Here is a 142,727-nt window from a genome sequence, read left to right as displayed (position 1 = left end):
TGTGTTGCGCAAGCACCTGTAAGGGAGTTTTAAAGGTCAATACACCAGAAGGCATGCGGTTGATTAGGTGAACTGCAGTGACAATAGCATCATCCCAGTGATGGCGAGGAACATGAGCGCCAATCAGAAGTGCTCGGGCGGTTTCAAGAAGATGTCGATTCTTTCTTTCAGCAACACCATTTTGTTGCGGTGTCTGAGGACAAGTCGTCTCATGGATAATTCCATGTTGTTGGAAGTAAGTCTGAAAGTCATGATTGACAAATTCTCCACCATTGTCGGAGCGAAGAATCTGGATTTGAGCATTAAACTGAGTTTTCATCTGTTGGTGGAATGACTGAAAACGGGAAAACACTTCGTTTTTATTCTTCAGCAAATAAAGCCATGTCATTCGTGTACAATCATCTATGAATGTGACAAACCATCGAACACCAGAAGGAGCAATGATAGGTGAAGGTCCCCAGACATCAGAGTGAATTAACGTAAATGGAGTAGTACACTTGTTCGTACTCAACGGGTAGGGCACACGGTGACTCTTAGCCAAAATACAAGTATCACATGTGAAGTCGGAGTCCTTGAAACCTGAGAATAAATCTGGTATAAGATGCTTCATATAACTAAAGACGGATGTCCCAATCGACGGTGCCACAACCAAATTTGCTTTTGTTTGCTATCAAAGGGATGCGTCACACTGTTAGCCATGCCAGGACTGAAGTCATTGACATAATATAGCCCCCCTCTCTTAGTACCACGACCAAGAATCTCCTTAGTGTGAATATCCTGAAGCAAACAAAAACTCGGGTAAATGAGTACACAACAATTCAATTGTTCAGTAAGCTTGACTAACGGACAACAATTTAGTGGATAAAGATAGAACAAGTAAAGTATTAGACAGTGTAGAGAGGATGACAACGCCCACATCACAGGATAAGTAACGCCATTGGCATTTGCAATACAGAGTTAAATCGAGGTTGTGTAGTATTCAGAAAATCATCGGATCAAGCGTCATATGATCAGTTGCACGAATCAATTATCCAACTCACTGGAATCAATTTTATCAAGTATGGAATCCATAACGTTACCATTACTTCGGTCGTATTGCATTGTCCTCGATCTTTAAGAGTAGTCCACCAATCGGGGTAGCCATGCAATTTAAAACAAGTCTCACGAGTGTGTCTCGGATCACCACAATATGCGCAATCTAGTCCATGTATCGGTGTCGTTAATCGAGAAGTCATAATCGCGCGGAAGATACATAGGATAGGTAGAGTAGGAATTCGGATCGGGATCGAGCGAGTCCGACTAGTCGAGTCGAAATCGGGATCGAGGTCGAATCATAGACAAATTCGGGTTGTGGTCATCATCGGAGTTGGGGTCGAGTCGTCTTGAGTCGGGTCGGGTCGTCGTCGTCATAGTCGAGGTCGGGGTTGGGGTCGTCAAAATAGGATCCTGATTCCGGATCGGGTTAGTAATTCAAAACCAAACATTTAAAATTTACTTAACCTTGAAAAATGTATGGCCTGAAATTGGTGAAGGAATTGATACTAGGACAATTTGGAAACATTGATTTGTTGGATGATTTGAAATGCATGGATGCTGTGATATCTGAAATATTGAGTGGCCTAAAGTTCCAAAACTATGTGCTCTAACAAAAGGGCAACGATCTGTCTAGTAGCACAATGAAAAGACTGTTTCCGAGAAAATTTGGTTCCAAATTCCACACGAACTTGAGAATGGAAATTCCACATGAATAGGGAATCAAGCTGGCTGAAAATTGATTACACAAAAAGAGAAAGGAAGAAAACGGTGGAAAAGTGATTTTCAAGAAAATAGGCTTTTGCATTTTTGAGCCTGCAATGGAATGTAATGTACCGTACTTTTTTTTTTTTTTCTTTCTGATAAGAAGATAACTTTCCATTAAAAGCCAACAGATATTGCAGCAGAAACATCAGCCACGGAATGTGCTTTTTGATCTATTCTAATTTTCAAGCTACAGTAGAAAGCTCTTGCAAGGAGAAAATAGAGTCAATTAAAAGACAAATCAGGAAATCTGATTCTGAATGTGCCAGCGTTCTCAAATATTGCAACACATGAAAATAATTTCTCAGTGATTAAAAGAATCAAATGAATGAGAATAATGTTTTTTCCTTTTCATTTAGGAAAACCTGTATCTAGACATGTATTACGAGTAAGGCGACAAGTTTTGCACGAAAACGGCAAAACAGTCACGATTGTTGCATTTTTCATAAAATGGAAGATCATGGAATGATACAAAGATTTAAAAAAATATATCATGGATGATGCTAGAAATGACTAATGTTGTATTCACAAGGTAGATGATTATCTCTTAGTAAAATAGATCAAAACCTAGCTGAGTCCCTGACTGTTTGATGAGGTCACTTAACAACTAGAAGTTTAAAAATCATAATTTGTCCAACATAAAGCTATATGGTAAGTTATAGGCAAAACATAAATGAGTGGTAAAATAAACTATGAAATAACAGGGTATGAAATGCAGAGACATGACAAATATAAAAGCATTATTATTAGTGCCATATCTCAGCATGAATGTTTATTGGATTATGGTGACATGGAATGTTACAATCAAATCTTAATTGTGCTAAAATGGCAGAGTTATATCTCACAGCAACATGAGCTGACTACAACCATAAATTGGAAAATTTTCAATTGGGTTCAGTTTTGTCACCATTCTAATATATAGGCAGGAACCTTGGAGGTAGTTACATATTTACTTCAAGAACCTATGATACAGATTTGAGCATGACATTCAGCACAGCTTCTCTAGTCGGCAAAGCCGAATAGCACCTCTCTCCGTCACAGTCAATGCACCACAAGCATTAGCAAACAGAAGAGCATCTCTCAGTTTACCCTCTTCCTACATGTCAAATCCAGATACATGGCCACTTTCTTTAGGTTGACAGATTTAATTCATTGTTAGCAAAATAATTAATTAAAAATATAAACTAGAACCCTATATTTCAATCAATAATAATCACACTATGAAAAGGAAACTGAGAATTACACAGCCAAATACCGCAGATCAATCAAGAAAGTTCACAATAAAGTTAAAGGGTTAAAAGGCAGTGCATGTTAAATACTATTCTTTAATAAAAAAGGCAGCAGTATTCAAAATCCTCATTATGTATATATTTTGATATTTAAAACAAAAATGCAGGATTTCTTCCCAAGTCATATGATAAATAACAGATAAGTACGGAATAAAAGGGTGAAACTAAGTTATATAGATCTTCTACAACTCAGAAAGCCATTATCACCTGTGCTCTTGTCTTAACGATGAAATATCCGTTTGTGGAGGAACATGTCTGATTAGCGAGTCTCTATGGTAAAATAACGTTATTTTGTTGTTAATGATGATGATATAGAGTAGCCTGATAAGAACTCTCTAGAATTTCAGTAGTAGACTGATTGCACGCCTAACAGCCCTGGGAGGGAGTGGTGCATTTTATAAATTCGAAGGCGGTAGTTGAGGAGGTACTTTGCCTTAGATAGTGTGACAAACTGGTCTGCATGACCAAGGCTGTAGACAGTTCTAAGTAATCAAGGATTCCCACATAAAGACAGGCTGTTCTAAGTATTCAAGGATTCCCATGTAATTTGTGAACATCTTTTGCAGTTTATCTGACAAGGACTGGAAAATTCCAGTGAGTAAAAGATGTACTGTTCACTCAAAAACAAGCACCACGTATAGCGAGCAAGGTCATGGGCTAAAAGCAAGCATATGATGTTATCAAACATGTTTCGGTTTTTAGTTTTCAAAAGAAGTGAAATATGAAAACGAAATGGTTATCAAAGGGGAGTTGAGTGTTTTCGTAGATTGCCTATTCAATCCAGTGAGGTTCAGTAGGCTGAACTACCTATGTGGTCTTATGAGAAATATGCTTAAATTCAAGTCAAAATTAATTTGTTGAATTCTGGTGCTATTTACATGCATCAAGTATTTAATTACTTTTGTGTGGCCTTATGCGATTAAATTGTACACAATCCTTAGGTTTACCAAGCCGTGGTTAAGTTGACTTAGTAATTAACTGGGTTGATCACCCGATAATTAATTGCGCTTTTAGAAAGAATGTTTCCACAACTTCAACTGAACTGGGCTTATATTGCATGGGTAATTTAACTTGTAGGAATTCAAGTCAAGCATACATGGAGCGATTTTTTTTCAGATTGTGTTAGTCTTAGTTCTGTTCATACCCCTCTAAGATAATTCACATCCTAGGCCCAGATCACAGGCCTACCAAGTCCTTTGGGCTAGATCCACTAATATGGCTTCGGAATATTTTGGGGATGAACAAAAGATCAGTCTCAGTATTCTGAGTGGGGTTGTGGTTAAGTTTGGGCAAAAGGTATTTGACATGTACATTAAGACTAGGGCATGTCAGATGTAGAGGTTCTAGCCGGAACCCATACCCCTTGGTAGCCTCTAAAAGGCGTTGCAGACCAAGACCGCCTTCTCCTTTGGCTATATCAGTTATTGACATTGTCAAAGCTTAACTAATACTAAGGACAAAATAAAATTTCTTTGTTTTGGTGATTGAAACCTGTTAATAGAGATAGGGATTCACAGAACACATTTTCCCGTGTTCTACATTTCAAGTTCTTGGATGAAACTTTTTTCTTATGATAAGAAGAATTCAGGAAGGAGCTAGTAAAGATAATCTTACTGTTCCTTTTTTCTACATTAGAACTTCAGTTCAACAATTTAAAAGATACCAATATCGTTTTTACATAACCTAAAAACAAAATGGTTTTAGCACCACATCCACAATTGAAGTTTCACATAAGGAACTAAATACTAATATGCACGGTCAGAATGACTCATTACTGCCTTGATTTTGATTCAGCCTGTCTAGCTTCATCTGGCATTGATGGAAATACTTCCACATACCTCTTTACTGAGAAGGGGAGATACCGCAACTACATCCTCATTCTGAATCCCATTCCCAACCTAAAACCCTAATTCTAGAACCCCTCAAAGTGCTTAATTTTGTCAGAATGAGTACCAATTGGGGATCAGTCAGTTTTGGGTAAATTTAGAACTTGTTAAGTGGAATGACGAAACTGTCCTTAATTAGGTGGTAATGTGCAATTCACTTGATAATTTCAGTTAAAAAATACTTAACAGAAGTTAGGATTTTGTCCTTAACACACAATCCAAAGTTCAGGAACATAATAACACATTTGAAAATTTTAGTACCAAAGTGAGACAACTCAAAGTTCAGGGGACATTTGTGTAATTTACCCAGCAGCTTATGCAAAAACACACGATTGTTTTCTTCAAGAGGCAAGATCACTGCTTCCTATTTAATTAGAAAAGGATTTATAAAGTAGATTCATAGAACTAGTACCTAGAGGCTGTAATCCGTTTTCATTTCTTTCTGTTTCTTTTACTATGTTTTTCTGCAATGGTAGAGGCAGTCATCTGTATGAAGATATGGTTTTCCCATGGAGACCTTAGTATATCCATTTTTGTGAGTTTCTATTTCATAGTGGTTCAGTATGATTATGTTACTTTCTCAATGTGCAGGGTGGTGAAGCATGTAGCAATATATAATTATATGTTTAATTAATAACTTGAAGAAAGTTCTGTGAAATATCTGCATCTGAGATGAAGTACCTGAAGCAAAGAGAGATCAACAGCTAGTTGTGATAGTATTCCTGCTACAAATGCATCCCCAGCACCAGTGGTGTCCACTGCATCTACCTTCATACCCTTGACTCTTCCACTGAACTCCTGCAAGTACACATACACTTTGCAGTTTAGACTTACAAATACTAGGAAGAGAAGTATATATACTGTCAATCTTGCTGAAACAATATCATCCCATTAATTTAGAGATTTTTAAACAACAAGATCAGCATCTTAGGAGACTACTGATAGATATAGTCTAATCCAAAAAACCCCTTATAGCCTTAATCAATCAATAACTTTGCAAGTAGCTTTTGAAGACTAATAATAAATATCATGAAAACTACAGGGAGTCATGAAAGTGGAGTTCGATTCTAGAGTTTAGGAGAAAAAAGGTTTTACCAATTTTAAAAGTTGAACTTCCATTGAAAGCGTACCATAAAAATATCTCCTTATTTTCATGGTACAGTTATGTTCAAATATATTTCATTTAGGAAGATACTCGATTTCTATTCTACCTCAAGATTCATATACGATTCATATAGGAAAAGAAGGCAGTTTTCATATGGCTCATTAAAATTAATAGTAAGAAGAATAATAATATAATAAAACTTCATATTTTTCTTATGCTCAAAAGCACTATATATTCTAGAATGATGACCTTAACACTTTCAAAGGATTCATATACGATTCATATAGGAAAAGAAGGCAGTTTTCATATGGCTCATTAAAATTAATAGTAAGAAGAATAATAATATAATAAAACTTCATATTTTTCTTATGCTCAAAAGCACTATATATTCTAGAATGATGACCTTAACACTTTCAAAGGATTCATATACGATTCATATAGGAAAAGAAGGCAGTTTTCATATGGCTCATTAAAATTAATAGTAAGAAGAATAATAATATAATAAAACTTCATATTTTTCTTATGCTCAAAAGCACTATATATTCTAGAATGATGACCTTAACACTTTCAAAGGATTCATATACGATTCATATAGGAAAAGAAGGCAGTTTTCATATGGCTCATTAAAATTAATAGTAAGAAGAATAATAATATAATAAAACTTCATATTTTTCTCATGCTCAAAAGCACTATATATTCTAGAATGATGACCTTAACACTTTCAAAGGAGCAACAGTTTGATTTGCCAGAAAAACAGAAGCAACAGTTAAGGAAACAAAATAACCTGTACTCGATAAGAGTATATGTTAAAACATTCAATGGACAAAAATATCCTTATTAAACTACATCCTTCCCTTGATACTCCATTTTTTAATGCATGCATCCATGCAAACACACATATATTCATATAATGTATCCAAACCATCTCTCTTGTGTTATTCATTTCAGATATTATAAAGCTTACTTCCAATTCAAAATACTTGAGCATAAATATATACCTATATATATATATATATATATATATATTTAATTACAATTCTAAAAAGGTTCTGCTAATTATGTGATCATTCAAACAACTTTGCATGCTACAACAATTTTAAAAATCTGCTAATTCCCCAATGAATACTTTCTTTCTTTAATAAGACACACAAATTTTATTCAGAAAAATTGAAGGCACATAGAAAAATGGCCGAGAAGTCCATTACCTAAAACAACAGCCATCACACCAAAACCCAGGAAGAACTCAACAGAAAACTGCCCCCGATCCAGAATATATACGATAAAGGAATTTTCTTGGAATATTTTGACACAATGCCCAAAAAGAAGCAAGTAGTCCAATTCTATCCTAAATTCCTCCCCTTTCCTCCTTATCTTTGATACTCGACAACAAAGTCAAACATTTTTTTAATGAGATCGCCAATAAAATCAAAAAATCAAATTAATTCACTAAGGTTGATATAAAACTCACCTCATAATCTCATCTAACACTAAATTTTACAATTTAAAGGAATAATATTTACTTAAGTATTTCCTTACTATATTACACTCTGATTCATGGTACAGTGCATGCATCAATATGTAATCTGTAATAATAAGTATCATTTTAGTCACAGAGAGAGAGAGAGAGAGAGAGAGAGATGAGAGAGAGAAGTAGAATACATAAAAAAGCATATTTGGAAACTTACCTTGGTGTAATACCTGCAGCCATCAGGGCCCTCAGTGACCAGCAGTAATTTAAGATTTGGATGGTACAATTTGCGAACAACATTTTCGTCATAAGGATCTTCTCCTTCCGTTAGAAAAGAAATCTCCTCTTCACTTACCTGAAAAATAAATAATTGATATATCAGCGGACGTAGTACCATTTACTTTAATCAATTTTCGTATTACCCTTTTCAGAAAAGGGACAAGAAAGATCAAATATGAACCAACAGGTGCATAATCTACATATTTAAAGGTTTGCAAACCTTGATAACATCAGCAGTCTCCCATATGCTCAAAATTCCTTCTCTGGCACTCTTTGCAGAAGGCCACAATGGAAGCCTGAGGTTAGGATCATAGGACAAAACTACACCAGCGTCCTTTGCAGCTTTAGCTGCTGCAATATGAGCAGACTTGCATGGTTCCGTGATAAGACTTATAGAACCATAATGTAAAATTTTTGCCTGACACAGGATGGTTAAGACATACCTTGAGCGTTAACTATAAAGAAAAAGTCAAACAAAATCAATTGTGAAAACTCAGCGAAACTAGAGTATGTAAGGAGATATAAGACAGGCATGCAGCGTGATATCCAAGAATAAGAAGAGCCCAACATAGTGACCTAAATGAAAGACAACACCGATACTGGTGTTGCAGCCATCATGATGTCTGAGATGCATACATCTGTATTCTGGGATAAATAGTTCAAAATTGAAGTATCCTTTTGACATGAGGTGTACTATGTGTAATTGAAATTTGGTTTAGGTGTACCAGAAGGATTCTTCAATCAGATGATGTACCATGCAAGATACTTGGCTCTAGACATTTCCTTCATAAGATGCATTTAGCTTCGCCTAGTTTTGACTCTTTTACAACTATAATCATCACTGATGTTTAATTACCAATAATAGCAATTCTTTCATACCTTCCTAATTAAATCAAAATCAAGTTCAGCTTCTTGAAGCAACATATCGGCACTAGGATTACGATAAAACATGAACTCACGTTCCCCATCACTCCTCAATGTAACAAATGCTAAAGCAGTTCGTGCACCAGGATCAAAACGCATCCCTTCACTGTTCACATTATTTTCCTTTAGTATATCAGCAAGCATGTACCCAAATTCATCTTCCCCAACCTGCAGGCATTGCATATTAATATTCAAAATTTGAAAGGATAAAGTTAGCTTTTATTTTCTTAGCCCATGAATTCAACATTTATGCAGTAAAGAGCTGAACAACACAAGAGATATGGTTTTCAATTTGTTTAGTCTTGTTAAAGCATTAGAAGCAAAACTAGAGAAAGAGTTTTCTCTGTTTTTTTTTTTAACGCATAAGAAGAAGAAGATTTCACTGTATAAATGTTGTGACAACATGTAATATTACAGATAAGAGACACAATAGCAAATTAAGTTGAAAATGCCCTAGTAAACACAAATGTGTGGGCAACTATGATATAGCATATAAGGTGACAAGGAAAAGGACTTTGGTTTGACCTTTAGAAGGATAAACACTAAAACTAAAATGTGAGGCGGGAGGAAAAAGGGATTACCTGAAGTCAAAGTAGCCAAATTATTAGTTAAAGACTCAAAACATTTGATAAAAAGTGCTGCCTTCATCTAATTAAATCAGAACAACAAGAATATGGACACATATGTTCAAAATGATACCTTCCCTATAAAAGCTGATGAGCCACCAAGACGAGCTATGCCAACTGCAACATTAGCAGGGGCTCCTCCAGCAGCTTTTTTAAATGCAGGTGCTTCAGCCAATGAAAGTCCATTAGTGGTTGGGACAAAATCAATAAGCATTTCCCCAAAACAAACCACAAGGGAGGATTCCTTTGTGTCTAGTAGTCCATCTCCTGCAAATACTTTTCCTAAAATACATAAAAGTCAGACAATGAAAGGCTCAGTTTTTAACAGAAGAAAACTTTGATACGAAGTAAGCAGGTGACCAAAAGCTGTATGATGTCACCCATGATTCAAGTCATATGCAAAGTTCACTCATTGTGTACATGTACTGCAAAATAAGAAAGCACAAGCTTAGTGCCCTGACTGCAGCCACCCAAACACAAAGTGTAAAATCTAGGATAATAGTTTGGCAAATTTCATGGTGTGTATGTGTGATAAATGGTGACATCCAAATGGAGGGTCAAGTGCAACAAAGACCTCTAGAAACAGGGACAGATAGATACGTAACAAGCATCAATATTACAGCTAGAGGTAAGACAAACTCAGGACAGTTGAGGGGGAATCAAGACAATTAAGACCAGATCAAGACATCCCCCAAACTTTAGAGTACTTCCAGCTTTTAGTTATGGTCAAAGACACTGAACTAGGATAAGTTCTTGACCCTCAAACATAGAGTTAGGATGTGTCTAGGATAGTCCAAACATATTGTAGGATATGTCTACGATGCTTAGAAATAACAAAAACGAGAGTAGATATTAAGCTGAAAAAATAAATCAAAACAGACAAAATCATGACCGAAATTGACATCTGGGGTGAACAAACAAAAGCTCTCTTGGTAGACTTGGGCATTGACTGGCCAGAAGCCATGCTCTAGGTACACTGAAAGGTTTATTAAGGGGACCAGATACTCCTGGTCAATCAAAGATTTGAGTAATCGACCAAGACAACCTCAGTCTCCCAAGGTTTCTTAGGTGTACAAGGGGTTTCACCAGTAACCGATCCCAGTCAAACACCACATTAAAAACTCAAATCTCAAATGCTTTTTACATGTTGCCCATGAGCTGTTGGTTCTTTTGCTCTTAAAGGGCCCCCATAATGGCTCTACCGATGAGCTGTTGGTTCTTTTGCTTTTTACATGTTGCCCATGAGCTGTTGGTTCTTTTGCTCTTAAGAGAGCTATTGTCTAGGATGAGAACCAGCGCCTAATGGCTCTACCGATGGCAAGGGAGTGATGCTCCTCACCTCTCCCTTGCCCTTGAAATATCTGAGTACTAATTTGAGGATTTGGTTACTCAGTGGATTTCCCACCTCTCCAGTGGAGGAGCTCGTTGTCAACATTGAGGTAAGTTCTTCTTTTCTTTGTTGTTGCTTTCTTTTGTCCTTGGTTCCTAATATCACGTTATTTGTGGATACAATACACATATAGGCAGGCCAACACAGACAATCTTACCACTTCACTCTAGATGTATATGTTTCCCTCATATGCTACTACTTTAGTTCATCACAACACTGCATGGGATTTGGGGTTCAAGTTACTAAATGCATTCATAATTACCAGTGAAATGATACTGTTACATTTACACATGTTTGTAATTACAAATGGCTTTTTCCAAATTACACGAGGGGTAAGGTAATGCTTCAAGATTAAACAGCAGACCCTCTCCTTCATTCCTTGTATTTTTCCCCATAATATCTTCAAATTTAATGTCTAAGCTCCAAAAATGAGATTGTACTTGCTGAAACTAGCAGTACACAAGGACGTTAGAATTATGGTCCTCCAGCATAGCTTTCTAAATTATAATTCTTGGTTTGCCTGGATTGCCTTAATACTGACCGAATCCATTTTCCTTAATCCCAGCATATATTGCCTTCTACTTTGGAGCTTTCCAATATCCTTCTTTCTTGTTTGCTTTGCTACAGAGATCACAAGGGATATGATAGGCAGAGTGGCATTGCTTGCTAAAATCTTCTACATAAGCAAATACTATATACTCAAAACCCTATATTTGGATGACCTTCACTGGTTAAACAGCCCCAAACATCTCTAGCAGTTTTCACTTCGAACTTCCCAAGACAAGATTAAAGAATTGGACAGTTATACAGTTAAAGAACCAAATCATCTCACATATGTAGTAAACAAGAACCAATCAGAACAGTCGTTGATTCATTTATGGTCTCTATGTCCTCTCTTAGTTGCAATATCGTCCTCAATTCCACAATGTAGTTGTGACATTCTTGATATAAATACCCAAATGAAAATTCGATAAAAATAGCAACCGGCAACAAGTGTAAATAATGCCCCCAACAAATTGTGAAGTTAAACACATTATAGCTATATAAACGGGCCAACCCACACCATGATAACTACAAGTTGATGAATTCACACAATATTTCAAGCAATCCAAAGAACATCACAAACGCCCCAAATTATAAAGTCCACTGAGCTAAAAAATTTAGATAACAAGTGAAACTAAGCAAACCCATTTGTCAAGTGAAGCTTATACAAGTCCAAAACCAAAGCATACCTTGGACATTCGATCTGGAAATGGAACTGAGAGGTGGACAAGAAAATGCCGAGGCTCGGACTGTCCTTTGACTAAAACACACCGAATTGCGAGGCAAAGAAACCACGCCACTGAAGCAGAAAGCAGTTGAATAAAGAGCCATCAAAATAAGCGCGGACCCAGAACAGTATTCAAAGTCGTTGATGATCCCAAAAGTGCTTTTGCTTGGAAGCTCTTGTGAAATGAATTTCTCCGAAGAAAAATGGCAGAGCCCAAGGCTTTTACATTTATTTAATTGATTAATTAAGTCTTGGGTTTCAGCCTAAGACAGTTAATTAATACACTAAATCATCTGAAAATAGTATTATGGGTGTGGAAGAGAGAGACAGGGGTGAAGAAGCAGCGGAAAGGGCAAAGCGAGAGTATAGTAGTTAATGCTTGTCGCCTTGCCATTGCTGCATTTGGACTGCCGATTCAGCTTTGTTCTTGGCCCTGAGCTTTTGTTTTGTTGCCACGTGTATTGAGAAATCTATTCCATTCCATATCATCAACATTTCATAAACACTCAGAAATCAACATAACATGGTCACACTACAAGAGTCTGATTATACTCCAGCAATTCACAATGAAGATAAAATCTAGCCCCATGAGTGGTATGTAATCAAATTGACAATATTCCATGAAAAAAATTATCCACCTAATGAATTATAGGTAAAATAAATAGATTATCCACCTAAATAATAAATTCATGGAAAATAAGCGTTAAATTAATATAATCTATATATATAAAGCAAAAAACAGATAATGATGAAACATTCAAAATACGCTTGGTTAATTCAAACATTAAGAATTAAAATTATTAATTAAATGAAGATAATATGGTAAATTCACACTTTTTCATATTAAAAAAATTAAAATTAAAATTAAAAACAAAATCATAATAGGTCATACTACCCATGTTATCTTTTCTTAATTCTAAAAATAAAATAAAAAAGAATAAAACAAAACCAATTGGCACATACGTGAGCATGTGCCAGGGGCTAGTATATATAAAGCAAAAGGCCGAGAATGATGAAACATTCAAAATACTAGAAAATGTCATTGATTAATCCAAACATTAAGAATTAAAATTATTAATTAAATGAGGATAATATGGTAAATTCACACTTTTTAATATTTAAAAAAAATTAAAATTAAAAGAAAAATCAAATAATGGATCATATTTTTATAGAATATAACTACCCATCATCTTTTTTAATTCTAAAATAAGTTGCATTAAAAAAAAGCCTCTCGCAAGCCTGCTGAAGCACATGCGGAAAGGTTAGTAAAATATTATATGCAAACGTAGCAGATGACAAAATCAATATAATAAAATATTTGTATGCGAACATAGCTTTATGAAATTATGATAAGCTTCGGGATGCAAGCACGACTCACGAGGAAAAGATAAATATTGACACACTTCATGATGCAACCATAAGGAAAAGAAGACATTCAAGATTTTTTACTAACCTGAAGGAAGTGGATGAGAAGATGGGATACAAAAGTGGAGCCCTAACCTTAAAGAGAGGAGAGTGTCTTTCACTGTTCTGTGTTTCTCACTTTGCTGCGTGATATAGCGAAGGGAATTGAAGACATTTTTTTTGTCTCTTTAGCTTTCCAATAATTCACTCATAAGAGCATCTTCACCCACAAGGGCTAAGTTTAAGGTAAGGGCAAGCAAGGGCTACCACTATTCACGTAAATAGTGTCAGCCTTTGCATTTGTGGTTCCACCCATGAGGGCAAAGTCTATGACAAGTCTAAGACAATTACTATTCATTGTACTTTATTTCCTATTTTTTTATACTTTAAACCATTAATTTTGATAATCTTTTGTAATTAAATTTTCGGATAAGATTTTCACCCTCTAAAATTGTGCCACGTGTCCCATGTTAGATACGATTTTCAGATATTGAAAAAGAAATTATAATATCAGATTTTAGATAAAATTTTCACCCTCTAAAATTGTGCGTGTCCAATGTCAGATAAGATTTTCATATATTTTTTAAAAATTATAATCTCAGATTTCGGATAAGATTTTCACCCTACAATTGTGCCACGTGTCAAATGTCGATAAGATTTTCAGATATTTTAAAAAAAATTATAATCTTAGATTTTAGATAAGATTTTCATCTTCTAAAATTGTGCCACGTGTCATCTCTATCTTCTAATTCCCTCTATAAAACTACACCATCAACTCATACCTCTCACACCATCTCTTATCTATTCCTTCATTTCTCATATTTTAGAAAACACATTCTACTCTCAATGTCAAACTTGTTGAGGGTGTTGGAGAGGCAATGAAAACAAAGGGAAGAAATCCGCGTAGACGTGCTCAAGAAGATCGGACGTCGATGAAGAAGAGGAACAACTGCTTGCAGCAGCGGTGTGTATGATGGATCAATCAAGGCAACACCGTCGTCGTGCGTGCCCCGAATGTGACGACGTAGGGAGTTTCGAGTAAGAATCTCATGGAGGATTATTTTATCCCAAATTGCATTATATCCTGCTTCTAAGTTTCGAGAAAGATATAGAATGCAGCCACATTTGTTCCAAAAAATCATGCATGATATTTGTAATTACGACACATACTTCATTCAAAAGCATGATGTTGGAGCTTTGGGTCTTATCCCGGAGCAAAAACTTACAAGCCTTTGCGGATGCTTGCTTATGGGGCATCTGCAGAAGCAGGTGGATGAATTGCAAGGATAGGAAAATCTACTATCCTAGAGTGCTTGGTGAGATTCTATGATGCAGTGGAAAATTTGTACGGAGTACCTTCGCAAACCCACTCCAAGATACCTGCAATGGCTTCTACAAAAAGGCGAGGCTCGAGGTTTCCAGAATGATTGGAAGCATCGATTGCATGCCGTTGCATGGAAGAACTCCCTACTTGCTAGCAAGAGCATGCAGGAATCGGAAGGGCCAAAAAGTATAATTTTGGGTAGCTTCATTCGATTGTTGGGTTTGGCATGCCTTCTTGGGGTTGCGGATCTCGAATGACCTCAATGTCCTTGGTCAATCCCGGTGTTCGACAAGGTATTGCGGTCATTCCCAGTCACGTACCAAATCAACAATACCGTTTACTCAGTGCGTACTACCTTGCCGACGGAATTTATCCTAGGTGGACGACATTCGTGAAAACAATTCGAATCCCCAATCCGAGAAGGAAAGAAACTTTGCTTCCTTTCAAGAAGGTTACACGGAAAGGCGTGGAGAGGTGTTTCGGTATCTTGCAAGCTCGTTGGGCAATTATTAGAGAGTGCTGCTCGGATGCTAGATGAGGAGGTGCTGCGGAGTATTATGATGACTTGCATCATCCTCCACAACATGGTTGTGGAGGATGAGTATGACTATGATGCTCAAGAGGTGTTTGAACCCGATCCAATGAACACATCGTTGACAAGAATATATGAAAGGCCGATTGGACCAAATGGACTACCACCGGAGCCCGAACCCTTACTTCGGGATGGTCAATTCAACAACCCCATGATTGATCGGTATCAAGAAATGCAATCGCATATGTTCACGAGATACGTCCAAGGTGACTTGGTCGAGCACTTGTGGGAGATGAAAAGCAATCACAATGGATGAAGTCAAGATGAGTGCTTTGTTTGGAATTATGCTTTGTTTTTAATTATGCTTTATTTTGTGTGTGGTGTTTTTGGAATTATGCTTTTTATTATTATTATGCTTTTATGTATGGTTTGTTTTGTGTGTTGTTTGCAATAAATGAAGGTTTTTTTTAATATTTGTTTTGATGCTCAAATGTTTTTAATAAACAGTCATTTTATTTAATGCTTTTTATTGAATAAAAAAAACAATACAGCAAATTAAAGGATAATACAACAATACAACATATGGCAAAGGTGTTTCAATACAACCTAATGGTTTTCATCATTTAACCAATCCGTATTGCTAGGTTCATTGTCATGGAAAAGTTTTCTTCTCATCACATCTCTTCGTCGTAGCTTCCAATAGGCCTTTGTTTCGGGAGACATATGGCTCGTATCCATGGCCATGATTTTCATCTCTCTATCCTATATGTCTTTTTCTTGTGCCATTTGTTGTTGCATAACAAATGCTTCCTCTCGTGCCATGTCCATTTCATCTCTTTTCAAGTATCTCTCCATTCTTAGTGAGGTGCTCTTAGCTATTTGCTCCAATAATTGTACACATTCATTGGTCGAAGTGCCCCATCTCTTGGCTTTTGCCGCCTTTCTCCCAATAGGTCTCGTGGGACGTGGCACAAATGGTGACTTCCATTGGGAGTCCAATGGAGAATCGGTTGATGTCGAATCGTGGAGTGGAGTCTCATTCATCACAACCGGCAGACCGGTGGGAATAATTTTGAATCTCGAACAATCCTTGACAATTTACCAACAATGGAAATGCACGAAACTTTTTTTGCCTTGCCCCATGGCACCGAACCACATTTGTACTTGTATCATCTATTAAAAATAAATAATTGGAAGTGCAAGAAACAAAAATTATTATGCAAGAAAATATTAACTATTTTGAAATGCAAAAATAAAATTGATTATGCAAGAAAATATAGACAAATTAAAGGTGCACCAAGAAAAAAAATTATGCAAGAAAAACGAATAGAATATGCAATAAAAAAAGTGACATTGAATTGATTAAAATGGCCATTATAAATATTTTACCTCATCGGTCAAATTTTGACCGCTTGAATGTTCGCTTTGCTTTTGTCAAGGCATTTCTCCATTTCCTAACTCTTTATTCAGAAGTTTCCATCTACTAGACAAGGCCATTTCGGTCCGAATAGAACCTGATCTTTGACAAAATTCTCCATGAATTTTGCTCCACATGTGATGAAACTTCATCTCATTGCCCGTTATAGGGTCATGACTAATGTTCACCCAAGATTGACACAACGCAATATCTTCATTCGTTGACCACGAGCCTCCGACTTCAATAGAAGATGCCATTCGTTTTTTATACAAATGGAAAGTAGTAGAAAAATGTGAGTGGAGAGTAAAAATATTGGAAGGAGAAGAGTTTGTATGGAGAATTGGTGTGGAAGTGAAAATGTGAGTGGAGATAAAAAATATTGGAAGGAGAAAAGTTTGTATGAAGAATTGGTGTGGAAAGTGAATAATGTGAGTAAAGAGTAAAAAATATTGGATGGAGAAGAAATTGTATGAAGATTTAGTGTGGAAAGTAAATAAAATGGTTAGGTATTTATAGAGAAAAAATACATAATTTTTGGGTATTTTTTTAAAAAATTTCAGAATTTTTTCGATTTTTGCAATTTTTAGCCAAAAACGAGGACCGTGATTTCGGAAAAAGCCATCCGAGAGTCCCGTCGCTCCACGTGGCAAACGCCCGTTGGAGGCTGCAGTGGTGGCGTCGTGGCGTCGTCGTGATGCTACGGCCAGACGTCACTAAGCTGCGGGCCAGCGACAAGACTTGCCCTTGGGCTTTCTGCTCGTGGGACCCACCATGAAACCGGCTACGGCCTGCTCTGGAGCCATCTCGGGCTCTCTCTGGCAGCCTTTCACCCAGATTTGGGTTGGGCGCATGGAGATGCTCTAAAGTCTAGTGTAAATTAGCAAGACTTTTGGCAGTAAGAATTATTGAAATGTCATTCCCAAGTAATTTATTTAACAATGTTTTGTTGAGGCCCGAAATATATAATATCGGTCATGCGGTAATCCAAGCTGTATTTGGGGGAATTAATTAATTAATTAAATATAGAAATTATGTACATGTCATGCCAAGCCAATAATACATTTTCTTATACTAAATCACCCAACAAACTTAAGTGGATACAAGCTACATACATGCCGAAAAGAAAATATTTAGGCTTCATGTTTCTTCCCTAATATGGTCTTTTTTTTATAGGCTAACACGTTAGGTACACAATCTTATTTTATATTTGTATTTTGGCAATTCATATAGTTACAACAAACTGTCCAACCCAAAAAATAACAATAAAAAATACGCACACATCTTAAACAAACGATAAGAATAATAAAACGTGTACGTATTTGTTATCGACATTGTCCACCCTTAATAAAAATAATAAATTCGTGACAAGTGCACGTGATCAAAAGTCAAGCTAGTAGTAATTAATTGAAAAATTATTCCCCTTCAATGAAAAAAATATCAAATATGCTCCCTTTTTATTATTAAAAATTAAATAATAGATATAACAATTTGGGAATAGCATGGCAATTGTATAGAATTGGCTATTGTGATTGGTCCATACTTTTGTTCTTCTTCTTTTCCAACTAATCACCTCGTCACATTCCACATGGTCCAATTTCTTTCCTTGCACTTTCAATATTTTCTAGTATGTTAAGGAGAAAACCAAAATTTCCCAATATGTAAATCCAATGCATACACATTTACTTACCAGGAATCACAGTACGAAAAATCGATAATTTCAGATATTTCGGCGAAATTATCGTTTTTTTGGGGCTGTGAAATTATTGTTGATCAGTTACTTAATTACTTAATATAATTTAGTTCTTTTCTATTTAATCCATTTAATGTTATTGATTATTTTATTATTCATTATAAGTACTTACATTACTAAATTCTCCTTCAAATTGTTGCTTAATTACTTAAATCTCTATAATCATTTTCATTATTTATTATTTAATTCTTCCTTGGATAAATTTATTTATGTTCTTAGTTAATTTTCAATCTTCACTATTATTTTTTAAGCATGGTAAAGTGCCTAATTTTCATGAAAAATCAAATTGGTTTACATCTTTAATTATTTTTCAATTTTTGATTAAACAATAAACACAAGAACGCGTACCATGTCCAGTAAATAATGTTAAATAATTTGTTGCTTAATCACCTAAATCTCTATAATCATTTTCTTTATTTCCTATTTAATTCTTCCTTAGATAAATTTATTTATGTTCTTAGTTCATTTTCAATCTTCACTATTATTTTTTAAGCATGATAGAGTGCCTAATTTTGACGACAAATCAAGTTGGTTTACATCTTTAATTATTTTTCAATTTTTCATAAAATAATAAATATAACAACGTGTACCATGTCCAGTGAAATAAGGTTACTTGTGTATCTTATCATGCAATTTATAAAGTGTAAAATATTTTACTAAAAAATGATAAATAAATTACTAAGGGATGTTTAATTCTCTTTCATTAATTACTCCAAATTTTCTAAGTCACAGAGTTTGTCAGCTCACATTATAATCAACTTAAATCACTCAAACCTATGCATTTCCTTCCAATTTTTTGTGTCAAAATAATAAATGATTGACTAAATAAACTTCTTCTAAAGTTTCATTAAAAATTTCCATGTATTTATCACAATTTCTGAGGTTTTTATCCAATTTTTATGGATATCGATATTTTCCCGATATTTCTGTGTTTTTGAACCACCGATATTTCCGAAAGTATCGATATTTAAGACCTTGCCAGGAATGGATATAAGAATTATTTAAATATTTTCTTCAGCTATGTCTACTAACTCATGGGTATTGGAATGATTAAAATTACTTAGAGCTCGTTGGTATGTCGGACTGTAATGACTAATTTATGTCAGATAGTATTAATCTTTTACTGGAAAATACTGACTTGTTTACCCATAAGGGCTCGTTTGGTACAAGGGATTGGCTTGGACTGGATTGGCCAAACTTTAATCCCATGTTTGTTTCCCATGGTTCTAATCTTAAATGGGATTAACTAATACTCATGGGCGGCCCTAGGGTGGTACAAGTGGCGCCACCACACAAGGCCCCCAATTCTTGAGGGCCCCCGAAAAAAAAATTCTTTATATTATACATATAATATTTATAAGAATGGTATATATACTATAGCGTGCCAAACACCTGTACAAAAGTGTCTATCGGATAGTATTAATCTGTTTTGAAGAATACTGACTGTTTATCCATAAGGGGTCGTTTGGTACAAAAGATTGGCTTGGACTGGATTGGCCAAACTTTAATCCCATGTTTTTTTTTCCCATGGTTCTAATCTTAAATGGGATTAACTAATACTCAGGGGCAGCCCTGGGGTAGTGCAAGTGGCGCCACCGCACAAGGCCCTCGATTCTTGAGGGCCCCTGAAAAAAAAATTCTTTATATTATACATATAATATTGATAAGAATTGTATATATACTATAGCGTGCTAAATACTTGTACAAAAGTGTCTATCGTGGAGTTGGCATTCAAGCGTGTTTCCACTTAACAGAAGCGCCCAATTTCGATTCTTATTGAAGTCAGCTATTTGCCTTTTTATATATTTTTTTTTGGCATTATATCAACAACCTGTACATAATTATTTATTTTTTAAAAAAAAAACAGAAACACCTTTGAAAAAAGGGAAACATCGAAGCTAACCACTAGGAGTATATATATCCTTCTTGAAAAACTCGATTATGAACATTTGATTAATGATTTCTCTTTTAGAAAATTCAAGAAGATCAATTTTCAAATTTAGTATTGTACTAGTTGTGTGTTTTTTTCCTTTTGAGGAAAAAGCTCTCGTAATAGTTTTAATTCTTCAAATAAAGACAGCAAATACAATGTGATTGATTTTTGGATAGTCAAGTATGTTTTTGTTGTTGCTTTTGTGTTTAACGCAATATAAAAATGATTTCAATTTTTTCTTCAGCTATGTCTACTAACTCATGGGTATTGGAATGATTACAATCACTTTAGGGCTCGTTTGGTATGTCGAACTATACTGACTAATTTATGTCGGATAGTATTAATCTGTTCTAGAGAATACTGACTGTTTATCCATAAGGGCTCGTTTGGTACAATGGATTGTCTTGGACTGGATTGGCCAAACTTTAATCCCATGTTTTTTTCCCCTGGTTCTAATCTTAAATGGGATTAACTAATACTAGGCCCACCAAAAACACCTCCTTAGGTGTTCTTACGGAAGCATGTGTGGAAATGGTGGACAAATTGTCCCGAGCCCTTCGCTAGCGACATCGTATCGCACTGCCCCTCTCCCTCAACAAGCAACGTCGCCTGCAACTAGGGGCGGTTCTAGCCTGTGGCAGGCTGGGCTCATGCCCGACCCAAATTTATGTTAAATAAATATTACCCACACTTTTCTCTCTCCTCTCTTCTCTTTTGCCCGACCCTAATTTTTGTTATAAAAAAAAAAAATTACATACACTCTCATCTCTCTCCTCTCCTTTTTTTTAGGGTAATGATTTCCTACTCCAATTTTATCCACTTACACTCCTTTTTTAGTTATAAAATGGAGTGTAAGTAGATAAAATTGGAGTGAGGAAATCACCACTCTTTTTTTATTCTTTTCCTCACACTCTCCTCTCTCCTCTCTCCTTTTTTATTTTATTTTTTATATTCTTTTCCTTACACTCTCCTCCTCTCTCCTCTCTCCTTTTTTTATTCTTTTCCTTCTCTCCTCTCTATCTCTATTTTTTTCCGTTGTTTTCCTTCTCTCTTCTCTCCCTCTTTTGTTTTTTTCTTTCTTTCTTCTCCTTCTCTCATCCCTCCTCTTTTTTTTTCCGTTCTCTCTCTCTCTCTCTCTCTCTCTCTCTCTCTCTCTCCCTTCCTTATTTCTTCCTTTTCCTTCTCTCTTTTTGTTAGAAAAATATTACCTACATTACTTATGATTATTTAAAAAATTTGTCTTGCACAAAGAAAACTATTTCAGAAATTGCGAAACACGATTGATAGGGCTATGGAGCTCGAGGTGGAAAGCTAAAAACGGATGTCATAATAAACGTTTATAAAAGGAAATAATGAGAGAAATGAGGTCACAACTCGTTAAAAAAAAGAACCTAGCTTTGCCAATTTTCTTCCTTCCCATTTTTCTCGAAATAAATCTGGTTTTTTTAAATTTAATGTAGTCCTCTATATTATCTTTCTTTTTAATGTGAAATAATTTTTTTTTCTTTTGGTTTTTATTTTAGTTTTTGTATTTGTAGAAATAAATGCATTTGAGGGTAAGGCTTATTACGTCTCTTCTCACTATATAATTTATTTTTATTTTTTTATGTTTATTAATGAAATTCACTCGTTTCATCAAGTTTGTCATATAAGTTTTGCCTGGTCGGTTTTCGAATCATGGAACCGCTACTCCTGCAACCAACCACAACCAACAACCAAGAGCCAGTAGACCCACCCATCACCACTGCTTTCTCTCTTCTGTAGTCGCAACACAAATTCACCATATCCACCATGGCCACTGCATCATCGTCCCAAGCCATAACCAGTTCAAAATTCAAAGAAAAAAAAAACACTACACAAACCCACTACATCAACGTCCCAATCTTCCCCTACCCCCAACAACATGATGTTCCCCTCTCCCTTAACTCCTCTTCTCTACCCCTCTCTGTAAATCCAAAAAAAAAAATATTACAGAACAAAAAAGAACATAAATGGTTTCAATTTTGGCTAAGAAAAGAAAGAAACATGAGTTTTTTGGTGTTCGGGGAAGGGATATTGTGAGATGATGCCGAATTGGCTTCGGTTCTTTGCTTGTTTTTTGTTTGTAAATTTTCATAGAGAAAAAGAGAAGGGGAAGACATAATAGACGATGAAGAAGAGAAAATTTTCAAAAAAAAATAAAGAGAAAAGTAGACAGAAGAAGAGGAGAGAGGATAGAGAATAAGAAGATGAAATAGATGCAGAGAATAAGAAGATGAAATAGATGCAGAGAGGAAGAAGAAGAAAGTGAATCAGAGAGGAAGATGAGGAAGAAGAGGAAAGAGAGAGAGAAGAAAAGTCAAAAAATATTTTAAAAACTTTCTTTTCACAAAAAAAAAAATTATAAAAAAAATATAGTCCTAGTCCAATCAAACATACACCAAATGCAGTACAAGTGTTATCCAACTTATGACAGGCCAAGCCCATCCAAGACAGTCCCAATATTTAGTCCAGTCCATGATCCGCCGTACCAAAAACCTCTTATTTGGTGCACTGTATTAGACTATGGAGAGGAGTAAATAGTCCATATCAGTTGTTTGGTGTCAACTTGTATTATTCAATTACCTTACTATTTTAAATAGTTTGGGCTTTTAATACTCTCCTTACCTGATAACTAATACAACCCACACACCCCGATTTAGATAATACACGCCTAATTATAAGGATAGGAAAAAAAGAACACATGTTCTACGTGAAAACTCAGACATTATTTTTATCTTCTTCTCCCTTGGGGTTCTTCTTTGCTTCTCCAATGGTTATTCTCTTTACTCTTCTCCAGGTATCCATCTCTCTCTCTCTCTCTCTCTCTCTCTCTCATACTCTCTCCAATATGCTTTTAATACTCTTTTCACTATTCATCTTCTTCTCTGCTATCTTCTTGAGAGGCTATTAGGTGACCGCTTGTGGAAAACACAAATCAATAATTTGTGTTTGGTGATTTTTTTGTTTGAATTTCGAACAACCAAAGCAGCTTTGCTTAGTGTTGAAATTCATTCTTTCCCATTTATGTTGTATCGATTCAAAGCTCAGCCAAACAAGTTTGGTTCTCAATCCTATTTTAATTTTTTAATGGGTGGGTCAATATATTTGGCTCTCGATTCAAAGCTTAGCCTGATTCCAAATTTTTATATATTAATTTTTTTTTATCAAATCCGTATTCCAAATTTGACTTGGGGGGTTTTGTATCAGTGATGTGATGGGCCGGTGAGGAAGACAATCAGGGGCGGAGCTAGAATTGTAAAGTTGGGGGGGTTAAAATAGAAAATATAAGTATATAAAACACCTAAGTATTCAATACTTACATGTTTAGAAATAAATATTTCTATTTAAGTCATGTCTAATTTGTTTTAGAGGAAATTTTAACTTAAATTCTAAGTTGTTTATTATAAGTTCTATATATTATATATTATAATAGAGGAGTGATAAAAATATAGGGGGCCCAGGGCCACTCTAGGTCTAGGAGTGGCTCCACCGCTGAAGACAATGAAGGAAGCAGATAGAGGGAAAGAGAGAATCGAGATAGAGGTTTCTTGTTTTAGTATTAGACAGTCGTTGGATGTATCTAATGGCTAAAATGATTTGTCAATGATTTGGCAAAAACAATTGTCACATGAATCTTACCAAAAAATTTTGTGTTATTTGAATTTCAATTTCTAGTTAAATTATTTTAAAATTTAAATAATAAAAAAGTATGATCCAATGTTATGCGACGAAGCACCAAACACAGTATAACTTAGTCAAACTATTTATCCGGAATAACACCAAACACCTTATAATATTATTGTCCATACGTTAACTTACACATAACATGTGTTTGATTCATGCAAAAAGAGGCTTGGGGATGAGAAATCAATTGCTTTCCCATGTTTGGTAAGTCTAGGCATAAAAAATGGTTGCATGACACATGGGAAAATATAGGGAAATGAAATGGGAATATCACTATTTTGCTATCCCGGCCAATAACGCTACGACACGCTTGATTACACTTTCACGTGGCATAACATTATTTGCAAAGGATAGCAAAATAGTGTTATCTCCGTTGCAACTAAGTTTTTCTCCCTCTCTCCTCTTTGGATTTCATTTTCCCTTATCATGGGAAACTTTGGGAAAATAGGCCAGCATTAAATGTACATTTTTCATGACCATTTTGTCCCCATTAACAATATTACATTAAATACATGTTTTATTTATTTCATATGTGTATAATTGAAAAAAAGTGGTATTTCCTGTTTACTTTCCTAGCATTATCAAACATGGGGAAAAAAATCTTCAATTTTCCATCCCTTAGGAAAAGACATGGGAATTTCCCATCAAATATTTTCTGACCAAACGGGGCCATAATGAATAAAAAAAATTATGTGGATTTCATTTTTTGTTGTTGTTGTTGGAAATGGATTTTATGTTAAAATTCATAATCAACCTCAAAACTAGGAATCATATCAACTAGGGGAGTAGTTGACTCGATTCCAATTCCTTATTCCCGTACAGTGCGTTTGGATGAGAAAATTTAAAAGTACAAAGGAATCCATAAATGACAGAAATTAATGTTCTAGAATTTCTAAAGTTTCTTGTTTGGGTAACAGATTTAAAATACGGAATTTAAGGTTTATTTGTAAAGTTATATTTTTTAAAAAACTTAATATCTTTTGAAATTTTAGAACTGACGACTTTTAGATAGAATTTAAAGTTGGGATTTATGACCTTCAAATTACATGTTTTTTCCCACGCTGAATTTCTAAATTTCTATGTTTTTTTTTGTCAAAATCTCTAGTTTATTTTCCTCATTCAAACGCATTTTTTTTATAGGACATTTCCTATTGAAATGGGCGATAATATATTAAACTTACACACACTACATGTATGCTAGGACTTGAACTCAAGACCTTTCTTAGGAGAGCAATTGTTACAAACCGCTACACTAGTGATTTTTTTTTTTTTTTGGGCAAAAGTTGAAAAGCAAAATAGTCAAATTTAAAAACCTTTTATTTTATTCTTATTCAAATTATTTTAAACATATTAACAAAGGATGATTGATGACTTCCCCTCATTTCTGATAATTAAACATATTAATGTTACTAATCATGCTGATTTCATCGTGCTGGATTTCACACGCGAGTGATTAAAATTTTCCCGAACATTATTTCTAGGTAACCACATAACTAATTTCCTATTGTATTTATATTCATATAAATATTTGACCCTTTGCATTCCTCACACTTATTTGGGTATTTATGACATTTACACTCTACGCGCTTTTTCCCATTAATTATGGAATTTATTAATTGAATCCACGCGGCAACGAAACCGAATCAAGCAACAAGAAGAGTAACTCCCATGCCCAACTGCCATCTGCTACGTATCCTTTACAGATATCTTTTCCTTCCTTCTAAGCCCAGCCAGCACAAAATTTTCCTTTATAGCCCAAATCCTCTACACCCTTGCTCACTTCTCTTCCCACGTGTCCGTTTTTCATTTGATGAGGATTCTCCACGTCCCATCTTTAAGCCCTCGCAAATTCCAACCACGCTAAGTCGGCAAACACCTGATCGCAACCTAGTGAAAGTCGCCTATATATATCTCTTGTTTGTCACGCATTTAAACAGAGCTCAGAGCCCTTCTCTACTCTCTCTCTCTCTCTCTCTCTTTCTGTTGCGATGTCGAAGAGCAATTTGGTTTCTTCAAGCCCTAACCCTAGCTGGAAAGGCTCTGGAGTCGGCGCGGTGGGATCCAGGGAGCAGTTGGAGACGATCTTCAACAAGTTCGACAAGAACGGTGACGGAAAGATCTCCTGCGACGAGCTTAGGGACGTGTTCGGTGAGCTAGGCTCCGATACTTCGTCCCTGGAGGAAGTGCGCAGCATAATGGCGGAGTTCGACAGAGACGGCGACGGCCACATTGACATCCTGGAGTTCGCGGAGATCATGAATGGCGGATCGAGCCAAGAGCTTCGCGACGCCTTCGACCTCTACGATCTCGACAAGAACGGACTGATCTCGGCGAGTGAGCTTCACGAGGTGATGAAGCGATTGGGCCTGAAGTGCTCGCACCAGGACTGCGTGAAGATGATCCGCAACGTCGACGCCGACGGCGATGGCCACGTCAACTTCGACGAGTTCAAGAAGATGATGACTCCCCGTTGATCCTCCGTACGGGTGCGTATTTGGCTAGCGATCAAAATTCACAATCAAAACAGTACAAACAAGAATTATTAGATAGTATTCTTCTAATTAGTAGTTTGATTTAGATTCAGTTTCTTAGGGATCTGACGTAGTTAATTGGAAAAGTGTACAAAATTAACACTTAATCGTTGGTGCTAATTGGATCCACTGTCGCCTTTTGGAATTAAGTATTGCTCTTCTTGTTTCTTATTTTGTTTTTGTTTTTGTTTTTAATTTTTTTATTATTACTTTTTTTATGGGGTATGGTTTCTGGTACTTTTCTTGATGGAATGTGGTGGAAGTAGTAAATGGGTGGGTGGCTTTAATAATGTTAGGTGATGTTGCCTTGCCGTAGTGGGAGGGATGGTCAGTGATTTGGGCTTTGCTGACCTCAACGCGGAATTGGGTGCGTCTCTCTCTCTCTCTTCGTCGTCAATGTCTCAGTCTGTCCCCAAAATCTCTTTTTCGGTCGAAAGTATTTATAAAATTATTTTAAAATATTGACCCCGAGACCTGTGGAGAGAAGGAAAGCCAAGTTTTCAGATAATGTAAAAGGTGTTGGCAAAGTAACCTGATGTTCATTGGTTGTTTGGGGGACTTAAGAAACGCATAGCGTGTGGACTCGGGGAGATATTTTGTGTTGAACGTTACTCTACTTTCCGCTGACTTTAAATTAGGGCCTTTTTTCGTAATTTTATAAAGTCCTTTTTATACATGGAGTATGATTCACATGCAAGGGCCCACATGTGAAGCCCATCGTCGGATGGCTGCCAGCTGTGACATATGGAGCCTTTTAAGACAACGATGCTCTTGTTGGTCGTTTCAGTGGTTGCATATTTTTTCGTGTTGTTCTGGACCTTTTTTTAGAGTGCCAATAATAGCTTCTATTTTTTATTTTTTTTTAACCATGACTTATTATGTGTTTAGAATATATTTTAGTAAGATTTAGGAGATATGAGATAGTTTCGAATTTTATTTATTTATAGTAATATACTCATTTTTAGCATTATTGCTATAAATAAATCCTATACCATTTAATTTCTATAAACAAACCCAAAAAAATGACAATGACCCTATTGAATTTAATTTTGATTATTAAATTATTTTGATGCCTTATTGAGTGTTTGGTGTTTTTTTTTAATGAGGTTTTGAGGTTGGGTTTGTTTTAAGAAATCGATGGCAGTTTTGTAATTTATAAGAAATTAAAAACCTCTTTGTTATGTTATAAAAGCCTCCTTCTCATTCTTCATAATTGACAATGGCTTGATAGGAATTAGTTTGAGTTATATATTTCACATGGCCTTAAAGTGAGCAATGCAAATTCTGTTGTGATTAATCGGCCAAGTGAGAGAATGTAAGATAATTTATTGTCTTAATCCACAAAATGTGGTCTTCTAATCACATGAGGTCTCTTGGAGTTTGCCTAGTTCAAGAAGTAAAGCTCAAGCTTAAATCTCTTGTTAAAGTGCTATGCTAATTGAAACACAAGAGTTAAGAGGATTCCTAATTCTATATGGATTGAAATAATCTAATCTAATGAAGTTTCGAATATGGAGTGTTTCTTGATGGGCAAGGCACTCGAGTGAAACATATAAATAGAGGTCTTTTCCCTAGCAGTGAAATACACTCAAACAGAATCTCATCCCATCTAGAGAGAGAGAGAGTATTAAGGTGTTGCATAGGTCAAAAAGATCCTCTATTTCCATCATGTCTGATCAAGGTTAGTGAGTTTAAAAGCATGTTAGGAGTTACATTCATAACGTACAAATAGTATTACTCAAACAATAAGAAGGTTGTAAGAAAATTGTGTGTACACCACACTTTGCATTCGATTTGGACCCCTCCCCATATATTAGAGTAATTTAGAATATCGCTTTATAAAAAAATAAAAATACGTATACACAACATAAGGCCCCCAAACACCATGGAAAGGTCATGCTACTCACGGGCGGAACCACTCACAAGGCTACACTTGACTGTAACCTAGGTAGCTTTTTGAAGAAGAAAAAAAACGTACATATATAGTCCACAAACAAATAAGGGAACTTTGGGATGGGACCCACGTGATGGTTGTGTGCGCATGTTCTTTAATTCTACAACAGTCACTTAAGAGCACCTCCAACGCAACCCAGTTGCCATGGCGACAGGCCCCACCTAGCGAGATTTGGACCTCCAGCGCGCAAAAGGCAGCTGGGACAAGGCATGAGATCCACCAGCCTGGGGCAAGCCCACAAGCAAAAATGGATTGGGTTGTTGCCCCTAGGTTGCTGACGTCATGTTGACGTTAGCGCCTAATTTTAATTTTTTTTTACTATTGGCGAGTGGAACACACGCGCCAATAGTAAAATCAGCCGCTGACGTTAGCGACCCACCACCCCACATAGCCCAACGACTATAAGCCACGTGGCTTCTCCTGGAGCCTTTGATAAAAAAAAATCTTGCCTAATCCAACGGCTGTCCAATTTTTGGCTGAAAAATATATCAAAAAATTATGGAAATTTTTTTCTATAAATACTTACCAATATTATTCACCTTACACACCAAATTTTTATACAAATTCATCTCCTTCCAATATTTTTTACTTTCCACACCAAATTTTATACTACAAAATTTCATTTGTGCAAAAATACAAATGGCCTCTTCCATCAAAGCCGAAGGGTCGTGGACAGACGCAACCCGCCATGGCGACAGGCCCCACCCAATGAGATTTGGACCTCCAGCGCAAAAGGCAGGGGCAAGGCATGAGATCCACCTGGGCAAGCCCACAGAGCAAAAATGGATTGAGTTGTTGCCCCAGTTGTTGACATCAGCGTGACATCATGCTAACGTTAGCGCCTAATTTTATTTTATTTTTTTATTGTTGACGAGTGGAACACACGCGCCAACAGTAAAATCGACGCTGACATTAGCGTTGACCCACCACCCCACATAGCCCAACGACTATAAGCCACGTGGCTTCTCCTGGAGTCTCCGATAACAAAATTTTGCCTAATCCAACGACTATCAATTTTTGGCTGAAAAAGATATAAAAAAATTATGGAAATTTTTTCTATAAATACTTACCAATATTATTCACTTTACACACCAAATCTTTATATAAATTCATCTCATTCCAATATTTTTTACTTTCCACACCAAATTGTATACTACAAAATTTCATTTGTGCAAAAATACAAATGGCCTCTTCCATCGAAGCTAAAGGGTCGTGGACAAATGTTCGAAGTGGTCAAAATCTTGGCGACGAGGTTAAAAAAAAAAATTAATTACCTTTTTATTCAATTTAATGTCATTTTTTAAATATATATTTCTTGCATTTCCAATTTCATTTTTTTAAATAGATTATTCAAGGGAGAACAAAAAAGAGGAAAACCATTACACATGACTCCTCAAGTGAACAATGTCCGCAGTAGGTTCTAGTGGTGTGTTTCATGTCGGAAATAATAGCATTATTATGTCATTCGAAGGAAAATACTCCCCCACTTCGTGATTTGGTAGAACCGCCTCTGCCAATGATTGAGTCGTCCTTGTACTCCATTATGTCGAACTATGAGGGCGGAGAGTATTTCAATTGTATGATGATTGAGTAGGTATTTCAATTGTATGATGAGTGAGATATGAATTTTATAATAAATATGGATATGTGACAACCGAAAATCTTATCCGAAAATTTAATTTGAAAATTTTATCCGAAAATGTTATATGAATTTCTAAGTGAGAATTTTATAATAAATATTGACACGTGGTAACCGAAACTCTTATACAAAAAGCTTATCAAAATTAATGATTTAAGCATATAAAAAATAGAAAATAAAGTAAAATGAATAGTGTTTGCTCTTGCCCTTGCCTTTTGGGGTGGAACCAAAAAATACCGCTGTTCACATGAATAGTGCAAACCTACTCTTGCCTTTATCTTGCCCTTGCCTTTTGGGGTGGAGGTGCTCTAATGGCCGAGATTAATTTGGTTTTATATGGCTAGATTTCAATTTTTTTGGGAAACGTGAAGCTAATTGCTAAAATGATAAGGCTATAGAGATTAAACGGATGACATTCAAACCTAACGACAATTCTCCATGATGCAACAAAGAGTTTGATCCCAGGGCCTCCAATACCACAAAATTTACATCACAAAATTCACATTGCCAGCCATGAAGTCTGGCTGTTGTTTAATGCAGGTTTTTAAACAAGAAAAAACCTACATGGCCTAAAAACCTATATGGCCTACCATAAACTATAGCACATTATTCCATGATTGTATATATTGAAAAAGAAGTTGCTAACAATATCCATCTAAGTATGACGACAAAGGATTTTAATTATCTCAAGGATCGCAGGGCACAACTTGAATATGTACATTTTCAATTATATTGTTTTTTAGGAGCTTTTAATTATGTTGTTGAACATATATTCAGTTTGATAATATGTATTTTGTGGTTGCATTTAATATGTATTTATTTTATGTTTAATGTATTTATTTTTCTGATTGGTATGATTTAATGTATACTTTTATTTATAGAAAAACTATAGAAATTGTAAATTTTTGTAATATATATAAAAGATCATCAAAGTTTAAGCTAAAAAATTTAGCTAGCCCACCCGTCGAAAAATTTATGGTCCCGCCCTTTATGCCAAGTTCCAGTAACATTGGTAACTTCAGTATCTTTAAAATCTTCAACTTTCTTGATGGTCTCTTGGATTTTCTCCCTCTTGTTGCAACCTGCCGACACCGAAGTACAAGCAACATTTCAATTCCAAGTCTGTAAAACGGCTAAAGCTTGTGAAGATAGTCAAAAAAGCTCACCATTATCGTCCTTAGATATTAATAATAAGAATCACCACGAGTTTCTTGATACGAGCTCATGCTCATGTGCGTGTTTGAATTACCCAAAATATATATATAATATACAAAAAGATATGCATCCAATATAAGTCACGTGTAGAATTTAGACCCAAGTATCACATGTAAATCGTGTTTTAAGTGTTGTGTAAGGAGAGTAGGATTTTAATTTTTATTTATCCCCCAACATATATATTTTGATGTTGACCTACCTACGTACTTGTAGCAAGTACCTCACGTGGAAACTGTTGTGTCTTCTGTGTGTTCACTTCTGTAATTTTGTTCATCAATAATTGTCGTTCACGATCATTGGCCAAATTCCCCCATATTTTCAAGATCAAATAATACTAAATACTAATTTTTCGACACGAACTAACGTGACAATTTCTTATTTGCTTTGAATAAATATTCACTTGGTGTCCAAGAAATCTTACAAATTACCACAACAATAAAAAAAATGACGCAGATTAATCAGGGCGAAAAATTTGCAAGGATACAGCATATAATTGATATTTCGAAAGATTGCCAAGAAATTTGTTCATGTTCATGTTCATTTTCATGCAAAGGATGTCTAAGAGAAAATTTGAACGACCTTCAATAACTACAAGATGGTGGATTTCATTTCATGTTTGATGACACGAAGGGCAGTACTGATAACACTTACATTTTGCAACACCTTTTTTAACATGTGATACAATGTGTTATGTGGTTTAGATCTTCTTAAGTTAACACATATGTTACCAAATCCTCTAAATCGTTGCATCCAAATGGACACTCGATTTTAAAATAGTATTGACAACAAAATTCTCAACTATATGCAGTCCAAGGCATCAACAATTGTCTCTCAACCACATTTCAAGCATATACAAAACTGCTCGTCTCAACTCAAGGTAGCAGAACAAAGCAAGCAAATGCTGATACTGTCTAGTAGATCACCACATAATAATCTCATTTCTAAATCTATTCCATTCCATGGAGTTCTAAATTGGTTCAATTCCAATGAGTTCTTCGGTGCCCTTCTGATCTTAGAAAGTAGAAAGTCTTTTTCTTTCGACATAGAAAAAGACGGAACAAAATGCAATTGATAGTGCAACTTGGGCTATAAACTGTAGTGAAATGGAATAGGAATTAAGGAACAGGGAAAGAAGTTCACTAAGAAAATATAAGAAACTACTATCTTGATTCGATATATCTTAGGCGTAACACCTAGGGCTAGACTGCATCACAATCCTAAGCGTATGCTGCAGGAAAATTCTGTAAAGTTGATTCATATATCAAAATAAATGGTTTCTGTAATGACCTTAAACTCTGAGGACTTTCTACGAACTACTCATTTATAATAAACGATATTAAAGACTACCACTTCTCAGTTTCTCCTAACATAAAAGCATAAATACTATGACTTCTAGACTGCATCAAAATAAGGACATAAAATACTGTCGTGGAAAAACAACAGCATGAACACTCCTGGATAGCACAGTGCAACTGCAGTGCATCCACATAAGTTATAACAACAGCCTAAAATCATCCAGCATAAAGTCTGGGTAAGTAGAGTCTTCTTTTTCATATCTTCGATACAGTTTTTGAAGGGTACTACCACTCATCTATATCAACATTTACATCTCTCCTTTGTTTTTTTTTTAAAGTGCATGCCATTCAACAACAACACATGAGTAAAATTGAAGCCAAGTCTAATCTCAACCACACTTTGTTATCTAATAATGTGACTAGATGAAAGAGAAGACTAACAACTCAGATTACCGATTAACCGATTTCTCGCCCTCTAATTCAAAATAACTTATGTCACCAATAATGCCATATTTCAGCATTAGCATCGCAAATCCAGACCGACAACTCAAACAAACCACCATTGTCTCAGCTAAATTGCATTCTCTAGACAGACCCCTCCCAGCATTCAAAACTCCACCTGCATGCCCTTCCCAAAAACCTAACATACCATACTACTAATTCTCTCTCATTCACAACCAACAATTTTGTACCTATTCTTCTCGTCCCTTAACACCCTTGTCATCACCAAAACTCCAGTAAAGTTTCCCACGCATTTCTAAAGTAAGAGCGAAGTTTTCTAGCGGTTGCTAAACAGTTGGTTTGAAACTGGTCTTCAATCGAAATTCACACAACAAAATACAGGCAGTGCCAAAATCAACTCACAATTTTCATAAAACACGTTACAAATTTAAAATTCAACTTCGTTTAACCAAAAAATACAGAGAAAAGTACAGAGCAGAGCTTACAAAACTACAAAGCGAAGCCTTTCAGGTACTCAGGGTCGCGCTTAGCTCTCTCCTGAAACTTCTTGAACCACCGATCCAAAATATCCATAGGCACCACCAGCTTAGACCCATCCACACCACAAAACGACTGCATGAAATTGAACAGATTCTCCCCAACCTTCATCGCCAATCGCTCTATTCGCTTCTCGGCGGTGACGTCGAGCGACGGCAGCGACGCCAGGTCCTCCACCGACACACCGATTTTGGCCGACAGCGGCACCGAGTCGGCAGTGAGCTGAAGCTCGCCGCCGGGCTCCGGCCACGGCAAGGCGAGCACAGCCGACGGCCGAGCCACGGTGACGGCGCCGCAGAAGAAGAAGGACGAGCCGGGGGACTGGATGTAGACGGCTAGGGCTTTGTCCGGTGGGAGGGTGAAGTTGTTTAAGAGGAAGATACACATTTCGCGGACCTGATTGTAGGCCTCCCCTGCGCACGTTAGAAAAATCATAGGTTTGAGTGATAGAGTGAGCCGAAGATAAAAAAATTGGGAAATTGGAAAAATGGACAAAAAGGAAAATAAAATACCAACGAAGGTGTTCATGTCGAGGATCCAGTGGAAGGTGTCGATTTGGGAGAAGGAGGAGATGTCCATTGGGAAGCTACGGTTCGGGAAGACGACGCCGAACATATTTTCGATTGTGATTTAAACTGTTAATTTATGTTTTTGTATTTTTTGACTTTGTTGAGAAGAGAAGAGAAAAGACTAGAGCAGCAGCGGGGCAGAGTAGAAATGGAGAAAGGAACTCTTAATATAGAAGGTGAAATAATGGAGAGAGGAAAGCACGGTCGTGTCGTGTAGGCAGTGTGTGAGCTGAGTGAGAAGGTTTGAATTTGGTCAAGTCTTAGAAGAGAAGCATCGAGTACAATCTAGAAGAGTTTTGAGGCGGTTTTTGTAATCTAAAAACTTTTCTTTTTATTCTGATGTTTTCTTTTTCTTTTTTGTGTCAAAGTAACTTACAAACTTATATGATGTACATTGTAGGCTTAAATAATAAATACAATTTCTCTACCTTTATTTATGTGTGAGGGGATCCTTAATAGATGTACGATCAATAAAATTGTTATTATTGAATAGCTAGATTGAACTAAATAAAAAATAAAAAAATAGCTGGATTGAACTCCTCAACACACTCCACTATTATAGAAGGCTAATTCTAGGCCAAAAAACTTACTTGTAAAAGGGATAGCACTGTTTGCTATCTCAACTAATAACACAATGATACGTGGAAAAGTTATCTTACGTATCATTGTGTTATTGGTCAAGGATAGCAAAACGTGCTATCTCCGTTACATGAAAGTCTTTCTCCATTCCAATGCCAAACTCCAAGGCATGTGTAGAGGTGTCAAACGGTACATACTGGCCTAGCCCGTTTAAATGGGGCACGACACGACACTAACACAAATATTAATGAGCCGTGTCAAGATCAAAAAATTAAGTCCAATGGACAAGGCCATGCTCGGCATGGCACGCCTCGTGTGTAATAATGATGATGGTTCTATCTCTCTTTATTTTATTTTATTTTCCAAAAGTTAATAATAAAGCATTATATTTGAAGAAGGGTGCTAAGCTTACCACATTATATACCATATCTTTAAAAAAGATAGAGTCCACTAATACAATAAGGCTCACCTTTATTAGAGAGGTGGTACATAATGTAGTATAAAAATTTGATAAGGCTAGCATTTTCCTTTGAAAAAAAAAATTACAAATCACAGAAACTTCTCTATTTATGCTTTCAATGAGTTATTTATGTACATGTTATATTGTATTGTAACTCTGAAATAAAAGGCAGTTTCAATTATAAAAGAATGCACTTGGTGATCCACTACCAACAAAAAAAATCAGACTACATTGAGGGCTGCTATCGGCATACTCTTAAAGCATGCAACTTGCAAAAACAAGCAATTCTGTTCTGTTCTTCATGAAAGGAAGAACAGGATTGTATGAAGGCCCAAACAAAGCATCTACCACCAAGCCGCACTCAAAAACAAATTCCAAGCCGTATCTTGCCTTTCTTCGCCGCTAGAATGAAAACTTTAATACTAAAAACAAACTGTAGAGATGATCTTGGCCAATTTCAATAATATACAACAGGTTGCTAATCTCTCTCTTTGAAACTTCTGGGTGCATGAGTTGTCCCACGTCTTCACCAAAAACAATATGCACAACTCCCTTGTCTGATATAGCAAATCGTTGGAACATTAAAGCATCATCATATTACACGAAATAAATTCTACCAAGAAAGAAAAAAACTTTCAAATCAACCAACAGCTTCATTTCCTCTAAAATTTGCTAGCCCAGAATGAAAAGCATTGAGACATCCAAGCAGAATAAGTCAACATCTCGAAAATCATAACGGTCATTTTTGTACAGCTACCATAGCTAATACTGATCGAGATACCAGCAAGTTCCCCACAGCTCCAGTTTTACTAAGATTGCATGGCATCCGCATGGTAGCTATCGAGTTCCTTGTCAAGTTCATCAACTGACTTATCAACGGGCTTCTTCCTCCCTGGCCCACCGCGACCACGCCCACGGCCGCTCCCACTCCCACGTGGTTGGCCGCGACCATTTCTGATCCCTCCACGACTGCTCCTGCTAAAAAACCCAGCAACATTATAATCACACATTGAAATGCTACAGCTATTACTGAAATCCAACAGCAGCACATATATCATACAATAGCTATTGCCGACTAACTCTGGACAAAAAATAGTTACTGCAGATTTGGAGAATAAATAAATAAATAAAAGATAAAATTATCAATACAAATTTATAAATAAACCCAATCCTAGACATGTATTTATAAAAAAATCCTAACACTATTTAAACATAGAAACACACCCAAACTCAACCCCAAAATCAACAATTGTATATTTTATGGGTGTGTTTATAAATAGATTTTGAGTGTGTGTAATGATGGGTTTTGGGTGTGTTTATAAAGTGTTTTGGGTGTTGGGTTTTTTTATAATTTCAGCCTCCATTTTGGGTGTTTTAGTGAAACCCCCAATTATCAACTGGGAAGACAGTTTCTTTAATTAACTGGGAAGATAAGCATCCAATACATGTTCTTAATTTTCACTGCTGGATTGCTCTATAAGTCAATAGGTAGATGATGAAGAGATTTCAAGACTGAACACATGCACGCTGACATACTAGAGACAGCATCCACAGCTCCGGCTGATGTACACAATGCAATCAATAAAACATAGTTCAAACAGCTCAACTTTAATGCAGAGACAGCAGTGACCCAATCATTTTTTACTGAATGTGTGTTAGGTTATATTTCATCTTATCAAATCCTGCCGTTTTTGTTGCAAACTTGCAAGGTAACAGAGAAACAGCAGGCAAAAGGAACACCAGAAACAGTCTGTTAAAATATGGGATTTCAATGTGGCCTTCCTACGACTTTGGTAGTAACCCATACCAAAAGAGAAGTTAGATTAATTGCAAAATATATATTAGAAATAATTTTATAATACAATGCAAAATAACTATAATTAAGTTCCATAGAAATTAGTGGTTGAAGATAATGTCTGTTGAGCCCATCCAAAAAGAGAAACAAGAATCACCTAAAGCTCAATCAAACTGACTAACTTGGAATTTATCAACTTCCAATAGGACCCTCCCATATGATCTGAATGAATATTTGGCATTTGTAACCAGTCTAGGAGTTCTCAGTTGAAGTTCCCAAATTTGGATCTCTAGCCTATATACCAGAATTTATTATTTTTTCCTTCAACAAAATCTTTGCACAAATCACTTTCTTAATACCAATTTACAGAATCTTAAATAAATTGAGAGAGAGAAAGATAGAGACGAAGGATGCATGAAGATCAAGGAAAAATAAAGCTTTAAGAGCAAGCCAGCTTAGGTTACATTTCTAAGCTAGGCTAGGCTACTACAGTCATTATTGAGTTGTTACCGTAAATCCTGACTTCCCTCAGTCAGTAAGTCACAGCATTTATTTGTCTACATGATTCTGGTGCTATGGAGTTATAATTTGCTCTAGTAATTTCACATTTAAAAAGCCCAGTACATTTTTTATTAAGAATAAAGGCCCTATATGGGTCTGATCTTCTCAACTCAATGGCCAAGTTCTGAGGAAGTGCAGCAGCCATAACACTTTTCTTTTCAATCGTGTTCTACTATTCAGCCTTATGATGATGCGCAGCTGAATAGTGGAACACTAGGTTATGCAATTCAGCCCAACTATGATCCCTACGGAGCACTAGGTATGATGCCTAGTAATCTTCTACTGTTTGTGCAACTCAGCCTATGTGTGATGCCTAAGGAATGCTAGATTTGGTGCCTGGGAGTCTTCTTCTCCTTCATTTTCTTCATTCTCTGCATGTATAACCCGAATCCCAGCCACAAAATATTTTGATCATGCCCCCTTCAAAACCCTAATTCTTCTCATGTTCAGGCGCCAACTTTTTGTACAAGATACAAAGAAAGGAGTACAAAACAAGACAAGAAATACAAGGTCCAAGGAGCAAACCACAAGAATAAAACACCGACTGAACACACCACCATCAGGCCTAAAAAAAACACAATTAAGTTTCCAGGCAACATTGAGATTCATATCCATCCTAAACAACCCCACAAACAACCCAATTGATGCAAACCATCTTTCTAACATGCAAAAGTCATTCAACAAGCATATGACACTACAGGAACTCTAGCATATAAGATTTACATCATTGAAATTAAAATAACATTGACAGTTCAAAAAGACACACTTCTGTATGAACAAGATCAACAGATAGGGACTTACCCAGAACCACGATTAACCATAGGCAAAGCATAGCCACCACCACGACCAGGTCCAGGCCTACATTAAAAGATGTGTGAGTGGAATACAAAAAATGATAAAGATATTTATTTTTTGTCATCCAAACAATACTGGCACTGCACATACAAAGAGCCTACAAATTATGGAGTATAAGAAACTGTTGTGAACTGATGACTTAGTAAGTGTGCTCTAGGAAGGCAAACAAAGGACTATGAGGAGACAAGCAACATGTTTTTTAATATGAAACATGAAGTGTTTTAAGACAAATAAAATGGCCTACACGGAACATGGAATAGCAGTTCATCAGACACCTCAAACAACAGCTATAACATGAAAACCCAGACAAAACACCTAAAACAGTCGAACCACCATAAACCAGTAAAGCCTCAGTACAAAATTGCGGTTTCTAGGGCACACCCTCCACCCAACCAAAGCCCTGTAAAAACTGATTCCAGATAAGTCAAGTGAATCTGCAATGCAAGAATAAATGGCCCACATGCTCCCCCTCCTTACACAACACACAACAATGTGAAAATGAACATGCCACAGGTCTTCTTTTCTGGAACATGTCACAGGTATTTATCCTTCTGTGAACCACCGACCAAGAAAGAATTTGCACCTTGGCTGAAATCAGGACCGACCTATTAAATCAACTTAAGCGGAGAGGAATCAATTGACTGGTGGCCAATTGAAGTATAAAAAATTCAAAATAGATATAAAAAAACAAAGTGGAGCCAGAAGAATGGCTCTTTATCTACCCAATTTGGATGCAACGAAATATCACTTAGAAGGGAGAACAAGTATGCATATTCCGGCAATTATCCATCATTCAAGTTTCTATGAAACTGAGGAAAAGGTGCCTGCATTTAAGTTCGAGGAGAATATATGAGGAAGGAAATAGAAGTTGGAAAGATAACACCCCCACCCAAACATCTACCAACTCCCCACCCACAATTTTCAAAAAAATGAAAGATGGATAACCTAGGACTTCAGAAAGAACCTCTCCCCACAAGGAGACAACAAACATACTGATCTTATAATGGAAAGCATCACTAGTAAGTTAGACGAAGAAAAGAAAAATTGGTCGGAAAATTCATATTTAACCCAAAGATCTAATAGAAAATAACAAACAAGAATGTTATTAGGGGTGTTCATTGGATACCAGATAACATAAATGGGAGATGAACATTGTCCACAATTCCCAAAATAAAAAAAAATATTTAGTAGAAACTGAAGCAATATGTGATTATTCAAGGCTATCTTCAACATCTACCCGTATCCTTTAACCACAAGCTGCAAGCATATTCATACATCCATATTGTAATTTAATCATTAAAAGCGTCCGTGTAAACAGGCTTATGTCCAGCAAGAAAAGACTCCAAAACTAAAAATCAATAATCTCAAGGATGAACTACGACTGTTATGGCACATAAATGGTCTTTGGGTTTATGCATAACATGATACATGCCCATAATTGCAGTGTCAGTTGCTTAATAAATATGAAAGAAACGGAGTGTGAACGGGGAAAAAAACATACGTCATTACAACAGTCCTTTTCTTCCTTCCATGCGCTCCTGTCACATTCACACGAGCCGAAATAGGCATCCCTGCATTGGCACCAACAATCTCAATCTTCATAGGTTTCCCATCCAATAGGACATTATTATACCGCTTCAATGCTGCAAATGCATCACTTCTTCTAGTATAAACCACTTCAGCAGAACCCTGTGATAAAAACAGTAAAAATCTTTCCCTCAATGAAATTGACCACCAAAGTAATGTGTCTATTGAATAGTATCAAGAAGAGCAACAGTATACATCCAATAATTCTGTGGCTAGGCCTAATGGATTACATATAACTTAGGGTCCTGGACATACCCAAATTCAACAATCCTTAATGGACTGCTCATGTCGGGAGTTAAACATAAATAAACCATTTCAAAATACACACCAAGGTCAAACACCAGAGGAAGATAAAACCTAAACTGGCTTTTTGCAGAAGGTTCGAGTCCGAAAGCCAGTTCTATACATCAAACTGCTAATGGACAACCATGGAGACAATGCCTCTTAAAAAAAAGTGTAAAATGTGCAAATAAATATAAAGAACAAATTAAAATCTTTGATTTATCCAGTTCTTTGTTGGACCTCAATCTGGATTGAAAACTTGTAAGAGAAATTTAACACGTATATATGCATTATAAAATGTCTACTTGTACTTCTGAACATGGTAATTTCATAAGGATTGAACATAGTTGAATCATGCCCAGCACATTATTATGGAGTATAATATTCTCCTTATTTGGTATATCTCAGTGTAGTCACAGTCACAGGCTTTGGTGTGTAGTAAGCAGAGGGTGGTTTGTCATGAAGCACCAACCAATTTGGACAACATGCTCTTTCTGCCTTTTTGGCATATATAGTTAGATATAAACATCAGAATGTTTTGATGGGATAGTGAATTTAAGCCAGATATAATAACAAAAAATAAATCCTTTAACAATGCTTCCTTCATGATTTCATCTAGTTCCAATTCTTTGACTCATTTCTAGACTTTACAACCAATATCAGGATTTTAACTGAGGATCAGTGCCAAATAAAACCAGAACAACAAATCAGGATAGAAAATAAAATGAGGGAAAAAGTCTAGATAACAATGCTTCCTTCATGATTTCATCTAATTCCAATTCTTTAACTCATTTCTAGACTATACACAACCAGTATCAGGATTTTAACTGAGGATCAGTGCCAAATATAAGCAGAACAACAAATCCGGATAGAAAATAAAATGAGGGACAAAGTCTAGATAAGGAGGAGAAGAACTCACACTTGGACGGCCATTTTTGTCAAAATGTACCGCATATCGTTTCAGCTCTCCGATCTCAGAGAAAAGTTCCTGAGTTGCAGTTTCACGTGATGTTTCAGGGGAACGTTACAAGAAATTTGTTATAGAAAGCGCTTAAGATGAAAATAAATGGCTCAAGTTGTACCCTTATATCCTCATTTGTCACTCCATAGTCCAAGTTGGAAACATATAACTTTGTGCCAATTTCAATCCCTGATATCCCCGCAGCTCTAATGCTGTCTTCAAACAAATCAGGTTGCCATGGGAAACGCTTGGTTCGGCGGGTAGACTGATGAAAGAATGCAGAAAAAGATCCAGATGGGGAAAACAAATGTCAGCTCATGAATAGATAACAAGATAATTCGCCATTCCTCAAAGTCCCCAGAAATTAACCCAACTAACCCACAAGTACAGATAAATCTCGAAGATAATGGTACATATGCAGTGGACGACGATAGCGCTTTAGAAGATGAGCCAAAAGCCAAAATGAGCTTCTCCATGAACAACATACGTCACAGATCCTCTCGTATTTGACTTTCTAAACGTTTTAGAGATCCTCGTGTATTTTGGGTTTTAAAATCATATTCTCAAGCATATCATAAAACATCTACATTTTTTAGCTTGCCTTGGCAATGGTATACGAGGATGGCCGAGTATTCACTGGGATTGGACCTCTACGAACTGCTCCTGTCATTCTTCCACCTGGAATTCTTCCAGCTGCCATCCTTCCAGCATTAAAGGACCCACGTGGTCCACCACGGCCACGAGGGGCCCTACCCCCTCTAGTTCTCTCACGATTACCCCTGCTGTTCTTAATCATGTCATCAAGCGACATATCCAAAGCAGTAGACATCCAAACGAGAGACAAGTGAAATCCTTCTGCTAAGATGGAGATCTAGACCTGAAATTACAAAACAAAATTAAACAAAAAAATATCAACAACGATAACACCAACTCGGTTAAGATTGGCAAACAAACACTTCAAAATTACTCATATCGCTTTGTAAATCAACTTTGTCAGACTTATTTGTTTCCAAGAGCAACAATTTCATTGTTTAGAGAACGAACATATACAATACAACCCCATCTTGAAACCAAAAGAAAGATAGAAACAGTTTAATGTAAAGAAAATCAAACCAGAAAACAAGTTACAAGAACAAATAATGATTCAGATCAAAAAGCGGGCGAATCAGATCGCCAAAAACCTAAAATTAACGCGATCTTTTCGCATCGACTAGAAATCAAAGAACAGAAAGAAAGAGAACTACTTTTAATTGGCGGAAAACACCGAGTAACAACAAATCTACAAAGGATTTCAAATCAGAAGCCCCAAAAGGTGTACAGCAACAAAGAATTAGACCATAGAGAGAGCGAGAGGGGAACAGGAAAATACCAGGAGACGATTAAAGAAGCGTTCGAGGAACTGAGACAACGATCACAAAGAGACGCGTGAGAGAAAGAGAGATTTGGTGCCTGTGGAAAGTAGGGATGAGATGGGGACGCAGACGAGTGGGTTACAACGGAGAGAAAGGTTTTAGGGTTTCTGAATATAATTGAGGGTCGCTGTGGTTCGTTTCGGGGAAGGCGGTTTGGGATTTACCTTTTTTTTTTTTCTTTTTCTAATTATCTTTTTTTCGATTGAAGTATTTTACTCTTTTTTTAGGAGTTAACGTTGTTACAACATTACATGTATGGGCGGTTGGGGGAGTCTTTGAGACACCAATCAATGTTGATCTACTTTTTTTGGCCTATCAATCAGAGTTGAACTTGTTACAATAAGAGAATTCAATCTTCTAAATTTAAAAATATAATCTATACATATATATATATATATATAAAACAAAAAGAATAGGATGGTGAAACATTCAAAATATAAAAAAAATGTCATTGATTAATGCAAATATTAAGAATTAAAATTATTAATTAAATGAGGATAATATGGTAAATTCACAGTTTTTCATATTTAAAAAAATTAAAATTAAAACAAAAATCAGATAATTAATTTTATTTTTATCGAACACAACTATCCATTATCTTTTTTAATTATAAAATAAATTTTATTTTAATTTTAATTTTTTAAAAGCTCTTCGCAGGCACGAAATCACGTATGGAGAGGCTAGTATATATAAAGCAAAAGACAAAGAATAGTGAAATATTCAAAATACCAAAAAATGTCATTGGTTAATGCAAGCATTAAGAATTAAAATTATTAATTAATGAGAATAATATGATAAATTCACACTTTGTCATATTAAAAAAATTAAAATTAAACTATATATATAAAACAAAAGCATAGAATGGTAAAACATTCAAAATACCATAAAATGTCATTGGTTAATGAAAACATTAAGAATTGAAATTATTAATTAAATGAGATAATATGGTAATTCACACTTTTTCATATTAAAAAAATTAAAATTAAAAGAAAAATCAGATAATTGATCATATTTTTATGGAACACAACTACTCATTATCTTTTTTAATTCTGTAGGGGGTCTTTTGATTCCAGCAGCTTGACGAATAGGCTTGGGTTGCCAAACAGAGAAACAAGTGAAATTACCCCATGTGCCTAAATTCAAGAATTTGGCCCCAAGAATGCTTCAAAAAGGTAGTGAAGCCTTAGGAAGCATACTGGTTATCTTCACCAACAAAAACAACAACTGCTTATAGGTAGATTTTTAGCTTGGTATGAGAAGCTTGTGGTATGAGAACAAAACCATCATGAGTTTAGCATAAACACAGAGAGAGCTGTGAGGTCTTATGAAAAACATGGGTTTTAAGACAAGGGGGAATGGATTCTAAGAGAGTTTGTTGAAGAGGGAGAGAGATGGGGTATGATGGGTGTGTTGAGTAGTTTCAGCAGCTTGACGAAAAATCATCAAACTGTGAAACTTTTTAGCAGAAGAGAAAAAGGGAGAAGATGGAGGAATAGGGCACGAAATTGCAGAGTTTTGGAAGTAAGAGAGGAAGCTTGCTCTCTAGATGTGGTTTAAGTGAATTTCCAGTTACTTGACAAAGCTTGATCGCACTCTGGATGATGATTTTTGTTGGGTAAAGGAAGCTTCCTTTTATAGGCACTTAGAACCCTAATTCTATCAATCCTTCATTCCCACTTTTCCTTTGCTTCTTTCCATTCACTCCCTTTTGGTGAAATGTCTTTAGCTAGAGCGGATGGGTCACAGGCTCTTTGGGGTTCCAAAGTTTTTGTGAGGCTGGACCTTCTTATGGGGATGAGGCGCCACCTACTTTTCTTCTTGGTTCACCATTAGAGCTCGCAGAGGAAATGAGAATGAATAGAGCTTTGCCTAATGGGTATTCTTCCTACACGTACGAATTCCCTTTGGTTTTTCTGATGGCTTGTGTTGGGTTTGTCTTTGGCCATGTGCTAGCGTCTCCTAGCAACTTGAGCGTACAAACATCTCCTGGTTTTCTATTGTGGTTTTATTTCAAACCATATGCTGGAGATTTTTTGGATATTTTCTAAGCCACTTGGGTTATTTGGGCCTTCTTAAGGTATTAGGTCATCTCTTCTAGAGTATTGAGCTTTTTTCTCTCCTTTATGCTTACTCACATATTTGGGCTTAAGAAATGGGTTTGAGTTTTGGGGCTCCCAAGCAGCCCAAAACTTTCATTTCTCGGCTCATCAATGGGCATCATGAAAGTTCGTTACCATCCATACCACAACCCACTCGGCAAGCCCCGGGCATTTGTGTAGCTTGGGCCCAGTTAAGCTTGTAGCGTGGCTAGGTGTGAAATAATAATTTCCTGCTTGGCATGGCATGTAGATTGGCGTGCATGAATTTTATTGTTTTTGAAAAGAGACATAATGCTTGACGGAATAATTAGCATGAGCTTGTAAATTAAGTGCCTTTTATAGGCTTATTTTAATTCTTTGCGTGATGGATTGCATATTTATTTGGCATGGCACGTGATCATGGCTCGTGCAAGCGTGCATGACGAATTTTGCGTGCTCCGAACCGGGTCCTTTCTTAATAAGGTGTCGCACAAGGCCAAGAATTTTTTGGGCCCAACCCTGGATTTTTGGGCCTCAACAAATTCTAAAATAAATTTATTTTTTAAAAAAAAGCCTCTCGCATGCACGAAAGCGCATGCGGAGAGGCTAGTATATATAAAGCAAAAGGCAGAGAATGGTAAAATATTCAAAATACCAAAAAATGTCATTGATTAATGCAAAATTAAGAATTAAAATTATTAACTAAATGAGGATAATATGGTAAATTCACACTTTGTCATATTAAAAAAAACTTAAAATTAAAAGAAAAATCATATAATGGATCCTATTTTTATGGAACACAACAACCCATTATTTTTTTTAATTCTAAAATAAATTTAAAATTTTCTTTAAAAAAGCCTCTCGTAGTCGTGGAAGCGAGTGTGGAGAGGTTAGTTTGAGTTTAAAGCTCAAAAAAATCTGTTTGGTAGGCTTATTTTTTAAAATCTAAACTCAAAAATGCTCAAATACTTGAAAACAAATAAATAAATAAAAACTTTTTTAATATATATTTTTTCTATAATTTTTTTTTAAGTTGCATATTAAACAAGTTTTCAATTTTAGAAATGGTTATTGAAGCATATGTTACAACAACAAAAATTTAATGTGAATTTTAGAACTTCTTGCTTAAAAAAAAATAGAAGTTGAGGAGGAGCAATTCCTCAAAACAAATGGAGTTTTGACAAATTAAATTTATTTAAATATTTTTAACTTTTTTTTCTTTTGACACACTATATTAAACAAGTGTAAAAATGCCAATTGTTATGAGGACTCCTCCTCAATTTTAAGAAGCCAAGCAATGTTCTTAAAATTATATATTGCTATCGGCAAATTTTTTTAAATAATAAAATCAAGAGGAGCACTAAAAGCCATCTTCACCAAACCAAACAAACAAAGCACAGCTACAAGCACAGTAAAGAAACATCACATCACAATGTAATACTATCAAAGAAGACATTCTATGCTCACATAGTTCTTTGTACATTGTCAAACGCGTCATGAGTGTCAAAAACAGAACTAGCAGGAGCACTAAAAGCCATCTCCACCAAACCAGACAAACAAAGCACAACTATAGGCCCAATAAAGAAACATCTCACCATAACGTAATACTGTCAAAGATGACCTTCTATGCTCGCATAGTTCTTTGAACAGTAAATGTGTCGTGAGCGTTAGACCATAGTCAATAGAAGTACCAACACACCATCTTCTTGTCTCTTAACCCATACCCCTAACCAATCCCCGGGAGGGGGGGATCAAGATTCGCCCCTTAGCATGACGAACGTCCAATAGAAGATCATTAGAGTAGGAACGTTTATTTAATGCTAAGCCCACAAACGTTCCAGCGAACACATCAGGGAGACCTAGGAGACCCCTTCAGGCCGATCTCCATCACCTTATCAACAAAACCTGTGATGCAAATTCTACGCTCACTAGAAGAATCATGTGAGCACAAGGAGTCGCCCAAAAAATTGCTCAAGAATAGTAAGGACTCCATCACCATCTTGATCCGTAATCCCCTTCATTGAAAAATCAAATGAACCTGTACAAAATGGGTACATAAATGGCACATATTAACAAGATACTGCGCGACACAATTTTTTAACAGAAACATTTTCTGCACCACGCCACAACCCTTCAAAAGTCACCTTTTGCGTCAAGGCCATAGGCAGAAGCCTCTATATCTTACATAGGTGGATCAGGAGCCTAATCTAGATAAATAGGTCACGTCACCCATGTTGGTCTAGGACAACCGAATTTCCAAGTATAGCTCCAAATTTTTCCTTATTCGTAAGCACCAAACAACTCCCAAAAGAACACTCAATAACATGAAGGACTATATTCCCACCACGATTCGACATACTCATGATAGAGCACACATGGATCTTAGGAGGAAGAGACGATGAGATCCAAAGATGACAAGAAAACCAAGCGAAAATCCAACTAGAAAACCCAAACCAACATAGCCCTTATCGTAGATAACAACCCAGAGAACACCACCAGACCCAACACACCAGGAGGAAGACCAAGATACAATCAAATAGTACAAATAGAGATGGAGTCGACAGATAAAAGACGAAACCCTAGCTGCTGGAGAAGTACAAATCCTTGTCGTCAAAAGCTCACCTCGCAAAAAGCGAGAGAGGATCCTATTCATATCCTTTTATTTATTTTTATTTTTTTGGTAAGTGATGGGCGAAAAGCCCAAAGCCAAACAGTTACAAAATAATAGCACGAGGCCTCACAACGCTCCTAGCATCTGCAGCAAGTATATCTTCAAGGAAGTCATGCACCTCATCATAGACATGGAGCCCAGGGCCAAGATTATAACTTCTGGCAACCAAAGCATCTGCGACTACATTTTGTTCACGGTAGATATGCTTAATTGTACAACACCAGGGTTCATGGATCTTCATTTTACAACAGGAAATGATGTTGTACAAAGGGTGAGTTGGAACCGTATGAGAAGATAACGGAGCTACAGTAGCATTAGAGTCACATTCAATCTCCACATCATGATAACCAGCGTCCCAAGCCAAACTAAGCCCCTAAAAGATACCCTATAATTCAGCCTTAAGGATTGTACTTGCACCCAGATTCACAATAAAGTCTTGGATCCAAGCACCAGTAACATCTCATAATAAAACCCTAGCACCACTAAGACCAGTGACATTGATTCTACTTCCATATGTGTTAACTTTACATGCACTAGGTTTGGGAGTTTTCCATTGGAGCTGAAACAAAGTGTGGTCCGGAGTGCCTACAATTGTTTTACAAGCATTGTACCAATCCAATGCATACTGGTAAACTAGTTGCAAAGGCTCAGGAGGCATAATAAACCCTTGCTTAAAAATATGCTTGCATCTCCATTTCCAGATATACCATAGATAAATCAAAAAGACTAAGTACTAAGGCAGGCCATGATCTGTACTATTTTTTTATTGAAGATTCAGAAGAAGCCAGTCATCAAACTCCATGAGTGAATAACAAGGAGTAGGACCACCACCACCAATTCTATTCTAGAGAGAAATGGTAACTTGACAGTCCACAACCTAATGATTTAAACTTGAAGTTTTAAACCAAAGAAATCCAATAATTCTAGAACAAAAATTTCTAAGTTATAAGATGATTTTAGAGCCCGAAGCCTTGAATTTATATAACTCAAACCTTTAACATATGTTTAGTAATGTAATCACCTTTTATTATTGAGGCATATTTTAATTTTCATGTTTACAATTAAATAATTCTGAAATATTTGATTTTATATTTTAGAGGTATCCAATAATGTCAAATCTCATGAAGCTTGAGTTTGTTCCTCTTGACATTTCTGGAAAGAACTAATTAACTTGGATCATCGATGCTAAAATTCATTTGAATGCAATGGACATTGGAAACATCATCAAGGAAGGATATCAAGCATCCCTGTAAGATCACTCGAAAGCCCTTATTTCCCTCCGTCATCACCTTCATGAAGGTATTGTACCAATAAAAAACATATGAATCTTTAAGAGGAAGAAGGGCTTCGATGGCAAGGTAGAGACCTACAAAGCTAGATTAGTAGCTAAAGGCTATAGACAAAGAGAAGGGATCAACTATGAAAAAACTTTCCCTCTAGTAGCAATGATAAAATCCATCCGCATACTTCTCGCCATAGTAGCATATTATGACAATAGATGTGAAGACGACTTTTCCTAAATGGCCACATTCAGGAAGAGTTCTATATGAAACAACCTGAAGGATTCATATCAGAAAATGAAGAAGGAAAAGTATGCAAGCTTTAAAGGACAATATATGGATTGAAGCAGGCTTCAAGAAGTTGGAATATTGTTTGGATGAAGCAGTCAATACTTTTAGTTTTAATCAAAATGAAGATGAACCTTGTGTATATAAGAAGGCCAGTAGGAGCACAGTCATTTTTCTCGTACTATATGTAGATGACATCGGCATGTTAACCTCAGTAAAACTATGGTTATCAAAAACCTTCTTAATGAAAGATCTAGGTAATGCATCTTACATACTGGGTATCAAGATCTATAGAGATAGATTGAGAAAACTAATTGGATTATCTTAATCCCTGTATGTAGATAAGGTGCTTAGAAGATTTGTATGGAACAATCTAAGAATCCTACATGTTAGACATGGTATTCACCTGTCTAAGAGTATGAGTCCTAAAACCCCTGAGGAAGTGAAACAGATGAGCAACATCCCATATGCCTATGCAATTGGGAGTTTAATATATGCCACGCTGTGCACGAGGCATGATATTAGCTATGTTGTGAGCATCACATGCAGGTATAAATCGAACCCAGGATTAAAACATTGGAATGTTGTGAAGGCTGTGTTGAAGTACTTGAAAAGGATCAAGCATATGTTCCTAGTATATAGAGGGAGGCCAGAATTGCTAGTGGAATGATACATAGACTTAGATTTTAAATATGATGTTGATGACTGGAAATCCACTTCTGGATATGTGTTCATATTGAACGGAGGGGCAATCAGTTGGAGATGTTGTCTTTGAGTACTACTACGGACTCCATAACTGAAGCAGAGTATATAGCTGCATCAGAGGTAGCAAATGAAGCTATTTAGATGAAGAAGTTCATTACTGAACTTGGAGTGGTTCCAAGCATTAAGTCACCAATTATTTTATACTATGACAACAATGGGGTTATAGTACAAGCCAAGGAACCAAGGTCTCATCAAAGATCCAAACATATTTAGAGGCACTTTCACATAATCAGGGAATATGTTGCTGAAGATGAAATTAGCGTACTCAAGGTGGTTTCAAAAGACAATGTAGCAAATCTACTGACAAAGGTGGCTTCATGATTATGTTATCTTATGAAATACAAAACAACTATAGTCCTAAGAATATATATAAGTGGACATGAGAACTATGTAATAAGATTGCATACATGGAGACTTACCATGATCCCTAATTCTAAATGTCTGTGGTCATAGGAGTATCAGTTGGGCGTGATATTCCGCAGAAAATATTATACACAATATCTTCTCTATATGTAGAGAATGACGAGGTCTCAAGTCATTGAGTGTGACGACACCAAGATCTGTATGTAAATGCTTGTAGGAGAACAAGTATACTAAACGTGATCAAATACATGAGTTCTAGAATGGAAGTGTTTACTCACATATCAAATTGGAACTCATAAATTGCAATGGTGCAAACTAATCCTTAGACATGAGACATCATAGATATCTTGTGGCTATGTTGTTTATCTTTGAGAGCACTATACAGTTGTGTTGAAGAAGACATGACTCAAAGGTATTTATCAAGATTCTTAATAAAGTCATGAAGACAAATGAATGTACAACAAAGGATCTCTACTCTTAGTAAAAAGAGAGAATACTCCAAAGATATTATCAATCAAATCTTTGCATAAAGTAGTGATAAGATATGAAAAAAGAGGTGTTCAAATCTTATCAGAATAATCATATAAAAGGAATAATTCACATTATGATATTTGACATTAGATTCCTTTATCAAATAAGGTGAATAAGGAGTATTGTATAAGAGAATGATTTAATTGCATGATCATTCAAATTTGAATAGGTTCTTCCCTACACCTTATTTACCTCGGATAACCATAACATGTTGCCAGGCGTCAATCATGGTTTGTGGAAGTCCGGAAAGGTTCAATCATAATTGACTTCACTAATAGGAAGAATTAAATAATGATATTTAATTCACAAGTCAACTCAGAGGGGTTGAGTCAACCCACTACCTTGCTAAAAGGAACATATGGATCTCACACAGAGAAATGAGATTATAAGAACAAGTGAAGAAAAGAAAGTAGGAGTCAAAAGTCAAAGGTTAAAGTCAACATGTTTGATCGAAGTAATTGACTGAGTCAAATAGTTTGATCAAGTCAAATTAGTAAGACTATAATAGTGATTTAAGAGTTAAATCATAATTCACAATTAAGAGTTAATTATGGAAATAACTTGATAGAAATAAATGGATTGGAGTTTTAAATATACCCAAAGGGCAATTGGGCCCAAGGATAAGTGTTGTATGGCAACATAAAAGTCCAAGGACCCAAGTGAAACCCATTCCCTCTAGTGGTCGGCCATAAGGGATAGATTTTCTCTCTCCCATTTTGTTTGCTTTTTCCTATAAAAGCTAAACTTGTCTGTTGACTAAAAAAACACTTGTTTCAAAACCTAATTAGAGTTTTTGGCATTCCATTCTTGTGATTTGATGTGTAGGTGAGACATCCTCCTTCTTCTGAGGTAGAGGACTTCACTCTTGGAGTCTTGGGTTGAGGAGCTTGTGAGAAGAGGAAGAAAAGAAGGCATTTTCCTACAAAGGTGATCATTCTTGGCTTGTTCAAGAAATAGTCATCTGGGGTAAAATTCTATTCCTTTCTATCCTTTTCTATTTTGTGTTCGAAGAGACTAGGTCATAAGATACTTGGGTTAAATGAAAAGGCTTAACTCAACTAGAATTAACAAAATTAATATGTCATTATGAATATTTTTGTGTTACATGTTATGGCTAAATTCATTTTCAAGAAAAAGATATATGTTTTCCTTCACAAATCCCCTGCCAAAAGAGTAAGGTCTCGATCCAATCAAATTGCTGAATCACATGGAGGTTCATAATGTGGTCAAAGCATTGAGGTTCACAAACTAGTCAAGGCATTGGAGGTTCACAAATTGGTCAATCAAGTCAAGTGCCTCATAGGAGGTTCAAATTCCTTGCCAACAAAGCAAAGCCTTAGAGGGTATAAGTAGAATATATGGGAATTTTATGGTTGAGGTTTGTATTTTGGGATTTTTTTTGTTAAGCTTGGTATTTTGGGTAGTAAAACTGTAGTCCTCTGTATTTTGGGAAGTAAAATTGTATTTGAATTGGGAACTTGTCATGTGAACAAGAAATTAAATTGACACATTATCAGTTTACTCTATTTGAATTGGAATGAAATATCATCTTTTGGTTATTCTTGATGCAATTTAGCACAAAAGTTTTTAATGGATATTTAGTTCAAATGCACTTGAAATTGCCCTAAACTAGCCACCGCAGTTGTGAAAATGTACAAAACCCGATAAGAACCAAACAATACAAAACCCTAACATTAAAATCAACCCAACACACACGCTATTGCGAAAATGTATATCTCTCTATCTGATCTCTTCTATAGCCTTCTTTTCTCTTGCTCTCATGTCTTGCACAACCTTTTTCTTTCTGGCTTTCTCTTCTTCCAACTGCTTTATTCTACTTAATAGTTTCAAAATTACATGTGAATACTCATAAAATTTTTTTGGGTATTTTCAATCTTTCCAACCACACCCACCATCAAAGTTCCTTCTAGAACACGCATAGAACCTCCTCCCTGCACCTTCATATTCACACAATTTCCTCCTCTCTAATCCACATGCTCGACTTGGGCTCGGCTGAACCATCTACTCCAGGTATGTTCCTTCGCATCTTCTTCTTCTTCTTTTTCTTCTCTCTAGAACACGCATAGAACCTCAACTGTTATAAATGGGTTCTCTATGAAAGTGTGAAATAGAGTTAGGGCTTCTATCTTTTATATTTTGCGCCATTGCAATAAGATGGGTGTGGTTAAGGAATGGGTGTAAAATGACAAAATAGCCTTCAAAATATCTCACCCTTGGTTGGGTTTGACAGTAGATTGGATGAAATCTCACAAAATCTAATGGAAAGTGCTAAATTGGCGATATAAATTTGTCAATTGGGTAAATTGGCTGATTTTTTCAGTTTAGAGGGTTAAGTTCGATTAAGGTACGAATTCATGGGGTATTTCGGCGATTTTCTCCTAAATTGAAACCACCCATCTCGTTTCTTGTGATCACCCACCCTTGGATATAATGTAAGGGTTTAGAAAAAGAAAAAAAAACTAGTTTAAATTTTGTTTTACTTTTACTAAATGACATATTAATTTAACTTAAACACCACAAAAAAAAAAAAAAAAAACAGAACAAAAACAAAAAACAAACTCACAGTAAAACACGTTTAACCTCAAAATCTCTAAACATGTTCTTGTTCAACACCTTAGACTGCTCCTTGCTCAACATGTTATCAGTGACAAACAACTTAGTTGCAATAACATGAGATTAAAATTCATATTTGATAATTGATGCATATGCACATGGTAGAAAATTGAGTGCAAAAGTGAAGAAGAGCAAGAAACTTAGCTTGGTTGTGGGAGCCTCGAAGTTCAATCGCGTTGAAGTGCGAGGGATTGGGTGGCTTTGGATTTTTGCTCGAGACGCTGGAGTCGGAGGTGCTGCGACCTTGAGCCATGGGAGGAAGAAGAACACTTTCAAACATTTTGGGGTTAGAACGTGTTTTACTTTGAGACGTTTTTGGTTTTTGGTTTTGAACTTTTTTTTTTTTTCAAGTTAAATTAAAATGTCGTTCAATAAAATTAAAAGAAAATTTAAACTAATTTTTTCTGAACTCTTATATTAGATCCAAGGGTGAGTGACCACAAATCTCTTGGACCACAAGGGTCCAAGAGAACAAGACTACATAGACCAAAAAGACAAGGTGGTGTATTCAATTAGGATCTTAATAAATTTTTTTGAAGCTTAAAAGTCTAGTGGTATTCAATTATGATTTTTAAGTAATCAATAAAAATCTAATGGTATTCAATTAGGATTTTAAAATCATCAATATAAGTCTGATGGTATTCAATTAGGACTTTTAAAAGATAAGAAAAAATACGGTGGTATTAAAAAACTTGAATAGACACTTGAAAAGATAAACAAGGTTACTGCTTCTCATCTTCTTGATGGTTATTATCTCTTCACATGCTTGTTCTCATATATGCTATCATACCATTTTTTGTGTGTCACTATTTATATTATCTATGTTGCTTTGCTATGGGCACAAGTCTGCATACATACGTTTTTATTTTATACATCTTTTCACTCTTCTAATTTATCAATTAATAAAAAGTGTGGAATAGATAAAGAAAAAAAACCAATAAAAACTCACTCGTCTAGCAATTTTCATAAAAACCCAAGGAGAGCCTCTAGAACATGAAAAATAATCAAGGTTTGCATATAAATCAAGGTGCACACCTTTCGTATATCATCTAGCCATGTATGTAATTCATTAGTTTCAAGAGAAATTGATCTCTTGGAGTTGAACTGGGAAAGCCCATTTTGTATCTTTCTGTTGGCTAACTACAAAGTTAGCCATTCATGCAGTTGTGAAATTTTTTATTAGGTTGAAGACCTTGTATACGCATCCCATATCAATATAGGGAGTAAAATATCCATAAACATTTGAAGTCAACCCAATTTTTTTGGATGACAAAAAAAATTACAGTTGGCACTAGCCACACTTTGGTTTTATACAAAAATTATATCCACCTTATGTTATCTATAGATAAATTGATTCAAAGTAAGCCTTTGTAATTTGATTACACCCACGCCCACACCCTCCTTTCTCTTGATGTCAGCTGCTAAAACTCCTTAAAAAAATTAGAGACATTGATTAATGCTTAATTACAAGCATATATGAATTTTTTTTTTTGGCTTTTCATAATTTGACTTGCATGAAATGAACTATATGAATTTATCAAGTTGTATATTTTCTTTTGGCTGAAGTTTATCAAGTTATATATGCAATGGTATTTATTACATAATAATAAAAGTCTAATCTTTACTTTTGTTTGCTCAGATTGGTGTATCATTAAAAGAAGATTGAAGCATACTTTATTTGCTCAAGAGTATCCAAGTAACTAGTATAGACAAGATATAACAAGGTCTCTAAAAAAACCCTAGCTGCACTTTGGTCCACTTTCTCCTTGCTGACAACCAACCGCAAGAAAGCTAAGGAGGGAGGTGGCCACTACCCCTCCTCCCCTCCACTCATCTTCCCCTTTCCTCCTCATCTCCCTTTCTGTTTCTCCCATCTTTTCCCTTTCTCTTATCCTCACTTCTCCTTCCCTTCCCCTCTCCAGATAGTCTAGATCTATTTGGATATGGGTATGTCTATTTGTTTGTTTTATTTATTTATTGTTTTTGCAGTGTTCTATGTGGTTAGTGTTGTCTTTGTCTCGAACGACGACAGTAGTGATGTTGGATTATGTCTCTCTTGGAGAGTTGTGATGCCTGGTGACTGATGTTTTGTCTCTGTTTCAAAATCGGCGGCAACAACGACGAAGGTGGTAGTTGTTGGGATGTGGTGCTCTTCTCTACTCTGCGCCGACCAAAGAACTATGCTTAGTCATAGAAGGTTTTCTTTGTTCGGTTCTGAGTTGAAGTTGAATGCTTCCCAGGGTCCTTTTATTGTGTTTATGTGGTAACGCTGGATTGTGTCTCTCCCCTAGAGAGTTGTGATACCTGGTGTTTGATGTTTTGTCTTTGTTTTAACGGCAGCTGCAGCAACTACGCTGGTGGTAGTTGTTAGGATGTGGTCCTCTTCTTTACTCTACGTTGACCGAAGAACTATGCTTGGTCATAGGAGGTTTTCTTTGTCCGGTTCTAAGTTGAAGTGGAGTGTTTCTCATAGGTTCTTTTACTATTGTTTATGTGTTCCTCTTGCGTGTTCTCTCTTGATTTCTGCTATGGTATGCCTTGCAGTTTGTGTGAGTGCCAAAGGATTATGATTTTGCTCATAAAATGCTTCTTTTGACAGTTGAGATGTTCTGCGGTCCTCTCATGTGGGTCTACTATGTTGGTTTATAGTTGCGGCTCTCGTCGGAGGTCTATGCGTTAGTTTTCATTTTTGATTTGTTCTTTTATTATAATGGTCCAAAGTAACCTAAATTGGACTATCTTGCTAGTCAATGACATGTGTGGTACTCTTTCTTCCCCTGGGATTTGACCCATGAGATTGTCCTAGGAAGGTTTTAATGAGGCCGCTGTATCATGTCATTTTTAGTACGTCTTTGGTTCTATGAATGAATTCTCTTTCTCAAAAAAAAAAAAAAAAAAAAGCATCCTTACACATCACTAAAATTTAGGACTTTCTTTTTTTGCAAGTATGAATTTGTCCTAATGGCCTTTTCTCATGTGCTTATTTGGCTGTATCATTGTTGTCGTTTACTTGTTTATATGTTTGATGTAAAGTTGTGAGAAGTATGTGTGATATATGATATAGTAGTAAAAGAAGTTTTTCTTACATGTATGATGTAGTAAAATGAAGGATTCACAACAAGGAAATGACAAAGGTAAAGGCAAAAGTTCCAATAATTATGAACTTTGGACCAAAGAAGAAAGTGATTTCCTGTTAAAGCTATTGATTAATGGTATCAGTCGAGAATATCGTGATAATAATTTGTCTTTTATTTATTTATTTATTTGGTGTGGACAAATAATAATGGGTCAATATGTAAGTAAACAACAGAAAAAAGAAGCACTTTCTTGCTTAAATGAGAAGACTGTCTCTTAAAACGTATAATAATTATGTGAGCCGAATGAGATGATATAAGGTTTAGTTTGGGGTTACTGTGCTTTTAAAAAATAGCAGCTTATTTTTAAAATTTTCTGACTTTAGGTGTTTGGTAAAACAAGTGAAAGCCTTTTTTTTTTTTTCAAAATCACGGGTTAGTGGCAGTAGATTTGAGAAGCGGGTGGCGATGCGCTTTTAAAATTTGCTTCTTTTTGAAGCATGCGGAGCTTTTAATGAAACTTTCATAATCCCTATATTACCCTCATATGTTTTTAAAAAATTACATGTTTTTGCCATAATTTCCACTCCCCCAGAATTCACGCCTCCTCCATCTCCATTTTTAAAGCTTCCTTAGGTCAATTTTCAGAAAGAAAAGTTTGAGAAATTCTTCCAGAAAAGTGTTGTGATTCTTTAAAAATTTGTTTGCTAATCTGTGAAAGATTAGATGAAATCTACATCTATGTTTCTCTTTGAAGAAGGTGCTCTCTAGTCATTATTAATGTTAACACATATATCTTCCTCTTCTCTCAAAATAGTTCATAGTGTTGGTAGAATTTTGATTTTGGGCATAAACGACAAGTGGGTTTGTTTTGGTTTGGGGTTTTAGAGGTCGTCAAAGCCTTTGGCATGGTGAGAAGGTGGGAATTTCTTAGGGTAAGAGATGGGTTGGCAGGTGGGAGATGGGTGGCTTGTATCAGAGAAGCTCTAAACTTGCTCAAGCTAAAAGAGCAAAGGAGTTGTAGGGAAAGGGGACGAAGAAGAAGGGAGAAGAAATGAGAGGGAGGGTCGAGAGAAAAAGGGGCTTTGAAGGAAGGAATAGAGAGAGACAAGGATAGAGAACTAGAGACAGAGAGAAATCGAAATTGCAGGTGTTCGACTCTAAAATTGCAGTGCTCGACTTTGTGGCGTATGTATATACCTCCACAAACATGAATTTGTATGAAACTATTGCATTTGGGCATTTTTGGATTGGGGTTGCTTGTGTTGGAATTGTTTTTGATTGAAAACTTCAGGTGTCTATATAACAAGAATTTGTATGAAATCACAACAAATACAAGTTTTGTATCAAAGATTTTGGATGAGGAGTTGGTTTGGATAACGATAGCCAAAAGAAACGGGGCCTAGGAAGAAAGTTGAAAAGAGAAAGAAGAGAAGAAGAAAGAAAGAAAAAAAAAAGAGTAAAGGGCTTGGGAAGGAAGAAGAAAGCAAAAAGAAAAGAAAAAAGGGGCCTCGGAAGAAAGAAGAAAAGAGAAAGGAGGGAGGAGGGAAGAGGGAGAAAGAAAAAAGAAAAAGAAATGGGGCCTGGGAAGGAAGAAGAAAGGAGGAAGACACAAAAAATGGGGCCTGGAAGGAAGAAAGAGAGGAAGAAAGAAAGAAAAGGGAGAAAAAACTATATATTTTTCATTTTTTTATGATAATTTTAGCCTTCTAAAAAAAAATCATGGGGCCTTTATTGTCATTATACACGATCACCGTACTTTTTTAAAAAAATTTACCAAACAGTATGACGCTGCTTTTTATACTCATAGTACTTTGACAAATATAGATTACCAAATACTTTGCTGAAACTCTACAACTGTTTATTTTCGCAACACAACAGAAGCAGTTTTTTTTTAAAGCACAACAATTCCAAACTAGCCTAAGAAGTAGCATGACAAAATGACCAAAAGTGACTTTTTACGAATTTTTTTTTTCGTCTTTTTAAACTGTCAATTGGTTCGGTCAGAATTGACCGTCTGGAACCGTGAACAGGGCCGATCTAGGCCGGTTCGGTCGGTTCTTCAGTTTAGCGGGTAGATTTCCCAGCCCTACTTGTTGCTTACCGCGCCAAATCACACTATTCCTTCTTCATTCACGAACACCGACTGCAACCAAGAAGACCCTAACCCTTAAAAAAAAAGTAGACCCTAACAATTTTACGCGCGATCCTCTCCCTGTACAGTTGGGCCTGTAAAAAATGAGAAGTAAAAACGAGACTAAGCGTTCTAAAGAATCGTCATCAGGTATGTTTCTACGTTCCGAGAAAGTCGTTTTGTGTTTTCTTGTTTGGTTCTGTTTGGTTTTTTGTCTGGTTATCATTTACTTGAATTTGGGTTTTAATTGTGTTGTGGCATTCTTGAACTTGTAAATATTTCCCTTTTTTGGAAAAAAAAAATGTTTTAGTTAACGAACGAAGAAACGTTTAGATTAAAATGGATGTGTGAGTGTGCTTGATTTGAAGAGTGTATTGAGTTCTGCGGATTGATTTCGTTTTGTAGTGCCATTTGGTATTTATGTTTTCATATATATTCCTGTTTGTTTGGTTGCTGAGAACTTGAAGAGAAAGTGAAATTGAACATATTAATTTATCTTGGTGAGGTAGAATTGGATTAAACATTAGTGTCCACTTCACCAGATTCCGCAGCAGTTCTTGGCTTAGTTTAGTTGATGTAGTTTTTATTTGGAACAAATAGCAGAAGCCACTTAGAGTAATTTAATGGAAATCCCCAGTTTTGTGGAACCAAAGCTATTGTTGGTTTAAACTGTGCTTTGCTTAGGGAGTCTTAAAAAGTTGTGTCATTGATTGAAGTTAATACTTAATCTTGATTTCAGGAACTCTTGCTGACGTATCACTGGAGGCTGTAGGCAAACTTCTGAGGCGTTGCAATAAAACTGGGAGAAAAAAATTTGAGAATAGTCTACGTCAATGTGATTCAATTGGAAAGGTTTGCCCATTTATTTTTGTTATGAGCACACACGTATGTGAAAATTATTTTTTTGAAATTTGGAGGCTTTGTCTTATGTTGGTTGTATTTCAGCCAGAGAGTGGGGCAAAAAGAGACGAAGAAGATGTGGATTCAAGAGTCAGAGGGAATACTTTGGAAACTGCAGGTGGTAGTAAAGATGCAAAGAGAAAGGTCTCTTGGGAACAGAAAGTTGATCGGGGAAGCTTTCAGTGTGGTTTTATGGAGACTAGGGAAGAACTGGGTGACTCAGATTGGGAAGATGGCCCAGTTCCCATTTTAAATTCTGTGGGCGATCATGAAGTGACTATTGAATTAAATGAGACACCAGATTCTACAAGAAGGAAACGTATTCGTCGGGCTTCTGCAGAAGATAAGGTGAATTACAGATTTTCGTGTGGAATTTGACATGGCATTTTATTTCATTTTACCTTCCTTTTGTCATGACTCAATGCCAAAAGGGTTTGAAGTTCTCTGGTTTTCTTGCAGGAATTGGCTGAGCTTGTTCATAAGGTTCATTTACTTTGTTTACTTGCACGGGGAAGATTGATTGATAGAGCTTGTGATGATGCTCTTATTCAGGTAGGTTGGTTTTGGTAAATAGTGATCTTAATATTTGCAACATGAGATGTTGAATTTATCAAAGAAAATAAAAGATACCACTAACATTAAATGTATAGCTTGTGATGATGCTCTTCTGCAGGTCATTGTTTCTTGTATATTATGATAATTGTTGGCATTGTCATCATGATAATCCGAGCATCTCAAAAGTCCATTGTTACTTGTATTATTGTTTTTCATTTTACCATAACGTAACAGTGATAACACTAATTACAAAAATTGGGCCTTGTTTGCGGTCTTCTATTCTTAAAAGCTACCTATGTGGCAGGCTACTTTACTTTCTCTTCTTCCAGTAGACTTGCTGCATATATCAAAGGTTGCAAAACCTACTGTAAAGGATTTGCGTCCCCTAGTCTTTTGGGTATGGCTTTAATTTTACTTTATTTTCTTGCATTATACATCCTGACTTTGTTTGTAGATTAATGGAATACAACTGTTCTATCTTGTTTGATTTGTTCGCATCTAATTTGCAGTTTCAAAATAACTTCCGTGTTAGAAGTACAAGTGTGAGCAGATCATTTTATTCGCCTCTGACTTTTGCTCTTGAAACCCATGAAGGGACTCAAGAAGAGGTCAGTTTTTTTCAATATCATTTCACAAGGGTTTTTAAATTTGACTGAATTTCTTTGGATTCAATTATCTTTTGTAAACTGGTACCTATGAACTATTGGAGTCTGATAAAAAAGTTAGTCTACATTTATGACTGATATTTTTTTTATTATAATGGTTGCATTGTTTTCTGTAAGTTAATCAGTGCTCTAAGAATATCATTTTTGTTGCAGATTGCTGCGTTGTCTGTGGCACTCTTTAGAGCTTTAAATCTGACAACCCGGTATGATATCTGTTATGACAAAACTGGGAATATTGTATTGTCCTTGCTGATAACCAGTGCTTTTGAATATAATTTTCTTTTGTCTAAATTTTCAATGTGGTGATTTTTCTGGAGTAAAAAGAGAAAGAAAAAATAATTCTTATTGAAGACTTTCACCTTAAGGCTTCTTGCATGCTTCTTCAGCTTCTCCTCATTGAAAATTGGACTACAAAAAGTCCCCTAAGATTTCTAAGAATATTGCTGTCTGTTCTGTTGGTTTTTGAAATGAGGATGACCTTCTTTAAAAATGTCAAGTCAGTATAACTTACATTTCAAGAAGCTGATATATTTAGTGAAGTAGAATATCCTTGTACCCATCATTCCATTATAACATTTGCTAATTTGTTATAGAAAATTTCAATTTTGCTTTTCATATCTGATTTGTCACATAGAAGATTGCCTGGAGCAATCACTTAGAGTGCTATTGATTTCCTCGAAACTTTGTAGGAAGGCATAATTTGAGCTTTAGAGAGGAGTATTCTTGCACACTGGAATTTTGAAGTGAGGATATTGATGATCTAAGAAGTATAAAAATCTTAAATTTCTGGTTAATGACTTGATAGCACTAGATTTGCTCATACAAAGTATCAATACTCTAATTTTCACTCTTGTCTGTTGGTTGCTTGGCAGGTTCGTGTCCATTTTGGATGTTGCCTCCTTAAAACCAGATGCTGATAAGACTGAATATTCTAGTGAAGATGCAAGCAGATCAAGTAGGGGAATATTCAGTACTTCAACTCCAATGGTGGCTAGAAAACAGGATGTCTCTGTGTCTCTTGGTAAATCACCTTCATGTAATGAGAGAGACAATGTCTGTGGAACTTCTCAGATGGGTTCATGCAGAAGTAAGGGCTGCCACCCAACAAGTAACAACACTCAGCCCAAAGGTTCTTGTAATGCTTATGAGGTGAATGATAAAATGCTAGATACATTAGCTTGTGGGGCACATGATGATATCTCAGAAGCAGTCCTTAATAAGAAATCACAGGGATTAAAGAGGAGAGGGGATCTTGAGTTTGAAATGCAGTTGAAAATGGCACTTTCTGCTACAGCAGTTCCAACTGCAGATAGAGAAATGGGTTCGGGTGTGAATTACTTTAACGGTAATGAAAATTTCTCTTACTCAAAAAGAATGAAAAGAATTGTTAGTGAAGAATCACGAAACTCGTCCCAGAGTATCTCTACTGCAGTTGGATCAAGAAAAGTAGGTTCTCCTTTGTATTGGGCAGAAGTATACTGCGAGGGGGAAAACTTGACTGGAAAGTGGGTGCATATTGATGCTATTAATGCAATTATTGATGGAGAGCAGAATGTTGAAGCTCTAGCTGCAGCATGCAAAACGTCTTTGCGATATGCTGTTGCTTTTGCTGGGAATGGGGCTAAAGATGTGACTCGCAGGTTATTTCATTGTCTTTGTTTTTATCTATATTCACCATTACTATTATGCTATGCAGGTACTTTAATCTAGTTGTTGCGTATTTTTTTACACACTATCAACTTCCTACCAGCTTCGTGCTGCAAAAAGTGAGTCCATACCATGGGTTGCATATTGTCTAAATTCATTGTTCCTGAGCTGGGACCGATTCCAGATGCCATGGTAGTGTTTAGACATGCTTCAAGTTTCTTGATGCAATTCAGAATGCATAAGTGGACTAAATTAAAGGCCTGGTATGGTTATTTTGAGTTCATATGTAAAAAATCGTCCTTTCTTCTTTTAAACATCTGATCATCTCTGGTTGTGCACATCTGCGCCATAGGATGTGAACCCATGCTATTCACTCCGTAATGGTTGCAAAAAGAAAAGGCTCCTGGGGTATTATGATGTATCACTGAAAAAAAGGTGACCGAGGGTACTTGATTTGTTTTTGTCATTTGTTTACTAAACATGATTTCTATTTGACATCATAAATCACCAGAACCAATGGTCATCGTGTTGTATTATTTTTCTGGCTTTCTTTCTCCTCTATGTCTCTCTCTGTCTCCTCCTCTCCCTGAATGTATGTGTGTGTATGGCCTGCTCAGACACCAACACAACATATTAGACGGGAGAAAATTCTGAGGGGGCAACATTCTTCAATGTATGGGTATCTGATGCTTTTCTCATTGATTGATCAATTGTCAATTCAACCCATTTAAAGTAAATCTACAAGCAGTACAGACTGTTCTTATTGTTTGTTAGATTGGGAAATTCCTCAGGGTTACATCAAGAAGCTTCGAGATGTGTTGGATTGCCTCAAGGTTTGAAGATCTATTCATTGATTTGAATACTTTCTTATGCTCGTGTAGTCACAGGTTAAACCATTTTAACTCTTGAACTCCAGTTGACTCTTTCTCTGTGGAGTCGGCCACACCCTATGGGGTTTTGCGTACATCTTGCAGAGTGTATTGCGCCTTTTTAAAATGAATTCCAGACAACGGTCTTGTCTTTTTGTGTTGGAGCTGGCAGTTTTATTAAACGGTTCAGTTGATCATCCGCTTTAACTTCATTCCTGCGAAATTTGAGAGAGAATTCCTCAGAGATTGAAACTCTTTTCCTTCTCCCCTTGATTGCGTTCGCTCCACGGAGAGGAAGACCTAGAACAGTTCTCTAATGTTTTCTCTACCATTGTGCAACATCACCACCGTGACTTTGTTTGTAAATCTTCTCCAGTGACAATCACCACATGACTCACTTAGAGAAGTGCTTAGATAGTTCATAGAGTTTGGTTGATTGCGCTGTGAATTTCTGCTGTGAAGTCCCAAAGATTTCAGTTGAAATTTCTGTATATTTGTAATGTGTAAGGTTTTACGGTTTACCATAATCCCTATTTAAATTTTAATGGATTTATGCAGTACCAGGAAACTAAGGGTGGATGTAAGCAATAGGCCGAACTTCCTAAAGTTGCTCTTTTTCTTTGTTATGCATGCTGAATCGTGTTATTTTCTAGTTCTGAAGCTTGTTAGTATGCTTCACGTGCATTAGTTTTGATTTAATTTGTGCTGTTCATGCTCCCATTTTCGTGCATTTTATCTGGAGTTTTGAACGTGGTTTTGTAGAGTTTGAAATGGGGTTGACTGACTGGAATCCCAGTCAGGTCCGTCACATTTCCAGCCAACTGTTTAATTCACAATTTCTAAAATAATTATATTTTGATCCTAGTTACATTTGGATTTTTAACCACATTTTTTCCGATCAAAATCATATCCTGTAGGAGGCCCTTTATTTGTTAAATAGTGTAGATCATTAGTATTACAAATGCCCACCAATCGTAGCGATAATCGGGGTTGAAGCTGTGTGTGACTGAAGTTTATAATAGTGTAGGTCATTAGTAAATGCTTACCAATCGTTGCTATTGTTGGTGTTGGTGTTGTTATTGTTGTTATTATTATTGTTATTGTTGCTGTTGCTGTTGCTGTTGTTATTGTTCTTACTACTTTCAATCGTCCTCAATACCAACTTGGTCACCCTGCAGGTACTGTCTGAAGTGGTATCAGATAGCATCCCAACGAGTCAATTCAATATGGTGGGATGCGGTATTGGCACCATTGAGAGATTTCGAGGTGACAGCAACAAGCGGCAGCGTCCATTTGGAGAAAGAACACACTGGATCCTCATCGGGACATGAACAAGCTAAATCCTTAAACATCTCTGACAGAGAGGTGATTGCTACCAGAAACTCTCTCGAGGATATGGAGTTGGAAACTAAGGCATTAACTGAGCCTCTTCCAACTAATCAGCAGGTATAGTGAATTGATATTGTTACATTACAAGATGTAAGTTGCGTAGCTGCATGTTTTTTCATTGCTTGATCATTTGAACTTCCATACACAGGCCTATAAAAACCATCAACTTTATGCGATTGAAAAATGGCTTACCAAGGATCAGGTACTTCATCCGAAGGGCCCCATTGTGGGTTTTTGTTCAGGTCATCCAGTTTACCCTAGGACATGTGTGCAAACATTAAAGACAAGAGAAAGATGGCTACGGGAGGGGCTGCAAGTTAAAATCAATGAGCATCCTGTGAAGGTCTGGTTTGGTTGATAGTATTTGGAGCACTTCTTGATGCATTGACTCTATTCGGTTTATTGCTGTTCATTGTTGTTTACATATTTGCTCCCTCCCCTCCCATTTCGTTTCTTCAGGGGTTGAAACGTTCTTCAAAAGTCCACAAAGTACAGGACCCTGAATCTGATAATTATGTTGGGGGTAATTCAAAACGAACTATCGAACTTTATGGCAAGTGGCAACTTGAACCCTTGGATCTGCCTCATGCTGTTAATGGGATAGTGCCAAAGGTGAATTGCTTCTAAAGTTTCCGTGGATGTTCATTCATATTGGAAGTGTAGATGAGTTATGAATAAAGCATCATTTTCTTCTTCTGTTTCTATTTTCAATTTTTTTTCCCACTCTGCAAGCTAGTACTGCGCTTTTCCTTCCATTTGAAAAAATTGTATTTATATTTTCAGCATTCTACTGAGGTTAAAAATGCTGTTATTTAATCTATGTCTCTCTCTCTCTCTTTCTCCCCTCTTTTTAGCTCGAGAATGAATAATAGTAGTAGCTACTTCAGTAATAGTCAGTTTGGTTGTTCTTCAGTTCAAAATGGAGCTTCTTGTTACTGACAAATTCCATTTTTGATTCATAGAATGATCACGGTAATGTGGAAGTATGGTCTGAGAAGTGCCTTCCGCCAGGGACTGTTCACTTGAGGTTGCCAAGGGTGTTTTATGTTGCCAAGAGGCTGGAAATTGATTATGCTCCAGCCATGGTTGGTTTTGAATTCAAAAATGGTCAGTCATATCCTGTCTTTGACGGTATAGTAGTATGTGCAGAGTTCAGGGATGCAATAGTGGAGGTAAACTACATAGCTGCCTTGATAAATTTTTATTTTTCTTGTGATTCGGTTTTATTTGGTGCCTTTCATTATTCAAAGCTCCTGAATTGTACCTCAAACCTTCCCAATGGGAAGGTGTTTTATTTTGTTAAACTCTGAAGATGAATTGCTATTTGTCCATCAAAGTTTGTGAATTTTCCAATTGTCCGTTCTTGATTCAATTGCCAGCACATTTCACCAAGAGATCTTGACCAAGTTTTTGGGCCACTTGTTCTTTAGGCATATGCTGAGGAAGAGGAAAGAAGAGAGGCTACAGAAAAGAAAAGAAATGAAATGCAGGCTATTTCACGGTGGTATCAGCTTCTCTCTTCCATTGTAACTCGGCAAAGGTTAGAAAACCTCTATGGGGATTCCTCCTCATCTGTAGCATCAGTTAGCACCAAAAGTGTGAACAGTAAGTTAGATGTACAGGTTGATGGTAGTCCAAATGATGAGCAATCTCTTGCATGCCAGCAAGATGTGCATGAAAATAGGCCGGCTGGTCCATCAGCTGCCATGCCGGAAAACCATGAGCATGAATTCTTGACAGAAAACCAGAGTTTTGATGAGGACAACTTGGTGGTGACAAGGAGGTGTCATTGGGGATTCACGGTGCAAGTGGAAGAACTGTAGTATTTCCATATAAACAATCTTCTTGATTGAATTAAAATGATGATGCTGCTTGTCATTTAAGGACGTGGGCTGAGCTCGGAATGAAGAACGAACTTCCATGTGTTTTTGACGTTGTAAGTGCATTCTGGCACTAGTCATGGTGAATTTGATGAAATGTAAATGCAATAGAATAGTGATGTGAAAAATTTGAGGCTATCCTCGTGTTTATAGTTCAATTTTCTGTCGCACTTAACTTTTGCTTTTATTGCGTTTTGGGTAATCAGAGTTAAACAAAGGTTTACTAAGGGAGATGGATGTTTTATTACTTTACCTTCACGATTGTGTTCTTTTAGCATTTTCTTAGGACATCGGATCCTTAATTTATACAAGGCACCCATAATTTCATAAATAAATCAAACTTTTGGTAGATTTTTGGTTGAAGGAATATTCAGTTTACATCTCAATCCAAGTGGCTGAATGGCTGAGTTCTGGGGTACCAGCAATGGAGCAATCACAATGCACAACAAATGCCCAATGGTCCTCGGGAGTTATGAACGTTAAAAGTAGGATATCCATTATGAAACCTTAAATATATTTATTTCCAACTGAATTTGAACCCCACAGCAGAACAAGTTGAACAAAATCCTTCATCAATTATACACCACATTCAACGCAAAATATGGAGGGTTCCACGGTCCACCTTTAAGCCCCCACATGAAGTCACCATAGGACAAAAGGGCCTTCAAGAAAGAGACACACCAACAGATAAAGACCAAGGCACCATAAATATTAAAGATGGAGCAACCACTTTGCACAAAGTAACGGCCTTGTAAAAGAAAACACGTATTTTACGAGTTCTATTTTGTGCAAGGACTTGTCGTTCAAGTAGTTAAAAACATTTATTTTTGTACTGGAATTCTAACTTCGATCCCCTTCCCCACAATATCACTTGTATAAAAAAGAAAAAGAAAAAGATGCTCTGTTTGGTAAAAGATACTGAATTGAACCATATTTCAAACGACACTGAACTCAACTATATTAAACTACTCATTGCCAACATAATCATTAAACATCCTAATAAAAATACCCAACTTTCAAATAAACATTGAATAACCCAAATTAGCCTTCAGAAAGCACAGGCAAGCAACATGAAATTATGACCCCCCCCAAAAAAAAAAAGCTGAAATTTTGGCACAAGAATTATAAGATCACAACAACAATGAAATGAAATCCCAATCATATAATTAGTAGCAGTCATGTCATATCCCCTCTAAAAACTAGAAAAACCAACAGAGCCTCAAGCAACTGCATTACATTTTACAAGCTAGCGGTTAAGACATGACACAGCTAAACTAACAACACAACATCCAATTCTACAAAACACAGGGGGAGAGACACTAAAAGGGGTAATAAAAATCTATTGCTCAACACTAACTTCAGCACTCAACGAATCCTTCACTTTTGGAGGCCTACCCCTTGGCCTCCCGGGCATTGTATCTGTCACCGTGGCCGAGCCACTTAAGCCTCCGGTAGGCTTAGCCATCTTCCTTGGCCGCCCTCTTGGCTTCCCACTCCCTGAAGACACCTTAACCTTGGGAGGCTTTGGGGGCGCATTGGGGTCCTTAGGCGGGCGGCCCCTAGGCCTTGTTGGGCCCAACACCGCGTCTGGTGGCAGTGAATCCTTGGGTTTTGGTGGCCTTCCACGCCCCCGCCTCGGGGGTGCATTAGGATCCGGCTTGGTGTAGTTGTTTTTCCAGAATACCAGCTCCCCACTATCTTTCATTTTGTTCAGGTGGTGAGAGAGAAGTGAATTGTGGCCGGCTGGCAAATCCCATATGTTGATTCAATGAACTTTGATATTGAGGATTTGTTCGAGCCATTCTTTTCATTCAATGCTTCAATGGCCTTCAGAATCATCTGAAATACCACAACTGAAACATTTTACAACAACAAAACCAAAACGAAAAATCCCTTTTCTTCGTATTGAGAAAATGCTATTTGGATGAACTTAATGCCCAGAAATAGAAGGCTTTTCAGTCAGCATAATGCAGTTCAAGGGCCAAAAAAAACCATTGAATTTTTTTTTGGGTCCTGGTATATCAAATTATTGAACAAAGTAGCAGAACCCAAATCTATGAAACAATGTGAAATTTTAGGAAAATCCTAAAACTGTAGTCAGAATTTAGATGAAATAAATGGGTAACTTTTTTCAGGAATTTCCAATATTTTTTATTTTTCCTCAATAATTTACCCAAATAAATAAATAAAAACCAGGACAACAGGTAGAGGTATTCAGATCAGTAAAAGTTCATTTCTGATGAGGAGTTTGAAAATTAAATGGAACCAAGCGCTCCAAATTTTTTTTTTAAACATTATTTTGGAACCCATCTTAGTCTTCCTTTTTCATAACACAAAATCCAAAACTGTAAACTCGAATCCAAGGTCATGAAATATAAAGAAATTCAGCAGGAAAAAAAAACCCAATATTTGTTAGAAATGTGAGAAATAATGGCTGAACATGAAAAAAAAAAGAAGAAAAAAAAAGTTGTGAAGAGAAAATTATTTTAGTTTGAGATTTGGGCAGGAGAGAGAAGATGTACCTCAGGGTAAGGAGGGAGTGATAGAGGCTTATTAACCTCTTCAGTGGCCATTAAAATTGTTGCAGAGAAAGAGAATAAAATCTGTTTGAATTTGATGGCCTCAGAGTGTAAAGAGTACCCCACAAAGTAAGCACACACACCACACTCTCAGCTACAGCAGCAGCAGCAAACCCTCTGTTCAAATTTCAGATGGTAAAACTCTAAACTGTTGGAGATTTCGGCAGAAATTTGCAACTTGTAAGGATTTGAGAGCGAGATTTAAGCCAAAAGGATAAAGTAAACAATAAAATAATTTTTTCCATTTTGGTTCTTGAATGGACGGCTGGGAGTTATGGAGTGGAGGATGGAACGGTTGAGAGAGTCTGTCATGGGGGATCACACGGATCGTTGACGTGGCAGGTGATGGAACGACTGGTTGGAACTTGGAAGCTTCTAAATTCAATTATTTTTGTTAAATCTTTTTTTCTTACATACCAATATTCTTCCTACCCAAAAAAAAATATAATAAAAATTCTTGTTTTTAGTAAATCTTTTTTATACAAGCAATATTAGGGGAGAGGTGGTGTTTTCTCACACACAATGTTAAGGTGTCATCATTCGAGATCCAACTCTAATACCATTATGCCACAACCCAGCTTCACTAGAAGATATTGTCTGTTTTGGACCTGGGCCCACATGCTTTTGTTCATGAGCTCAAGCTTGTGCTATATTGCCCAAAAAACCTCTTGCTAGGAAGTTAAGTGCCTGTATCTTTCTCTCCCAGAGCAATATGGGATTGCTCATTGATCTTGCCCATTCTTGCCTTTAGGGCTCACAAGTCTTAGACTAGACTTTGTTGGCTCTTTTTTTTTTGGGTAATTTGCTTTGGCTCTCTTATTTATTTCTTCAATAACACAACTTTGAAAATCGCTACCCTAAATAGGATGTATAAAGGAAAATAAGTTGTAGCTCAAGTGTAAAGGTGTCATGATAAGTTGACACGACTCGTTTAAAATCATGCCACTAAGTAATTCAAGTCGTGCCGTGACGGCCCATTTAATTAATTGTGTCTTGTCGTGTCAACCCATTTACAAAAATTATTGAGCTCAACTTGATCCAAACTCAAGTCCACATTAAAACAAACCATGCTTGCCCAAGCCCGGACCACAAGCCCATTTAACTTTAATTACCTTTTTTTAACCAGAATTTTCTTTCAAGGCTTGTTATTAATATACTTCAATTTTATTTAGACCTTATATTAGGATATTTATGAATGAGCTCAATTTACAAATCTCATATTCTATGTACTATACCTGAACTCACTATCAAAAAAAGGTTAGGTTAGTTGACTATTTGCATTTGTAAGGGTCTTTTTATTTCTAGCAGCCTGACGAATAAGCTTGGGCTGTCGAAAAAGAGAAACATGTGTGAAATTGCCCATTGAGTCTGAGTTCAAGGATCAGACCTCAAGAGTATTTTGAAAGGGTAGCTGAGCCTTAGGAAACACTTTGGTATTCTTCACCAATGAAACCAACAGTCGCTTACAGATAAATTCTTGGTTTGGCATGAGAAGCTTGTGGCATGAGAAGCAAAATTGTCATGAGTTTAGCACTGAAGAGAAAACTAAGTGTTCCTAGGAGAAAGATGGGGTGTTAAGGTTGGAGAGAAATGATTAGGTTTGGTTGAGTATGAGGAAAAAGAGAGAAAAATGTGGCTTGAGTGTTTTTCTAGCAGCTTAACAAAGACTTTATCAAGTGTCAGAACAGCTTGCCAAAAGGGAAAACTAAGGAAAAATGATGGGCTGAGCACGAAATTGCTGGGTTTTGGGAGTAAGAGAGGAAGCTTGCTCTTTGATGTGGTTGATGCTTGTTGGGTAAAAGAGACCCCCTTTTATAGCCGCTAAAGGCTGACATTTTGCAAGAAACCCTAATGGATTTCTATTCAATTTGGCCAAGTCTTTCTCTTCCTTTCTCCCTTCATCCCTTCAATCATCCTATTTTGGTGAAATTTCCTTTGCCCATTTGCATAAAATTAGGGATTTTGGGTGCTCAAAGCCCTTTCCCACAGCTGCCTCAGAACTCCCATTTTCAGCTATTTCCTTCTTTTCCTTTCTTCCTTTTTTTTTTATGGCCAGGTTTGATGAGGGAAAGATAATGGGTATGCATGCTGGTTCAAAGGGTGATCTGCGCTCCAATATCCCTTGGTCATTTGGACGTTTTTGCTTGAAACTTGTTCCTCCCATGTGTTGGAGCTTCCCAACAGCTTTTCAAACTTTCCTTCATGGCTTTATTCTTCAGCCAAATGCTGGAGCTTTGCAACTATTCTATTGTAATTGTATGGGCCAAGTTGATTTATTGAGTAAGTGGACTTTCTTTATCAAATGTTTGGGTTTTTTGGTTGAGTCAATAGGCTATTTTGGTTGGGCTATTTTTCTTTGGAGTGATAGGCTATTCTTTTTCTCTTGTGCTTACCCACATGTTTGGGCCTATGAAATGGGCTTGAGTCCCGAGGCTCCCAAGCAACCCGGGACTTCCATTTCTCGGCCCATCAATGGGCCTTATGACAATTTATTACCATCCATACCACAACCCACTCAAGCAAGCCCCGGACATCTTGCGTGGCTTGGGCCCACTTAAACTTGTAGCGTGACATGATGCTTATTTGTTTGGCTTGGCATGTGTGCAAAGCGTATATGACAAACTTTCGAGTGCCCAAATCGGGTTTCTTCTTGATAAGGTATCGCATTGGACCGAGAATTTATTTGGGCTGAATCGTGAATTTTTTGAGTCTCAACAGCATTCTAGTAATTCTTCGAAGTTAGGTCACTATTTAGAATTTATATACTAAATTTATCACATATATAATTGTCAATAAGAAGAAAGACCACATAATTTATCGTATTAAATAACAATAAAATGTATGAAATTACAGTTGATATAATGAATGCAATAAATATACAACAACTATCATATCATGTGTTCAAAAACGTATGATCTGCTTTGAAATATCAACAACTATTCTGACTATAAAAAAAAAAACAATGACCAAAAAAAGAAGAAGAAAAAAAGTATAAACAACTATCCTTCCCATTATTCTGGAAATTAGAAAGCTTGCCAACAGTCTCCCGAGTATCAAATGGAGTTGGATTCCTCGAAGTATGAACAAAGCGGCTCACACAGCGGCTAGTATTGGCATGAAAGCGGTGGCGCAAGTTTGTTGGGCTGAAAGGCCACCACCGTCAAATCAAGGAGTGTTGGAACCAGATGGCCTTCCTGGACCACCAAACTAATGTTCTTATCTTTACTTTGTACAAAGTTAGCCTTTCCACTTGCTTGCTTTGGCTTAGTTTATAGATTCTGTTCGTGGCTCCTTTCAGAGCAACTCTAGCGGGAGGGGCTAGTTCGGTCAAGAGGCCCCTAATTCCATTTCTAGCTGCCAAGGCTTGCCAGGGCAAGCGTTGGGCTTCTCCAATTCGAGCAAGGCCCAAGGCAAGACTTGTCGGGCTTGTTGCTTGGATAAGATGACTTAATACTGACCTTATTGTGATGTCAACAGCCAATTTAAATAACAAAAAAATTGAAAAAAAAAACCAAAATTTTTAGAATTTTTTAATTTATAAATACCTAATCATATTCTTCACTTCTCACACCAAAACTTTATACAAATTCCTCTCCTCATATCTCATGTGAATAGTGGTTGCCCTTGGGTTGTCATGGCAATGGGTGGAAAACCTTCTAATTTCCATGCTCACAAAGGAGAAGTGAAAAGCTCTCACAAAAGGAGAGGTGAAAACTACACAAAGAATCCAAAGAGTCTCTGTGAATTATTCTAAACATAAAGAAACCGCAAAAAGGATGGTGGTGGAGTAAAGATCCGACGCTAAAACGCATGTGGAGATCTGACGTTGAAATGCAACAACATGTGATGGTTGGAGGAAAATCATAACAAAACAAAGACAAAGAGGGGAAACCCTCTGTCTTTGAAAATAGGGAAAAAGAAGAAGGGAGGAAATGAAGATAGGAGAGGGGAGGGAGAACAATGGCTTCCTCCCTCCTCAAAGTAAAAATGGCTTTAGGAGTGTTTTTTTATTATAGAGAGAATAGACTAGAGTTTCTCTACTTCACGAGATGCTTCAAAGTGTCTTATCTTGGCTTAATTGTTGTTTTCTGCATCTATTTTCTCTTGGTTGGTTATGTGACTTTGAAATAGGAATTTATTCCGAGAGTCCTAACATCTAGGAAAGACAAATATATATATATATATATATATATATATATAGCACTGAAAATTTTAATTAAATAAGAATAATATAATAAATTAACAATTTTTCATATTAATATATTTTTTTAAAATAAGAACATAGGTCTTATTTTTATACGACACAACTTCTCTTATTTTTTTTTAGTTGGATTCTCTTTCTTAATTCTAAAGGAAAAAAAAAAATCAATTGGCATACACTCACATGTGTGCCAAGGGGCTAGTCTTGATAATGCATCATATTTTTCTCTTAGTTGGTTGCATCTATTTCATATATATATAGTCCCATTTTATTAAGGTATTTCTCAAAATAATTTTATTTGAGGGACACCCTTTAGGGCGAACTACAATTTTATTTTCAACGATCCGAATCATCTATATTTTAAGTCTACATGCATATATATCATCCTTGTAAAAAAAAATTACACAAATTGAAAACCGTTTTGACATCTAATTGTGTCTCACAAAATCAATGAACACGGTTCTTCAAGAAAGTATTAAAGTTTTAATAATTTAATTTAGTGGTTAATGATATCTTATTCAAGTGATTTTTGTAGATATGATCTATGAATGACTATCTATAAAATAGATGGTTTAGATTAGTGAAATACGGAGTGGGCCGTATAAGAGTGTCCCTCAAATAAGCTTATTTAAAATATCCATAAATTGAAACTCTCTGTATATATATACACACACACACAAATTTTTTTTCAACAATCCAAACTATTTATTTTTCACATCTTCATTCATAGATCATCCTTGCAAAAAATAACGCGAATTGAAAATCATTAGGCATCTAAATGAGACCAACAAAATCAATGAATACGGTGCTTCAAGAAAGTACTTGAATTTCAATAATTTAATTGAGTGGTCAAATGATATCGGATTCAAATGAATTTTGTTTTGTTTTGCTTTGTTTTTGTTTTGTTTTTTGTTTTTGTTATCTAGAGATGATCTTTGAATGAATATATACAAAATAGATGGTTTGGATAAGAAATGTGGAATGTCCCTCAATAAAAGCTATATATATAGAGCTCAATTGTACGTCATAATCCAAACCATCTATTTTGTATATATTCATTCAAAGATCATCTCTACAAAAAATCACTTGAATCATTTGACCACTCAAATAAATTATTGAAATTCAAGTACTTTCTTGAAGCACTGTGTTTATTGAATTTTGTTGGTCTCAATTAGATGCCTTAATGATTTTCAATTTGCATATTTTTTGCAATGATCTCTAAATGAAGATGTGAAAAATAGATGGTTTCGATTGTTGAAAAAAATTTCATAGGGAGTCCTACAGGGTGTCCCTCAATAGAATATATATATATATATATATAGAGAGAGAGAGAGAGAGAGAGAGAGAGAGATCTCTAATTAATGGAGATATGTGAAGTTTTTCATTCTTTTTTTCAATCATAAAAATTAGGCTTAAATGTCAAAAGAGTCCCTATATTTTACCGTGTTGGCTAATTTAATTCATGTGTTTTCAATTTAGTCAATTTAGTCCTTTTGTTTAGAATAGTTATTCAATGTGGTCCAATCCATTAAATTTACATTATAAACCTTTTTTTTGTCTCTTAAAAACCGAAAACCCTTTTATTATTATTATGTTTTTTAAGAATTAACTTAAAAATATTGAAACTTCATTAAAAAATAGCAAAGGACAAAAAATGATCCTCTTCACCAATCCCGTCACAGCTCGTAAGCTACAATTTCTTCAGCTTTCTACAGCTTCTCCAAAGCCAACCCAATCCCAATCACCAGCTCCAATTCCAGATAAACAAAGACTTTCCAAACCCAATTATGCATTAGAATCCTCATTGCATCGGCCATATTTTGTATTGGCATCAACAGCTAGCTCAAAACCTTCCCCACAGCAAACCAAGATTGACAATTCATTCAAAGAAGGGAAATTGAGAATCCACAATTTTGTGTGTGATAGCATTTTGATGGTGGTGGTGGCTGCTAGGATGGGCAAGTAGGGGGAGGTAGCTGGGATTGGATGGTGGTGCCTTGTTTTTAAATTTTTAGTTTTTGTTTTTGGATCTCATGTTTATTTTTTTAGTGCTTATTTATATATTTTTAAATTCAATTCAATTATTATATTAGTTTTAAATTTTTTTTTAACATCAAATTAATGAATTGGATCACATTGGCTAACGGTGCTAAATACATGGACTAAATTGGCCAAATTAAAAACATAGGGTCTAAATTGGCCAACACAATTAAACATAAGAACTATTTTGACATTTAAGCCTAAAAATTAATAAAGCTGAAAAATAAGGTGGGTGAATAAATACATTTGGGGTGGCAATAGGAGGACTTAGAAACAAAACCGAGCTAAGTAATAAAAGATTTTTTTAAAAAAATAGAAGTGATATTCTAAATTATGAGAGGAGGGGATTTCTCACACACACTACCAAGGTGTCCATGACGGTTTGAATCTAAGACCACTGATTTGCAAATCAATGTTTTTTTTCACTCAGCTAGACCTTGTTGGCTTGAAAGATTCCTTTGTAATGCAAATTTTTTTTTGGTTGAAATTAAAACAACTGCCAAAACCAATGACAGACACTATAGTATAGGACCATATATGTTGTTTACAAAGACTCGTCCTGCTTTGAGTTGAAAAGGCTGATGATAATATGACAGGCAGATTAAGAGTTACACATCCTCTTCCCCCACCCAAAAATAAAAAAGAGCTAAGACAAAGCATGAGAAAATCAGAAGTAATTGCCTAACCAACAGACTCAGAATAATATGCTCCTCTTCACCATTCACCTGTGCCAGGTAACCGCAGTGATGAAGAGCTGCTGCAAAATTTTGGGCATGGCATTATTCTTACACCAAACCCAAGTGGAACAAACAATACTAGGAATCTCTCCCCTCCATTAAGAGATCTTCCCCTCATCCCACAATTTTTGTTCAACAGTATTTAAACAAAATGTGGATTCTTCATCACTCACATATCTGTTGCTGTAGACATTCTGATCACCAGGTGTGCAATCTGCAATCTGCAATCATCAAACTGATTTATTATTTTAGGGCCGTTGGATAACCATTTCAATTTTAGTTTTTAATTTTCATTTTTTGTGCTAAAGTATAGAGAAACAAGAGGGAGAATGGAAGTGAGAATGAGAGTGGAGATGAGATTTAGAGGGAAGATGAGAGGAGGATGGGAGGGAGGAGTAACAAAAGTGAAAACTAAAACTAAAAACTGAAATCTATTTGAAATTGTTTTCACTTTTGTTACTGACCCCACCCCCCCGCAGCGGCTCCAATCCTCTCTCTCAATCTCATACTCACTCCCATTATCACTCTCATTTTCCTCTATACACTAGCACAAAAAATGAAAACTAAAAACTAAAAACTAAAATTGAAATGGTTATCAAACCAGCCTTAACATTTTTGTTTTTGGAAGTGACAAAAATACATGCATGCTTTTTTATCCTAATCCTATAGATTAGAATGAATGTAGAAATTTAACTAAATTTATTTTATTTTTCTAACTAGGTTGTGTTATTTTATTTGTTAGTTGGTCCACTGTAAGTGCAAAACACCAAAAGTTTTGTCTGTTTAGAATTGATCTACTTGAATATGCTATATGTTATGGAGGGTTTTGGCTTGAGAAGAGCAGTCTTATGTGTTAGAGTGGTATGTGTGCCTCCAACCTTGTTTTAGTTCTTCGTAAATAGTAAAATTGAGTTGTGAACTTTGTGAATATTTTTCTCCAAATTAATTTTTGCTGTACAAAGTTGGAATCAGAATCTGTACCTCTTAGCTTCTCATTGTATCAATCAAGTGCAACTTCACCCTCAGGATCATTCAGGTTCTTTACGCGGAGTTCAACGACCCTCAAATCCTTGAGATGTTGCAGGATCTCTTGGAGAAGATCCACTCCCTTGTCACCCTTCTTTATGGAGCCCATACAATGCTTTAGAAACTCCCTGTCTGCTTCAAGAGCTTGTAGCCTCTCATAAACATGATCCACCTCCTCTTCAATGGCTATTTTGTTATCATGCAATTCAAAACTGGTAAATGAATTCTGCATTCCAGTAGATTCAGATTCAGCTTGTTCTTCATGCATCAACCCTTCCTCAGTTTCATTGTCAGTTGCATCCAAAAGTGGAAGAAGCCTCTTTGCCATGGAACCCAACGTTTGTCTCTCAGGATGGTGTTGATCCTTAGAAAATCCATTCGATACCCCATTTTCTTCTGGACTACTAAAATCATGATTCTCTTCAAAGTCTTTGACACTACACGTTGAGGAATGCTCAATTGATTTAACATCCTCGGAGAATTCCTCATTTTCACCCAATGTGATTAGCTTCTCCTCCAATGCTTTGAGCTGATCAAGAATGGACAGCCTCTCTTCCTCGAAGCCTGCTAGTGATTCATCAAGAACACTCATATTTTTAACACAATCCAAAGCTATTTCTTCCAAACTTAGAGCTGCATCATCTGTAGTATTGTGGTTACTGCTTTCTTGTTGGCCACCGAAGCCACTATCTTCATCCCTTGCTTGAGAATTAAGATCAATCGATAGGGCATCACTATCCCATGAATGGCTGCAAGAAGCAGAAGAGTTTCTACTTCTTACACTTCCATATTTAATTCTGCTCACAGTCCTCATCTTCTCTTTTTCCTCATAATCTAGGACTTTCTTTTGATAAACTTCCACTTCTTTCTCTAGTTCTTGCTTTTCCTTCTCCTTTTTGTTCATCAACTCATTCAAAAGTTGTAAGGCATCCTGATCATACTCAGATTGTTCTTCCATCATCCTCTGGTATTGCAATGCCTCCATTTGCATTGCTGCCTTCTCTTCCTGAAGCCTTGTTATCATAGCCATAGTCTGGTTGGCAGCAATTGCAGACGCACTCCTCTCTTCCTCTAGTTCTGCATATAAAGAACTTAAAGCTTTACGTTCAGCTGTCAGTGCTGCTTTGAGCCGTCCAATGGTTGCAACAGGATCCCCAGCTTCCATCTCACTTACCACACTTCCATCTAAATACTCTTCTACTGCTGATTCCTTTTTTTCATCTAGTTTCTTGTGCAAGTAACCAAGACTGTTTACAGAAGTTGGTGTGGCAGGAAAATTCTCTTCCTCTGGTTCATTAGGCTCTGAACACATGCATGAATGATTTATTTCTTCTTGAGCCTTTTCAAGCATACTTGTTTCCTCTTGCAATGTAGCTCTTTCTTCATGCCATATACCTGTCAAAACAAAATATATTTTAAAAGCCAGCTCTTGATAATTACACTACTTACAGTACTATGTGTTCCCTCAAATGGATTTTTGTCTGTAGGTAGAGGTAAGAATGAACTTGAGATTTACCATTATCATTCTGAGCCAAGAATGTGTCAGGTACATTGGGAATTTCGAAGCATGGCGATGAAGAACCTTCTCGAGCTTGAGGCTGATCAGTTGCATGGTCAGACACTTCCATATTTGCCAAACTTCTTGATAGAACGTGATCAACAAAAGTACTTTCTTCTTCAGATGCTGCTTTCATTAAGAAACATAGTTAGAATAGGCCATCATGGTCCGGGAAGAGAAATAGATTGCAGTGAATAAATGTCATGAATAATTGCAATTTCTCTGTACCTGGTGGATCATTTGGTTCCTTCTTATCCGGCTCTTCAATGTGAACAAATAATTTTTGACCTCCTGGAGCAGTGACAACTTGATCAGATGGCATGCCAACCAAATCTTGTTTTCCCTCTTCTGCATCTACAACAGAAGAATTATCACTAAAACCCCTGGCCTTCTCCAGGCTTTCAAGATCCCCATTACTTGTCTTCAGTGAACTCTTGTTTATCATGAACAATGCTGCTTCTCCCGAGAATTGATGTCGCGATCCAATACTTGGCTCAGAATCAAAACGTCCTTCGTGATGATCATGCTCTCTCACATCTTCCTCTTTTGCATTGCGGATTCCTTGGTCTATTCTTGTTGAAAAATCAATCAACTCAATGGGAATCAACCGATGATTGAGAGCACAAACCATACCATTTTCGGAAGGCAGGGGTATAATTTCAAGAGAGTAATCTTCTCCAAAGCAACACTGGATGGTAGTAGCACTAGCATCAGAGGATTGATGGACAAGCTTCATGCTGTTAAAATCTGACCGTATAATGTCACGAGAACCTGCTTTGTTATTTGCATTCGCGTCCGTTTCATGACATAGAAACGTCGATCTAGACCTTGGACAATCTTCCCCTGCATTGCCTCTGAAGCTAGAACTACAAACATCAGATGAGAATTGATGTTCATCTGCCACTCTATCATCCTCATGTTCTTCATTAGTTGTTTCCATCTCATAGCCATTGTCACTGTGGGTTGACAGGCTATCAGGTTTGATTGTGCCTTGGTATTCTATAGTTGAATTTCCTTTCTTGGCATACTCCAAGGAACCCCAAGACGGCTCAAACGGCGAAGAAGGAGAGTAGAACTTGCTGTTCAAGCTCTCACTGCAGCAAGAACATACACAAGGTAATTTCTCTTCTTTTTCAAGCTTGTTCTCACTCAACCACGAAACGAAAGCCATACTTGTTGGCATTCCAGTAGAATTTCCTCTAATATTTGGTTGAGAAGCCAAGCAGTTGCCACACATATTATGTGATTTGGCCAGTTTTTTATGATTCAAACAGTAGCACATGTATGATATCTCAGTGGCATGACTCTCACATACATCATCTGCGTAAGACTTTGAGCTCTTGCCTCGTTCCAAGATGTGCTCAATTCTACAAGTACACAATGGGCAAGGTGGTTTGAGGCCAAAGTACTTGGAAAATTTTGTGATCAAGTAACTGAACAAAGAGTTGAGGAGGAGGAGCGTTATCAAAGTCCATTCAAGGACAGCATACACTAGAATTACAATGAACTTGGGAACGCTTCTATGCAACCTGGTTGCAAACTTGTTGGGAGCCATGGATGTAGAGAGAGAGAGAGAGAGAGAGAGAGAGAGAGAGAGAGAGGAATGCTTTTCAAGTTTAGACAGAACAAGACTTAGCTGTTTCAAGAGAAGCAGAGATGCTTCCCAGTTTGTTGTACATTGTTTTAACAGTAGTATATTATAATGTACATGCCAAATATTGTCTTGGGAAGAACGTGGTAACATTGGTTAGAGACCTTTTTTAACTTTTTTTAATTAATGGGAGAATTGAATTCGACTTGAAACCTCTTCCAACTTTAATAAGAGAAATACCACTAAACAAAGAGGTAATTGGTTCTGAATGTTTGTTAAAACTGTATTACCGCTGTATACGGATGTACATGCTATATCTAATACTCATAATCAGACCCCCCTGCACCTCCAATTTAAGCTTTCAAGTTTCAAGTGATGATCACTAAATTCAAATTATTCTATAATAGTTTTCTTAGTTTTCAACTTGTTAATTATACTTAGATATAACACTAATATAAACTATATGCTACTTGGGATTCTTATATTGAAATTAAAGTGACAGGCAGGGAATGATGAAACATGGGTTGTCAACAGTGGCAGGCATGATGGAAAAGCTATGAAGAAAGAAAAAGGTTAGTGGAAAAAAAGGGCAGGGAGTGGATCAAATTGGGGATTCTGACAGTGATTGAAGAGCCTTTGTATGAATAAAGTTGGTTAATAATGTTTGTGGGTTATGGTCTCCCTCCCTGCTTTTGCTCCCTGGCGGGCCTCTATGCTCCTTTAACTTTTGAAAAGCTCACTCATGGGTCTTGAGGCACCTAAGAAATATAATCAAAGATTCTAACTAAAGCATACCAAACCAATGCTTTTTTGAAATATTTAAGGGTACTATTACAAAAACAAAACAAAGCCCATAAATACTTTTTGTTTTTTAAGTGAAAAAGAAAAAGTCAGAGTTACCAAACACCCCCAATAAAGGCCAGCGGGGTCTAACCCAATGAAAAATAGCATCGACTTCCAAACCATTGGTCTTAGATTCGAACCCCATAACATCTTAACAGTGTATGTGTGAGAAAACCAACCTCTCTCTTCCTAACTTTGACAACCAAAAAACATAAAAAAGAATAGTGTTTAACAAGAACTAAAAAAATAGTAGCCCCACATGCGTTTAAATTGCTCATGCAAATTCCAATCACAAAGGCAAACATTGGATAATGGTGTGAACTTAGACAGATGACAGACTAAAGTTGGGAGGGACTAAAATGATGTTATGGGGTCGTCTAGTCTCTTGAATTAAAATCTGTCGAGATGCAATTCATGTGCAACTCACCAATATTAAGTGGACCCTGATGATGATCGCTTCTTGTATTTCAGTTTCTAGAACAGATATGGTTCAATTTGGTAGCATGTTGTAAAAACGGAATTTTAACCTATAACCAAACTAACTGGCACCAATAAAATGATTGAAACAAATTTTCCTTTATCATGGTTCAAGCATTTGCAAACCAGTCATCTGCCGTAGTTAATCAAATCAGTTATTGAACTTGACTATCATTCGACACAAACCAAAACAAAGCGATTCGAATATGACTCGATAACATTATAGGATTTGTAACTAATCACCATGTCCCAAGTTTGAATCCCGTAGATTATCAAAGCATGGTTTTTGCAAATGATTTGACATATATTTCAATAATAACAAAAAATCTAGCCTTTTATTTACAGAATTTTGATCACTTTATGGTAATTAGTAAGGGTCTATATCCTACAACTAATTTTTAACCCTCCATGTGAATACCTACACTACAGTTGTCTTAATACGTCAATCTGTATCTTCATTGTCATCAGCTTCTTTGGTTTCCCATTCTTCAATGGGGTTTTGGTTCATCGTAAACCTCCAGCTATCTCCTTCCTCTATCTCCCATTGTCTCTTAAGTTCAAAGATTGCTTTAGAGGCAGCGGCAGCAATTGCCGGATTGCTATCCTCCGCGAGTCTCTGCAAGGAAAATGATAGACGTAAGTTTCTGGCATCATTATGGCAAAGAATGATGATTACCATTATGTAATGACCAAGTAACCTGTAGTGCTCCCATTCCTGCATTTCCAAGAGTCCACATCGATGGGGCTGCAGCCAAGGCATTGGCTAAGGCTTTCCTATACAACAAAAAACAAACCGGGAAGAGTGGATGATATACAATACAAGTAATGTTAGAGTAAAGAGCAATGAGGGATTTAAAATTCATAATTCCCATGTCACTAAATCTTTAGAATTTGAGAGGTTTCTTTTTACCCTCTTCTTCTATGATACAAGAGGTTTCATGAGCCTTGTCCATGCTCGTTGGTTGGAAGACTAAAGCATATTACATTTGGCTTTGTACTTTGACATCTTTGTTTCAGAACCATAAAGACCAAACTCATAGCTTAAGAGGGGGCCAACATTGTTTTCGGGGACTATAAGATACAGAACTAATGCTTGCATCACTTACCTGGTATTGACATCAGGAGAATTTGAACACTCTGCCAATAACGATACACTACTTTTACCATCCATTGCGTCGAGATCAATAAGAGTTGCAATTAACAGCTCAAGCTGCTCCAGATACAAAAGATTAGTTAAAAGAAGGACCCCACAACCAAACTAACATTAATTGCTCGACCAGATTAGGAACGTAAATACATAGAGATATGAACCTCTTCAGGATCAGTATAGTCAATTCCATCAGCTTCAGAGAGAGCAGATGCCATACTCCAGTAAGCTTCCTGTACACCATTTATATGATTATCAATGTCCTGAATCGCAAGAAAGTGAGGAAGAAAGAGAACTCGAGATAGCCAGGAAATAGGGACCTGAATTGCAGTAATGCGATCAGTAGATACTTCACCAAAAGGGAAATCAAGACTTTTGCCATTCTTTTCAAGCATTATGCGCCCCAGCATGTCATTTTCTGATACAATACCATTTTCGCTATGCAGAGGACTGCATATGAGTATGTCAGATATTATGTTTCAAAGGTAGATACACAACTAATTGAGGAGATCAAAGATCAAATGAATAAGGAAGTTAACAATCACAAAAGAAACTTACAAATTGTACATTTTGCTCACCATCCGGTCATGAATATTTTTGACAAACTGCAAAACAATATGAAAAAGGATCAGAGACCATGGAAAACTATAGCTGGACATGATTAACTAGGAAGATGATCTCCAACAAGTATCCTTGCAGAGTATCGCAAAGCAAATGAAGTTCACCTCCAAAGCCATTAGGGCATCTTCCATTGCACGTTGTTTGGCACGGAAGTCAGCACGGCGCAAATCAGCCTAAAATGAATCAAAATACAGCATCAAGAATGTGTACTTTAGTGCATTAGTGCAGTTTTAACTGATTCATCAAGACAACATCAAGCAGACCACTGTTTTCACCGTATATGTTGTCTACTCATTGTAAATACACTATTTTATGAAGTTCACATGGTTAATTGATGCAGTATTGTATTATTTAGATTTCTTTAAAGTTTTATTCAAAATTTCTATGTTTTAAGAACATACTACATTGCAACAAACAACAGATAGAACCGAACTATTTTTTTGTCTCTGCTTTTTTAATGTACCTCTAAGGCTCCGTCACTCCAATGCTTATCAGCGGCAGTTTTCAATCTAGACTCTGCTTTGTCTTTTAAGATCTGTGGAGGATGGTTAGTTATCAAATATTAAGTGAAAGCCAGGTAAAAAGTGTCTTCACCTCCAAGACAAACAAATAAAATTTTGACCCCCCAAAAAAAAAAAACAAATGAAACACAAACCATAGCAATATGATGAAGGCGCTCAGCTTTCTTCTTCACATTACGGTCAATTTTCTCTGTATCCTCTCGTGCTCGAGCTACAGAGCAGAGGGTCAGGATAAGGAAATCAAAAGAATGGAACCAAACACCATATTCATTCTACAGTTTTTGTAATTCAATAAAGAATAAATTCATTCTAGGCAACCAAAAGAATGAGAAAGATGGCTGCATGTTAGGCAACCAAAAGAATGGAACCAAACACCATATTCATTCTACATTTTTGTAATTCAATAAAGAATAAATTCATGTAAGTGCATTCAAGAATAAATATAATTTTTAAAGCTGCTATAGAAAAGCTCTGCACTGAACAAAAAGGTGAAAGAATTTTACCATTAAGCTTAAGAAACCCGGACCCAAGAATAGCAACATCTTGACGTGCACGGGCATCCAACCTCATTATGCCACTGACAAGAAGTGGCAAAACATGAGCAGTGATCTATATGTATGAACATTTCAATTTATTTCAAACCACGAATTAGATGACTATCTTGATAAATTAACAAAAACTACCACATGCAAGTTGCAACTGCATGTTTACATCTTTTTTCTCTTGTAAACCATGCTCAACCTGACTTTATAATGCATAATCTACAGAAAAAAGCCAGAAACATGGTGTTACAAATTTTGCACACAGGTCCTAAGTACTTTTAAGATTCCTAAAACTAATTGTAATTTGACAATGCAAGATTAGTTCTTGAAAATAAACAATAAAGACCAAGAAAGGTGGATTTATGATCAATTTGCAATCTCCTCTAGGGGGACAAAAAGCAGTTTATGGAAAATTACCGAGAAAGCAGAATAATGTCATTGCGAGCCCTCTCATTTACAAACTTGGCATCATTGCAAACAAATTTACAAGCTTCAGCTAAACTGGAGTGAGTAGTTCTCTCAGAAAAGACTGGATGCTCATCTTCCTCATCCCCACTCTGTGAACTAGTACATAACAGGAGTTCTTTCAAAGATATTGCAAAAGAAAATGGCAGTGTTTACAAACTTCATGCATTAATTTGTTCAAGTTGAGAAACAGACTAATTTGGTCAAGTTGAAGATATAACTATAGAAAACCCTGAAAGAAGATGAAATAAATCATTATTAAAAATTTAGAGACAGTAATAAATGAGGAACAAACTGGAGAACACAAGACATCAAACATATTCATGAAGTACCTCCTTCTGATAAGTGAAAAAACAACAATTCAAACTCAAATTTGTATTAATAAAAGAGAGCGAACTAATTGTAGGTACAGTTATAATTGACAAGGGAGTAAAAGGAAGAGGAAATCAATTAGAGTGGCACATAACAAATAGATGTATTTCAGGAAAGTGGAAGCTTGGTCAATTAAAAAGCAGGTACACATACCATCAAGGGAAGAAACTAAGAGGAGAAATTTATTAAATGACAGCCATGGTAAAAGATGAGGGTCAATGTGGCCTAACTGATCCTCAGTAATTCAAGTAACATCAATATCAGGATAATTCCAAGATAGCAGTTACAACCCCATTTGAGAAGGTGATGTAAAGTGCTATAGTCCAAGATATCCAAGATAGCGTAAAAAGCTAATGGAAAATGCTATAGTCCCATGGGAAATGTTAAAATTTCGTGGGGATACCGAAATTGTATCTGGTTCTGAACAGCCCCCTCCAGACTCACAATGTGATAGGCTGAAGCTTCAAGAATCTTCCAAGAAGAAACTGGACACTCAAACTGGTGTGCAACTTTGGGAAGTTAGGCATCCTTATCTTCTCCTTCTTCTGATAATCTAGGTATTTCTTTTGAAATATTTCCAATTCTTTCTTTACTTCTTTCACTTCCTTCTCTCTCTTGTTCATCAGCTTTGTTCAAAAGTTAAAGGCTTTCTGGTCTTACTCACATTGTTCTTCCAACATCCTTTGTATCGCAATGCCACCATTTGTATTGCTGCCTTCACATCTTGAAGCCTTGTAATCATAATCAGAGTCTGGTTGCCAGACTCACACCTTTCTTCCTAGTTCTGCATATAAATCACTTAAAGCTTTGCGGTGGCTGCTTTAAGCTGTTCAATTGTTGTGACAGGATCTCCACCATCCATCTCACTTACTACACTTCCATCTAAATACTCCTTTGGCCCTGATTCCCTATATCAGAGAAAAAGTTTCTAGAGCAAGTTATGGCTTGTCTACAGAAGTAGGTATCACAGGAAACTTTCCCTCTGGTTCTTTATGTTCTAATTTAAATTTTTTTCTGACCTCGACCCAATTATCTGAAGATCTAGATGAAGGGAATGCACATGCACTTGACCTTAGTTTGAGGGAAGTGAAAGCTGCCTAGAGGGTGAGGCCCCTGCCACTAGATATATATACAGTACTGTACTTGTTCATCTGATTCTCCTCTTCCTGTTAAACAAATCCTCCTTGTGGTACATTTACATAATCTTCAAGCCTTATAAAGAGTTATATCCTCCAGTCTTGTCTTGATAGAATCCCTATGAGTGATTAACCCTCTCTACTTCCAAGTGTTTATTTCTTACTCTAAAAACTAAGCAAGTAAACTTGGTGTGCGAAGGAAAAGTTTGATCTATAGAGCTAGATGTGGCTCCTATTGAGATTAGAATAAAAAAACTCATTATATCAATCAACCCAGTAGCCAGGAGAATCTATTCCTACGTCTGTAACTTCTTGTTTGCTCATGTACTGTTTCTCTCTTCTCTTTGGCAGCCAGATGGAGACATATAAATTGCACTTTAATACCTTCTATGTTTCAGATACAAACCCCAAGCTTCATGTGAAAAATTACCAGGGATCATAAATCTCTACACATCTACAACTGTGTAAGAAATTCACAAGTTCCCATTTGCCAGTAAAAGTTGAAAACAGTAAAATCCTAAGCCAATTGACAGGTTGATACATAAAAAAGGCTAGCACTACAAACAAACAATTTGTTATATGCACTAGCTATGTTTATCAAATAAAAATTGCAGAACAGCTGCATCATTCTTTTAAGTAAATTATTACTCCCTTTGTCCTCCTATCATTAATGTTTGCTCCAAATACACAGAATAATATCTATTTCAAAAAGGTAAATTCACAGAGTGTCAGAAACATAAAAGCTGTTTCTAAAAGTCATAGATAGTTAAAGAAAGGCATGTTTGAGATTCCTGAAACGTAGAAAACATAAATGCAGATTTTGATAAATAAATAAATTTAAAGTATCCTTGTAATGAAAGAAAGGGAGGGAGGGAGAAGGAGGGAGGGAGAGAGAGAGAGATGTAAAAATATTCTTGATCAGGTGTATGTGTCTGGTAAATGAAATTTATATTAATTTCTAACTGATTCTTACCTAGTCTCCCCTGCAGGATCACCGTAAGTTATAATTGGTTCTTTTGCTTTGGTATTATGAGTTCCTCTTGACAGATATAAGACAGTAGATCTCTGAGAGTCAGTGAAACTAACAGGTTTACCCAATATACGCCACAAACCATCATTAGAAAAGATCATTTTATCTTTCAACAGACGTCCATAGTTTAGCTGCCTCAGTTCAACCCCTTGACTTGGACAATGAAGGTTATTTCGTTGCATTGACATGGCATAAGAGTTTAAGATTCCATATGAGTTAGGAATGGTTTTTGTATTAGTCACCGCAGGACAGCTTAAAACCTTGTCTGCAGTAAGTGCCATGGGCAGGATCAACACAACGATGAAGTGAAACTAGCCAGAATTTCCCTCACAAAAGCTTAAAGCTTCAGCAAAGACAGAGAAACGAAACAACAAAGTGTTATATTCTCATTTAACATAAAATAACTTATGAAAAATTACTACTGCACTAAACACAAAATTTTATTGTACCAAAAAATCCTTTTTAAAACAAAGTAAGTTTTTACAAACATCAAATACACACTATTTCATTTAGCCTTCAGTCAGGACACTAAGTCCCCTATATCTGCACTCTAACATGTAAATGAAGACCATATTTCCTTGAGAATCCATTTAACTCATAGGCACATCTTTTTCACCACAAGAAATTCATAACTTTTGGCTAGAGATATGATTGGGTTCAGAATATTTCACCAACATAATCCTTAGAGCCAACCAATAAGTTTCATGTCCAGTGTTTCTTATTAGGGTTCCAGAATCAGTGAACTTGAAAATGTTCAGTGTTCAAATTCCCTTAACTATGAGGTTGGAGTGCTTCTGCTCTATTCCAAAATCATGTTGTGAACATAAATAAATTTTCTCTTTTTTTTCTTCTTTCAATTCTTCCAATTCCAAAATCATATTGCAGTTCAAATCAGTGTTCAAATTCCCTTTGGCCGACATCATAGGATGCCCACATCCATAATTATCTCTTCTTCCATTTATCCACACTTGACGGTCTTGGTAGTTTTCTCAGGAAGTAGTACAGTTAGTTCTTGGCAACAACAGGTCTATTTTGTTCTTTCACTTGTAATGGAGAAAGCTGTTGTTGTCAGTTAGAATTCAATTAATCAGGAAGTGATCTATTTTGATAGTATTAAAGGTGTTACATAAGCTGGATGAAAATTATTAATTTCCACTTCACTTTCTGGATAAGATTGTGCTAAACAACTCTAGAATGTTTAGATATTCCATTTGCCTATTACGTACAGCTAACGGGTAAAGCTTAAACTTTGATGCAGGTGCGGGTAAGTTATATAAATAAATAAAAATTGATAGCTTATGGAAAACTAACATAGTTTACCGCAACATTTCAGTTTAAATTTTTATGTCATTAATGTAGACGCATTCCTGCATAATTATTTTGCCATGATCATAAAACAAACGCATAATTGTAAATGCAAACTTGACCCTGCATATAGTGATGACGAAATCCCACTAAACCAAAGCTTAAAATTGAAAATTAAAGAAAACCCACAAAAGAATTTGCAGAATAATGACATGAAAACAGTTCAAAGTCAGTGAAGCAAGCAAGAAATGCAAGGAAACTAACCTGCAGAAAGCAGCACTGACTTTCCAGAGAGAGAGAGAGAGAGAGAGAGAGAGAAGTGAGTAAAGCAGCCAAATTTGTAGTCACGGAGGAGGCAGAATGTCAAGGGAATTGAAAGGAGAAATTGCAACCACAAGCAATGGTTGTGGCCCCAGAAATGCCAACGCAAACGTACAAGAACAAGGAATTATAATGAGAAAGAGCAACATATGTATGTATGCACTAGCCACTCCGGAAGCTCATGTGGGGGGGTTTAGAATTAAAATAGATAATGAATAGTTGTATTCCATAAAAATAAGATTCATTATCTAATTTAATTTTAATTTTTTAATATAAAAAAGTATGAATTTATCATATTATTCTTATTTAATTAATAATTTTAATTCTTAATATTTACATTAATCAAGAGTATTTTCTAATGTTTTAAACATCTTTTACTTTATATATAGAGAGAAGATGTATGGATGAAGGTATGATTTTTGGCATCCACTGCAGTCTCTCTCTCCCTCTATTTATTTTATTTTTTGACTTTGCCTACTGTGTGCCGGATGTTATGGATTGGGCTTACCACAACTGCAGAAACTCTTCGCTAAATGACAGAAAACCTAATCCATTGTGGATAAATGTAAAACCATTTGTTTTGGCTATTTCTCAAAACAAGAAATAAAAAATGGCGTGTATACTAGAGCATGTTCGAGGTAGATGTCGCAAAAAATTAAATTTTAATATAGATTTTTACTCTATATTCATGATGGTCTAGTGGTAATTTGGTATTTTGTAAAATTGTTGATTAGACTCGAAATGTTAGATATTGTATTACTTTATTAAAATTGTTGATTAAACAAATGAGACTCATATGATAAATAAAACTGTAAAAATAATAAATAATAGAGGGGCTTAAAGTTTTTTTTAAAAAAAAACCATTAGAATAAGATTTGACATCAAATTTTATGAGATTTTTATTTTGAAATTATCTTTCTCTTATTGTCTTCACATCTATGTAGGAATTGACTACTCAAAGCCCAAAAAGTTCAGAGGCCAAAATGTGCTCCAAGCCCAACACATCCCATGCTCATAAGGAAAGTTCAACGTAAATTTGTGCAGTGTATCAAATCCAACAAATGGGAACAAGGATTTAGAAGAATTAATTTATTGATGATATTTGCGCCATGCCGAACGAAAGCCGAATTTAGCACTTGGGAAGATCACACCAAGCCTATGCAATCTACTTATTCATTAGGTGACGAATAAAGTCGCATGAAGTCCATGCCCTTCAAGCCCGGACCTTCACCAAGCATAAATACCATACCAACTTCTAGTCGTCACAATTCAAGCTTTTAATCTCTATTATAATGACCAAGCATAAAAAAAAACATGTGTTAAATGCATCTTTGCAATGCCAAGCACCTTCCTTTATATCAAACCATCCAAAGTTCAAGTGGGCCAAAGCCATACACCAAAGGGCTTGCAAGAAAAATTGTGGTGTGGAAGGTTACGAATATTCACAAGACCTATGGAACATATTGGATAATGGATACTTTGGGTTGCTTGGGTGCACCAACGTTCAAGCCCATGTACTGGCCCTTCTTTTTATCCACTAGAAACAAGACTTACTTGCTAGAAATAAGCATGTGATGGCGCTCCTTTATCATATTCCATGTAAATCATAACCTTAAGCACAACCTCATACTTTCCCTTCATTCTCCTACCTTTGGAACTCCTAAATCCTAAAAAATCAAATACATAAATACCATAACGTCCAAGTCCCAATCTTTTCCTTCCATGGCCTTGATCTTTGAAACCCTTAAACACCATAGCTAAACCCTCAAGCTTCAAATTGACTTGAAAAATCCCTACACCTAAAATCAATCATCCATAAAATGCCATACCCATTGCTCCAAGCTCCCACTTCTCTTCTCTCTCAAATATTTGAATCACCATACCACAACCCCACAACAAATTCTTCTGACTATTCCATCCTTTCAACGTTGAAGATTATAACTTCATCAATATAACATGTACAACATGTCAAATGGTAAGTGTGTGGGCATATGTATATAGTTTTGTTATATTAAGGTCCCCTAACTTTTACAATAGGGAACATCCTTAAGACTTTAGTAAGATGCAATGCAATGGATGGCTCAATAAGCTTCGTGCAACAAAGGCTGGCTTCACAAACCCCTATTCTCCCTAATGTTTGTTATTGAAGCAAAAATTACTCTTCAAAGTATTATGTACCCTAAACTTGGGGAAGTTGAGCTACAACCAAAAACATATTTTCCTATTTTCTATCTATAACTACACATGAATGAAATCATGGGATTAGTGGGACTTGATGGCCAATTCCTACCAAGGCAAACATGTCATATGCCCATGATCAAAGGCCAACGAAAATCAAGTAATATAGTTGATGATAAATTGAAGATAAGCAGAGTTGTGTACAAAAGACAAGGGACTCTATGAACTGGTTCTTGAGTAATGGCTTAGGCATGGCCAAATCATATCATATACGGTTTGCTTTTAAACTTCATAAGCTATCTTGGTTCATATCAATTTATCTACAAATGTGCATGTTGTCTTATTTGACACCCTCAAGAAAATTCCACATAGATCAAACTCCTACAACGATTATTTTCTTTCTCCATATCTAAGAATGCCTGTCTTAAGAAAGAAAAGGGGCATATGTGGAAGAAAAAATTACTCCTCAAGGTATTATCCACTAGCACCCTAAACTTGGAGAAGTGGAGCTACACCTAGAAACATATTTCCCTATTCTCTATCCATGACTACACATGAATGAATTCATGGGATTAGTGGGAGTTGATAGCCAAGGCCTACAAAGACAAGCATGTCCTATGTCCATAATCAAAGGCTAGGATGCTTCATGCCACATGGAAAAGTCTATATGATCACCCACTACCATGCCCATGATGGAGTGATTTTGGATCATGGAGAAAACCATAGAACATAGAACTTGGAGCCCAAGATTTAAATGCCTATAAAAGGCCAATTAACCAACAACCCAATAGGGGAAAAATAGATGTTATTCTAAATTCTCTTGCAATTATACTCATACTAAATTTAGCATGACAGTGTTTTCCTCCAAGTACCCTGACGCGATCTAATCTTTAATTCATCATGCGCCTCTCTGATCAATGCAAATCTTTCTTCCAAGCCATCTGAAATTAAAAAAGGCGATGTATGGGGAGATGAGCAAAAAGAAGTTTTTTTTTAATCAACCTCTTCACAAGTTCTTTAATCCTCACTATACTGAAGAATGAGGAGATATTGTATCTGTAAATCTTCGTAACCTTGGTGCAATTAATTCAGGTATTATTCAAATAAGAGAACCATTGACAACAACCCGTCTTTTATGTTAGCAAGAGTTTGGTTGATGCTGAAAAGATATACACCATGCTATAGAATCTTATCCTCACCCTTGTACGTGTGTGAGCGTCACCCAAGGCAACTCTCATCTCTCTGTTATAAGCATCAGGATCGACCACGACCTTATGGTGATGGGTTGTTGTCCTTGTAAGCACCCAAGTCTAAAATGTCTACTCAATGTGGATGTGAGCATAACAAGCATCAAACTAATCTTTCTTCACATTCTCAACACGCTCCACCTCGCTGTTTAGTCGTGCTATTTCTGCATGGGTATCCTTACACTCAAGATGGAGGGCAACAACTTTCTCTGTGAGGCCAGAAAACTGATATTTCCCTTCCTCTCATTTGGTCTCGCTTGCCTTAAGGCATTGTTCTTATGAGACTTTAGAAAATTTTCTAACTCATTCTTTCTCCCTGGATAACTTAACCAAGCGAAGCTCAGTCGTCTCTAAAACATTTACATGAAATTATTGTCATCTAAGTCAAATGAAGTAAACCAATAAAAGATGAAATGAAACATGTCGAAATCAAGTGATGAGAATGTTGCAAAGAAAGATCATAGTCATCTAACTCTTCTAATTCCCTAAGGTCACTAGGTTACTGATTGCCGTGCCCCATTCATCAAGGCCCTTACATAAGCGTAATATCATCGAGACCCCATAATGCGAAAAATCATTCACCAAACTAAAGGAGTACATGAGCAGAGCCTTTCTCTTATCCACACATGAGCCTGGTGAAACTCTTATGATTTACCACTCAGTATCTTCCACTGATGTTAGCTTAGTGTTGATTTGACAACCTACTACTGCCGGACACCTAGTATACTATGTCAGCAAAGCACTACAAGACGTTGTAGCTCGTTACTCTGACATTGAGCGACTTGCCCTTGCCTTGGTTGTTTTGGAGGCCTCTAACTTCTTCTTTGACTTTTTGTTTTGTCTCAAAATTTTATCGACCTTCAGTTGGAGGCTATTTTTCTCCCGAATGGAAATCTAGGCTTCGAATAGTCACGACCTTGGCCACTTCACTTGTTAGGGTTAAGTACAACTCACCATATGACTACAGAAAACATAACAATTGTCAGAAAACAATAAAACAAGAATTTACTTTAACACAATGAGCTTCAACACTTATGTTCGAGATGGAGAGGACGGTCGTCTCCACTTGGTCGGAGAAGTATATGACCTTGGTTTGTGCTAACTCTTCGACATCAATCTTCACCCCGGTCAAAGAAGAATTCACCAAAGGCACCTCCTACAGATACATAGCCAGGTTGACCTCCTTCTGCCGCCGTATGTCGACAAAGTCGACTGCTTTGGCATCTTCAAGGAATAGTTCTTCCATGTTGAGTGACAACTTCAAAGGCGCATCCAGGTCGAAGGGTGACAGCTTCGGCCCTTCTCCCCTCCCACTCTAGTGGGCTTCCTCCAGCGCCCTCATCTTCCAACCAGGGCATTGGCCACCAGACCATCACTATCATCCCATGGTCATTTATCCATTGCTCTATTACTGGCATGACCTTTTTCTTTGACCTTGTTTCTTTCAGATGTTTCTGTTTATCTGCCTCATAAATTTGGACAACCTTTGGTGAATACATCACCTTTGTTGTCCCCTTGATAATACCAGCCACTGCCGAAGAAACCAGGGTTGTAAAAAAAAAAAAAATAAAAATAAAAAACACAAATCTCAAAACCACTATCAACTTACTTCCTTGAAGAACCCCCTAGTTTAAAAAATTACCAAGCGTCACAAGATTTGGATATTCGCGAGCCTTTTAACACAACAAGTGTTGTACTAAGTCAATCATTTCCTTCTCTTGTGACAATCCTTTGTGCTTCGCTATACCTGTACTGAAGACAAAACAATTTTTTTTTAATATAGCAAGCACTAAGTATCCTTATTTCGGTACAAGGAAAGTATATAGCTAACACATGATTAATAAAACAGACTTAGACTGAAGGTTCTAAGGAAAAACTGTTGGTATGGAATTCGGTAGGCACGGGTGTGTCAACCATTCTCCAAGCTACACCCACCCAATCCCCGAAGGTGGAACACCACTTCTTCTTCCAAGTTTTCTGAGATGAAGGCATTCAGCCGACGAAATACCTTATTTTCTTCGCCTTAATGCAATTGGTCTGAACCCAACTGAACTTACCATTTTGCCTTGGCACCGAGTACAAATGCATAAATTGCCCAAAAGTTTGCTCCCCAAGCTTTGCCAACCACCAAGCAATATACACCATATAGAGAATGATCCAAAAGTTTAGATTACACTGACCTGGAGCATACCTAAGCTTCACCAGCATAGACTGCCCCTTAGGATATTTGGGTAACCTCAACCCATGTTTAAACATGGCCGCAAACATAAGTACATATCCATGAGGAGGAAATTTTACCGTCTACTTCAAGACCTGCCGAAGTAGATGCCACATTAACTTTCCCAGAAATAGAACCCTTCGCCTGATTGCTGGACCCACTTTCAGGTGTGTAGGGAAGAGCCAATACGAGATCACACGTCGGTTATAGTACAACATATTCAACCTATATTGCTTCATAACGAGCCTCACCAGAGTCTGTTGTTGCTTGGTTACCTTCTCCAACATACACCACAACCTTATTCTTCCCTACTGGGCATTCTTCAAGATACTTAGATTCGACATTTTCCACATACCCACAGCATCCTCATGACTATTACTCTCAATTTCCTCCCAACATGGGCTTTTGCTATCTTTTTCAGAACTCTCATACATCTATAAACAAAAATTGAAAAAAAAAAAAAAAAAAAACTCATCAATATCCAAAGATCAAACTAGGGGAGCCTAGATGGTGGAATGCATAGGGTTTTTACTCTAAGGATGATCTTGAATATTCATCCAAACATTCACATGTTCATGCAAAAAATAAAGGCAAAATGGCCTTTTAATCCAAAATAAGAGCGAAAAGGTAGGCTTACCTTGTTATCACCACAGTATAGTGCCACTAGAAATCACCTCCGCCTAGTATAGGTTCATCAGAAATCGCCTCCACCGCTACCTCTTTCGCTAGAAATAGTCATTGCTTCATCTTTCGCCGGAAATTAGAAGGCTATGTGTCGATCATGTGGGCGGAGTCTCTTGTGAAACTCCCCATTACAAATCGTTAGGATCCATGTCGATTGTGTACGGAAACGTCTCTCATGTGACCTATGCCGATTGCTTGCCTACTTGCTTGACTTCTACTCAGCTACTTAACCTAGTTACCTCCTTGCCGAAGCGACTCTTAGCTTACAAACTTAGGGAACTACCTATTGCATGTCAAAACACTCAGTTTGATTATTCGAGATTTTACAAGTTCCCAACCCACAAGCCACTTCATGATCGGCAACTTAGGGGACTACTGCTTGTACCATAATCAACCAAGCACGTTCGACACAGGTGGACCACCACGCAGACATACCCATAGCGTGCCGAAGATAAGACACTTCTGGGAATCCTTAAATACTAATGACACCATCATGATCTCAATTACCGAAGACACCTTCCTCCAATGTGGCAATTGCCTGCCGAAGGCGATTGCCGAAGCTCTCAACTACATAACCTGAGTCTTGGACACGTGTCGCCATCAAGGTGATTTGCAAAATTTCATATCAAAACTTTGTGCAAACTCCCACTTTTATTTCTCTGTAAAAGAAGAATAATGCCTAGGTAAAAATGAAAACTACTTTTTACCTTTACGATTACTCTGTTAAAATTATTGTGTACCCTACACTTGCTGACTTAAGCATTAGAGAGCCTTCAACAAGTACCACACCAATACCCAAAACTTGACGTTTGCTTCTTCCATCCCTTCTGCTTTAGGATGACCTTGTGACCGAAGATCCCCTTTTTTGAAGGTCCACAACCCCTAGTCCAGTTGAAGACTCCATATTTCTTCGATCTAAGTTGAATCTAACTTCGAATATTAACACAATACAAGATTGTAATAGCGATGCTCCCAAGTAAGATAAGACGGTCGAAAAAAGCATTTTGGAAAATGGAAACCCGGAGTCCAATCGTATCATAATTGTTTTCTAATCAAACAGCGTCCAACAGCCCCGGTTTGAGTTATTTGGAGGGAACACAAGCATTAATTTAAAATTTTGCAGGATATTCGTCATTTATAGGAGGGCAAATTGGCAATAACATATAGATACCAAGTTAATAACAAAGAGGTATCAAAGAGTTTATCAACATGTTATTGATACATCATTGACATTATTGCAAATCCAAAGGAGTATTAAAAGTGGGACTAGTCCAAAACAAGTCATTCACAATTTTAATCCAGTCTATCGAAAGCACCTCCTACAAGAGGAGAGGTGTGGCTATCAACTTTGTCTTAACCATACCACATTATATTAGGTTATGCCCTTACATAAGCCAGAACAAAATAAAAGAGACATACTATTTTCATCTAAGAATATAACAAAGCATAACAGCGATTTACAAAAGTTGAACTTCATCAATCACATTTTAGAGCCTTTGTCACGAAGATATTTGATATGAGATCTTGGTTGCTAATTTTGGTATGAGATCCTTGTTGCTAATTTGTACAGTTGCCCAACTAGCTTTTTTTAGTTCGAGAAATTTCCTCTTTTAATGCTCTACTACCAAGTTCAACTCCAATCACTGTAAGCAGCTATTTAGTATTGGTTATACAATTATAAGGGAAAAAGACATCCACTAAATTCATCCACTCAGCTTCAACCTCATTGCCCATGCCTACAAGACATCCTTCAAACTAGCTTGTTTCCATTGATTTATGTATTCCTGTCATAGTACATAAAATAATTAAAGGCAACAAAAATAAGTTAACTACAAAAACTTAAAGACAATCCCGAAGTTAAGAACTAAGAAAACTTAAAAAAAAAATTCCTATTATGAATCCTAAGTTAACTAAGAACAATTGTGGTCTACTTTCATTGTAGCAAGCTCCTAGTTAACGACTTCATTGTACTATAAAATTATCATGTCAACGAGATAGCTAGTTGTCTCAACCTCCTCAACTTGATGCTCAATATACTCTACTCTAGATACACATGTAAACTTTAATTTTGAATTCACCCTGATCAGTCTTCCAATTAGTTTGGGTGAAAACATGTTGGACAATAGACTGCATTACTTCACTAGCACATATTAATATGAGCATATGAAAGACCTGCAAATGAATAGGGAAAATATTAGGGGTAAGGAAACACAAAATGCAATGCAATTCGTCCAATGTTTATGAACAATGCATTTTGTTATGGATCCAAGAATGCTGGAGCATATAACATTCCATAATGTAATGCCATGACTTAGTTTTTTAATTTTTTTGTGTAAATAAAACTGAGCGAACTTACCGTGTTATCGATCATTTTGAAAAAGATACCCAACCCACCAAGCACGCCCTGTCCGGTGGTTGCACAAGTGCTACGAATAAGCTTGCAAACACTGATAACAACAATTGTTTAGGACATATTACATTATCTTTACATTAAAAAAAAAAAAAAAGTAAAACTCTCTATCAAAACAAATGGTCACATATAAGAACTAAACATTGTAGAAAATTAGAAAAATAGTTTACCTTTGTTTCTGTCTAAGGGACTTCATACCGAGCTCTTCAATCAATTATGCAATAGTCATCGCATCAGGAAGACCGTTCTTGTTGGCTATTAAAAGCATACTAGCATCCCTCCATTCATCCTAAAGCCAAACTCCACAGTAAAAAAACATAAGTAATGGAGAAAAGACAGATAACTTAATCTAAAGGCGTATAACTTTCATGTCTCCTTGACAATAGGAACTTAACTTTGGAAATCACAACACAAATAAGCAGAATAAAAAATAAGATGTATGAATAAGAAAAATTACCTCATTCAACATCATGTGTAACTCATCCCTAGCCTCCAAAACTCAATTCCAGTCATTGCTATCAATCACAAAAATAAGACATTTAGTGTTTCGAAAGTGCTATATGTATAACGAAGGGATCTGCATTTAGAAGATCTTAGATCAATTACTAACTCACTCGCTATGTATAGCTAGAACTTCTGAAATATGTCATGAGGATACACTTTTTTTTTTTTTTTTAAAGGAGACGAAATTTTATAATTAAAAAAGAGATACAAGAGACAGTGGCTAAAAAAGCCACACCAACCAAACAACCCTAAACCCTAAAACTCAAACACTTAGGCAACAAGACTACATTACAACAACATTCAAATCTAAATGTGAACTGAAAATTAATCACCTTGAACTCTGAAGAGTTAGAAGCCCAAGGGGATGCACAAAATCTGATTCTATCCATAGCTGATTCTTTCCCCCTCTCCCCAAAAGGTACGCCCAACCATGGCCTGGTAAGTATTACAAACATGGTAACTTCCTAATTTCAAATTATTCAACGAGACCCAAACATGTATTCATTCCACTGCCTTGTAAGCAATCTTTCAATAATATAAAAGAGAGGGGGAGAGAGAGAGAGAGAGAGAGAGAGAGAGAGGACTTACAATGTTTTCACCACCAACATTAAAGGCCGTTATGCTGGTATAGGGATGGCTCAACATCTCTACACTAAACCCTGCAAAATAAACAATGGGAACATAATGCAAAAGTTTTCAGAGAAACAAAATATCATTATGGAAATGGCACAAGGGATAGGGGCTCACCAAAGGTGAGGATCTCAGTCAAGACTTCTTTAGTATGGATCTTGTTCAAGATGGTGGTCTTTCCGGCGCTAGTGAGACCTGCCATCAAAATGACTCTCCTTATGAGACTTTAGGTATGACAGCAACATATCTAATTACAGAAAGACAAAACCGGACCTTATAGTCATTAAAAGAGGTATATGATGAAATAGAACTAGATATCATAAAAATATATCCTCATTATTTAAGCATACTTGCATATTTAACTAAAATAATGCTAACAAAATCAGCTTTAATGGTGGAGTAGGATATATGAAGAAGGCCACAAGGACGGAAATTCATGTAAAACATGGATACAAAAAATCAATCATAAGCTTTCATGAGACTATAAATGTCAACTACAATAGATGCTCTATAAACTTCAATTTATTTATCCAATAACAAGGAATGACCGGGGAAAGAAATATGATACTATATATTACTTGGTTCTGCAATGTAATTGTTTTGTTTTGCAGTGTACGAAGTAGTGAAATTACATCCAGTACACAATAAAATAGTCCTCTCCTTTACTACTACACAGCTCAATTACCTGAATTGCCAAGCGTTTGAAGTTGTGATTTCTTTGTAAAGCCTTCCCCAAATCTTGCTTGAAAAATCAATTAAACACAAAAGGACAATGTATAAATCATACTGTCATACAATAAAAACAAACAGATTTCACTCAAAACAAAAAGGAGAACCCTAACAATGATCAATGTTTGAAGTCCCAAGAAGTATGCTAAAATGTGCAAAATCAAGGAGATGGTCTTACTTCCACAAATGATGACACAACACACGTATACAACCAGCCAAAGTCGACATCTCTTTTGCTCCAGACATTGTGGTAAACCCTTCTAACTCAGACTTTTTGGACTTTAGCTCTAAACTCTTGCTAAAGATGACTATCTACAAAATCTTAACTAAACACATCAAACTAACCAATTTCACACAAAAACAAAGCAAATAGAGATATATTCTACATGTAAAATATGAATATATCAACTATCAAGGACTAGTTCTAATTCCAATCATCGACGAGTTTCTTGACAAACTCACTAGCGCTACCATTTTCACTAAGTTGGATTTGCGTTTCGGCTACCACTAGATAATAATGCATATATAAAACTTGAAGATGACATCCATAAAACTGCCTTTAGGACACATGAAGGCCATTATAAGTTCACAATAATGTTCTTTGAGCTTTCTAATGCTCCTTCTACCTTCCAAGCATTAATTTAGCCATTTTAAAGGTATTTTGTAATGGTGTTCTTAGATGATATAGTTGTTTTTAGCAAGAATTGCAGAAACACCTCTCTCACAAGACCTTTGTTTTTGAGACTTTGCGTTCCCATCAATTACGGGGTTAAACTCTCAAGTGCACATGTGGGCAGATCACCATTGTTTACTTAATCCATACTATTTCAGGATCAGGTGTGGCCATTGATTACAAGGTCAAATGCATTCTAGACTGGCAAGTTCCAACTACCATTAAGGGTCCACTCGTATATCTTGGTCTCGTGGGTTACTACCACAAGTTCGTTAAGAATTTTGGTATTATGGCACGTCCTCTCACTGATTCCTTAAAAAAAGACACTTTTTAAAATAAAATAAAAAGCACTTACTACCACCCATTTATTAGCTTTGCCGAAAATTTTCAAGTCTTTTATAGTGCTATGTGACATATCGAATAGTGGTTTAGGTGCAGTTATTTTATAGGACCAGCATCCCATTGTTTTTTTTTTGTTTTTTTTTTTCATAGAAAAGTATTGTTTGCAAATTACCAAGCTTTCCCTACCTATGAGCATGAAATGATGGCGCTCATATATGTCGTTCAAAGGTGGCGGCCCTATCCCTTTGGATGACCTTTCACCATTTTCATGGATCATCAAATCTTGAATATTTCCTCAAGTAGCATATTTCTACTTCCGCTCAGCACAAATGGTTACTCAAATTGTTGGGGTACAATTATACTTGTCATTATCGATCGGGGTCTTCTAATGTGGTGTTGGATTCCCTTCCATGCCAATTAGAATTTTTGTCACGTATAGGTCTTTCTCGGCCCATTATTTATTGCCTCAATGATATCCAACAAAACATGTTTTCTGATCTCGCTACTACATCTATTTTCAAGACCTCCAACGTGATGCATTGCGCAATCTCATCCCTATTTTTCTCTCTACGGTGACCTACTGTATTATAAGAAGGGTATTTATGTGGCACCATCCTCACACTGGAGCTTTTGCATCCTTAATGAGTTTTATTCATCTTCTGCAGCTGGTCATTCCAATTATCTTCGTACTTATAAGCACAGTCTCCATAATTTTTGGTTTCCTAACCTACAAAAGGATGTCAAACACCATATCTCCATTTGTGACACATGTCAGCGCACTCAATATGCGACCATTAAATCCTCTGTCATGATGCATCCTTTACCTATTCCACCACAAAATTGGAGGGATAATGCTATGGATTTCATTAAGGGCCTTCCAGCTGCCCATGGTCACCATGCAGTTTTGGTTGTAGCCGATTAACTTTTCAAGTATGGAAATTTTGTCCCACTCAAAAATCCTTATTCTGCCCATAAAATTGAAGAGATCTTTATGTGTGGGATTTTTCGCCTTCATGGATTGCCTTCAACTATTGTAAGTGATCATTAGTCAATTTTAGGAGTCCTTTTTTTCTATCCAAGGCACCAAACTCTTTCGAAGTTCTACATACAACCATTAATTGGACGGCCAATCCAAGGTGATGAACAACACCCTTGAGCACTAGTTGCAAAGTTTTTTGGGTGATCAACCCAAGTATAAGGTCTAATGGCCACCTTGGGCTGAGTGCTGGTACAATATCACATTTCATTCTGCCATTCAAATGACCTCGTTTGAAGAGGTGTATGGATCCCACCTCCCAACGGTTCCACTTATTTTCGAGATTCATTTGATATTGATCTAGTAAACAACACCCTTCGAGACTATGACTCACTTCTTTAGTGGGTAACACCCACTGCCCTAAATTGGCTCCTATGTATTATTGAGCATTTGAGATCATTTCCAGAGTTAGGAAAGTCTCTTATACACTTTATGTTCCTTCTTATTCACGCTTGTACCCTGTTTTCCATATTTCTCTTTTGAAACTCAATGTTGCTATTTCCCTGCTTCCTCCAATGAATTCGAATGGTCAAGTATTATGGACTCCTGAAGCTATCTTACAACGTGGCATTGCCAAACGCCACAATGTAGCTGTTACTCGTTGGCTAATCAAATAGCATGGATAGCATGATGCCACTTGGGAGGATATATCAGTTATTCAATAACGTTTTCCTGTTTTTCAGGCATGAAGACATGCCTATTTTGATAGGGAGGATTGATACAAGCTTGTATTGTGTTAGAACCTATTTCCCTTATTAGACCTATAGTAGTATATGTATTTTCCATTCCAATATTGTATTTCCTATTTCCAGCTAGATATTTATCGTTGACGTTAGGGTCTTTCCTTTTGTATTTTGGATTATGTTAAAACCAATTTCTTTCCATTATTGGAGGTTATGAATGAAAATATATTATCCCAATTACCTTTCCTTTCTCTAGTTTTTATCTGGTAGCTGTTATTCACTCGCCTACAACCCTAACAAGCCCACTTGAGGGATGCACGTTGAATTCGCTAAGAGTTAGGATGCGCATAACTTGATACGAGTTTAGATGCGCATAACTTAATACGAGTTCAGATGTGCGTAACCTGATATGGATTCAGATGTGCACCACCCAACATGGGTTCAGATGCATACAACCCAATGTGGATTTGGGTATATATCATTAAATATAGGATTTGACTCATCCAATACATCTTTGTTATTTGAGAAGTTCGAGATTTGAATATTCAATCGCTCATATTCCTATATCCTCATTAAGTGCGGAGCAAGACAAACATGGTAAGGGTTGACCCCGCACAACTTTCTGTGACTTGAAGATGGTGAAGGTGCGTGTAAAATGTGCAAAATGAAGCTTACATCCTAAATTTGTTAGCAGGTATAAAATTTGGGCTTCACAGCTAGATCAACATAGTTGATGTTGAATTAATTTGTGCACTTCAACAGAGACAATAAATGTGGAATAATTTGAGCATCGAAGTACGTTTTGCAGGTCCCTCCCTCCTCATACTTATGAAAGATCAACATCAAAGGTGAATTTCTAGTGAGTTTTTAGAAGAGTACAAATTTCGATCGAGTGCCTGGGGAATAATTTTCTTGTTGTAAGAATTCATGTTCCAACATTTGTCGTGAACAACGGCGGCTTTCCTTGCCCTCCAAGTGACTAGGGGTGGTGGAACAAGGAGTCAATGTCTTTGACATGAGTACAACGTCTTGTTTTTCTCCCTTGTTTTCATAGCTAGTTTAAGTGTTGTTTTTCTGGGTGGGTGCCTTCAGTAGTTTTGGGGTGCCATGTTTAGGTAGCTCTAGTTCTTTTGTTGTTGTATCTTGCTCTCTTCAGTTTAATGGAATCCCATGTTAAATAATAATAATAATAATAATAATAACTCCAAGCTTCATTTAATGGAAATTACATAATAGTATGTAGGGTTTAATCCTCTATCATACCTTTATTTTTCTTAGTGAAAAATTAGCACCAAAGGTGAAAGTGAGTGGGCAACAAATTAGTAATTTTGATTTCTTTTATAACCATATCAAACATTCACAACCTAAAGTAAAAACAACAAACTTGTTAATGTTTTAAATCTTTTTCTATCATCTAGTGAGGCTTTCCTATGACGGTAAACCATTTACAACCCAAAACCATTGATAAATTTTAGTTAACGATCTATTAATAGAAGTACATCCATATATGAGGTCACATAGGTAGGTTCTTTGTCTTTTATGTGATGGTAGTTTCTTTGTCTTTTATGTGATTATCACTCGAGCATCATCCCAATTCGAAACAATATATCTAGGTAGAGTTACTATATGAGATAAAGTGAGACACAAAAAGTCGATTTAAGAAGTAAGTTGTGTTAAAGTGACTTCTGAGGACAAATCTAATATCTTCCAGAGGAGAGAAACTCTCATGTAATTGGAATAACACTTTTTGCTATCCCCAACCAATAACGCAATGACACGTAGGATAGCAAAACAGTGTTATCCCCGCTATAGGTAAGTTTTTTTGCTTCCAAAGAGACCATGGAGTAATTAAGCAAAATACTACTGAAAACTTTTAAAATTTGATATAGATAATGTATACTGACGTTCAAGGAGGAAACCAGCTATTGGGCTATATGGGCCCATATAGAATTTTTTTAAAATTTTATATGTGATGTAGTCTTGACCAAAAAAAAAAATATCTATGTAGTCAAATAGAAATAACCATAGCCTAGCCTAGCCCAGCCCACCCAAGTTTTAAATATGATGTAGTCCCAAGCCTCTTAGGGTGGAGTCCAATTTTCCTCTTTCCTTTCCTGTGTCCTTCCTGTTACCTATCTAATTTCTTGACATCTATTCCTACACTTAACTTCTAACATAACAGTGTTAACCATTTTAATAAAATTAAAACTAAAAAAAAAAACCAATTATTAAATAAAAAAAGAAAAACCCAAAAGCCACCATAGCTCCACCCCCACCCACCCATCCAACAGTGGTCACCACCCCATCTCGTCAGCAGCAACCCCAACCCTCTGAGCAGCTTGTTAAGCCTCGGGATCCATCCCAACCCTCTAGGCTCTTCACTTTCAAGCTTTGATTTCGCATTAGAGCTATGGTCCATTGGCACAGCGAAAGGAGAAAAATATGAAAATATGGATTAAAACATAAGGGAAAGTAGGCACAGGTGCGATCGGAGAGCGTGGGCATGGAAGCCGCATCGGCGACTGCCATTGCTGTGCACGAAGATATCTTTGAGGCAGCCATGGATATCTAAATAAAAGTTTGAGCTTTGCTTTAATCATATTTCTAAGTTCAAGAATTCATAGGCGTAAACTCAAATATCTGTGCGAGCATGAACCTCTTCGGCAGTAACCACTCTCCTCCGGCGAGGTGGGGGTGGCTGACCAAGTTGGATGAGTGAGTTGGCTAACCAAGTTGGGTGTTGTGGTGGCCGTTAGTATTTGTTTTTATTTTTTTTATAATTGGTTTTTGTTTTTGTTTTAATTTTATTAAAATGGTTAACAGTGTTATGTTAGAAGTTAAGTGTAGGGACAGGTGTCAAGAAAGTAGATAGATAACACGGAGGTACAGGTAAAAGGAAAACAGGAAAATTGGACTCTAAGGGTGCAACTCAAATAGTTTTTATTTATTTTATATTTTATATTTGTATTACATATTTATTTATTGTCGTCTTTTTTTCTTTTTTCCTTTTTATACTAGTTTCTATCTTATGTAATAGATGCATTTTGAGAGTTACGACTCATTATGTCCTCTTGACTAGGTATATCATTTTTGGTTAACAATTAAGTTCACTCATGCCGTCAAATTTTTTTGTAATATAAATTCAACCCAATTCATTTTGAAATTCTAAATTTGTCCCTGCTGACGTTAATGTTGGACGTAAAATGTTCTTACAGTAGGAGTTAATATGAAGGTTAAAATCTGGTTTTCTTGACTTTTCCCGATAAGAGTGAAGCTCACTACCTGATTCAGTTTGCCATTGACGGGCGTTACACTCCTGGTAGGGTAGTATCAAATAATCATTTGGCTTGGAGAGGAAGAAAAAAACAGCATCATTCAAATTAAACCATCAAAACAATAAGGCCAAACCGAAACGTGTTTTGGCTTATTTTTCATTTTAAATTTTGCAAATCAATAAGGCCAAACAATGAAGTGTTAGCATCAAATTTTACGGTCTACAACAGTTTTGTGCTCTTTCGGATTTTATAATCTTTTGCAATGACAGGCTGCCACGCACATCACAGCCAGTCATTGTGCTTCTACTTAAGATGCCTTAATAGCCTTTAGATTACCACTTAGGATGACCCCACCCAAGCCTAATAATTATACAAGTGTAGTCTACCAGAAATTTATAAATCTTGAGCTCTGTGAGCAAAAAGTGATGAATCCATTATACTTTCGTGTGTAGATTAGAATGCAAAAATGAGGATGGAAGAGTGCTGTTATCCAACTTTAATGTTTTTTTTCTTTTGGTTATGTTCCTAGAGAACTCAATTTAGTGACTCATAAATTATCTCGTTATGCTTTAACTTTAAATGATGTATGCATCTTCGTGATACGAGACTCCTCCGGATACCGTTCAAGGTTGTTTGTTTGGTTGAGGATCTCATATAATGTCTTCATGATTTCATATCATTTCACAGCTTTGTGACCAATTTCTTTCATAATTTTCAGAGCGAAGTTACAAAATTGAATCAAGATAAAATAAAACAAAGCCAACACAACACAAGTATTGTGGCTCAAGATCATTAGGTTACTAGAGCCTAAGATATATATACATTAGGATCGTCCTAATGTATTAAACAAATAATTGCTTGCTGCCATGCACCATTGTCACATAAATATGGAATCAATGGCAGGCTTCTTATTAATAATTAATATAATTTTTTTTTTTCAAGGGCATTTGGGTCGTCCTTCTTGGGTCTTCCAGTTGTTGTAGCAAGGGCAAACTTGTTTGTTGCCATAAACGCCTGGAGGAACGCATAGGCATGTGGCGCAGCATTTTTGGCAGAAGAACATGCATGGCTTCTTGTGCGATGTGGCAGAGCAACGGTAAGTACATCTCGGCTTGCACTCTACAAAATTAACAATCAATCTTCAAATTTTAGATTTTTCATGCTTTATCATAATGATAATGGATTTTTCCATGAAATTTTAGTAAAGTAAGTTCATTTTATGTACCTGAAGGACGAAGCTTGTTGTAACCCTGTTCATGAATTACGAAAACAAAAACAAATTTAGACAAAATAGACAATATATCCACGGTCATTAACTTCTTTGAATGTGAACGGTTGAATTTTGATCCAACGGTTGGAGTTAGCGACCGACTTTGGATTTTTAGGGTCGATAGCAAGGTACCCAAGAGATCAAAAACTTGGACAATGTATAGTAATGAAAATAGATGATGGTATATAATACGAACGTACCTCAGCCACATCAGAGAATGTGAGTAGAAGAAGCAGAGAAACCAGCAGGAAAAGGGAGGTGTACGGACGTCCTGCCATTTCTCTGAGTGAGCACTAACTGGTACTGTAAACACAAAGCACAAGAAGGAGAGATGGATTAGATTTTTATGGTCTCAAGGAATGAAGATTTGTGGGTTTATTTATAGGGAAGTGTGGGCATGGCCAATCCAAAATGATTATGAGAAGGAATAGAAGGAGAGGATTGCGCGGTTTAAGGCGTGAAATGGGCAACTGCGCACCAAAAAGTCCATGTGGGCTTTTCATGTGAGCGTTGAAGGCGCCGTGTCTATTGTTTGGTTTATTTTTGGATTTTGCTTTTTTGTGTCAAATCCAAATCTTCATTTTCTTCATTGTTTTTTGTCTTTCCAAATCTACTGAAATAGTCACTCCAGATTTCGTTCATAATAATACTCCGTGAGTGTTATTAAGCGAAGCATTTTTCTATAAAGAATGTGTTTTCGTTTCTAATTATAATGCACCCTGAGTATCGATTGTGTTAGTTTTTAACATATAGTTCTTTTGAACTAACCAACTTTTTTTTTTCGGTTACAAAATGTAAAATTGTTTACGTCTGTGGGGAGTCGGACCCACGAGTTTTTTTTTTTTTGGTTTCGAATCAAAGAATAAGAAATATATAGACACTCAAGAAATGAATATAAAAATGAAAACAAGGTTATGTATCTCCATTATATATAATCCCACTTGGATATTTTGTTCTTACTTTTGTTAGACGTATAGATGAGATCTGGTTCATCTCATGTGAGGTAGTCCTTTTGGCAGTACGGTATGCATGTTGCATGTGAGAGAACATGCATAAATGGTTTTTGATTAGTTGCTCTGATCTAATGCAAGTCAAGCCACCGACTAAAATAGTGACCTGAATTGGTACATTTTGTTATTTTAGCGCCAAGAGGTCCTCTTTGAGACGTCACCCAACATGGCAACATTGGTAAGCATAATTATGAGTGGATTATTTAAAGACACACTCGACATAAGTATCAAAATAAATATAAATAAATAAAAAGGAAGAAGAAAAGTGGTTTGCATCAGAATTTTGTAATCGTGGGTGATGCACCACAAGAAGAGGTATCCAATTAATTAGCTGCTTTTGTTTTTTGTTTTTTTTATAAGTTCCATGCAGATATATATGACATTAGTATAGGGCAAATGTTAATTACAAGTTGTATTTAAGCGATGATATGAAAGAAGAATCAATCAAGTATATTAAAGAAGATATCAAGATCAAGAGGATTGAAGTACTTACATCAAGATCAAGAACAAAGGCAAAATCAAGATAATCAATAATGAATAAAGGCATAATTGCGTATATATGCTTAACCAAGTTAGCTAGAGTGGATATATTCACCACTCTGCACCGAGTTCAAATTCCCCTTGCCTCAGTTTAAATTAATTTAAAGTAGAATATTACTTGTATAAATAATAAAAAATTCAAGGAATGGTTTTTTTTTTTTTTGGTTCTATCAACGGTCCACCATAGTTTAAACATAGTTTAATGACATGTTGGGGTTCCTTTTCGGCTGCTAATCTGTAATTAGTATTTGAACCCTAATTTTGTATTGGTACTAGTATTTAAACATGTTATTCTGGTTTCTAACTTCTTCAACTGCTAACATGGGTCCTGGTTAACGTGAAAGGAACCGCTTAAATTCAGCCAAAACTAAGCACCAATAATACGAAAAGAACAAAACTCATTTCATGTGACCCTAACATACCAAATTCATACCAGCACGTTATAAGTGACCCTGCCAAACCAAAGTTATCAATCAGGACAGACAAGGAATCGTAACGTTAGGAACTTGAGAGAAGATTCTGTCACCCAGAAAGTGATTTGGTAAGGGTCAAAAGTTAAAAATACAATGATTATAAAAATAAAAAAGTATGCACTTTTTCTTTCAAGCACTTATTCCATCATTCATTTCCACCTTCTTATGACCATTTTCCATGTCCACATTTTAACAGACTTATTAGACTATGAGAAAATATAACAAGACAACCCGAAAACACAAGCCACTATAACTTAGTCCCTTGCAAAGGAAAACAACTCACTCAACACATTGACATTGAAAACTAGATAAGCCAAACACCCTATGAAATAACAACCCGGACATGGGCTCCGCGGCTGCTTATACCTTAACTTTCACTTGAGACCTGTTACAAGTCGGTCAATCGCCAAACTTCAACTCATCCTCTGCCTATACTGTTATGGGCCACCCTTTTTTAGCTGACCTATGCCAGACATAATTTAAACGGTATGCCGTAAAATTCCGGTGAGTAACTCCATTTACAGAGTTGGGGGAAAGTTGAACATGGCTGCAAGTTTCTTGAGGTCCTCAGGTTGTATGTTTTGTGACATGATAGCAGCGCCCACAGCCAGGGCAACAGACACAAGCACCATGCTCTTCATGCATCCGTGCCCTTGAGACAATCGTCCCAAAATCAGCTTGCAATATTTGTCTGCATCCTTCAAAAGTGAATGGTGGGCAAAATCATCTCCCGCTGCCAATGCTTTATCATTCTACACCCAAAACAGAAATCAAGTTCATAATAGTAGAGTTGATAGTTAAATTAGGCATGCAAGGCTAGATTAATAAATGAAAAATGAAATCACAAAAACAAGTTAATCACTTCAATATCTGGATATGATTACCTTTTCCCTGAAACTCTTTAAGGTTTCCCTCAAGGGGTCAAGAGAAGTATGTTTACTGGCATGCTCCTTCCACTCGTCAGATAGCTTTTTCAGGACAACAACACTTGCATCCAGATTCTCCAGATAAAGCATGTCCTGTTCCAAATATTCACAGTGAAGCGACAAGTTGATGAAAAAAAATTGTTTGTACAATGCCTTTAATGAACATATGCAAAAGTAAAAGAACAATAATCCAAATGCTTACCCACTGCCTGTAACATTCAGGGTTTTGTGTCAAACACCAAATAAAAATGTCACTTGCTTCCTTAGACAGATCAGGGATGCCTGCAAAATGCTCCATGCATCAAGCTCCAATAGAGAATAGGCCAAAATTCATACTATTTTTACTTCCAAACACAATTTGAAGGGTTTGTAATGGAAAATCAGTTTCTTTGTGCTTGGCTTTACCTTCTTTAACAGCTTTAACTGAATATTTCAATATCTGCTGTGTGACCTGCCTCATTGTTTTGCTACCCGGGGAACCAGCAAGGGAAATCTCTTTCAAGGTTGGATAAACAGCCTCAAACCTCTCAGTTGCCTTAGCAAAGCCAAAATGTTTCAGATATTAATCTTTTGGTTAAGGGGAGTAAGAGGGGGTGGGGGTTATGCTTGATTAGCATGTTTAAATGGAAAATTTTGCAATTCTACAAATGCTCCTAAAAGAGGCAAACCTTAACTCGGGCAGAAGGTGCAGGAAAAGAAGCTCTCATCAACAGATCAAGGGCCGATGGTGGCACTATGTGCTCCCCCCTTCTGACAGCACCATTTAGTAGAATAGGACGAGCTTTGGGAGAAGACAAAATTCTGATATAATTCACCCGGAAAAAAAAGGAATTACTACCAGAAGAAAAAAGAAGAAGAAGATAGTTCTCTCTCTGTGACAAGGAAGCCAGATGTGTACATACGTAAGATCAAGGAATAGAGCTTATGTTAATCTAAATGGTGGCCAACCTTTCCACCGATTGCAAAATCAAGTCTCTAGCCAGCGGATTACTACTTGACTTGCTACTCAATATAGGCAAGAGAAAATGAACCCATGTGTACAACCCCACAACCAGATCTCCTTGAGAAGCCTGTATAAACATAGTTTCCCTAGTTAAAATTCATATTTTAGAAAAGAAAAAACCACTGTTTTAGGAACATTAGGTAAAAATAATTACCTGTGCAATCAACCACACTGTGATTGGAAGCTTATCTTGGCCTTGATATTTTGGACTTTCCTTCATCACTGGAAGTAAGTTAATCAATACATCAGGTTTTCGCCGCAACACCATTGCTAAAACCACGAATATGGCAACCTGCAGTTCCAAGGTTACATCTAATTACTCTCTGTTTGAGGATATATAATCTAAACTGTGAGAATTTTGACCAATGTAATGTAAGGAAAAAACAAAAGCTTATGGAAAGGTGTAGAGCTTTAAAAACTATTTACTGTTGCATACATAATTCAGTAGGCAGTCGTTATGAACTGAAATCCCATTGGCGCTATTTTAAAAAACTCGTCTTCCTATGACTATTTCCAATATTAGATATCAAATTTTCCACATTGAAAGTTGAGTCAGCCTTCAAAACATGATAGAGGAAACTATACCAAATGTATACAATGTTCCATCTTCAAGTTCAACTAAATTTTGCTAGCCTTTCAGTAAGAAAACAAGAACATGATGAATTATTAAGGGCGCTGGGCGCAGGAAGATAAAAGTGGGAGGAAATGTAGTCACATACAAAGGTCTTGAAGCCCTATCAAACAAACCTCAAAGGATCATAAAACACTGTCATGATAACGTTGCTGGATGCTCCAAATCAAAGCATTGACAAAACTAGGCAAACATACAGCCAACCATGGCCTGAGATGATATATGCAACAAAGTTGGATGAGCCATAGAAATGGGATTATATGATAACTAAAGAAGGTTCATTAATACTTGCAGCCCATAGAAGCCTCCTCTGGGATGCAGCCACTGAACAAGAAACTTACTTGAAAAGAAAACAAGAATGAAAATGAAGAAAACAAAGAATAGTCGTAATTACACAGAATAATAGCAAATTCAAATAAAATCCATTCTAGAAACAAGGGGTTAAAGAAATTGAATCGTGCCAGCACACATAACACTAACAATACCACACTATATTTTGCTATATATACAATTACGCAAAATTCTACAAAATATTCACTTGACATGATATTCTGGTAAAGTCCTACAAGGGGTGGTGTAGTATATATATCTCAAAAATATGGATTGAAAAGTTCAGAGAAAATCTGCTCCTATAGTTTTAAAAAAAGAAAGATGGCCAAGGTCATTTTTCTTTAATATCGTATGTCTTTCCTAAGATGTGCCACTAGTGTCCATCTATGCTAAAATCAATGGCTCAAACTGTTTATAGTAGTAATTAGTTTATCCACCTTATACAATTTGCCACAGACCACCAAGGCATAGAAAACAAGCACAAAATGTTTTAACACCACCTGAGACTTTAATGGCAATTTCATACATGCTACAATCCAAAGTTACCTGAGACTTTGAAGGTGCTTGCTGGGCCACCTTTTTGGATCCCTTGGCTGCTCCTTGATGATTTGTAAGGTCAGCAAGAATGCTGTCCAATGACCATAGCACAAACGATCCAAGTGCTTCAGTAGAGCAGTGGCCGATCCAGTCAACTGATGTCTTATAAACATTTTCAGATATATGAGAAAGAGGGATCTGCTTAGGCAAATAATATATTCATTAGAAATTAGGAGACCTTGTTAAACATATTTATAAATTCCACCAACCAGAAATAAACAAAACAAAAAGGAAGATATAAATCACTGATTATCAGCCATTAAAGGTGAAATCATATGCCTACAGACCCAATGGTGTAACCATATCCATCATGAGACATGATATGCATGTAGTCACAATCATCAATCATGAGACATGACATGCATCTAATCTCAAACATAGCTTCCATAATATCCATATGAAAAAAAAAAAAAAAAAAGGGGTTGTGAGTATGAACCAGATAATGTGAAGCTACCCTCACATTGCCACATGCATGTAAAATTCAATACACAGAATAAGCAGTTAAACACCAGGATACGATCAAAAGCCCTTCTTTTCTTCAATATCTCCAAAGTTTGATGCTTTATTAAAGCCATTTATTCTTTTTCTTTTTTTCAGACAGAAATTCAAAATCGAATCTATAAACCAAACACAAGCAAAAACTCACATCAACCAACTTTGCCACAGTGGATTCCTTGAACGTCTTCAACCATGGAAATTGAGCCGAACTGACCGACGCAAATGCTCGACCGAAATAATCCGCCAAACGCATTAGCTGTATGTCTTGTTGCTTTTCATACGAAGCCTATCCAACACCCAAAATAAAATCAGAAACAATATAGAAAAACAAAAAAGAAGCCACATTTCCATTTTCCATAACTACATTTTACAAAATTGAATCCCCAATTTACCAAAAGAAAAAACAACAGAAGCAATCAGCATCTCACAGTAATATCGGCGAGAAAAGCGCCGAGATGATCTGCGTCGATCTTCGAAGCCGCCTCAGCCACAGTCACCTTCGGCTTCTTCGGCTTCTTAGTCTTAACCTTCTTCACCTCGCCATTTTCCACAGTCCCAGACACCTCAGCATTGCTATCCTCATCGTCGTCATCGGAATCCAGCTTCGATCCGCCGCCGGCGGAATCTCCGGAAGCGGCGGCCGCCTGAGCCTCCAGAGCTTTCCGACGGCGCTCCTCGGAATGCAGCTCGATCGGCCGGAACACGTCGGAGGCGGAGGAAGCTCCGATGTGGAGATCACCGTTCGAGTCCGCCGGAAGTGCCTTGGACGAGACCTTTCGGTTTCGCTTCTGATACGACACCGTTTGCCAGCCATAAGCGTCGCCGTTTTGGGTCCGCTCATTGTTCACCTTCTTACCATATCTTTCTGCCTCCTCCTCCTCTTGCTCTCTGAGAATTGATTCGATTAGTGCTGAATTCTCGTCCATGCTTCAGCAATTGCTCTCCCTCTCGCTCTCTAGCTTCGTTCTCTCTCTCTCTCTCTGTGTTCTGTGAAACTCTTGACTGGAAGAGAGTTAAGAAGTACTGTCGACTCGTCGAGATCACACAAGGAGGAAACGAAGTCGGGTTTTTTAAGGAGAAAGGACAAGAAAGGGATTTTCGTTAAAAAAGAAGGACAAGAAAGGGATTTTCGTTAAAAAAAAAAGGACAAGAAAGGGACTCGGTGTCAAAGGACACGTGGGTTTTATTTTTATTTATTGTGTTGACGGGTTTGGCCTTATTTCACTCGCTATATAACGTAAATGCCATTATGCGTTTCGGATAAGAGTTGTTTTAGGATTACTGTGGCATCATCAATGATCTTTATCTCCTAAAATTATTGAATGTCTTAACGCAAAAAATATTTTATATATGTCTCTATAAAGTGTTAATTTGATGCATTTTGAAAAGTGCAATATTCGAAAAGAAAAAAAAAATTGCTCATTATTTTAACCCAATGTGTATTATCATTTCTCACACAAGACACGTGTCTACGAAAATATAACCATAGTTCTACAAATACAAAATAAAAAGTTAACTATTGTTAGGCACATAAACACGTGTCAAGTATTAAAAAAATGATAATACACATTGGGTTAAAGTAATAAGTAAAAATATTTCCCAAAAGAAAATGCAATGCACAAGTTTCAGCCATCTTATATTAAGCCCATCGGGAATGTGCAAAATCCAATCCAAACCGATCAAACTGACCAAATCAATTTAATTCAATTTTAATTGGATTGGATGTTAATTTTATAGTGTTCAAAACAGATTAAAATCGAATTAATCCGATTGTGTTTTTTTACAATAGATTTGGTTTTTAGGTCACTTATTATCCAATAGCCTTTATCCGACAACTTCTTTATCTAAAATGTTGTTTTCCGTTCTTATTTCTAGATGTGTGTATCCTATTTGGATATTTTTTGCTTTCGAAATTGTGGGTTTTTCTTGTTAGCTATCTTGCAAGAATGTTTTTATATAAATCTTATATGGACATTAAGTATTTGGACTTGAGGACAACATGAATTTCATTATTTAGTTTATTTTCTCTGATATTCTTTTTTTTTAATTTCCTTCATGCTGATCCAAGGTGGTCCTTCTCACTTTCTAAATTAAAATGGCTTTGGCTACCCAACTATTAATGTATTGATAAATAATAAAAAAGTATACAAAATGTATTGTATAATAAGCTTGTGTGCTTAGAAAGATCTACTTTCAAGTCTTTCAACTTTCACGTTTTCTTTATACAGCCGTTATTACATTGCACACACATCACATGTGTGATTCATTCGGTAATAACTTAACCCAACATTGTGTTTGAATCACTAATTTAGAACCAACTAGAAATTTTGAATCACTAGTTTAAAGCCAACTAGAATTAGCATGGAACTCAAACTTTACTAGGAGTACCCATGGGATGTTTCAGTGTTGATAGGTGTATGGATTAGATATATTGCTTTGACTTTTAGCCCTCATAAACCATAGTGTACAGTTTTTGAAGGTTGGGCATTGTTTGACTTTGCACCCCAAATCATAATGTGTGATTTGAAGAAGGTTGGGCTTATTGGTTGACTCATCAATAACCTCAACCAATACCTACTATCATTATTGTTTTGTGATGATGTGATGAATTTTTTCAAAACAAGTGGAATAATGGAAAACAATGTGCAACCAATACCTAGTCTTACCACCACCAAGTTGTAAATAAATAGGTAGCAACTTTACCGACCCTCTGATTTCATGGCGGCTTTGTAATTGCAGTAAGACCTCAGGGGCAAAAAGGGGAATAAAACCAGATCCCATATGAACTAACGAGGATATCGTTTTATATATACACAAAATGTATTGGAGGTGGGGCCCTCCGCCCACAGCCAAGAGGGCCAACTTTTTTAGTTGGCAAAGGCCTTTTATTATTTTATTCAGTTACGCTAAATCGCCAATCGCTCTCCCATGTCCCCGATGCCGACATCCTCCGTCGTCCTCATCCTCTTCTTCTTCACAGTGAGCAGAGCATCACAAATTAATATGCGGGCCCCACATAAACTTGTGGTGGGATGCAAACTTTTTGTTTTGCTCGATCGGACGGCTAAGAAGTGGTGGTGGGTGCAAACTTGATCACATTATTACGAAAGAAAGGATCAGAGGGAGCTTTGCATTGCATTTGCATGCTATGGAAAAGTTTTGTCTTCTACTTTTGGGCAGGCAGTCACAAACAACTTTTACAAAGTTTGGATGTTATCTTGTCTTCTGCTTGTGGTGTCTGCTTGAAGCAGAAGCATAAGCTATTTTGGGGACACTTGTTAAATGTGCAGTTTCAAGCTTAGTGCATGTCAGACAAGTCGCAAAAAGAAGAAAAAAGAAAAGAAAAGAAAAGAAAAGTAGGGAAGGTTGAAGCACTGGAGAAGGAAGGGACCATGCTTGGCCAAGTGAGAATCAAATGCGTTCTGTGTGTCATTTCTACCTATTTCGTTTTCACAATTTGCAGCTTACTGATACTCTCGTTTTGTGTTTGGAATTTTTTTTTTTGGATCAAATAGAACTTCATTAGATAAACTTTAACAATCAAGACATCTAAAATATCAATTCCAAGAGAGAAACAAACTAACATGCTAAGAGCAAAACTAACGCGGATAAAAGTCACACTAAAACTATTAGCCCATATCACCATAATTAGTCATAAGCCCAAACATAGCCCACAAACTCAACATAACCGAACCATAAAAGAACCCATGAACCTAAACGATCCCTACCATTATCACCTAAAGAAGAGTCGTCGCAACCACACCTACTACCGCATCCATAACAAATCTGGGTAAAATATGATTTTCAGCGATCTACCTACATATAAGAGCAAACAAATAAACGAAAACAACAACTTCGCCAAAGAACAATTGGGTGATTTGCAAGAATCTCCGTCAAAGACAATGCATAATCAAATTTGAAAACATGAGCGGTGTTAAGGAGCGGGCTTTGAGAGTAGGATTTGATTGAGAACATAGACTAAAATGGGTGATAGCGAACTTCAATCTAACCATAGGTTAAAAGAAACCACTATAAGGGGCTTTTTATTCAAAACGCCCCAGTGGACTTATTCACTAACCTAAAAGGAAAAGACGAGAAGAGAGGAAGGAGAGTAGGGGCAATGACTCTTCTTCCTCCTGCCCCCTCGATGAAATTTTCTTTTAGAACTCACAGAGGGAGATAGCGACTAGGGTTTCATAATGAGTTGTGTTTTGTGTTTGGAATTTGAACGTATCTATATATGTTATGATGGAATAAGTTACCTTATGTAAAAGGGAGCTAGTCCAGTAACAAAGGACTTTGATTGCAGACCAGTGGTCTCAGGTTAAACCCTCATGGAAGTAATTGGTAGGGTGTGTGAGAAACTCTATAATCTTGTAATTTAGACTATAGCTTGTATTTAAAAATAAATTAAGCAAAAAGTCACTTTTGATTCATGTATTTTGTCACTTTTACCACTTTAGTCCATGTTATTTCAATTTTGTCAATTTTGTCTTTATAGTTTCAATTTGAAGCAATTCAAGGACAATCCTCAATTTTAGTCAATTTTTTTAACTTATGTTAGTTGTGGAGAGGCAATTCAATCCCCAAATTATTTAAAAATACATTCCTTCTAAAAATAAATATTTTAAAATATAAATAATATAAATATAAATTTTAAAATAAAAATAAATCCTCTCTCCTCTTCTCCATACAACCCAACCCAACCCAACCCAACTCACAATATGAATCCCGACTAAACCCCGCAGCCATCACTAACTCTACCCCCAAACTCAGCAGCTGCGTCCCTATCCCAACCTCCCCACCCTCATCCTCACCAGTAGTGGCGCAGTCCCTTGTCCTCACCTAAACAGATCGAACAAGCAAAATCATAAACAGACCCAACCCACACCATGATGTTTAGCACCTAAACAAACCCAACAAGCAAAATCATAATAAATTAAAAAAATCGATCTGGGTATTTTAATTCAACCAAAATTCAAACTTTTTCAATCCTAGGAATGCATCTTCTTTCTTTCTTTCTTTTTGGGTTTTTTTTATTCGTTTTCTTCTTGTTCTGGTTTTGGTTCCATAAAGAAAGAAAGAAGGGAGAGAGAGAGAGAGAGAGAGAGAGAGAGAGAGAGAGAGAGAGAGAGAGAGAGAGAGAGAGAAGGTTCTGGAGGGTGGGTAGGGGTTGGGTACAAATTAGAACCGCAACAATGTCTTCTCCTATCTTCTTCGGGGAGAGACCCAAAGGACCGATCTTGGGTCAAATGTCGGCAGCATGGCTTCTTCGATGGCGCTCTAGGTTAGGGTTTTGGAGGGAGTCCATAACCCATACCTGGCGGACTAAGGGACATGGAAGCTCCGTGCCTAGCAGATTGGGGTTTATCCTAATTTCTCATTTCATCAATCTCCCAAAACTTAAATCAATTCACCAACCAAAACCCTCAAATCCCAATTTCTCATTGTTTAAGCAGCCGGACCATGATGATATATTGGCTGGTGACAGTGCTCTAGATATGATTCACAAGGCGGTGGGGAGTAGGATGGGTGATGCGCGGGGGATATTGTTTTTTTTTCTTCTCAAATTTAATATTTTTTTATTTGTCTTTAATATTTATTTTTATAATGAATGAATTTTTTAATAATTTGTGGACCGAGTTGTCCCTCCAAAACTAACATATGTTAAAAAAATTTGATGGAAATTGATGATTGTTCTTGAATTGCTTCAAATTGAAACCACAGGTCAAGATTGACAAAATTGAAAAGACAGAGACCAAAATGGTAAAAGTGGCAAACTATAGGGACCAAAAGTGTCTTTTAGGTTATGTTAGTAGAAGATGAAGTCACGTATAAATAAAATTAATGAGTAATTTCTAACAAGAACGTCTGGGTGGTGTAGTCGGTTATCACGCTAGTCTCACACACTAGAGGTCCCCGGTTCGAACCCGGGCTCAGACATTTAGCTACTGCTATATTATAGTATTTTTTTAACTGGCCAAGCTTGGTCGCCATCCGCCAACTAGCTTCTCTCTCCACATATGCACCACCAACGAGGTCCGAGATGCTCTTTCTTGTCCCAAAAGCTGTGACATATTTTCCCCTCTCTCTCTCTCTCTCTCTCTGTGTAAATGTAACCTACTTATCTATATATTGATCGTTAAATTTACCAAATGAATTCTTCCACTAGCCGGACTCGGATTAATTTTGCTGTGTGATTATGATATACAATTTTGTTTTCTTTGAACCAATCTGTTTGTAGACCGTTTGTTGGATGTGAATTACGCCCATCTACTTATTGGTGTCTATGGTTGCTTGTAGGAGCATGTTATGTTACAATGGCAATTGACACCAATTTGGGCTTAAAATTATGTGCAGAAATGTCGCATGTAAAGAAGAAAAAGGTATGGCATGAATAGAAACTAATTTGGTTTCGTAAGCTTCGAACTTTAATTTTTCTGATGGAGTTCTGTAAGTGATTTTGTGGCAATGATATTGTCCCGTCTTGTTTCATGCAGTGGGGCATTGACAAATTAAAATGCACCTATCTTCCATCATGTGACTAACTCAAATAAACCAAATGCAATGTATGCAAGCCTTTAGTGGGGCAATGAGCCATGGAGTCGGAGGGTAAAAACTTTCTTCTTGTATTCAAATACGAACCATCCAGAACCTTAACCCTACAACATGTGTACGGAAATTAACTGATCTAGGTTCATTTTAGATGAAAAGCCTCCTTCAGACAAAACTTGCATTGTAGCCAAGGAAATAGTTGCCCTCTTATTCAAACGGACAATATCAGCACCAAAGGATCAGCAGGGGATCCGCTTATTTGGGTAAGGTCACAAGTCTTAAAGCACCTGGCAAGATACCTTTCTGCCTGTGAGGACTTATCATCAGCTACAGAAAACACACTTTCCCTTCTCGCTCCGTGCCTGAGCCATAATAGTTGCTAACCTATTGAATCTTTTTGAAATTTAACTCTCCTAAGAAAACTATAAGATTGCAACTTTGCACTATGCCAAGTCACCCATATCTCTAACGAAATGTCATTGTGTCAAGCACAACATCACAAAAGGAACTAAACACAACCCTATGAATCCAAAGAATGCCTCTGTCGAGCGAAAAACAGCCTCTAACCTAGAACATAAAGAGACTTTTTAATACCCAATAGGAAAATGAAGTGAGCAACGAGGACATTGTATTATTTACCACCTTGTAGCAAACTATCAACGAAATGCTCCTTCTTGGAGCATTCCTCAGATTCAAAGGGGAAAGGTGCAACCTTTGCATTAGCAAATTAAGCATTTTATGTGTGAAAAGTTTCTACAAACTAATGTTTGACACAAGGTTGAGAAAAGTCTCTGCTTTAAAAAAGCGCACTGGCTTTATTAAGAACTGCGGTGAACAGCAGTCTAAGGACCATACCATTCTTATTGACCAGGGCAGGTCAGCGAGATTATTGAATAACCACAAAGAAATAGTTTGACTATTTGTTCAATTATCGAACCACAACCTCTCTGACCATTTAGATTTTTAAGTGGACTTCGTGAAACAGCTAACTGCTTTGAATGGCTGTTAGGAACACTCAAAACATATCACTCATGAAATGTAGGAAGGATCTTGAGAAATCTGAACTACTACCTAGAATACAGGTGTGTGCGGATGTTTAAGATACATCATGGAAGTGAACCAATTAATCTACTGTCTTAAAAAAGATTGAATGTCAACTAATAATTCCTGACTGAGGTATAAGGCACCACGCCAAAATCGAATTCTATCTATCTGGAAAACACTCAGCTTATGCCATACCATCAATGAATGCTCTTGAAAAATACCTAAATCTCGTATGGTATGGCCAAGGTGCACAATAACTTCACTACTAAATGTACTCATTGAAGCAATATGCATCAAGAAGCAACTGTAGATATGAGAAGTAATGATATAATTAAAGCAATAAACTGAAATTAACAAAATTTATCCAGTAAAGCATGTAAATTAAATGTATTAAGTCAACCTAATCCTTGTATATTATGAAGGGAAATGTACAAAATTCGAAAGAGCAATTCCATTACATATGTCAATTTCCTATACAAATTACTTACATAAACTCATTGGCCCCGAATGGTGTTGTCGAGAACCAACCTCAATCTCTGAGACAATACATCCAACTCAGCAAGCCGTTGGAGCTGCCATTGCCGCTCGAAGTCCAGTGCAGTCTTGCCTTTATTGGAGGAACATGAGCCAGAGCCAGAGCCAGAGCCTGAGCCTGAGCCTGAGCCCGTGCCCGAGACCGAACCAACATGGTCGGGGCAGAGCAGACAATGTTGAACAAGAACCATCCGAACTTCATTCAAAGACTGATCGAACACGTCCAAAACAGCCTTCGCCGCCAGCCCAGCAATGGGCCTAGACAAATTGATCATCTTCACCTCATCGCCATAATCATTTTCCACAAAAAGATTATCCAAAACACTCTGATTCTGATTCACCATTAAATTATCATCACCCTCGTCGCTCTTGGCTTTGTTACCAAACGGAGAAGTGGACCAGCACTCGGAGCTCCAAAGCTTCCTCGAGAGGTCGTACAAGGCGCGATCATGCGGCGAAAGCTGCGACTCGTGGAGGCCGCGAGCGAGCCGAGCCGAGACGACTCGGAACTTTTTCCGGAAGCGGCGGAGCTTCTCAGAGAGCTGGGATTTGGTGTATTGCTGAGACACGGTGGTGGAGAATCGTGCGTAGAAGAGGTGAAGGTCTTTGGGGAACGAGAAGCCATCTGAGGCGCAGTCAAGGAGGCCTTGGAGGAAGAGAACCTCGTCGGGCTCGGTCCAGATTCGGTGGTACTTGAACGGCGGGGTTCTCTGCCCATCTTCTGCGGAAAAAACGACGGCGTTGTAGTCGTATATGGCGGTGGATTCGAGGGTTGGGGGGAGAAGATTTGGGTTAGGGCTGGGGATGTGGTCTGGGTTTTTGCGTTTAATGGGGAGCTTGGTAGCGGAGGAGGGTTTAATTGAGTCCATGGCTAGATTTTGGGGTAGAGTTGGCTACGGAATAATATTTGGGGTTTGGGTTGGGTGTGGAATGGGTCAGTGCTCAGTGTGCAGTGGCTGATTTGTTGGTTTCTTTCCTTTTAATACGTAGTCTTTACTGCAAGGGGAGACAGAGTTTTTCACACACGCATGAATATACTAAGGGATGAGAGTTTTTCACATGCCACGAACATTCAGATCAGATTGAAGTCGTTTTCACTGGGCTAAAAGATAGGTTCTTCTACTCTCAAAATTCAATTAATTGATTTCACTGTTCTTTTTTTCATTAGAGATTGATTTCATGTCTTTAGTATATTAAATTGATATTTTCAATTCATAAATCAACATTGTTGAAAACCTAGTTAGTAAATTCACGGATACTTTCGTTTCTCTGTATGCTTTTTAAAGATAAAGTAAAAAGCCAAGGAACTTATAGTTCAAGTGATTATGCTTTCCTGTGTTTAACACTAACGACGGGGAAGATCAACAAGAGCATAAGATTTGAAGCGCCTAACATTAATCGCCAGAGTTTTTTTTTAAATGTTTTGCTTTATGAAAATCCCTTAATAACGTTGAACTCTAGGCGCACATTTATCAGCTCAAGTTTTTAGATTATTTTCACAACTAACAACTGAAATTTGGGAAGATCACCTCCAATCTCTGCTTTAAGTTGTGAAGGGGACAAAAATGGCTAGAGCCTCAACTATATTAACCTACATTGTAAGAAAAATGGCATATTACAAACAACCTGAGTAGCATACAAAATTTACAAGGGAAAAAAATTAATGGCAAAGCATCTATTGGACGCTTCGGTGCTACAAGAAAAAAAAGAGCTATCTCCAGACTAGTTAATTCGAAGCCAACTGCACATTGATCCTTTAGATGCTAATAAATTGCTGTCAAAATAATGTTGGCCAACCTCAACACTGCACAGTGCAGAAGATGCAAATCCCATATGGATCATGGGATATATCCAATCAAAATGGAGGATGGGATCACAAATGGTCTGATTATGTAACCACAACCGTTGATTGGAGTAAAGCTAAACGGTTTTTGGTGAGAGTAATCTTCTCTTCTGTTTCTGCCGCCTTTTCTTGGACTCCACGGACAATATCCTCAGGAGCTTTCTCTACAAACTGCATGAGCAAAAGACGATATCGTGACAAGAATTTAACTAAGAAGCCAACTCCAAACCACTTTAACTTTTTTACTATAAAACTAACAAAACTATCAGATGATGGATGTATCGAACAGCCAGAATTGAAGTCTGCATTTTTCCATAAGTTACAGTTATCCTCTTAAGAGAACCATTGTATAGGTAGCTTTTCATATCTAATTATTCCAAATACATCTTACCTAATGCTTTAGGTTTTATTTAATTTTTGTTAATTTTTAACAAATTACCCCTATTATCAAATCTAAATCCAATCGTTTAGCTGAATGGATACTTAGAGAAATTGAAATGTAAAGTACTCCCCCCTGCAAACCAAACCCAAGTGCTTAAACATTAGTAAACAGAATTCATACCTTAGGAGAACTGAGCCGAGCTTTAAGTCCATCATATTCTGTCTGCATCTTGGAAAGTCTCTTAGATAGGCGTTGGATTTCGGCAGTAATGTCAATCATATCAGCAAGAGGGAGATATGCCTCTAGTCCTTCACCAGCTACAAGGTGGACTGATTGATCCGCATTCCCTGAAGTAAAATACATGGCATCCACCAAAATATATGGCTCAACATCAGATCATAGAAAAAGCCATTGATAAATGAAAGTAAACATGAATATTTCTGTCCCTTGGCCAAATGGAAAATAATCCATAAAGAAACGTGCCTGGAGGAGAATCTGTAAAATGGATGTTTTGCAAATCTAGCCTGGAGAGAAGTGCTAAAACTTCCTTTTCTTTCTGCATCAAAATAGAATATTTAAGTTAGCTAGTGCTAATGATAATTATGTCCAAACCAAATAATTGGATATATAGTTGGGTCAACCCAAGTTAAAATTGTTGGAAATGGCCCTGCGACAGCAAGTATGCACGGAATATACAAGAAAAACATATATGAATTGAAATAATAAACTTATCAAAAGAAAAGACAGAACAACTAGTCATCTCGATTTCTTTTTCTCTAAACTAAGGGTTTCCCTGTAAAAATTGAAATCCAAGCTCATCCGCGTGCCTTTCCTTTTGTTGCTGATGAGACTTCAGGCACACGGACTCTCCAAGATTATATACAAAACTTAATGCTTAACAAATTAAACCCAAGCCCGACTCTTTTTGCTCTAGCAGGACCATGACCTGGCCCATAATAGTCTAGTGGGGGCATGGACAGCTTTATGATATGATTTCTGATGCTGGCATCAGTGAACTCAAACTAACCTGGCCCAGGACACACATCTCAAGAATGATTCAGTCTATGGCTCTATACATACTGAAGGTTCGAATAATGATCCACCAATTCGTTACACCCTGAGTTTATTCATTTCGTTCTCACAAAAGTGCAAAATAATACAGAAACAAAGTTGAAAAGCACCTCATCAGCTCTTACATTTTAATCTTATGCAAAATCATGGCTGGAAAAATGGATACGTACCACTATGTACTCAGTGACTTCTTCATTAGCAACTATTGAGGCTGATATACGCTTTACAGGCTCAACAGAATATTCTGCTCGAGCATTCCGGATGGCTCTAGTCTAAGAAACACAAAGAAGCAAACTTTAGTGATTTAATTATCCACGTTGACTGACTACATGGAAAAGATACAAGAGATCTAAAAGTGACAGCTAGACTTGGATGTGGAGCCAATAAAGGAGAACCAGGAAGAAAGATTTACTCACCAGAGCCTGTAAATTTTCAAACTTCTTAATCGAGTTGCTCTTCCTTGGAAGTGAAGTCAGTGGCCATGGTGATATTATAAGAGCTTCTTTTCGATATGGGAGTGCCTATATTAAATCAACCATTCATTTTATAATGGAAAATAGAGAAACATTATAGTTAACAGTACAATGGAGGTGAAAACAGAGAAATCTAAATTGAAAGCCTACACTTAAGAGTTAACTATCGTCGCAAAAAGAAGCTAAAAGAGAATCTATCCACATGAATAAAAACATAACCATGCCTAAATTTGTCTTGTGAACAGGGAATGTTAAAGACGTGATCCACTTTCCCCTATATTTAGCACAGAACACACCAATGTGGAGATAAGCATTCAAGGGACTTTCTTCGTAGCAATTAACAGCTATTTAACTTCCCATGAAATATTAAACAAGTGAAAACTTGCAACTTAGTGGGAACACCAGCCTTCCGATCATCCTAATTGGCTTAAATGTGAGGTCCAATGGATTATGTATCAATCATTTTCACGAAAAATTACCCAAAGAATGTCTGGACCAAGATATATTGCCGCACTGGCTCTGATTCCAAAGAACCATAATTTATTTGAGACAGCAAATATGATAAATCTTTGAGCTCTAAGTCATTCAAATTCCTTCTAAATTGTAAAATCCCAAGAGAGATCTTAGAAGGAGAATGAGATATTATGGAAGAGATGACATCATAGTGGTTCAAGGATATGACATATAAGCCGAGAAATAAGATAGAAATGACAACTCTGCGAACCAAACATCTTCCGAAAACCTAAATCTATTCCAATTCGCAACAACCAGTTTTAATAAATGAGAAAAGGAAAAAGAATCCTGTGAAATGAATTTCTGAGGACTTCAGAGACACCAAGAATCCTACATATTAGGTATATCATCTATGATTATTCTCTATACTATATTATTCTGCATGTAATTATGAATTCTTCCTAGGCAATTTTTCTTGCACGTAATCTTAAGGAGAAGAATAACCTAAGACAATTATCTCCATTCCTTCCCGGTAAAAATCTTTATATGGTTCATGGAGAAACAAAATCACGATTTTTTTTTTCCATTTAACAAATGAGCATGAAGAAACCAACAAGGACCTTTTAGGTAGAGAAGTTGAGTTCCACACAAGTGTTGAATACCGTAAATCAATTTACCTGCCAGAGCTCCTCAGTCACAAATGGCATGAAGGGGTGTAGCAATTTAAGTATGTTTTCAAAAACATACAACAGAACTGCCTGTGTGACAGAAGCAACTGAATCACCACTGGAGTGGTAAAGACAAGCTTTACTGGCTTCAATATACCTACATAAGTGAAAGAAATTAACAGTTGGCAAACAGGAACATCAGTACATTTGAGTTAGCAGAAGGTATTAACAAAAAGATTTTTTTTTTTTTTTTAAAAGGGCTAAAATTCTTTTTTCCTTTCTATGTTTAATAAGAATCACACTTCCAATGACAAAATAGAACAGTACACTACAGGGGACAAGTTGTCCACTAGTCTAGCTAGGCTACGCCAAAAAGAGCTAGACCTCATAATATGACATGACAGCAGACAACTACTCCAATCATAAAATAGACTGATAGTTAAACTCTTAAGAACTGAAGCCCAAAGGGAACCCGAAAAATGAACTCATCCCACAAAAGACCCACCTCCACATCCCTTGCTACCACAAACATTAAGAGTTCGAACTTCTTGAAACAAATATAAATATCCAAACAAATCCCAGCAAATAATTTCGCCCTTTTTTGGATTTTTTAATATAAACTTTTGGTAAGAATATCCTGTAATTATCATCCTCATAAATCATACCAGACATAGAAACATTATAAGTTGGCATACAAGTTAGGCCCGGCTGGTTAGCTGACCTAGTAGAGATTTTCTTGGCACAAAATCAACATGCCAGAAAAATTCCTAACCATAAAACCAATCTGCATTGTTGTCAGCCACAGTAACCAATAAGGGCACACTTTCAGAAAAGACTCTGACCACAAACATAAATTGGGTCTTTTATGATTCAAAGTTTTCTTTGGGGAGGTTCAAAATCCTTTAAGACATATAAGAGATTGGATTACTCTTACATAAAGGAATATATAAAAACTGATCATGCCCAGTCAGGCAAATTTTTTTTTGGACAAGATACCAAGACTTTATTAGAATAAAGCGAAACCCAACATCTTTGTCTAACAGGACAAGGGGTCCACAAGCAGAAACACAAGGTAGTCGTTCACCATATCCAATGAATGTTGTCAAAGTAGTATCCAACACAAAACCAGTTCACCATATCCAATCAATATTGTATATTGTCATGCACCGCTTAGAATTCCTGATATGGGATTCTATATTATCAACGAACCCCCCCACATGTGGTGGGAGATGTGAAGCACAAGCAGGAATTGGACCTGACGTATGGATTTTCCATGAATATCATGTTAAAGTAAGAGTATCCAACCAAGTATCCAACCTAAAACCAATTGGAATTGAGCGGATAGTCCCAAAACATTGTGCAATATTCTCAATAAATGCCTTTGGCGTTGTATTCCTACAGTTTTCATTTTCTATGTAGGAACATAATACAAAGCTTTTGATTATTATCTGATGGAAAATATTTGAGTAAAAATTGCAAACTTACCAATCAGCAAAATCACCCCAAAAAAATTCATATGTCTCTCTTCCTACATCTCCAAAGAAAAATTTGTCATAGCTTGCGGTGACTGTGTCAATAAGCAAATGAAGTTTTGAGATCTGAAAAAGGAAGAAAAGTGAGTGATTAAACAAAGAAGTAAAATCAACGGGCAATTCAAAAACTTAACATGACAATTATCTTACCACCCAACATTCTGGTAAAGGTAGCTTGTCCAAGAGCTCCACTTTGTCAAACTGAAAGAGCATGTCTTGATTTAAGAAGCAATACAAGTAATGATTATCATTCTATAATATTAGTGTAATAACAGCTAAAGTAGAATAAGATCAAAATTTCCAATACTTAATAGAGAAATACAAGATACAATGATGGGCCATGATCTGATAAAGCACCAGGTAATTGCAATAATTTCCCATCTCATGGAACATGGAGAGATTGAGTGATTAAGACGTGTATGGAAAATCTATTTAGTTTCCATTCCATGAGACAACCAGCCAGTGTGCTATAGGCGTATTTAACACATTTTATAGAAAGATCCAGAGAGTTAGAAAAGTGAAAAGATATTATGACTTAAAGAAAGATTATGGGGACAGCAAGTGAGGTAACTTCTAAACAACTTGGAAGATAAGTAGTGTTCAGAAATCATTTCATGAATTTTCAATTATAAAATAGTTGCATCAAACACCAACAATACGCTTCTACCCATTTGCTTTGGTAATTGAGAATTCAGTAAATTCATTCAGACACATTCAGACATGATGTGCCACTGTTCAAATTATTTGCAGACAAGTTTGTAATACATAATGAGATTGGAGCTAACTTTAGCGATATCAGGTCAAGTTAAGTTCTTGTGGAAAGAGGAAGTTATAACTTTACCGATACATATATGAGATTGGGGCTAATTTTGTGATACAGGAACTTTTCACCATAACAAGAAACTAATCACAGGTGGCGCATTTTCTGGTGAATCCTTTAAAAGAGAGAAAACATCCATTGCTAAGCAGGCAAAAAGTATGCAATCTAAGTTTTCTGGTATGACTTGAGATTGAGTTCTGTTTTCATTTAGCCTCTCCCATCCATTCCTTAATCCATGTAGGAAATGATAAAAAGAAAGGAAAAAAAAGTTTCACCGTGAAAAACAAAGAATTGAGCATACCCACAAAGGCTGAAGTTGTAATTTATCTCTTTCTAAGCAGGAGCAGTTTCAAGGAAATTGTTTTTAAGCTACTAGGGTGTAAGGAAAGCTTTTAGCTAATGCAAGAATACGGAAAGGAAAACTAACAAGAATTGCTCATTAAGGCTGCAGTACTTCAATCATTTGCTTTTTTCACTTTTGTTCAGCAAAACACGAGCAGGCACAGACATTCACAAATGAAGACATATGCCATCATTCTCTGTGGTTAATTGAAAAGTAATTCACAAGTGAAGGACTGATACATGCAGACATACCAATACCATCATTCACAAAAACCAAAAGTACAATTTTCCACAAGCAAAGCATTAGCGAATAATTTTCACAATAACAGTACAAATTGAGAGAACAAAACAAACCTTATAAGAGAGTATATTTTCCCAAGCTGATGCATCATTTTGACTGGGTAAATTCTGCAATACAAACTTTCCAGCATTCCATAGTTTGTTAGTGAAGGCCTTATTTGACGTCAACCTCTCAGTGGATAAATTAAGGTCCTGAAAGAAAAGAATACCAAATCAGCCAGAAAGGCAATTGGTACAAGCTAAGAACCATTAACATGCAAAAGTGGAAGACTGCATACGTATATTTCTGGTCAGCAAGTGAAGTAAAATACAACAATGTCTGTATAAGTGACATGCAGAATTGACGCATAAGTGAAGTCAGAACAAAACAAACCTGACCAGCAGTCCCTAGAGCAATTGTAAATCTTAAAGCATCTGTGCCATATTCCTTGATTGTATCTAAAGGATCTATGACATTCCCCAATGTTTTAGACATCTTTCGACCCTGAAATAATAATTACACAAATTGTTTAATACATCAGAATATCAAAATTAACATAAAGAGTATACTACAAATGCATTAGAGAATTAATGCTGTAAACAACAAGGAACAAACAAGGTTGCAACAAAGAAACATTTGACCATCCACATTCTTTTTTGTTGTATACTATTTGCGTAACCAATTTACATGAATAGTATACAAATGTAAGTAACAAGTAAAACAAAGTACAAAAATAAAGCTCAGACGACACTAAAACTAGTCATCCACATGGAAAGTAATCTTCACATATTAGCCTAAATATCAAACAAGTAACGCAACAGTCTGATAAAGTCTTTCCATACATGAGCACCGGATCACACAAGGAGAACAGCACTCCAAATTAATTGATTACTCTTTTAAACAAACTTCATGTAGACATGCCAAGACATTGCAATAATAAATAAAAAAATTCCACAACTCCTATTCCATTAAAGAATGCAAGAAAAAGTGGTTTATAGATTGGTCCACCACTTGCAAAACATCATTTTGCATAAACACTCATTATTTAAGAATCAATCTTGCACGAAATGTGAAAACCAATTAGCGTCTTCTCAGAAATTTGGTCAGAGACAATCTGGAACATAGAAGAGTAAAAAAAAATCCGCAATCCAAAGGGGAAAACCCAACATATCGTGAAAATAATGTAACCAATAAATTAATAGCATTCAAATAATTAGGAACTTCATCAATAAAGAATTTGGAGGATCCTCACAGTAGGGACGCAAGGGAGTATGGGAATAAATAATTCTACACTCAAGAAACAACTAGTAGTTAAAAGGACGAAATTAAATACAATATCAACATTGAAGTAGTAGTATTTATCATGCAATTTCTACTCACTTGTGAATCCCGGATGAGACCATGAAGATAAACATATTTAAATGGAACTGTCCCTGTAAACTCAATTCCCATCATGACCATCCTTGCAACCCAAAAGAACAGTATGTCATGCCTGTTCAAACATGCAAGCAACAATATCAACTTCAACAACTTTTCAAGTAAGCAAGTTTAATAGTAATAATAAAGTTAACAAACCTTCCAAACTTTTGCAATAACCTAACCATAATAAATCTACCACTGAAAGTAAAAGGTGTTATTAAACTAATTATAATATCACCAAAAACAAATAAAATAAAAGGTGACATGGACATTATCTTATTACTAATAAAAATATAAACCATGACCCTGACAACCAAATTTGCAGAACCCAAAAGCAGTTCCATTACCAAATGGTTCCTCAAAAACAGATTTAACTCCTATTCTGCACCTAAGAAGGCTAATCGTGGCGGTGTAAATTATTTCATTGGTAATCAGAGAGAATATTTGTCAATTTTTTCCTAGGAGATGGATTAGCACGCCAAACTGCAATGCAAGGGAAAAACCCATTGCTCACACCCTGAGAATGCCATAGAAAAAGACTTTGCGGCAAAAACTCCCATCTTGTTCAACCTCCACAACATCATATCAGTCCTCAATTCTCTCATTTAACAGCATAACAGCGTACAAATGGGAGAGACCTCATCATCCAGCCACCACATCATCGAGGGCAGAAGATGGTCAGACTTGGCAGGCAAAGGAAGGGCAGGTGAGAGAGCTGTGGGAAAGCTAGTGTTAGACCAGCTGAGGAAGTAGTGATCTAGAAGCTAGGTACAGAAGGAGAGGTATTTGAAGGCTGATAGGCAGGCAAAGTGGGGTTCTGTAGAAGGCCTGATATACTGCAGTTGAGAGAGAGAGAGAGAGAGAGAGAGAGAGAGATACAATGGACTACTTATTTGACCAAATTATGATAAAGTTGCAGCAAAAGATGAGAAAACGACAAAAGATGGACATACCCTGTCTCAAGCATTGTAGTAGGATAAAACCGCTTAAAATCCTCGATTGACTCATCTGGCCACCCAAGAGTACTGAAAGGCCACAGTGCACTGTGAAAAGGGAAAGATTTATTTAGTCAAATTACATAGCATCTAAATAGGGCACGCTAAATCTCAAATCCTGGAAGTGTTGGCTGGAGTCCTCAAAGTTTAAGGTATATGATATAAACAGAAAATAGTAAAGTCCTTACCAAGGATGAAAATGTCAGTCTCCATGAAAATATTGGCAATTCGGATTTATGGAAATAAATGGAATTTGATTTCAAAGCAAGAAAATTTGTATGAAACATTAGGAAATGCTAAACCAATTAATAATGCATCGATTAAACATGTAAAATTCTATTACAAAATGGATGAAAATAGTGTGTGCCACTGCCATCAACACATACATGAACTTAACACTTGAATTCTATTGCAGAGAAGCTTCTTAATTTCATTGAGCATGATGGAGTACATGCATTCTAATGGATAAATTTGAAATATTCAGTTGTTGTCTTTGCTAATAAGATCAGGTCGAACTTAAAACTCCATTAGTCCTGACTTTTTCCTACCTCCACTCACCACTTGGGCCAGCCCTAAAATCTAGTCCTAAAATCTTTTTATATTCTACATAGCACACAACATGATAATTTTTTCAGGACCTACTGAAAAATTCGACAGTTTTCATAATTGTAAAAGAATAAAGTGGGACCTTTCATAGTTTCTAGAAAATACATTTCAATAAGTGGCAATCTTGTGAACAACAGACCTTGAAAACCATGTGTCAAGAACATCCGGATCCTGATATATTTTTGTATCTCTTCCATACTTCTTTTGAGCTTTCCGAAGAGCTTCATCCTCACTCCTTGCAACAATATATTCTTCTTCACAGTCTTTACCCACAATGTACCAAACTGGTATTCGATGTCCCCACCACAGTTGTCTGCTTATGCACCAATCCTTAATATTTGATAGCCAGTGATTATAGATCTGTTATTTTAAAAAAGGCACAGGTGTGAGTAAAACAATCTAGCAAATCTTTCTGGTTAAGCCACTACCAATTACAAGTTAATGTGGTTAAACACTCGTTGCATCAATGCCATAAAGTACTCAATTCGTGATGCAATAAAAAGAATTAGAGGTGTGAAACAAACCAGCACACGGCACATCACATATATCTGTACTCGTGCTGGGAATTGAATATCAGACCCATCGAGCATAGTACTAGTGACTTCCATCACATGCTTAATTGAACTATATGTTATTTAAGAAAACCCTATTTTTCCACTGAAGAATACAAAATGTCAATTATGTCGCCCTTAAGTTCCTTAAGATTAATAATAAGATTTAAAAATTAAGGATAATTCAGTAAATAACTCACTATTCATACTTCTCTCTCCCACAGACTAACTTTTCTCTTTCTACAGTAACAAATGAGGTCACATACTGCATACCTTTTCAAATCTTTCGGGTATGATTTTCAAATCTCCTTTTTCAACAGCATGAAGGGCTTTCTCAGCTAAGGGCTCCATCGTTACAAACCACTGCTTGCTTACTAGTGGCTCTATAACCTGATATCCAAAAGAAGGAAAACTATATATAATTAAGAACAAAATCTTCATAGAGAATTTATATTAATCTTTTCAGAATTTGGAAGATGAAATACCAAATGTGAAAAACAATCAACTCACTTCTCCACCACGCTGAGATCTGGGAACTCGTAAAGTGTGTGGTTCTTTCTTTACAGCCAAACCAGTCTCCTCCAGATCTGCCCAAAGTTTCTTGCGGGCCTCAAACCGATCAAGGCCACTAACAGAATCATAGGTTTCATTACCAAATAAAAGATATAAGATTAAAAAAATTCTCCAGTGAATTCAAGTTCAACAATCTAAGAAAACTGAAACAGCATTTACCAGTACAGTCCAGCAACCTTGTTTAGAGTTGCATCCTTGTTCATGACATTAAGTATTGGAAGACCAAGCTTTCTTGCAAGATTGTAATCATTATGATCATGTCCAGGGCTTATCTTCAACACACCGGTGCCAAAGTCTTTATCAACATGCTGCCAGATGAAAAACAATTAAAGTTCCACATATCAAGTTATTTACCTGGACTTGTATGAGAAGCAGGCAGTTAGTTAAAGGGTAATGATTCAACAAAAAGCAAAGTACAATTATCAACAAAAACAAATATGTATCTTCCATGGATGTTTTTTTAAAAAAATTTCTGATTACAGATGATGGCTTATAAAATAAGTAAAGCAATACAGTCCAGGACTCCAGGCCATTGGCCCACCGTCTGCAGTATAATTTAATATGGCGTAATTTGCATAAAATCCTTAATTCAGTTAGCAGATCAGATATAATTTTCCTAAGGGGAGATATGTTAATTTGAAGCACATAACATGGGGCAGAACAATATATTAAAGACAAACTCACTGCAACCACTTTATTGTTCTGCAAGGACATAACCACAAAAATTACTAGTGTTTCTTTTCCTTAGCAGGGAGAATATTGAAAGCTTATTCTGGCAACTTGAACTTTACAGCAAGTGAAAGTACTGAAGATGTTCAGTATCAAGAAAAAAAAATGAGCACGCAATTGATATGGGAAACTACGAGGAGGTGAAGAAGTATTCAGGCACAAATAAGAAAAAAAAAAACTAATAATCCATAGACCAGGTGAATGACCTGGGTAGAACCTTCGACATGATTCAGAAATTAACTTTAAATTCATCACTACTTTTCCTGAGTTCTAACCTTGCACTCGTTTTCTATCATATTTATTAATTAATGTAATGAAATGCACACAGATCCAGGCCCATTTAATGAGGCTTCCATTAATAAATTCACTCTATTAACTTTCTGCTTCTAAATGTCCCTAGACAATACTATTACAGCACAATATCTAGTCAGAGATCCCACATCAAGAGTAATTGGCATCATACTAACGATCAAATAAGAACATCAAATACAGTGATGATATAGAAAAGTAGTCCGAGATACTTTACCTTGTCAGAGATGATAGGGACATGACGGCCATATGTCAAAGGAACTATAGCCATTCTATTAATATATTTAGAATATCGATCATCCTGCATGACATTGTCAAACATTGGATATTACCAAGAATAAATCTAAATCAAAATAAAATATTTCATTCAGACTAACAGCTATGATAGCAATTGGAGTTCAGAAACAAGCAAGTTACTGTCCTTCGACTAAAAAGAAAAGAAAGAAAAACTATGAAATGGGATAAGGAAAACTCCATTATTTCAAACCATGGAAAAAAAACATAGCCAAATATTATAGAGACCAACATTGTTCAAGGGAATAACAGCCAAAATGATCCATAGAGGAGGCCCTATTCTTCTTTTCATAACTGGTGTATGTCGAACAAAGCAGCGAGTGAATCATCCAAACATATGTTCCAACATTGTCCTTTTGGGACACATATTTGGGGTAGGTTGCGCTTGCTTTCGACATAGAGGGCTCATTTGGTGCCTAGGATTGGATAACTCACTAGATTTAAGGTATGTTGAAGGAGGAAACTGGTTTGGAATTTAAATACTAAGCACTATTCATTAATGTAGCTCTTCACAATAAAGCCTAGGTTTGGAATTTATATAAAAGATTAGGTAAATAGATGTTGATCCCAAAAATCAAAAGTGATGTCTGAAGTTGTAAACCTATCACCTGTCTAAATTGCTTAAGCATTACTTACCATAAAAAATTGTCATCACCTGGTCGATCCATAACTAAACTCCAACAGGATACCAGAAAAAGAAATTTAACCTACCTCAGGATGCACAGCAATAGCTACATCACCAAATAAAGTCTCCGGGCGTGTTGTTGCTATTGTCAGATAGTCAGACCTGAGTACAGGAAGGTACCAATCAGAGTGCATCATAGACACACACAACACACAGCAGCAGAATAAATGAACTTACACAACAAGCATGTTATTGTGGTCAACCGAGTTTATCAAAACCAAAATAAGTATTGGACTGATAAAAGAAATCAGAAGAATTAAGGGCTCCTAAAAATCTTCTAAAATCTTGTAAAGCACAATCATCTTTTTGTTCTTTTATTAGTTGGTTGTCAAATCACAAAATAAACTAGCAAGGTTTGATCTCTGAGAAGTCACAGTTATTGTGTCAATAGGTTTTCTTCTGTTCAGAGATAAAGTTGTTGAGAAGATTAACATAAGATCTGAATACCTTATAAGTTATAACACTAGCAACCATATATGTACATAATATTTTGAATCAGCATACAGTAATAGTACAAGGGAAAGCATGTGCTTCTAAATTCTAGTAGACTGAAAGATTAAGAACACATTTCATAAGGGGATCAGAAATGGTAAGCTGGGAATTACTTTGAGCCTCCAGCTACACGATACTTAATATAATAGAGAGTACCAGATTCTTCATGATATTCTACTTCCTGATCCAAAATATCAAAGAACCACATCAAATATTGCATTTTAAAGCATAAGCTGTATCAAGATTAAAGAGTAACGTCTACATGAAACCAGAAGTAACTTACCAAGTCAGAAACAGCAGTCTGTAGACTAGGAGACCAGTTCACCATGTAAGACCCTTGAGGGAAAAAAAAAACACAGTTTTACTTGGCTGCTAGTCACACTTGCTTGTCAATGATAAAGCTACAGGTGACTCTCAACAGTCAACTCAAAACATGGAGGGAAAATTTCAGGAAAGAAACAAAAAGTATAAAAATAAGCTGAACATCACTATAACTGTTATTACTAGAGAAATGCTTGATTCTGTCACCGTAGCAACATAACTGTTGTAGACAGAAGAAAGCTAGTTCTTTACATCTTTACTTTTGCTAAATCCTATTGTTCAGAAGAAAAAACTGTCAAGTTGTTCATAAGTTCATAACTGAAGACTTCAATACACAATATTTGAACAGAAATTCTGACTTACCAGTTTCGTCTCGGATTAATATGTAAATCCTCAATTAATGCAATCCTCTCAAATTTTCGTAAACACAAAAACCTATCCAACACTATGCTAGTAGTATATTTGCAGTACAAAGATGTCACCATATATTTCCTAAAGTGGTCACCCCACATAGAATTAAAGAAAAAGGATCATTTAACAGCAAAACTCAACTAAATATATAGCAACTTATGGTAGACAACCAGCCATCCCCCACACGTTATGATAGCTTAAAGTGAAGGCCTTCAAATAATAACAATAGTTGTCACAAACTAAACTGCATAATAACAAAAACTATAGACTAAGGGATTCAGTAGCAAAACAAACCCACCTACTAAACTCCATTAAAAAAGGACCAGGCCACAACAAAGCTCTTCAGGAGCTAGGATTATGGAGCAACTTTAAGAGGAACTCGGGGATATACCTTGATAGATTAAGCCTTTCTCATGAAGTCTGACAAAGGCCTCAATGACAGCTCCTGCAAGGAGTAAAAGGATATGAGCCTTGACCGAATAAGCCTTTTCTTTTCATATAAAGTTTCAATCTTTTCGGAGAAAATAATAAAAAGACAATACAAATATTTACTAGCTTATTACAACATTAGCAACCTTTAAAGTTTAACTAGTGTATGTGTCCAGCACGAGGCAGTGCAAGGTGTACAGCTTTGCAACTGAAGTGACACCATGGGAGCTGAAGAATACCTCCCGAAAAAGATGAATCCTGCATGCCCTAACTCTTGCTTTCAAGACAAACGAGGGCATCTGTTCAAGTTGTCTTTTTTCCCCTTTAAACAAAACTCACCATTTCACTAAAGGCTCATAGATTTTAAAGAACACTGTAGTTTAAGTTCATGAAGACCTCTATTTCTCACTTTCCATCTCTTTTATTGCTGGCTCCACGATAACTCAGCTTCTAATACTTCTTATACAATTTTATCATTTTCATATTATTTTAATAAAAGTATACATAATTCATGTTTAAAAGGCTTACGCCTCGCCTTTTAAAACATTGGTCCCTATGAACAAACATACGTTTGCATACTTCCCTAGATAATTCATTGATTACCCTATTCCGTAGTTACTACTCATAGGAACTAGACTTTTCCGACTCATTGACTAATTCTGAAACACTTCCCTAGGCATCATTAAATCTTTTGTTCTGCAAGACATAGATCCCACCCCAATGACAATGTTGTAAACTATCTCATACATTCTTTCTTGATTGACTAGAGTTCAACCAGATAGAAAAATGCCTTACGACTTAGCTGTTCATCAAGGGTGAAATGCTCTCTATTCCAATCACAAGAAGCGCCAAGTCTTTTGATCTGATTTGTAATGGTTCCACCATACCTGATATAAAAAATAAATAATCTGTTAAGAAATAACAAGTATAATTGGAAATAACAATTTTCAGTTAAACATAAATAAAAGCAGTTCACCTTTTTTCTGGAAATTATATGTAGTATAGTAGATTAGTAAATTGCAAATCTACGCCTATATAGTTCTGTAAATGTTTGAATGTACAAGGGAGGATTCAGAACAACAGAATCATAACTGCTACAAGATTTTGATTCAAGGTAATTCTTCAAAAACAGACATGCCTTTTGCATGAATGACTGATTTAAGGTACTTTTCGGTAAAATCTTTAACTGTAAATAATCTTCAGAAGCAGAATATCATGATCATGATCATTGATTCATGCTGCATGTATAAATAGTAAGAGTAAGGTGATCATTCTTTTTCTACATTGCTCGGTTGTGAGGGTGGTATTTTGAAGAGAAACAGCAATTTATTAATGTATAAAAGCTAATCACAAAGAGTGGATGAGGAATCCACAATTTGAGAAGAGAAGAGAAAATACAATAAAAGACCACTCAAACAAATATGAAAGTTTGTATTTGCACTGGCTAGCATGGGGTGCATTTACCATAGGATTTCTGAATTACATCAAGAAAATGCATTTTCCAGTATCTTCTTCTCGTCTAGTGGGTCCTTCTGCCAGTCAAGGTTAATTTACCCTTAATTCTCATCAGTTTTCAGCCCTACCTGAATTCAGTCCTTCGAGATTTTTCCTTTTATCTATCAATATAATCAGGGTCGTAAACAACTAGAAAGCGTTTCTATTTATTTCTGATTGTCTGCCAGTCAATGAAGTCATAAGCAATTTAGAGTCGAAACAAAGTGTTTTAATCTTTCAAAAGAAAGTATACATTAGCATACAGAGATTTCCGTTTCATTCAAGAAAACACAATCTATGTTAGGGAACTTGGCTAAAGGGTATGATAAAGGAAGTGATGAGAGCAGCCTGCTAAACACTGTAAATTCAGTGTCTTAATATCTTTATATTTTCTTAAAAGGACCATTTTTTGTCCCACCTAATGTTAACTTGTGAAATGAGACTTCCATACGATCCTAGCTTGCTTTCAGCATTTTTCATGATGTGCCCACTCTCCAAAAAGTCATCTTTAAAATAAAGAAATAACTAGATATTTAGAAGAGATGATGCATAAAACTGCAAGAGAAAACTAATAAGTTCAGGAGATGTGCCATAGACGAAAGTATCTATTTATCAGTGACTCAGTGTACTAGGGCCATCTCAAAAACATCCAGGTCAAAATATGGTTGTCAACCAAAATTGCTTTATAAAGGGCATAACAACCGGTGCAAAGAATTCAATGTGTTGCAACAAGGAAACAACAATTTTTCTTTCATAATGTAAAAAATATGAATATGCACAAGTTAATGACAATACAACTCATAATCAAAGAAGGTAGAAAGGATAAACAATGTAAGATAGATAAGCATATATACTTCTCTTTCCACTCCCAAACTCGATTCACAAACTCATCTCGACCCAATTCAACCCTTTTAATTCCTTCAGATGCAAGCATTTTTTCTACAACCAGCTGGTAGGAAAAGAGTAATGGTAGTATGAGCAACAACAAAAAATCAAACTAAGATATGCAAGTTACAATTTTAGTACTAAGTCATACCAAAAGTACAAAGTAAGACAAAATCGAAGCCAATGAACAAATATTGAATCAGAAATTGACATAGAAAGTTATCATTAAGAAAATCAAATCCCAATCATAAACTCAAAAAAAAAAAAAAAAAAGGAATCAGATCAAAGCCGTTTCAACTCTTCAAGAATTATAAAGGAAGTTGTAATAATGAAAGCAGTTGTAGAACACCGAAAATTGGAGATGAAGATGGTGCGAGGCATAGCAATAAAAATGTGAATCAGTGGAAACACTTGTCTGGAAACATAGGCTTATGGTACAGAGACAAACCTGAGTTGCTATACCAGCATGATCAGTCCCAGGAAGCCAAAGCGTGGGTCTTCCCTTCATACGATGGTATCTAACCATAATGTCCTACAGCAGTAATAATTAATGAAAAATGAATAGAAGAAATAAGCAGCAGTTGAGTTACAGTTTAGGTCCGGGTTCATCAACAAAAAAAAAAATTAAGTATGATAAAATGCCAATGCATAAGAACACCTTTCACAACCTCAAGAGTCACAAACATCGCATGTCCCATGTGCAGGGAACCAGTAACATTTGGAGGCGGCATTGAAATCACAAAAGGATCACTTCCTCGGTCAAGGTTTGGCCTAAAATACCCTTGAGACTCCCACCTAACAATCACATGAGTTCATAAATAATATGCAATGATTTTTACATAACAAATAGATAGTAAGCACTACTTGATCATATCTGCAAACTGACATGTGAAAATGCAGGAAAAATAAGAATTAAGAACACGTGCATGAAGCAATACAATTTTTTTTTTCTTTTTGGTTGAGATTAGAATGTGTATTTTGTCAGGAATTATTAAAAAGAACCACAAACACTAAATTTAATACGTGCAGATGCAAATACCATTTTGTATAGGCCAAGCATGAAAGTGAAATTTTTATCACCAAGGGACTTAATCTTTAGTTCTAGTGTGGAACAATAATCTAAACAAATTATAACTAGGAACATACTAAAAGGTAATTACCAAGAAAAAGGTGATTCTCTCTTAATTGAGCCACAAGAGACCCATATACTCTGGACACATGGTTTGTGGATTTTCACAGGAATCAAACATTCAATAATAAGCTCTAATCATGATTACACTGCCAGAGAGATTTGTACACACTGATACGGCATCAATAAGGGGCATGTGGAGTTAAAAAGTGTAGATTGGAAAACTAGCCATTTGTTTTATACACAGAAGTACACAAAAGAAAAAACAATCAAAATAATTGACATAAACTTTGAACCTTCGTAAGTCTCAGGACCAGCCCTGCATAATGCACTTCAAAGCATCACTAGAAAACTTGAAAACTAACCACTGAAAGTGCAGACAAGAGACCTTGTTTTTAGGGGATACTTCTTTTTCTTTAAGCCTTGGTTTAGGAAAGCTTCAATATGGAAAGAGTTGGAAAAAGATGTCTGGTGTACTGCACTAGTATCACCTCAAGAAAGATTGGTAATGTGATCACTTCAAGAAAGATGACAAATGTGGACTCCAACCCAAATATTATCCCGGAAAAAAATTTTGATAATGACTGAATAGAAGTAAAAGTTTTCCTCAAAAACACTCCAGTTCAACAGATGAGAAAAGTCATCTCTGATCCCACCAACAAAAAACTTCAGTTTCAAATTTTTAGATCATTTTTCACGTGAATGGAATTTACGAAATAAGGAGTACATTACCATAGTATTCTTCCAGAATAATTTTATTGGATTAGAGAAAGTCAAAAACCAAAAGATATTTTGAAATATTATCTAAATTCTCAGGGGGGCTGATAAATTTTTTGGTTTTAGGATAAGAAACAAAATAAGTTTATTACTACGAACAAAGAAGCAATACAACAGCAGAGAAGCAGCAGTCCATCAAACATTTACAGTAGAACGATAGCATTGTATCAGACAACATAATAATGGTTAAGGGCTTTGTCCAGAATAATGTACCAATTGTATATCCCTTCTTCTGAAGTAAAATCAAAGGTCTTTGCAATCTCTGGAGAAGTGAACACGCCATTCTCGGAGGCGGCAACTGAAACATAACAAGAAATGATAAATGCATGCAGCACCCTCATCACAATGTGACCTAACTGCGACTAGAATGGTTTTGAAAAATTGGAAGTGAAATAAAACAGAAAATTTTATAAACCCGACTAGAATGAATAAACTTTAATTAATTCAAATATGTTAACGTTCACTTATTTGATTATTAAGTTCAATTCTCAATACTTTCCAATTGATACATGAAAGCGAAGTTATTTCTGAGTTTTCTCAGCAACCAAACAAAGACTTGGAAGAAGAAGAGAATAATCACCTGCGAAGAGCCTAGGCCTTAGACGATTGAAATGCCAGTAGGAGAGACTACTGCGACGACGTCCTTTGGAGAAGAGAAAAGGATGGAGCCTGTGAGCGGAGCACGACGACCAGAGAGAGTGGCCAGGGAAGGTCGTTTGGAGAATCATCGTTTTGATAGAAACTCTTTTGAGGTCGACAATTCCAGTGAGTGACGGATGATAAGCATAAACCCTGCTAGGACTTTAGCTACGAAGAAGAAGAAGAAGGGTATTAGTGGCAGAGAAACAGCAGAGCTAGTGGATTACGAATACTTACTTCGGATGTGGTCCTTAGGGATTTTTATTTTTATTTTTATTTTTTTTTTCTAAAAGCCAAATTACAATCTTCTCGGTAATTTAGGTAGTATTTAAAAACTCATTTTATGTGAAATATTATACAAAAATTCATATACAGCCTATTTAAAGAAAAAAACTTAAAACTAGTCACTTGTCATTTTCTAATTGGTTTTTGCACATTATGTCATGCTTAAATGGGTTCATTAGTGACATCTTTTCTTTACCTAAAGTTTCATTATGTTTTCTATTTGTGTACCCATCTTCTCGTTTCAAAAGGTCAGTTTTGAATTTGTTTGTTTTTGCTTAACGTGAGCTTGGAGTTTTCAATGTATATTTCAATCTTGATCAAGGTTTTAAATATCAAGAGTTGTAAAAATATCAGTGGTCCAAAAATACGAAAATATCGATAATATTGGAAAAGTATCGATATTGATAAAAATTAAATGAAAGAAAATGAAACACACCTTAATAATTTATTTTGATTTTTTTTACTACAATATTTTAAATTTTATATATTGTATGGTACGATACATGAGTAAATTAATATCACATAGAATTCTTATGAGGTTCAAACTTTTCACGTTCTTCACTAGAAATGGTAGACATTTTTATATTTATCATCAATTGAAAAATAACGAATGATGTAAACCAATTTTATTTGTCATAAAAATTAGATACTTTATCATGCTTAAAAAATAATAGTGAAGGTTAAAGATTAACCAAGAACATAAATAAAATTGTCTAGGGAAGAATTAAATAGGAAATAAAGAAAATGATTATATAGATTTAAATAATTAAGCAACAATTTAAAAGGGAATTA

At 36.3% G+C, this 142,727-nt stretch overlaps 12 protein-coding genes, 1 non-coding gene and 1 pseudogene across 21 annotated transcripts; 4 read left to right on the top strand and 10 right to left on the bottom strand.

Moving 5' to 3' along the window:
• Nucleotides 1–2,520: 2,520 nt before the first annotated feature.
• Nucleotides 2,521–12,429, bottom strand: LOC103328592 (putative fructokinase-6, chloroplastic). The gene is given in 8 exon segments (XM_008230992.2): nucleotides 2,521–2,815; nucleotides 2,818–2,893; nucleotides 5,654–5,770; nucleotides 7,763–7,900; nucleotides 8,045–8,242; nucleotides 8,704–8,916; nucleotides 9,448–9,656; nucleotides 11,997–12,429. Coding segments are annotated over 8 exon segments (1,149 nt in total). The 5' UTR covers nucleotides 12,139–12,429; the 3' UTR covers nucleotides 2,521–2,759.
• Nucleotides 12,430–26,023: 13,594 nt separating this feature from the next.
• CML23 (calmodulin like 23) lies at nucleotides 26,024–26,801 on the top strand. The gene has a single exon (XM_008230991.3). The coding sequence runs from the start codon at nucleotides 26,088–26,090 to the stop codon at nucleotides 26,571–26,573; it is 486 nt and encodes a 161-aa protein (XP_008229213.1). The 5' UTR covers nucleotides 26,024–26,087; the 3' UTR covers nucleotides 26,574–26,801.
• Nucleotides 26,802–31,112: 4,311 nt separating this feature from the next.
• Nucleotides 31,113–34,510, bottom strand: LOC103328589 (hikeshi-like protein). Of its 3 annotated transcripts, none has more exons than XM_008230987.2 (3): nucleotides 34,245–34,508; nucleotides 33,681–34,145; nucleotides 31,113–31,305 (listed from the first exon to the last, which is right to left on the bottom strand). In XM_008230987.2, the coding sequence occupies exons 1-2, from the start codon at nucleotides 34,345–34,347 to the stop codon at nucleotides 33,685–33,687; spliced, it is 564 nt and encodes a 187-aa protein (XP_008229209.1). In that variant the 5' UTR covers nucleotides 34,348–34,508; the 3' UTR covers nucleotides 31,113–31,305; nucleotides 33,681–33,684. The 3 variants fall into 3 exon arrangements, with proteins under 3 accessions (XP_008229209.1, XP_088907235.1, XP_008229210.1); XM_089051109.1 differs by lacking the exon at nucleotides 31,113–31,305 and adding an exon at nucleotides 32,024–32,531 and having other exon boundaries at nucleotides 34,245–34,510; XM_008230988.2 differs by lacking the exon at nucleotides 31,113–31,305 and having other exon boundaries at nucleotides 33,572–34,145; nucleotides 34,245–34,507.
• A 1,245-nt stretch (nucleotides 34,511–35,755) lies between these two features.
• LOC103328588 (THO complex subunit 4C) lies at nucleotides 35,756–42,210 on the bottom strand. Its single transcript, XM_016793927.2, has 6 exons — nucleotides 41,983–42,210; nucleotides 41,503–41,646; nucleotides 41,340–41,408; nucleotides 40,053–40,240; nucleotides 38,498–38,554; nucleotides 35,756–36,315 (listed from the first exon to the last, which is right to left on the bottom strand). Exons 1-6 carry the CDS (start codon nucleotides 42,208–42,210, stop codon nucleotides 36,150–36,152), a joined length of 852 nt encoding a protein of 283 aa, XP_016649413.1. The 3' UTR covers nucleotides 35,756–36,149.
• Nucleotides 42,211–49,528: 7,318 nt separating this feature from the next.
• On the top strand, nucleotides 49,529–50,196 carry LOC148918292 (secreted RxLR effector protein 161 pseudogene; annotated as a pseudogene).
• Nucleotides 50,197–58,404: 8,208 nt separating this feature from the next.
• RAD4 (DNA repair protein Rad4 family) lies at nucleotides 58,405–66,763 on the top strand. Of its 4 annotated transcripts, none has more exons than XM_008230985.3 (13): nucleotides 58,405–58,761; nucleotides 59,351–59,463; nucleotides 59,557–59,859; nucleotides 59,971–60,063; nucleotides 60,371–60,463; nucleotides 60,576–60,674; nucleotides 60,885–60,934; nucleotides 61,604–62,371; nucleotides 64,426–64,693; nucleotides 64,785–64,979; nucleotides 65,096–65,248; nucleotides 65,599–65,808; nucleotides 66,067–66,763. In XM_008230985.3, the coding sequence occupies exons 1-13, from the start codon at nucleotides 58,716–58,718 to the stop codon at nucleotides 66,457–66,459; spliced, it is 2,784 nt and encodes a 927-aa protein (XP_008229207.2). In that variant the 5' UTR covers nucleotides 58,405–58,715; the 3' UTR covers nucleotides 66,460–66,763. The 4 variants fall into 4 exon arrangements, with proteins under 4 accessions (XP_008229207.2, XP_088906464.1, XP_088906463.1 ...); XM_089050338.1 differs by having other exon boundaries at nucleotides 66,016–66,156; XM_089050337.1 differs by having other exon boundaries at nucleotides 58,425–58,761; nucleotides 59,384–59,463.
• An 895-nt stretch (nucleotides 66,764–67,658) lies between these two features.
• On the bottom strand, nucleotides 67,659–69,326 carry LOC103328585 (HMG-Y-related protein A-like). Its single transcript, XM_008230984.3, is given in 3 exon segments — nucleotides 67,659–68,268; nucleotides 68,271–68,355; nucleotides 69,039–69,326. Coding segments are annotated over 3 exon segments (549 nt in total). The 5' UTR covers nucleotides 69,090–69,326; the 3' UTR covers nucleotides 67,659–67,855.
• A 6,467-nt stretch (nucleotides 69,327–75,793) lies between these two features.
• LOC103328584 (caldesmon-like protein (Protein of unknown function, DUF593)) lies at nucleotides 75,794–80,327 on the bottom strand. Of its 3 annotated transcripts, none has more exons than XM_008230982.3 (4): nucleotides 78,886–80,327; nucleotides 78,616–78,783; nucleotides 77,055–78,494; nucleotides 75,794–76,294 (listed from the first exon to the last, which is right to left on the bottom strand). In XM_008230982.3, the coding sequence occupies exons 1-3, from the start codon at nucleotides 80,210–80,212 to the stop codon at nucleotides 77,074–77,076; spliced, it is 2,916 nt and encodes a 971-aa protein (XP_008229204.2). In that variant the 5' UTR covers nucleotides 80,213–80,327; the 3' UTR covers nucleotides 75,794–76,294; nucleotides 77,055–77,073. The 3 variants fall into 3 exon arrangements, with proteins under 3 accessions (XP_008229204.2, XP_088906972.1, XP_008229205.2); XM_089050846.1 differs by having other exon boundaries at nucleotides 75,794–76,287; nucleotides 78,886–80,322; XM_008230983.3 differs by having other exon boundaries at nucleotides 75,900–76,308; nucleotides 78,886–80,322.
• Nucleotides 80,328–81,813: 1,486 nt separating this feature from the next.
• On the bottom strand, nucleotides 81,814–89,136 carry LOC103328583 (senescence-associated family protein). Its single transcript, XM_008230981.3, has 13 exons — nucleotides 88,972–89,136; nucleotides 87,346–87,745; nucleotides 84,817–84,963; nucleotides 84,361–84,434; nucleotides 83,992–84,068; nucleotides 83,800–83,871; nucleotides 83,441–83,509; nucleotides 83,274–83,320; nucleotides 83,036–83,165; nucleotides 82,880–82,948; nucleotides 82,675–82,778; nucleotides 82,267–82,342; nucleotides 81,814–82,184 (listed from the first exon to the last, which is right to left on the bottom strand). Exons 2-13 carry the CDS (start codon nucleotides 87,681–87,683, stop codon nucleotides 82,011–82,013), a joined length of 1,377 nt encoding a protein of 458 aa, XP_008229203.1. The 5' UTR covers nucleotides 87,684–87,745; nucleotides 88,972–89,136; the 3' UTR covers nucleotides 81,814–82,010.
• A 17,170-nt stretch (nucleotides 89,137–106,306) lies between these two features.
• Nucleotides 106,307–107,270, bottom strand: GASA5 (GAST1 protein homolog 5). The gene is made up of 3 exons (XM_008230980.3): nucleotides 107,108–107,270; nucleotides 106,863–106,887; nucleotides 106,307–106,756 (listed from the first exon to the last, which is right to left on the bottom strand). Exons 1-3 carry the CDS (start codon nucleotides 107,183–107,185, stop codon nucleotides 106,575–106,577), a joined length of 285 nt encoding a protein of 94 aa, XP_008229202.1. The 5' UTR covers nucleotides 107,186–107,270; the 3' UTR covers nucleotides 106,307–106,574.
• Nucleotides 107,271–109,030: 1,760 nt separating this feature from the next.
• LOC103328581 (uncharacterized) lies at nucleotides 109,031–114,044 on the bottom strand. The gene is made up of 10 exons (XM_008230979.2): nucleotides 113,344–114,044; nucleotides 113,064–113,201; nucleotides 112,367–112,555; nucleotides 111,014–111,151; nucleotides 110,805–110,926; nucleotides 110,525–110,657; nucleotides 110,262–110,391; nucleotides 110,059–110,138; nucleotides 109,815–109,949; nucleotides 109,031–109,682 (listed from the first exon to the last, which is right to left on the bottom strand). Exons 1-10 carry the CDS (start codon nucleotides 113,839–113,841, stop codon nucleotides 109,449–109,451), a joined length of 1,797 nt encoding a protein of 598 aa, XP_008229201.1. The 5' UTR covers nucleotides 113,842–114,044; the 3' UTR covers nucleotides 109,031–109,448.
• A 4,740-nt stretch (nucleotides 114,045–118,784) lies between these two features.
• TRNAV-CAC (transfer RNA valine (anticodon CAC)) lies at nucleotides 118,785–118,858 on the top strand. The gene has a single exon. It is a non-coding gene; the product is annotated as a tRNA-Val (tRNA).
• Nucleotides 118,859–120,895: 2,037 nt separating this feature from the next.
• LOC103328580 (uncharacterized) lies at nucleotides 120,896–122,047 on the bottom strand. Its single transcript, XM_008230978.3, has one exon. The coding sequence runs from the start codon at nucleotides 121,915–121,917 to the stop codon at nucleotides 121,009–121,011; it is 909 nt and encodes a 302-aa protein (XP_008229200.2). The 5' UTR covers nucleotides 121,918–122,047; the 3' UTR covers nucleotides 120,896–121,008.
• A 558-nt stretch (nucleotides 122,048–122,605) lies between these two features.
• Nucleotides 122,606–141,856, bottom strand: EMB2247 (protein EMBRYO DEFECTIVE 2247). 2 transcript variants are annotated; one of them, XM_008230976.3, is made up of 27 exons: nucleotides 141,592–141,856; nucleotides 141,225–141,309; nucleotides 139,774–139,900; nucleotides 139,554–139,637; nucleotides 139,075–139,169; nucleotides 137,522–137,613; nucleotides 136,689–136,742; nucleotides 135,849–135,901; nucleotides 135,679–135,746; nucleotides 135,100–135,175; nucleotides 134,312–134,395; nucleotides 133,216–133,364; nucleotides 132,994–133,111; nucleotides 132,757–132,873; nucleotides 132,072–132,292; nucleotides 131,285–131,374; nucleotides 130,293–130,404; nucleotides 129,306–129,416; nucleotides 128,987–129,124; nucleotides 127,621–127,671; nucleotides 127,424–127,536; nucleotides 125,948–126,095; nucleotides 124,761–124,865; nucleotides 124,515–124,616; nucleotides 123,757–123,829; nucleotides 123,454–123,620; nucleotides 122,606–123,062 (listed from the first exon to the last, which is right to left on the bottom strand). In XM_008230976.3, exons 1-27 carry the CDS (start codon nucleotides 141,737–141,739, stop codon nucleotides 122,937–122,939), a joined length of 2,907 nt encoding a protein of 968 aa, XP_008229198.2. In that variant the 5' UTR covers nucleotides 141,740–141,856; the 3' UTR covers nucleotides 122,606–122,936. The 2 variants fall into 2 exon arrangements, with proteins under 2 accessions (XP_008229198.2, XP_016649505.2); XM_016794019.2 differs by lacking the exons at nucleotides 141,225–141,309; nucleotides 141,592–141,856 and having other exon boundaries at nucleotides 139,764–139,900.
• Between the last annotated feature and the right edge of the window lie 871 nt (nucleotides 141,857–142,727).

Source organism: Prunus mume, linkage group LG4 (assembly GCF_029339155.1).
Source record: "Prunus mume cultivar Tortuosa linkage group LG4, ASM2933915v1, whole genome shotgun sequence".
NCBI lineage: Eukaryota > Viridiplantae > Streptophyta > Magnoliopsida > Rosales > Rosaceae > Prunus > Prunus mume.
The sequence above is the reverse complement of the archived record's forward strand: the minus strand, read 5'-3'. Positions and strand labels throughout refer to the sequence as shown.

Excerpts from the sequence above, each read along its gene's own strand:
- LOC103328583 (XM_008230981.3), bottom strand. The coding sequence starts at position 87,683 with ATGGCACTTACTGCAGACAAGGTTTTAAGCTGTCCTGCGGTGACTAAT. Across the intron at positions 83,872-83,991 it reads GCCTTCATCATATTGCTATG|ATCTTAAAAGACAAAGCAGA; the intron begins GTTTGTGTTTCA and ends CATCCTCCACAG. Across the intron at positions 83,166-83,273 it reads GTGAGCAAAATGTACAATTT|TCCTCTGCATAGCGAAAATG; the intron begins GTAAGTTTCTTT and ends ACTCATATGCAG.
- CML23 (XM_008230991.3), top strand. The coding sequence starts at position 26,088 with ATGTCGAAGAGCAATTTGGTTTCTTCAAGCCCTAACCCTAGCTGGAAA.
- RAD4 (XM_008230985.3), top strand. The coding sequence starts at position 58,716 with ATGAGAAGTAAAAACGAGACTAAGCGTTCTAAAGAATCGTCATCAG. Across the intron at positions 59,464-59,556 it reads AATGTGATTCAATTGGAAAG|CCAGAGAGTGGGGCAAAAAG; the intron begins GTTTGCCCATTT and ends GTTGTATTTCAG. Across the intron at positions 59,860-59,970 it reads GGGCTTCTGCAGAAGATAAG|GAATTGGCTGAGCTTGTTCA; the intron begins GTGAATTACAGA and ends GTTTTCTTGCAG.
- EMB2247 (XM_008230976.3), bottom strand. The coding sequence starts at position 141,739 with ATGATTCTCCAAACGACCTTCCCTGGCCACTCTCTCTGGTCGTCGTGC. Across the intron at positions 135,902-136,688 it reads GAAAGGCTTAATCTATCAAG|GGTCTTACATGGTGAACTGG; the intron begins GTATATCCCCGA and ends TTTTCCCTCAAG. Across the intron at positions 135,747-135,848 it reads AGACTGCTGTTTCTGACTTG|GAAGTAGAATATCATGAAGA; the intron begins GTAAGTTACTTC and ends ATTTTGGATCAG.
- GASA5 (XM_008230980.3), bottom strand. The coding sequence starts at position 107,185 with ATGGCAGGACGTCCGTACACCTCCCTTTTCCTGCTGGTTTCTCTGCTT. Across the intron at positions 106,888-107,107 it reads CATTCTCTGATGTGGCTGAG|GGTTACAACAAGCTTCGTCC; the intron begins GTACGTTCGTAT and ends ATTCATGAACAG. Across the intron at positions 106,757-106,862 it reads CAACAAGCTTCGTCCTTCAG|AGTGCAAGCCGAGATGTACT; the intron begins GTACATAAAATG and ends TTAATTTTGTAG.
- LOC103328584 (XM_008230982.3), bottom strand. The coding sequence starts at position 80,212 with ATGGCTCCCAACAAGTTTGCAACCAGGTTGCATAGAAGCGTTCCCAAG. Across the intron at positions 78,784-78,885 it reads GGAACCAAATGATCCACCAG|CATCTGAAGAAGAAAGTACT; the intron begins GTACAGAGAAAT and ends TAATGAAAGCAG. Across the intron at positions 78,495-78,615 it reads CTTGGCTCAGAATGATAATG|GTATATGGCATGAAGAAAGA; the intron begins GTAAATCTCAAG and ends TTGTTTTGACAG.
- LOC103328588 (XM_016793927.2), bottom strand. The coding sequence starts at position 42,210 with ATGTCTACTGCTTTGGATATGTCGCTTGATGACATGATTAAGAACAGC. Across the intron at positions 41,647-41,982 it reads CCTCGTATACCATTGCCAAG|TCTACCCGCCGAACCAAGCG; the intron begins GCAAGCTAAAAA and ends TTCTTTCATCAG. Across the intron at positions 40,241-41,339 it reads ACAAAAATGGCCGTCCAAGT|GGTTCTGCTGAAGTGGTTTA; the intron begins GTGAGTTCTTCT and ends TTTTTATCACAG.
- LOC103328581 (XM_008230979.2), bottom strand. The coding sequence starts at position 113,841 with ATGGACGAGAATTCAGCACTAATCGAATCAATTCTCAGAGAGCAAGAG. Across the intron at positions 113,202-113,343 it reads CTTTTCTCGCCGATATTACT|GCTTCGTATGAAAAGCAACA; the intron begins GTGAGATGCTGA and ends GGTGTTGGATAG. Across the intron at positions 112,556-113,063 it reads CTGTGGCAAAGTTGGTTGAT|ATCCCTCTTTCTCATATATC; the intron begins GTGAGTTTTTGC and ends TTGCCTAAGCAG.
- LOC103328589 (XM_089051109.1), bottom strand. The coding sequence starts at position 34,347 with ATGTTCGGCGTCGTCTTCCCGAACCGTAGCTTCCCAATGGACATCTCC. Across the intron at positions 34,146-34,244 it reads CGACATGAACACCTTCGTTG|GGGAGGCCTACAATCAGGTC; the intron begins GTATTTTATTTT and ends TAACGTGCGCAG.
- LOC103328580 (XM_008230978.3), bottom strand. The coding sequence starts at position 121,917 with ATGGACTCAATTAAACCCTCCTCCGCTACCAAGCTCCCCATTAAACGC.